This window comes from Ursus americanus, chromosome 6 (genome assembly GCF_024610735.1).
Source record: "Ursus americanus isolate L20-20 chromosome 6, mUrsAme1.1.p, whole genome shotgun sequence".
In the NCBI taxonomy this organism is placed as follows: domain Eukaryota; kingdom Metazoa; phylum Chordata; class Mammalia; order Carnivora; family Ursidae; genus Ursus; species Ursus americanus.
Genome location: NC_142132.1, coordinates 445697 through 581327, shown reverse-complemented (window position 1 = coordinate 581327; position 135631 = coordinate 445697). Strand labels below are relative to the sequence as shown.

General features: G+C 58.0%; 8 protein-coding genes across 30 annotated transcripts in view; 4 read left to right on the top strand and 4 right to left on the bottom strand.

Moving 5' to 3' along the window:
- Nucleotides 1-40072, top strand: part of KNDC1 (kinase non-catalytic C-lobe domain containing 1) — a 64867-nt gene extending 24795 nt beyond the window's left edge. Inside the window, exons 7-31 of the mRNA XM_045809371.2 lie at nucleotides 1388-1502; nucleotides 2383-2454; nucleotides 2547-2608; nucleotides 9669-9827; nucleotides 11842-11919; nucleotides 12444-12537; nucleotides 13093-13255; nucleotides 13330-13698; nucleotides 13750-13979; nucleotides 14294-14438; nucleotides 15543-15640; nucleotides 16468-16862; nucleotides 25820-25913; nucleotides 25993-26090; nucleotides 26217-26437; nucleotides 28769-28882; nucleotides 29723-29870; nucleotides 29984-30163; nucleotides 30776-30982; nucleotides 31561-31643; nucleotides 31913-32063; nucleotides 36461-36583; nucleotides 36671-36730; nucleotides 37519-37676; nucleotides 39208-40072. Of these exons, the coding sequence (XP_045665327.2) occupies nucleotides 1388-1502; nucleotides 2383-2454; nucleotides 2547-2608; nucleotides 9669-9827; nucleotides 11842-11919; nucleotides 12444-12537; nucleotides 13093-13255; nucleotides 13330-13698; nucleotides 13750-13979; nucleotides 14294-14438; nucleotides 15543-15640; nucleotides 16468-16862; nucleotides 25820-25913; nucleotides 25993-26090; nucleotides 26217-26437; nucleotides 28769-28882; nucleotides 29723-29870; nucleotides 29984-30163; nucleotides 30776-30982; nucleotides 31561-31643; nucleotides 31913-32063; nucleotides 36461-36583; nucleotides 36671-36730; nucleotides 37519-37676; nucleotides 39208-39439 (3849 nt within the window). The 3' untranslated portion in view covers nucleotides 39440-40072. The remainder of the gene's footprint in view (nucleotides 1-1387; nucleotides 1503-2382; nucleotides 2455-2546; nucleotides 2609-9668; nucleotides 9828-11841; nucleotides 11920-12443; nucleotides 12538-13092; nucleotides 13256-13329; nucleotides 13699-13749; nucleotides 13980-14293; nucleotides 14439-15542; nucleotides 15641-16467; nucleotides 16863-25819; nucleotides 25914-25992; nucleotides 26091-26216; nucleotides 26438-28768; nucleotides 28883-29722; nucleotides 29871-29983; nucleotides 30164-30775; nucleotides 30983-31560; nucleotides 31644-31912; nucleotides 32064-36460; nucleotides 36584-36670; nucleotides 36731-37518; nucleotides 37677-39207) is intronic.
- Nucleotides 40073-45175: 5103 nt separating this feature from the next.
- UTF1 (undifferentiated embryonic cell transcription factor 1) lies at nucleotides 45176-46374 on the top strand. Its single transcript, XM_045809399.2, has 2 exons — nucleotides 45176-45740; nucleotides 45890-46374. Exons 1-2 carry the CDS (start codon nucleotides 45176-45178, stop codon nucleotides 46372-46374), a joined length of 1050 nt encoding a protein of 349 aa, XP_045665355.1.
- A 7668-nt stretch (nucleotides 46375-54042) lies between these two features.
- VENTX (VENT homeobox) lies at nucleotides 54043-56675 on the top strand. Its single transcript, XM_045809350.2, has 3 exons — nucleotides 54043-54277; nucleotides 56054-56214; nucleotides 56295-56675. Exons 1-3 carry the CDS (start codon nucleotides 54043-54045, stop codon nucleotides 56673-56675), a joined length of 777 nt encoding a protein of 258 aa, XP_045665306.1.
- A 9414-nt stretch (nucleotides 56676-66089) lies between these two features.
- On the bottom strand, nucleotides 66090-77921 carry LOC123800017 (uncharacterized). Of its 17 annotated transcripts, XM_045809395.2 has the most exons (7): nucleotides 77467-77673; nucleotides 76719-76830; nucleotides 75632-75782; nucleotides 75211-75277; nucleotides 74759-74846; nucleotides 74567-74669; nucleotides 72486-73881 (listed from the first exon to the last, which is right to left on the bottom strand). In XM_045809395.2, exons 1-7 carry the CDS (start codon nucleotides 77603-77605, stop codon nucleotides 73666-73668), a joined length of 876 nt encoding a protein of 291 aa, XP_045665351.1. In that variant the 5' UTR covers nucleotides 77606-77673; the 3' UTR covers nucleotides 72486-73665. The 17 variants fall into 17 exon arrangements, with proteins under 17 accessions (XP_087718653.1, XP_087718652.1, XP_087718651.1 ...); XM_087862527.1 differs by lacking the exons at nucleotides 72486-73881; nucleotides 76719-76830 and adding an exon at nucleotides 66090-67049 and having other exon boundaries at nucleotides 77467-77921; XM_087862526.1 differs by lacking the exons at nucleotides 72486-73881; nucleotides 76719-76830 and adding an exon at nucleotides 66090-67049 and having other exon boundaries at nucleotides 74567-74689; nucleotides 74772-74846; nucleotides 77467-77921.
- Nucleotides 77922-78146: 225 nt separating this feature from the next.
- Nucleotides 78147-89205, bottom strand: ADAM8 (ADAM metallopeptidase domain 8). 3 transcript variants are annotated; one of them, XM_045809377.2, is made up of 24 exons: nucleotides 88710-89201; nucleotides 87669-87772; nucleotides 86688-86764; nucleotides 86469-86547; nucleotides 86306-86382; nucleotides 85787-85970; nucleotides 85386-85448; nucleotides 85237-85305; nucleotides 84938-85107; nucleotides 84740-84821; nucleotides 84401-84552; nucleotides 84140-84317; nucleotides 83874-83963; nucleotides 83598-83787; nucleotides 83424-83505; nucleotides 82904-83066; nucleotides 82330-82407; nucleotides 81610-81694; nucleotides 80840-80957; nucleotides 80275-80434; nucleotides 79764-79829; nucleotides 79502-79552; nucleotides 78646-78723; nucleotides 78147-78278 (listed from the first exon to the last, which is right to left on the bottom strand). In XM_045809377.2, exons 1-24 carry the CDS (start codon nucleotides 88750-88752, stop codon nucleotides 78228-78230), a joined length of 2490 nt encoding a protein of 829 aa, XP_045665333.2. In that variant the 5' UTR covers nucleotides 88753-89201; the 3' UTR covers nucleotides 78147-78227. The 3 variants fall into 3 exon arrangements, with proteins under 3 accessions (XP_045665333.2, XP_087718650.1, XP_045665332.2); XM_087862524.1 differs by having other exon boundaries at nucleotides 78230-78526; nucleotides 88710-89205; XM_045809376.2 differs by lacking the exon at nucleotides 78147-78278 and having other exon boundaries at nucleotides 78345-78723; nucleotides 88710-89204.
- A 1524-nt stretch (nucleotides 89206-90729) lies between these two features.
- Nucleotides 90730-109222, bottom strand: TUBGCP2 (tubulin gamma complex component 2). 4 transcript variants are annotated; one of them, XM_045809373.2, is made up of 18 exons: nucleotides 109100-109222; nucleotides 106412-106594; nucleotides 104918-105046; nucleotides 103934-104110; nucleotides 102973-103132; nucleotides 100622-100829; nucleotides 100134-100333; nucleotides 99591-99780; nucleotides 98840-98985; nucleotides 97175-97355; nucleotides 96298-96478; nucleotides 95334-95506; nucleotides 94933-95061; nucleotides 94479-94599; nucleotides 93775-93918; nucleotides 93091-93219; nucleotides 92274-92437; nucleotides 90730-91129 (listed from the first exon to the last, which is right to left on the bottom strand). In XM_045809373.2, exons 2-18 carry the CDS (start codon nucleotides 106559-106561, stop codon nucleotides 90994-90996), a joined length of 2718 nt encoding a protein of 905 aa, XP_045665329.1. In that variant the 5' UTR covers nucleotides 106562-106594; nucleotides 109100-109222; the 3' UTR covers nucleotides 90730-90993. The 4 variants fall into 4 exon arrangements, with proteins under 4 accessions (XP_045665329.1, XP_045665328.1, XP_087718641.1 ...); XM_045809372.2 differs by having other exon boundaries at nucleotides 106412-106568; nucleotides 109100-109212; XM_087862515.1 differs by lacking the exon at nucleotides 109100-109222 and adding an exon at nucleotides 106887-108505 and having other exon boundaries at nucleotides 106412-106568.
- An 11-nt stretch (nucleotides 109223-109233) lies between these two features.
- Nucleotides 109234-115353, top strand: ZNF511 (zinc finger protein 511). Of its 2 annotated transcripts, none has more exons than XM_087862516.1 (6): nucleotides 109234-109386; nucleotides 109583-109656; nucleotides 110043-110133; nucleotides 110309-110433; nucleotides 111512-111661; nucleotides 112487-115353. In XM_087862516.1, the coding sequence occupies exons 1-6, from the start codon at nucleotides 109234-109236 to the stop codon at nucleotides 112563-112565; spliced, it is 672 nt and encodes a 223-aa protein (XP_087718642.1). In that variant the 3' UTR covers nucleotides 112566-115353. The 2 variants fall into 2 exon arrangements, with proteins under 2 accessions (XP_087718642.1, XP_045665356.1); XM_045809400.2 differs by having other exon boundaries at nucleotides 109932-110133.
- An 8895-nt stretch (nucleotides 115354-124248) lies between these two features.
- On the bottom strand, nucleotides 124249-126780 carry LOC123800023 (homeobox protein MSX-3-like). The gene is made up of 3 exons (XM_045809409.2): nucleotides 126773-126780; nucleotides 125683-125918; nucleotides 124249-125043 (listed from the first exon to the last, which is right to left on the bottom strand). The coding sequence occupies exons 2-3, from the start codon at nucleotides 125894-125896 to the stop codon at nucleotides 124631-124633; spliced, it is 627 nt and encodes a 208-aa protein (XP_045665365.2). The 5' UTR covers nucleotides 125897-125918; nucleotides 126773-126780; the 3' UTR covers nucleotides 124249-124630.
- Between the last annotated feature and the right edge of the window lie 8851 nt (nucleotides 126781-135631).

Genomic DNA, 135631 nt, shown 5'->3' with positions numbered 1-135631 from the left:
TCCCAGTCACTGAGGCAGGAAAACCTCACACACCCCAGCCCTGGACTGGGCTCACCTTCCCATGACCAACAGCCTCATGACAGCCCACTTTCCAGATGGGTAAACTGAGGCATGAAGTGGCCGTGAGCTCTGTTGGTGGGTGGGCAGCCACTGAGGGGCAGAGCTGACCGGGAGCGCAGCTACTTAACCACTAGGCTCCCCTACCACAGAGGCCTCATGGGACCAGGGCCCACCCAGACATTGCCCCCATCCCACACACAGCCTGTTGTGCGTCAGGGCCCCCAGATCTGCTGCAGAGCACGTCCTGGTTTCAGAGCAAGCTGCTCCATCCCCCACATGTAGCGGGAAGCTTGGGGAGGACCGGAACACGGGCCACCAGCCAGGCTTGCAAAAATGTGGCAACAAGCTAGAAAGACCAAGGCAGCTGCACCCCAGGCATGGAGGGGGGTCAAGGGTGGAGACACTGCCTCGGGAAGCTTCCCTAAAGCGTGCGCTTGTCTGTCCCAAGTGTGGTGGCTGTGGTCCTAGCTCTTGCCGTGGCCTCAAAGTGGAGAACTACCTTCCAGCTGAGTACAATCTTCTGACTCCGGGAAATTTCTGGGGGGAGGGGTAGAGTAAAATACACATCAGGTAAGATGTGCCACGTCCCTCATCCGGCATCCAGCTCCGCGGCGTCCAGCACATTCACCGTGCTGTGCAGCCAGCCCCACCCTCCGTCCCCGGGACTCGCTCATCCCCCCCCCCCCCGAAGCTCTGTCCCCACCCCCTCCCCCGCCCCTGGTGCCCACCGTCTCCTCTCTGTCTCTGTGAATGTGGCGGCTCCAGGGACCTCACAGGGGTGACGGCACCCAGTCCTGGTCCTTCCGTGTCTGGCTTTCACTCGGCATCAGGCGCTCGGGGCTCCTCCACGCAGGAGCAGGTGCCAGCCTGTCCCTCCTCTCAAGGTGGAGAGACACGCGTCCCTTCATCCCTTCGTCCCTGCTGGACACCCGGGCGCATTCCAGCTGTTGGCTCCTGGGAATCAGGCTGCTGTGAACACGGGGGTGCAAACATCCGTTCGGGGCCCTGCTTTCAGTCCTCGGGCGTGCGTGCCCAGAGCTGGGATTTCCTGGTCATATGGTGATTCTCTGTTGAATTCCTGAGGCGCCTCCACACTGTTGTCCCCACATTCCCGCCAGGTGCGCTGTGTTCTGATTCCTTCACAGCCTCCCAGCCCCAGTCGTATCCATGTGGGGACTTTGCCAGCCCACGTCGTCAGGAGCGTGCCGTGTGGGAGACATCCCACCCTTATTTGAAGTGGTTCCCGCCCTGTCACCTTCCCAATGGGCCCAGCCCGAGCTGACCCCAAGGACCATTCTCACTGAGATGTGACTTCTCCCTCCCCCAGGGCGTCTCCCTGCAAGAGCTCCTGTGCCAGCTGGGCCGGCCCTTCAAGGAGTATGAGCTCTGGGCTCTGTCCCACGCGTGTCTCACTGCTCTGCGCACTCACAGCGAACACCCAGGTGATACTTTGCCCTGCGGTTCCATGTTCAGCCTGCCCCCCAGTGTGTTCCAGGGCCAGGACCAAGAGCAGCACGTGGCCTCCATCAGGCACATGTGGGCCATGGGGACAGCCTGGGGCCAGGTGGCTGTGTCCCCACTGTGAGCCCATGGTGCCCTGGAGGTGTCTGGTCTGGTCTCAGGACCAAAGGGGTCCCGAGGCATCAGCGGGGCAGATGCTTGGAATGTGGCCTTGAGGGAGACGACCCTGCCGTAGAGTGAAGTGGGAGCTGTGTGGTCGGCCCACATCCCCTCAAAGGGGTGACATTGTCACCAAGGAGGCAAAAGTGGCCAGGGGAGGTGGGAATTTTAGACACTAGAGAGAGTTTTAGAGAGTTTGCAGCTCTCCAAAGCTCAACCTCCTGGACAGAGTGACAGGCCCACAACCCTTAATGTGAGCACATCCTGGGGAGGGACAATGAGGAGAAATGCTGCCATCTGGCTGCCCCCCAGTCCTGTGACCCACAGGCCTTTGGGGTGCAGCCTCCTCCGGGACCGCTCAGAGGGGCAGTGCTCGGTGCTGGGCTGTGACCCTCCGTGCCCCTTCCCCTTCCTTCATCTCCTTTCCATTTCCAGCTTGATGTGTGAGGAGCGGCCATGAGGCAGCTCTGGCGGGCAGGAGGGGTGTCGCAGAGGGCCCCCCCCCCATGCTCCGTCCACCTGGCCGTGTGCCAGGGCCTCTGAGAAGGAGAAGCAGCCGACTAGCCCCTGGCCCCTGGCCTGTGCTCCCTCGGGGTGGGTGGGGAGGGGCTGCCCCACCCTGAGCACGCCTCTGCAGGTTTTCAGGGAGAACATGGTCCCTACAGTGAGTCCAGCTGCCCTGACCCTCACCTTCTCTTGCAGCCTACCTATGCCTGGACTCCGTGCTGGTGGCCGAGGACGGGGCCGTGCTCTTCAGCCCACCTCCTGCCAATGGTGCGTACACGGGATCACCCTCAGGAGTTGTGCTCCACCACCGACACCCAAGCCTGAAAAGAGAACTCAGAACTTGGGCTTTTCTCCCTTAGGCGCTTATGACACATTCTTTCTGGCTCCTGAGGTCGCAGAGCAAGAACTGGTGACTGAGAAGGTAACCGGGCCCTGTTGTCCCTTCCTGTAGCTTCCTGCCGCACATCCCCAGTGGTGCCCCCTTCTGCTCAGAGAGCCTGGGGGTGGGGGAAGAGGCACGGGCCCAGCACCGGGGCACAGGGGGAGGCAGGGTGCCCTCCCCCAGTACAGCGGTCACATCCAGAGCCCTGGCTCTCCTGGCCTCAGCAACATCCACCTAGCAGGTGCCGGCAGGGGCATGGCTCTAGTGGTATCATCCTGAGATGGGTGGGACTTCTGCATGGACAACTCTGAGCAGTATGTGCTGGCTTGAGAGAGCCCAGGGCTGAACTTTCAGGAATATTTACAAGGCACTTGTTAAACAGAACCATTATTAAAAATTAAACTGTACAAACTTATGGGGCACCTAGCTGTCTCAGTCAGTAGAGCATGCAATTCTTGATCTCAGGGTCATGAGTTCAAGCCCCACATTGGGCATAGAGCTTACTTCAAAAAATAATAATAAAATAAAACAAAAAATCAAATTGTACAAACTTAAAATTAGGTAAATTTTATTCCAAACCAAGGTGGAACTCCACTTCCCTACTTGCCCAATGTACATCTAGAAACCCCACCCACATCCCTAAAACAAGAATGAGAAGTCTGAAAGGTAAAGAGCAGAAGGCAGCCCGGCCAGGGCCTCAGGCCTGAGGAAGGCACAGTAGTGAGGACCCTGCTTCCTCTCTCTGCCTCATACACAGGGACACAGAAGCCACACTCTTAAGCCAGAGGACATGGCAAGGGAAGGGGTGGGCCCACCTAAGCCAGCAAAGACCCCAACCATGGTGCCAGAGAAGACTGAGTACCCCCACCAGCCTGTAATGAGCATCCTGCCCATAAGGCCGTGGGGAACACTTGGGGGAGCCTGGAGCCCCACTGTGCCCCTCCCCCGGCAGGAGCAAATGCCCCTCCCAGCCAGGTGTTGTTGGAGGAGGCCTCGTGGAGAGCTGGGACTCTCACCAACACCCAGCAACAACAAGGCCACCCCAACCTCATGCTGGGAATGCAGGCAGGTGAAGAGCAGAAAGGATGAACTCCTACCCCACACAGCCAGCAGCATCACACTGGAGGCCCAATGGGGCTCTGGTCCCCCACCCCCATCCAGCAGTGAGGAGGAGCCCTCTCCTCAGGTGTCAGTTGGAGCCAAATACAGAACCTGAACTCTGCCCCCGCCCTGACAATAATGAGAGGGTACCCCTCTTCCTGACCATGCTATCAGAAAAAGCCAGGTAAAAAAGGTTAAATAAGATCAAGGGTCTTACAGCATGTAAACGTCTAGGTTTTAACCAAAAACCACTTGCCATACCAAGATCTAGGAAGATTTCAAACCAAATGAAAAAAAGACAACAGATGCCAATGTTGACACTGTGGGACACAGCCAAAGCAGGGCTAAGAGGGAAATTCGTAGCACTAAATGTCATGTGAGAAAAGAGGTAAAAGTTCAACTCAGTAATCTAAGCTACCACCTCAAGAGCCTACAAAAAGAGAGCAACATAGACCCAAAGCAGAAGAAAGGAAGTAATGAAGATGAGAGCAGAAATCAATGAAAATGGAATAACAGTAGAGAAAAACTGTAAAGAGCTGGTTCTTGGAAAAGAACAATAAAATTTTAAAACTTCCAGCAAAACTGACAAAGAAGAAAGAGAGAAAGAGAAAACGGTAGGAAGGAAGGAAGGAAGGAAGGAAGGAAGGAAGGAAGGAAGGAAGGAAAGAAAGAAGAAAGAAAGAAAAAGAAAGAAAGAAAGAAAGAAAGAAAGAAAGAAAGAAAGAAAGAAAGGAGAGAAAAGATACAAATTACCAATATCAGGGATGACACAGGGATATCCCTACAAACTGTTTGGATAACAAAAGAATAGTGGAATGCCACAGACGACTCTACACACATAAGTCTGACAACTTAGATGAAATGGACCAGTTCTTCAGAAAACATAAACTACCACAACTCACCTAATATGAAATAGATCTTTGAATAGCCCTTGATTATTAAGGAAATTGAATTTGTAATTTTAAAACTCTAAAAAAATGAATCTCTTGGTCCAGACTTTCACTGGAGAGTTCTACTCAATGTTTAAAGAAAAATTAATACCACTTCTACACAATCTTTTACAGAAGATAGAAGAGGAGAGAACACTTCCCAGTCTATTTTATTAAGCCAATATATATATACTGTCAATGTAGATAGAGAGAGAGAGAGAGAGAGAGAGAGATAGATAGATGATAGATGGATGGATGGATGGATGGATGGATGGATGGATGGATGGCTAGATAGATAGATGGATAGATAGATAGATGATAGATGGATAGATAGATAGATAGATGATAGAGGCATATATATACCAACATCCCTCATGAATATAAATGCAAAAATCCTTAACAAAATATGCAAATAGAATCCAACAATATCTAAAAACTATGCACCATGACATAGTGGAAGTTATTCTAAGGATACAAGGCTGGTTTAGTATTTGAAAATCAATTAGTCCAACATATTAACCAGCTAAAAAAGAAAAATCCCATAATCACATTAATTGATGCAGAAAAACCATTTGGCAAAATTCAACACCCATTCATAATAAAAAAATTTTTCAGAAAAATACAAATAAAAGAAACTTCCTCGGCTTAATGAAGAGCATCTACAAAAAAACAAACACACACACACCCTATAGCTAACATCGAACTTAATGGGGAAAGACTAAATGCTTTCCCCCAAGATTGGGAACAACACAAGGATGTGCACTATCACTACATCTATTCAACATAGTGCTGGAAGTTCTAGCCACTACAATAATGCAAAAAAAAAAAAAGGCAAGTAAAAAGCATAAAGAGCAGGAAGAAGAAATAATATTATTTGCTGAAGACATAACTGTCTATATGGAAAATTCCAAGGAAGCCCATGGGATTAATAAATGAGTTCTGAAAGGTCACAGGATATAAGATAAACATTCGAAAATCAACTGTATTTCTGTATATTGGCAATGAACATGCAGACACCAAAATTTAAAATACAGTGCAAAAAAAAAAAAAATACAGTGCATTTGCTCTCAGCATTAGCACCATTTTGGAAACCTCCAGGCCACAAACCAAGTGGAGGAAGAAGCGAATGCGCTGGCTGAAGTGAAGAAGAAGAAAGATGAGGCAGAGGTCCAAGTAAAGGGCTCGCTTGTGCACCCACGAAGCCACAGGAGCAGCAACAAGGAAAGCCAGAGGCCAGGGACGGTGATACAAATCGTTGGACAACACACCTACTTTCTAGAATTTGTTTCAGTGGATCTAAAACACCCATCGCCATATGATCACAACGACCACTTTTGAGAGACCCACTTCGTTCATACCAAAACAGTCCCTTTTGGTCCTTTGCCCTAGACCTGTGAGTTTTAGGACTAATGCTGTTCTCAGCTGTGTCTGAATGTAACATGTACAATAAATCTTTTCTTCTGTTGTCTTAGCTGAAGAAAAAATTTAAAAATAAATATAAATATAGATTTAATTAAAATATAAAATGTAAACTTAATGTAAATGTACAATGACTCAAAAACAATGAAATACTTTACATGCAAATCTAACCAAGCTGCACAGGACTTACGTGCTAAGAACAACAGAATGCTGATGAAAGAAATCAAACAAAGTCTCTGGGATAAATGGCCAAAGAGTTCTTAGACTTGACACCAAAAGCAGTGTCCATAAATTTCTCCACAAAATGAACTTCATCAAAGTTAAAAACTGACCAAGTGGGATTTATTCCACGTATGCAAGGCTGACTCAACGATGGGAAAGCAATTAACCTAGTACATCACATCGGTAGGCTAAAGAAGACAAGTCGTGTTGATGTCAACAGATGCTAAGTGATTGACAAAATCCGCCACACATTCAGGATACAAGTTCTCAGCAACCTAGGAATGCAGGGGCACTTCCTCAACTTGATAAAGAATATCTACTAAAACCTACAGTTCACATAATTAATGGCAAGAAACTAGATGCTTTCCCTCTAAGATTGGGAAAAACTCAAGAATGTCGCTCTCGCCACTCCTATTCAGCATTGTACTGGAAGTCCTAGCTAACGGAATAAGACAAGAAAAGAAAGTGTGTACAGATTGAGAAGGAAGAAATAAAACTGTCTCCATTCACAAGTGACATGATTGTCCACGTAGAAAATCCCAAAGAATCAACAAAAATCTTCTGGAACTAATAAACAATTATAGCAAGATTCCAGGATAGCAGGTTAATGGGCAAAAAGTCAGTTGCTTTACTGTTTACCAGCAGTGCACAATTGACATTTGGAGTTAAAAATACAATGCAATTTACATTCACACCAAAAAATTACTTACATATAAATCTAACAAAATACGTATAAGATCTATAAGGGAAACTACTAAACTCTGATGAAAAAAATCTAAATAAATTGAGAGATATTCCATGTTCATGACTAGGAGGATTCAATACTGTTAAGATATCAGTTCTTCCCAATTTGATGTATAGATTAAATGCAATCCAATCAGAATCGCAGCAGTTACTCATGGATATCAGCAATTTGATTTTAACATATGTGTGGAAAGACAAAAGACCCGGAATAGCCAACACAATATTGAAGGAGAAGAACAAAGTCGGAAGACTGACACCGCCCAATTTTAAAACTAACTGTAAAGCAATAGTAACTGAGGCTGTGTTGTTGGCAAAAGACAAATACATGGAACAGAACAGAGAACTCAGAAGTAGACGCAGAAATATGGTCAACTGGTCTGAACAGAACAGCAAAGGCAAGTCAGTGCAGAAAGGACAGTTTTCAATAAACAGTGCTGGAACAACTGGACGTCCACGCAAAACAAAAACAAAACGAATCTTACCAAAGACCTTGCACTTTTCATAAACATTAACTCAAAATGGATCATAGACCTCAACGTGAAATGCCAACCACAAAGCCCCTAGGAGGACTCTGGCAGTAACTTCTGGGCACAGCACAGAAGCACAGTCCATGAAAGAGGAAGTCGATGTTAGACTTCATGACCACCTCAAACTTCGCTCTGCAAGATACTTTAAGAGAGCGAGAAGACTGGCCACGGGCTGGCAGAAAATATTTGCAAAACACACATCTGATAAAGCAGCTATATCCCAAATATACAAAGAGCTCTTAAAAGTCAACAGTAAACAACCAAATTAATTTAAAAACCAACCCAGTTAAAAAGGGGGCAAAAGATCGGCACAGACCCTCGCCAACGCTGTTGCAAGGTAAACGAGCATATGAAAGCTGTCTGACGTCACGTGGCACTTGGGATGAGAATGGATGAGAATGGCTAAAGCCCAACACTGCCCACACCAGATGCCAGCAAGGATGTGGAACAACAGGAGCCCCTGGTCACTGCTGGCGGGCACGCGAAAGGGTGCGGCCCGTTTGGCAATTTCGTCAGAAATTCAACATGTAACTGCCCTAAAGCCCAGAAACCGCATTCCCAGGTGTTCATCCTGGAAAAACCGCATTCCCAGGTGGTCGTCCCAGAGAAATGAGACTTGACATCTGCACAAAATCCTGCACATGAATGGTCACAGTAGCTGCATTCAGACAGCCCCAAATGGGACACAACCCCGATATGTGAGTGGTTAAACACGGGGGGGTCCGTCCACACCATGGAATGCTACTGAGCAGTAAAAGGAATGGAGTGTGGATAAGGCCCAACCTGGATGCATCTCCGTATAATTGTGCTGACAGCAAAATGCCAATCCCAACAAGTCACATACTGTACAATTCCATTTACATGAAATGGCACAGCCATAGAAACGGACAACAGATTCCTAGTTGCCAGGGATTAGGAACGTGGCTTGGGGCAACTGGACACATCCTGATGACGGAAACGCTCTGGGTCGTGATGGTGTCAGTCCGGCGTCCGGGATGGGTTGCTGCCCTACAGTTTTGCAGGGTGTTGTTACTGTGAGGACTGGGTACACAGCACACGAAATTGCTTTGTAGTATTTCTTACAACTGTATGTGAATCTGTATCGCAAAATAAAGGGTTAAATTTTTTTAGAAGTCTATATCTACAGCTAATAATTTCCTCGTTATGTGAGTGTCCTGCACGGTGATCTATGCTCCTGGCTGGTGGGAGTGCTCCAGGAGGGGCACCACCGGGCACTCTCCCCTCCCCCATGTGCCCACACCATCTTGGCAGCTTGGCGTTGGCCGTGTGAGAGTGTTCACACCGTGGAGATGTGCACACGCGGAAACCAGGGCTTGGCTTGCAGTTTTCAGTTGTGTCGACCTCACGAAGTGACGGAGGAAGTGTTCACGGTGTGACTGAATGCAGAAGTGTGCCGTGTCTGTGGAGCCGACCCGTGACCTTCAGCAGCCGTGTCTGTAGAGCGACCGCGACCTTCAGCAGCTGTGGCGGTGGCGGAGAGCCGACCCACTTACCGCAGTGAAGCTCCGACCAGAGCCTTCCACATTCTGCTTCCATCTCGCCTGTCGAGTTAAATGAAAACATCAACCAGCAGACTTGTCCGTTGCAGGTGGATTTCGGGTACAAGAGCTGGGTAAAGTCCGCGAGCACATCCGGGGACGATCCCTTGGCTCTCTGGAACTTACAAAACAGGAGTACTCACCTTTCCTTATTTCTACACTGTGTGCCGCCCGCCCTTTGCACCAAGGACATCTAGAAGAAACGGATGTGTATGTCGAGGCGGGTACTGCTGTTCTGAAGCCTGTGGTCCACCATTTAGCAGCACACCACTGGTTCCAGGGGCCCCTGGCCTCAGAGCCCCGAGTTGTGGCCTCCACCTGCCTGAGGACCTTAAAAGTGGGAGGGTCCCCGCTGAGGCCTCAAGTCGTGGCCGTTCACACTTGAGTGTGAAGACCTGTGGATATTCGTAAACATGCAGGTCCCCAGGCCAGGCCCCTGGGGGATCTGACCCGGGGTCTGGCTGGGGCCGCCAAGCTCCAAGGAGGTGCGCAGCGGGGCTCCCGACAGGAGCGGCTCTCCTGCTAGTGCCCGGGGTGCCCTTGGGGGAGCCCTGGTAGGGAGGTGCTGCTGAGCAGGGCTGCACTTTTCTCCACCCAGGCCTCCGTGTACTGTGTGGCTGCAGTCCTGTGGACAGCAGCCAAGTTCAGCGTCCCCCGAGACCACAAGCTGGCCCTGCCACGCAGGCTCAAGACCCTCCTCTTGGACATGGCCAGACGCAGTGCCCAGGAGCGGCCGTGCACAGCTGAGGCCATCAAGGTAACCACACTGCAGTAGGGACCCCAGCTCACAGTCCGGGGCCTGGGCAGTGGCCGACAGAACACCCAAGTTCCTGTTTCCAGGAAAAGTGGGCGTTGGATAGGGAGGGCCATGGGTTCCGTCGTGGACAGGTGGTGGACAGTGTCTGCCACTCACTACCCCGGCATGCCCCTCCCAGAGCACCCTGTTGTCTCTAGTGCACTCGCCCAGCCAGAGTGGGCAGGGGATGTCCCGGGGCCAGCCTAACCCGTGCCCGTTTGCCCTGCAAGCAGGGAGCAGAGTTCTCCCCCAACAACCCAAGTTCCCTCACCTCCTCTGAGGGTCCTCTCGGCCTCCCCTTCCCTGACCCTCCCAAGAGTGTCCCCATCTGCCGGCAGGAGCTGGACGAGTGCAGGGGGCGTCCCACGAGTTTTTCAGTGATCAAGAGGCCACGGGAAGGCCACCTCCTGGAGAGAGAAGCCCTGTGCGGCCTTCTCTGCCCCTGACTGCCTCCGGCAGGTTGCTTAACGATTCTGGGCCTCTGGGCCTGCTCAGCCAAGTAAGGATGGGCACTCGTGTCAGAGATAAGCAGCAGACCAGCTACAATGCTGAAGCAGTTTACTCTGTAGCTACAGACGGATGGACAGATGGACAGACGGCAGGGCAGGAGCTTCGCTCCACTCCAGAACATTGCACAGACAGGGCTGTGTGTTTTCAGGGAGAATGAAGGGTTCAGGAGGGAAGTGGCTGTGTCTGCCACCCCACAGACGCTGGGAGCCTGGGGCCCCATCCTTCCTGAAGATCGAGGTTCAGGGGATCAGGTACAGTCCTGGGTTGTAAGAGACACAGACACCTCAAGGGCAGAGGAAGGTTCACAGTCATGACCTTTGGTAGTAGATGCTGTAAGGTGGGGAGGTCGCACTCTGCCCGGTGTTGGCAAACTGACCTTTTCCAGACAGGAACCTCAAGGGGTCTGGGCCGTCCCTGGACTTCCAGCACCCCAAGCCGTACTGGGCAGGGCAGCCTCTGTGCAGAGCTTGGATGGGGTCGTGCTCTGCCGAGAGCTTTTTGGGGTTCTCGCCAGCAGTTAGGAAATGATATGGGTGTCCGTGTGGTGGGGGGGGGTGCTTAAGGAAAGAATCTTTATCTTCACAGTCAGTATCATCCATAACCCCAAATGAAAAATAGAAATTCTCGTCAGTGACATTCTGTCCCCAAATACCAGAATGTCTGAGCTTGCAGAGGGTCTGTTCGCAGGGGCCAGCGGCGTTTTCGAGGGTCCACCCCTCACCCCAGAGCCATCAAGTGCACAGCGGGCGTGGAGGAGTGGCAGACCACGGGCGTCAAACCCACTTAAGCCCCAGCACATGGCTCTGGGGACCACACCCACATTCAGCCTGCAGCGGACACTACCTTGCTGTCAAGGTCACAAAGGACTCAGGCTTGCCTGTGTCAAATTGCAGTTAATCGTAATTGTCTACAGAATTTTTCTCTTGCCTGTTTTTTAGGTTGCAGTTTTGGGTGTTGTTGTCTTGTCTGTGTATGTGGGAGCTCAGTAGTTTTGCCGTAATTCTGCTTTGGGTCTTAACTTCTCCCTTCCTCATAGTTCTTAGAGGGGCCTGCTAGAAAAGGGCATATGTCCCTGTCCCCCTCCTCTCCAGCACTGGGGCAGCCCCCCACCCCCGGAGGCTGCAGCTCGCCCCTCACCCCTCGCCCCTCCATGCGATGGCTGTCAGCGGGGCAGGGGCCCAGGGAGGGGCCGAGGCCATTTCTGTTCAGTCTTTATTCCTTCCATGTGGGGTTGCTGAATTTCATCCCAGGCTGCCCAAGGCTGGGGCCTGCTTTGCTCTCCCCAAGAAGGGGCACCCGTGGAGTCTTCCCGTCCGGGAAGCCCCCAGGCCTTCCTCCCTGCCACCAGGCACTGTCTGAGGGCTCCTGCCTGAGGCGCCCTCCCCTCCACGTTTGGAGTGACGTGGGGCCTTGCCCAGCCTGCAGCACCTCAGAGCACCTGCTCACGGGCCCGTCCTTTCTGCAGGTATGCAGCACTTACCTCCTCCAGCGAGGCATGGACAGCAGAAAGATTTTAGCCCACCTGAGGGCAGCCACCGGCAAGGTAAGAGGAGGACCTCCAGAGCAGGGGGAAGACCCCTTATTCTGCCCTGTGGGCTCTGGGAAGATGAGGGTCCTTGCTTTTTGCTGTTCACTGTCCATGAGGAGTGAGTTTAGGAAAGAGGTGGTAACTTCTCTCCTGCTGGAATCCCCGCACCCTGGTTCTCTGCTGACGGCCTGGCGGGGGGGGGGGGGGGGCGGGCGCTGTGTATCCTGTAGGGCAACCCTCAGGTAGCAGGCGTGCTTTCTAAATGTGCCCGCCCACCTCCTGAGCATGCTGTCCCAGGTGGGGCCCTCGGATGGCGGGCAGGCACCGCATCCCGCCCAGCAACGTGTGGGCGTCTGAGTTCTGAGAAGCCCAGGGTCTCCGACGGCCCCATAACCCTCCCGAGCCCTAGAAACCTACCAAAACCTTGTTGAATTGGGAAGCGGTGTCTCCAAAGCCCAGCTGTGTGAGTCAGTGTGGGCTGGGGGCGGCCAGGCCCTCGTGTCACCTTGACTGGGACTGTCCATGTCCTTCTGCCTCAGGTTGACCAGGAGGAAGAGACCATCAGCCTCCAGAACGCCCTCTCGGTGGTCGAACTGAACCCCAGCGCAGCACCCGCCCTCAGGCCCAGCTCAGGTGGGCCGCCTGGGTCCAGCCTCTCCTGCCCCTGACACCACACCACTCCCACTGCCGACCCCCAGCCCCGAGTGGACACCCACAGGCAGGCACCACTGGGCCCCAGAACAAGGTGTCCAGAACATCCCGGCGGCCTTGCCGTTCACTCCCCACCTCTGTTCCGACGGCCCAGTCACGCTCCCGTGTCGCCAGCCTCCAGAGCAGGCGGTGTGACCCCAGCGTCCCTCTGCTCTATTCCCATGTCCATGCACACATCCTGCTGACCGGCTCCTGCCCGGTCTGGGTGGTAAGCCCGTCCTGCAGCAGGAAGAACACTCCCTCGTCCCATCTGTGGCCTTCTCCGTCGCTCCCACCCGTCCCCGCCCTCCCAGCTCCATCACCCTTGACTCCGGCCCCCTCAGATCTCTGGAAGTCCCCTTGGAGACGCGTGGGGGGCATAGCACCCACGGCGCGCGGGGACAAGCCACCACAGCTTTGTGGAAGGGGTGGGAGGTGCTCCGGGGCATCTGCAGGGCCGGCCCACACCACCTGCGCTCACGCGGGGTTTATCCCCAGGCTTTGTCCGGGTCGGCGGCGACACCAGGCTGGTGGCAGTGCAGGGGCCCGTGCCCACTCAACCCTCCTGCCGCGAAGGGGCCACGTTGCTGCCGGCTGCCTGCACCGGCTCTGCCGCACACTTCAAGCCCATCGTGCTGGCCCCAGATGCAGGGGACGCCAGGTGAGCACCCCCACCCTGGGGCTGGCAGGGTCCCCAAGCCACCCCTGAGTGCTTTCTCCTCTCTGTGCTCTCAGGGACAGGGAGGGTGACGGCAAGCGGGCTCCTGAGGCCCATGGAGCCGCCAGCAGCCGGAAGATTCCTGAGCAGCCGGTACCTGCTCCTGGGCCACAGGGAGCAGCCCCAGAACCTCTCAGAGAGTCCATGCCAAGAGACACGGCCCAGGGGATCCCCTGCACCCCACCCCCTGGCCCAGAGGGGGCTTCACCCGTGATGCCCGAGTCTTCTGCTGCTGGCCCACTCCTGAAGGCACAGGCGCCTCCCATGGAGGAAGGGCCAGACCAACCCATCCCACCTGGAACGCCAGGGTCCAGGGCAGCCCGCCATGACCCGAGTCACCCGGCCAAGCCACCCAGGAGCAAAGCCACCAAGGGCCCAGGCCAGGAGCCTGGGAGTCCCTCATCAGCCCCGTGGGACCCCTCTCTGGCCAAGGCGAGTCCAGACAGCCCCAAAGGCACCTCTGTCCCAGAGCAGGACGACCAGGCCCCAGACAGTCACCCAGAGCGGCCCCTGCCAGCAGACCGCAAGCTCTGTCTCTCCAGTGTGGATGCCTCGCCTCTCCCGAAACGGACAGCTTGCCCGTCGCTGCAGGAGGCCATGCGCCTAATCCAGGAGGAGTTTGCCTTCGACGGCTACTTGGACAATGGGCTGGAAGCTCTGATCATGGGTATCATGGGGGGGGCGGTGCCCACAGGGTTCCCCAGAGAACCTGGGAGAGGCCATGGGGGGGACACAGCTCCCTGAGGGAGGGTCAGTGTGAAGGGGGACCAGGGGCCCCCACTCATCCATCTGCATGAAGAGCTCAGGGGGCAGAGCTGCACCCCGGGGGATCGGCCAGCAGCAGAGCCTCAGGCAGATAGAGGGTCTCAGAGCCGGCTCCCCCCGCCCCAGCTTCCCCCCATCCCCAGCTGTAGAGAGCAGAGAACCCAGAGGGGATGCTCGCCCACATTGTGACTGGCCGCTACCATTTTGCAAACCCAGGGGAATATATTTACGCCTTGAAGGACCTCACCTACGCCACTTTCTGTGGGGCCATATCGGAGAAGTTCTGTGACCTCTACTGGGGAGAGAAGTTGCTGCAGAGTCTTTTCAAAGTGGTGAATGGAAGGATATCCCCCTCCGAGAAGTGAGTTCCCCCACCCTGGGGTCCCCCGCCAGCCGGTTCTGCTCCCTCTGGTCCCCGGAAGTCCAGCTCCCCAGACTGGCCACCCACCCGGGTCCCTCTCTCTGGGCCTGAAGTCCATCCTAACCCACAGCTTTCCCTCTGGGCACCGGGCTCCTTTGGGCAGGAAGAGAGGGCCGTGGGCTCCAGGGTGCCAGAGGCACATCTCCCTGCCCAGGTACCAGCTTGAGGAGGCAGAGGGACCAGACGCCCCAAGGGGAGGATGCCCCCACAGGGAAGAGCTTCTGCCCCCACCCCGCCATCCAGGTCGGCACTGGGTGACAGCTCCCATCCTAATGGCAGAAGGTGGGGTGATGGCCGCCAGAGGACAGGCAGCTCCCCTCCCCCCGGTGCCCCTCCCCCAGCCCCATGGCCCCCAGCCCCTTCACAGACTATGGCCTGGTGTTCCTGTGCTGTGGACTGTAGAGAGCCATGTGGGTGGGGGATGACGCCAGGGGCTGGAACCATGCCTGGACCCCAATGCCTTGACACCCCGTCCCTGAGCTCCAGGCACACCCACAGCCCCATCTGCCTCCAGTGGCCCCACCGGGCAGGTAGGACGGGGTCACTTAGCATTTGCCGTGGGAGCTGTGGGAGCTGTGGGGCACCTTGCAGTGCTCCCTGCCTGTGCAAACAAGGCAACAGAGCGCCCAGATGAGTACCCCACCTGCTCCCTCACTCCGCGTGTCCTGGTCGTGTGGAGAAGGGCCGTCTGGGGACCTCCAGAAATGAATACCTGGAAAGCCCTGTGCCAATTATTTGGGCCCCTTAATTACTGTGGATGGAGGGTGTTCTGTGCCAGCCTGTGGCCTGAGGTCGGGGTGTCCTGGGGAAGCATGGATGGGGCCTCTGTAAAGTGGTATGTGTCCGGGGGTGCCAGGGCGGGGTCGCTGGCCTGCCCCCACCTCAGCCTCAGCATGCATTAACATTGGGGTGAGCTCTGGGGCTTCTCCACATCCACCGAAAGTTTCTTGCTGGAGTCAGTGCAGGGAGCTGCAGTGTTGTGGGGAGGGGCCAAGGGGCGGGGGGCCATGGGGGTCCCTGCAATATCCTTCCTTCTGATGGCAGTGCTTCAGAGGAGGCTGGGTCACAGCCCGAGGGCAGCGCGACCAGCACCCTAAGTGGCTGCTCACTGTCCAGCAAAAGGCCATCGCTGCATGGAGCGGGTAAGGGACATGGGCTATGGGGGCAAGAACTCTCCACGGCGGGGTCCATGTTGACCCTCTTACAGGAGAGGCTTCCCTCAGTCCCCAGAGCGGGGCTTGTCCTCCCTTGGGGACTCTGTGCTGTGAAGGGGGCTCTCCCAGGCCAGCAGGTGGGGGGTGAGCTGGAGCCCAGTGGACCGGGGGCTGGGGGCTGGGAGGCCACTTCTCCTTCCTAGAATCACCAGCTGACAGCTTGGTGATGGGGAAATCTTTGCATCTTTCCTGGAAACACGTGCCATTTAAAGACTCTGAGGCTTATTTCCTGGAATGTTAGCGCAGGGCTCCAAGATAACTGAAATCTTTGTAATCTCACGAAATCTGGTCTGAGTGGGACATGGTTTTAGGAATCAGGTTGCATGACTATGATCACAGGTATGATGGCCATTGGAGCAGGTGGCGAGGACCCTCATCCCACCCTTTCTACCGCGTGCATGCCACAGGAAGTTTAAGAGCCAAGTGACTGTGCCCAGTGAGCCCCTCGGCCCCTCGGTCCCTTGTGCTCATCTCTGCACAAGCGGTTCACAACCCCGGGCGTCTCCGCTCTGGACTCCGGCCCCATGGGACAGCCTGTGTTTGGGAGGGGATCTGGGGGGCCCTCCTGGGAAGCAGGAACACGGCCCTGAACCCTCAGGACCCTATTGGGCCCCCTAGAGCAGCAGGGGGGCACCTGGCTGTCCCGAGGGGCCTCACGTCCCTGACTGAGCACAAGCAGCCTCTCCGTAAACAATTAGTGATGGATTCTGCCACATGAACTAGAGTTCCAAGTGGAATCCTCCTCTCCCGTGCAGGGAAGGAGAAACCGACCACTGTGCGCGTCAGCCGAGCCCCCTGCCCGCCCCCCTCGCTGTCCGAGGTGGACGCCGACGAGCTCTCACGGGGGAACTTTGAGGTTGGATTCCGGCCTCAGAAGTCAGTCAAAGCCGAGCGGGAACAGCAGCCAGAGGCCGGAGAGCACGGGCAGCAGGGAGGGGGCCTGGGCCCCGAGGCGGTGGCCCAGCTGGCCAGGCCCAAGGAGGGGGGCCTGGCTGTGCACCCCAGCCCGGCCGAGCTGCAGAGCTGCAGCCCCGGGTGGTGCAGCGCCTTCTATGAGGCAGACTGCTTCGGCGCCGACGTCTTCAGCTACGTGAAGGAGCTGGCGAGGCAGAAAGCCGGCGGGGCCACTGACGTGGACGCCCAGAGCCCGGTGAGTCCTGGGCTGCCGTCCGCTGCTGGCGGTGTTGGGGAAGGGGGTACTGTGGCCACAGAGGCGCCCTGGGCAACGAGTCCCGCGTTGCAGCGGGAGCTCCCGGTCACTCAGGTGGTGGGGGGTTGCGCACAGAGCCCCTCCCTGCGTCCCACTCCTGGGCACCCCCACCTGCCACCAGTGACCCCGTGCTGGTCTGGACACCTTCCCCGTGCGTCCTCCCACGGGAGCGTTGTGCTCATCTGGGTGTGTCCTCCACATCTGGGGTAGGACATGGCCTTTCTCACTGTTAGCTGGGCTCGTGGGCGCCAGTTAACAGGAGGTCACCTTGTACTGGCCACCACAGCTGGCCTCGGGCTGTGTCTCTGGTGGGGGCAGGCAGGTGAGCCCCCTCCTCCCAGGCAGACTCTTGTTCCTCGGGCGGCAGCACTGAGATGAGAAGACACCATACGTGCCTTGCCCAGGTTCCGTCCGGACCCTGGGGTCATCTAGCCTGGGCTTCTCTGGTGGGCAGCGTCCCTCCTGCACCATCCCAGCCAGAGCAGCCTAGGCCTCTCCCTGGTCAGCAGGGTGAGAGGAACCCACAAACTTGAGAGTGGCCAGCCAGGCAGCCCCTGGATGAGGGCACCCTGCAGAGCTCTGGACTCATGGTTGCTGCCTCCACCACTGGGCACCTGCCCCCCGTACCCAGCGGCTCTGACCTGGGCTGCAGGCCCCACTCCCAAGTGACCAAGAGTCCCGTGACCAGGAGCTCCCACTCGGGCCTTAATGCACAAGGCCTGACTCTCCAGGACAGAAGACGGGAAGGACCCCGTCAGTGCTCGGGCGTCCTGTTCCCAGTGCCTCTACCCGCCCTGCATGGCTTACTCCCTCTGGCCTCCAAGCAGAAGCCACAGAAACGCTATGTCCCCCAGCCCGGACGGCACTGTCTGAACCTTCCCCCAGGGCTCCCCCACATCGTTCACCTCCTGCCACTGCCTGAACTTCGCGTTCGTGCTCAGGCTCAAGCTGGAAAGAGAGCAGGGCCCTGCTCCCGGCCTGCACATGGGAGGATGGGGGCCACGCCCTGTGGACTCTCCCTGTTCCTCACGGCTTCGTGCTGTGGTCCCCTACATGTGCCATCGCAGGCACCAGACTTCAGAGCCTGGCAGGAGCCTCCCGTGGGGCCCTGGCACAGAGGGTGTCCCCATGTAGGCTGTCAGGGCTCCTCCGATTGGACCACGTGGAAGCTCTGTGCCGCCGCGTCAGAGTCGGGGGCTCCCAGCCCCTGACCGTCGCCTTCCTTCCCCTTGGGGGCCTGCAGACCTCGCCCCCACTTGCTTTTCTGTGATGTGTGTTTGCACACATGAAGCTTACTCGGAGTTGCTGGATGTTCTCACCCCAGCAGCACTGGCTTTCCACCTGCAATGGCCTTTCCTGGAAGTGGAAAACCATCAGACTACAAGAGGCAGAAAGCCACACCATACTGCCCATTGTGGGACCAGCGATGGGGCCACAGCGCGTGACAGGGCTCGTAACCAGGCGTAGATCAGGGCTGTCCTGGTGTTGGAGGGTCCTGAGGCTCCAGCGTCCGTCACTGTGAGTGCCGTGATGTGGTTGCCGAGGGGGCGATGAGGAACTAAAACGCTTCCCTGAAATACACTCCGCGCATTTCCTAGTTGTGTCGCTAAGGGCCTGGAAGCAGTGAGAGCCTGTGCCAGGGTCCTGGTTCCAGGGCCGTCCTCCAGTCAAAGGGACCAGGGCTCCTGGGAGAAATCACGGGCCCTGGGAGGAGGCAAGACCTGTGACGACGAGCCGGGACCATCTCGTGCCAGAAAGTGAGGACGTGATCAAGAACACATGATGGGGCACGTCGAAGATCAGAGGACCAGCTGCGGGACCCCCGGCAGCCAGAGCTGGGGCGGTTGGAGAAGCAAAAGAAGGAACACAGAACCATCCTCCAGCTCCGAGAGTGAGGCATCCGCACATCCGTGCTGCTCCACACCGCTGAGCTGAGAAGAGCAACGGCCCAATGATGGTTTTCGAAGAAACAGAAAAAGCCATCCTAAAATTCAGAATCTCAAGGGACCTCAACTAGCCACACAAAAGCGGATGTCTCACACTTCAGATTTCAAACTTGCCATGGAGCTACCGTTGTCAACACAGTGTGGTCCCAGCGTGAGGACAGACTTAGAGACCGGCGGGGCAGATTGGAGAGCCCAGAAGTAAGCCCGTGAGGACATAATTTTTGACAAACTTCCAAGACCGGCCAGCGGGCAGAGGACAGTCTTCACAACACGTGGCACTGAGAAAACGGGGTGTGACCTGCAAAAAGATGAAGTCGGGCCTGTACCGTAGGCCAATTCCAGAAATTAACTGAAACATCGGAGACCTAAACATTAGAGCTAAAATTATAAAACTCATAGAAGAAAACGGGAGAAGCTTTGCAACACTGGATGTGGAAACGATTTCTTGGACACAACACGAAAAGCACAGGCAACAGAAGTAAGAATGGAGAAGCTGTCCTCAATCAAAATGCAAATCTTCTGTGCGTCAAAGGACGTCGTCAACAGAGGGGAAACATCTGCAAATCACATATCTGAGAAAGGTTTAATCTCCAGAGTGTATAGGGGACACAACAGCAACCACCCAAGACCCCGGTGAAGAGGGGCTGATGGACTTGCATGGATATCTCTCCAAAGAAGTTACACAAACAGCCCAAAGCTCCCGAAAGGTGCTCAGCCTCACTGGTCATCAGGGCAAAGCAGATCAGAACCACAGTGAGACACCACCTCACACACGGTACCGTGGCCCTTACCCAGTTTAAGGAAGAAAATATTGTGTTGGTGAGATGCGGAGAAACCGGAGCCCTCGTGCGTGGCTGGTGGGAATGCAGAATGGTGCAGCCACTCTGGAGTTTCCTCCAAAAATTAAGCCTAGATTTACCATGGACGTCAGCAAGTCCACCTCTGGGTGTCTACCCCAAAGAGCTGAGAGCAGGGACTCCGAGAGCCGTTTGCACTCAGGGTTCACGGCAGCCAGGAGGTGGGAGCAGCCCAAGTACCCATCAGTGGATGGGTGGACAGAGATGGAGAATACGCACAGTGGGACAGGCTGGCACCCGCTCCCGCGTGGAGGAGCCCCGAGGGCCCGATGCTGCGTGAAAGCCAGACACGGAAGGACCAGGACCTCCGTGAGGTCCTCGGAGCTGCCGTGTTCCCAGAGACCGCGCGGGGGGAGGGGATGGGGGCTTGATGGGGACAGAGCTTCCCTTTTGTAAGATGGACGTGGAGGGTGGGGATGGTTGTACAACAGGGTGAATGTACTTCATGCCACTGAACAGTATGATGAAAAATGGTTAAAATGGTAAATTTTATGTTATGTATATTTTGTCACAAAAAAATTTTCAAAATAAAAATTTAAAAACTAGCTGAGAGCGGGCGCCTGGGCGGTGTCGTCAGTTAAGCAAGCACCCAACTCTTGGTTTCAGCTTGGGTCATGATCTCAGGTTGTGAGATCGAGCCCCGCGTTGGGCTCCACGTTCAGCAGGGAGTCTGCTCAGGACTCTCTCTCCCTGTGCTTCTCCCCACTGCACTCGAGTGTTCTCTCTCTAAATAAGTAAATAAGTCCTTTAAAAAAATAGTTGAGAACAAAAAAAGGGGGAGAGGGATGATCATTGGCCTTGGGAACTTCAACTAACGCTAGCGCGTGTCATTCTAGCGGAGTCTAAGTGAACAGGGAAGAGACAGGCAGCATCGCCGCGGAGTTTCCTTTGCCCTCATCCCGTGCACACCACTCTACCGCCTTCCTGTTACTCTGGCCTCAGCTGGACCAGGAGACAGGAGCCCCACTGACCTGGGAACGGGGAGGCCAGGGGGTGCCCATGCCTCCAGTAACGGAGGGTGTGGCCCTTTTAGAGGCAGCTCACTGTGTCCACACTGGCTTTCCCAACAGCTTAATCCCAACAGTTGTGGGGAAGGGGGGATGCTAAGAGTCCAGATGTGTCCTCCAATGTCATAGGTCATCCTCTGACCTCACAGGTCACGCCTGCTGACTGTAGTCCCGTCTTTATGATGGACGGCTATGGACAGACTGCCCTGTTTCCAGCACTGCAGAGGGTGGCTCTTGCGTGTGCGAGCGCCTGGTGTAGGCTGACGGGGCCCTTTCCTCAATCCTGTGCTCTCCTCGGGGTGGCAGCCCCTTGCAGGGGGACACACCCACTGGTGAGCCCGGGTCACCCCTGCACCATACTCGGGCTGTTCTTGAAAGCGGGCACAGAGACCAGCTCAGACCAAGAGTGCTGGCGACCAGTGCCTGCTCTTCTCTGGACCATAACCCTGTGGTTGGGACAAGGTGCCCTGGGCCTCCCATCTCTGAAACTGGGGCTCGGTCCCACACTCTGCGGTGGCTCCTGCAGGACACAGTCGGGGGGAGGCGGGTGGTCTGAGGGACACTGTGGAGTGACCCAGAGTGACTTTGTTTTCCCTTTTGTTCCTGCTCACCTGGGAAGACATCGCTCCTGGAACCGGAATGCAGACAGGTGAGTTTCCCGCACCCTCGTCTGCACCGTGGGTGGGCTGGACCAGGCCGGCCAAGGTTCCACGTTTCCCTTTGAGAACCCCCTGCGTCTGTTTCAAAACAGGAGCCTCGGGCAAACTCGAAAGGGGTAAAACAACTTTTGGACACACCTTCACATTCGCTACCCAAACCCAGCGAGTGTGAAGCAGGCCCAGGCATTGGGTGGGCGGAGCGGCTGGAGGGCATCGTGTTGTCTCCGTGCGTCACCGAGCGCGTGCCGACGTGCCCCGTGCACCTGCCGTGAGTGCGGGCTGCGTGCCCGCGCCTCGTGGCGCCCGTACCACAGGCGCCCCAGGCTGTGAAGCCGGCGCCCAAGTGCTTTGTTGCCCTTCACTTGCTGTTAAGACAGGCTTTGCTTTCAGTATTTGGGTGAATGGTGCTGATTTCGGTCCATCCCTCTTGTCTCTCTCTGTCTACAAGTTCTGGTTTCTGGCTTCCTTCCGCCTGTGGTGCTCTTTGTCCCCAGTACTGGCCAGCTTTCAGGCCCGTGGCCATCGAGAGCCTCTGTGTGAGGCTCTGCCTCAGATCATTCGCGTTTACTTCTCGTAATTCTGTGCGGAAAACCCTTCGTTGGGTTAGGCCAGGGAAACACCTCGACGCAAAGGATCCTAAGTATTTTATTTAGACCTCGCCAGTCCGCGTCGGCTGTGGTGCTGCCCCGCTCGCGTGTGTCTTCTCCATCATCCCGCCTTGCGTGGAGTTTAGTTCACATAGATTTAGTTTTAAAATCGGTCAAAACGGTCCTGGAGTCTGTGTGAGCCCTGTTCCAGTGGGAAACAGGCGCATCCCATCGGCCTTCTCGGGGGGGGGGGAGGGGTCTGTATCAGCGTCTGGACAAGTGTGCGAGGGGGCGATGGCCTCACAGGGTGCTCTCCCTACGGCAGCCCTGAGCTACACAAAAGGAGAGCCCTGGAATGCAGGGCTAAGGGCAGTCCTTCCCGTCTTCAGGCTTTGGGGCGTGTCAGCCAGGGTCATGGTGTCTTCAGAAAGCCAGGATCAGGGGCGCCTGGTGCGTCTGTTGGTTAAGCGGCTGCCTTTGGCTTGGGTCATGATCTCACGGTCCTGGGATGGAGCCCCGTGTCCAGCTCTCTGTTCGGTGGCAAGTCTGCTTCTCCCTCTCTCTCTCTCTGTGCTCACTCTCTCAAATAAATAAATAAAATATTTTTTTTAAGATTTTATTTATTCGACAGAGAGAGCGAGCACAAGCAGGGGGAGTGAGCGGCAGGCGGAGGGAGACGGAGAAGCAGGCTCCCCAAGGAGCCCGGAGCCCGATGCAGAGCTCCATCCCAGCACCCCGGGATCATGACCTGAGCCAAAGGCAGACTTCAACCGACTGAGCCACCCAGGCGCCCAAATAAATAAGTAAAATCTTTTAAAAAAAATAAAAATAAAAGAAAGAAAGAAAAAGAAAGATCCAGCCAGCCAGCCAGGATCACAGAGGAGCATGCGTGGATGGGACTGCAGAGACACTCAGCCCCGCTCCAGCCAGACCTCCCGAGGGCAGAGGATGAGTCCGTCTGGGCTCACACCCCTGTCCTCCTCCCTCAGGAAAAGGCAACCTCAGAGCTGTGGGGGGCCACTGCGTGTGTGCTGTCAGGGTCTGTGCCATCCCCCCGGGACTGTCCTCAGTGACGACCGTCCAGATCGGTGCCATCCGCCGGGTAACCAGCAGCCGTGTGTGGCTGAGCACTTGAGGTGTGGTCCACAAGACAGCGGAGTTGACATTTGCATGTCCTTTTAGTCCTAGAGCCGCCACACGCGGCCTGTGGCTCCCATGTTGGGGGCACACGCAGGTCCTGCACACGCATTCTGCCCCATACACCCTGGGGGCTCATCTGTCCCCCACCCTGGCGACCGGCGATGGGTTCTCGGGCCGACAAGTTGGGGAGGCAGGTTTGGAGCCAGACTGTGTGACGTCAGAGCCACATTCCTCACGCACAGTCCCAGCCGAAAGATGTGCCAGAAGCTTTGGGGCCGCACGAGCTGCGACCAGCAGGCGTCCTCCCAAAGCGTCTGCCTCACGTGGGGATCTCGCTGTGGTGGAAATCAACTTTCTCCACGCCTGTTTCCATGGAGAGAGACAGCCTGCCGTCCCAGTGTGGGACACCCTTCCCCTGCAGCTTTTTCGTGGCCCAGCTGGAGAAGGACCTAGGAGGCCCTAGGGGACCTGATTTAACAACCGAGACGTGGCAGAGGGAGGTGGTTCTGCGTTCAGTCTGCACCATGTCCCCAACACCAGGCACAGCCCCTGCCCCACAGCTGCCCCGGGCCTGGAGGTTCCTACCATCTGGCGTGTCTCTCTGCTACCCCGCTGTTAAAATAGCGGCACAAGGAAGAAGACAGCCACGTGAACCACCTTTTCAGTAAAACCACCAGATAGAGGGGATTCAAATATTTAAATAAAAACACCACCGGCATTTTTAATTTCACAAAATCGTACAGAAATAAATGCTACCAACAAAGCAAAGTACCTTGTTGTAGTTAGAGGAGATTAGGGGAAAGCTTGTTTGGGTTTGAGCTGATTAGATGTGCCCAAATGAAGACCAGAGTGTATTTGGCTTTCAGATTAAGACTCCTGTCAGTGTGGCCATTTCAAGACCCTGGGGACACCTTGAGCCCAGTTAACAGGAAGTTATTTCCCTGCGAGTCTGAGCGATCCCTGGGCCTCTGCCCCTTCCTCTGGTTCCTGGCCCTAACTGTGCCCACCCCACACCCCTGTCCTCCTCCCTCAGGAAAAGGCAACCTCAGAGCCACAGTTGGAGACCCGGGGGAGCTCAAGCAATGTCTCCTCGCAGGGACCTGCCAGGTTCCAGGTCCAGAAGCACACCCCTCCTCAGCCCAGGGCCCCACAGGGAGGGGGCAGTGAGTCAGGCTGCGTCTGTCCGCCTCTTTCTTGAACAGAGGAGCCATGTCTGGATTCTGGTCGTTTCTAACACTCTCTGCCCTGAGCCTGCCCTACTGTCGAAGCTTTCCTGCTCCCTCCCGGTGAGAGAAGAACCCAGACAGTCCCAATGGGAGGACAGAGCTGGGTGAAATGCCCCCCACCCGGCCAAGCAAGGTTGTGGACCCTCCTGGCACATGCCAGGAGGGAGCTGGGAGCCCTGTTGCTGACCATCCTCACAAACCATGACGCTGAGGAACCCCCGCTGGCACCGTGGCTCTCTGGACTGCCCTCGGGCTGCAGTGGACACGCGGGTTGGCCGCTGTCCCCGAGCAGCATGGCTGAGGGGCCCGGAGGGAACAGGGGCTAACCAGCCTGAGTCTGTGGCAGGGCGTCCGCGCAGGAGTCCCTCGGGGGCAGCCACGCAAGCCGGACGGCCAGGCCTCAGGTGGGGTCCCCACCCACAAGGGCCCAGGTGCAGGGACGCAGTGCCCCAGGTGCAGGGACGCGGTCACATGGGGGTCCTGCAGGGACCTCACAGGGCAGCAGGGCCCTCAGCCAGGCTGGGGGGCCAAAGGGGGCCAAGGGGGCCTGAAGTGCAGGCCAGCCCCCCGCCCCCAAAGCCAGAAGTGGTCCTGGACACCTCTCCAAAAGGGCATCCCCTCGGTGGGCCGGGGCAGGGCCCAAACTGCTGGCCCCTGCACCCCCTGCACCCCAACCCTCTCCTTGTGCTGGGGGCCTGGCTTTCCTGGGGTGGGGGACGGTCGAGAAGCTGGGACAGGCTACTAGCTGCCTCAGCGTTTTCTGCCTTCATTGTTTTAAGTGACTCAATGGCATGTACTTTGCAAATACCAATTTACTGAGGTACCTTGTGCACCAGTTCTGTTGACTTCCTAATAAAACAGTTACTTTACCAGAAAAACGGTTTATTCAGGAAAGCAGAGAATTGCAATACAAAAGAAAACTAGGGCAAAACCACAGGGGAGACCTGGGGACAAAGAGGAGGCTCTTTTATGGGGGGTGTCGGGGAACCTGTTGTAAACTAAAAGTCCATTGGAGGAAAATGGCAGCTGCAAGAGTAATGGCTTCTCATTGGCTGGGCCGTGAGCGTCTCTCATTGGCTGGGCTGTTGCCAGGGCAGGAGGAAACCTTCCCAGTCCACACGAGGCAGAGCAGTGTGTCCAGCTGCAGGTCCCTGCTGGCTCTGCTGTTCACTGAGAGTGGCGCTCCCTGCTAGCCTCCTCCCCCCGCTTCAGCGAGGTTTCCCTTGGCGTTTCCTAGTCCCCTCCTTGTTGGAATTCACGTCCCCCGTGGCGCACGCAGATACTGTTTCTGTGCCTGGACGACAGCATCCCCGTGAGGTCCCGTAGGAACCCTGGTGTCCCTGCGTGGGATGTGTCCTGCGCTCTGGTTCTGTGCAGGCTCCGCGGGGAGGCCGCCTTCCGAGAGCAGGCCGGGAAAGCGTGGGGCGCGGGGTGGGGCGCGGGCTTGCCGGGCTCATGGGCTCTGTCCTGGCCAGGAGCTGGAGCAGCAGCTCCTGATAGAGAAGAGGAACTACCGGAAGACGCTGAAGTTCTACCAGAAGCTCCTGCAGAAGGAGAAGCGCAGTAAAGGTAGCACGGGGCTGGACAGAGGCACTCCCAGGGGCCGGGGGGCTGGGGCCTGCCTTGTGCCAACTCTGCCCACCCCCAGGCTCCGAGGTGAAGACCATGTTGTCCAAACTGAGGGGGCAGCTGGAAGAAATGAAGTGCAAAGTGCAGTTCCTGGGACTGGTCAAGAAGTACCTGCAGGCAAGTCTGCCCCATCCCTGCCCACCCCCAGGATCAGTAGCAGGGTGACCCAGCCCCGGGGCCTGCCAGCACCTGCAGGCAGCAGGCCGACCAGACGGAGGCAGCTCGCGTCTCCCGCACACACAGGTCATGTACGCGGAGCGGTGGGGCCTGGAGCCCTGCGCCCTGCCCGTGATCGTGAACATCTCGGCGGCCCACTGCGACACGCTGGATTTCAGCCCCCTGGACGAGTCCTCGTCCCTCATCTTCTACAACGTCAGCAAGCACCCGCGCGGCGGCAAGCAGAGCAAGGCCCGTGTCCTGCAGGCCGGCACCCCTCTGGGGCTCATGGCGTACCTCTACTCCAGGTGCGGCTGCCCGTGCCCCAAGTGGGGAGGCGGGTCTGTGGGATCCCCTGGACCCCTTCATCCCTTTTGAAAGCAAAAGGGAGACAGAAAAAAAGAGGTCCCCCAGGAAGTGAATGAGGTGAGGAAAGTCTCTGCCTTCCCTCATCTGAGATGGGTTGATACTTTTTTTAATTTAAAAACTGTTTTCATCAGAACTTTAAACGGCCTGTGTCACCTGCCATTTGCCTCCTTTGCCAAGCTCTTGGCTGGACCTGCACCTGGAGACTCAGGTGCGCCCAGGCAGGTGCTGGGAGGAGAGCCGGGGAATGTGGCCATGCACAATTAACAGCCCAGGGGCTTCTAAAATTACACACCAGAGCCTCAGAGACATGCCTAGATCCCAGCCACTTTGCCAGGTCAGAACACCCGGTCATTAATCATCTAGCTCCCCAGGGACACCAGGGAGGTTGGTCTCAGCACGCTCATTGAATTATTTCTGTAGCCACTGTCTCTGGGCATGAGCATGGCAGTCGTTCATCAAACACCCTAACTGATAAACAAGGTGTGCGTGCTCACCCTGCAGCAGGGAGGACCAGTCCCCTCACACCCAGGGTCACAGGGACCCCCAGGACCCCCACCCGACCCCTCCACCCTTGTGCCCACCCTGTCCATTGGCACGGCCACATGTCCCGCGTGGATGGGCCTCTCGTGTCCACCTGGTACGCAGGCACAGGACCTTCTGGCAGGTTCCCTTGACCCGATGGCTTGGCCCATTCCCAGGCATGGGGCACGGCAGCTCGGGGTCGAGTATAGACTACCTTCCCAGGCAGTGGTGGGAGGCCTCACCCAGTCTTGGCTTTGGGAGACCCACAACACACTTGGGAGCCCCCAAGGCCTTCTTTGAGCTGGAAGCTGTGGTGACCCCAGAACTGATGGTCAGGTGTCAGCAGAGAACACGGGACTGTCAGGGAACAAGGGAAGTCCCTAAGAGCAGGGGCCTCCCAGGCCTCCCAGGACAACAGCCTCTTGCCATGCACCCTGAACTCCCACGGTGGGCTGCACCTGGCTGTGCTGGGAGCCTTCCAGTAGCTGGGGCCCGGGTGTACCCTTTGCAAGATGGGCATACCACACACACACCAAGGGCTGGCTGTGTGATCACAGGAGACGTATGTGTGCATGTGTCTGCACGTGTGTGAGTGGAGTGTGTGTGTATGTGCATGGGTGTGTGTGTGCATATGTGTGTCTGGTGTGTGAATGGGTTGTGTTATGTATATGTGTGTGTGGTGTATGTGTGCATGTGTGGGTGTGTGAGTGGGGTGTTTATATATGTGCATGGGTGTGTGTGTGCATGTGAGGGGATGTGCATGTGGGAGTGTGAATGGGGTGTGTGTGCATGGGGGCATGTGCATACGTGCATGGGTGTGTATGTGTTGAGGGCTCTTACATGGTGTGTGTGTGTGTGTGTGTGTGTGTGTGTGTGTACACGCACAGCACCTCCAACAAGGGGAGGGCCTTCACTCATGATGTGATTTATCCTCGCAGGCTGGGCCTGACCCCAGCCACGGCATCCCCAGCCCACAGGAGCCCCAGGGTAACCAGGGAGCTGGCCGCCCTCATTCTTCAGACACCAGATCTCTGCTCTGAAGCACCTCCCAGTGGCTTCGCCTGGACCCATGCACCTTTCTTGTTTCTGGGACTCAGTCACTGACCTGCATGGTGTCCCCTAACCTGGGGCACCCCTGAGGGTGGGGGATGCTCAGTGAACGGTAAAGACCCTCATTCCCTCAATTACCTGGTTTTGCCCTGAAGAAACTGAGAACTTTGGGGCACAAGTTGCCACTCTCATTTCTAACTCAGTGAGTTCCAGTTCGGGGGCTGGGGTCGCTGCCCGCGCAGTGCAGTTTTCTGGATAGGTTCTAGAAGCAGATAGTGAGGGTGCCTTAAAAATCGATGGTAAAGAAGGTCCTCCCACCAGACATGGTTGGGAGTCCCTAACGCTACCACTACCCCACATGCACCTTTAACCACTTCTCCAAGTGGTTCTCCTGTCCGCCATCCTCCTGGCAAAGGCACGCATGTACACACGCACACACACGGACCTCACGCACCTCTGTGCACTCTTTCACACATTTACCCCAGAACTGCTAACAAAGACTGCGGGCAGCCGGGCCCCCCGCACTTACCTGCAGCACAGGTAAGGTCTGGTGGGAGGAGAGGCCTGCCCGGGCCCCCCGGGGACTGGCTGCTCGGGCATGGGGAGAAACTGCGCGCCAGGAGCTGGCCGTGGGCCGACAGGGCGGCAGGACGCGCTGCAGCCGTGCCTGTGGTCTGACCGCCTCCTCTCCGCCCCAGCGACGCCTTCCTGGAGGGGTACGTACAGCAGTTCCTCTACACCTTCCGGTACTTCTGCACGCCCCAGGACTTCCTGCACTTCCTACTGGACCGCATCAACAGCACCCTGTCCAGGTACGGCCGTGGACCCAGGGACCCACAAGGGGCAACACAGCCACAGGGTGGACCCCGTGGCACCTCATTAGTGACTTCGAAGGGCCAGGGGGTCCCTGTGACTCTGATAAGGATGAGGGCAGAGCCTGGTAGGAGAAGAAAGAGCAAGGATAGGGGACATGGGGCCCCAGAGAAGGAAACCAGCAGTGGCAGGAGGAGAGAGAGGCCAGAGAGAGGCCACTGATGCTAATGGACACAGAGAGGGTGGGGGAAGGCCGAGGGTGGGGGCAGGGGCGGGTAGGAAGACGGGTGAGTGCCAAGCCCGCCAGCTACGGGAGATGGGGGAGGGTCCAGCCAGCCCTCAGCCTTCCTCTGCAGTACACGGGCGGCCAAGGGCTGGGGTCAGTGGAGGAGAGGCTAGATGGACATCATCTGCACTTCTCAAAAGCTAAGTCCCTGGGGGCAGGGACTCACAGGAGAGACCTCCACAGGTGGAGCCAAGCTCCCAGGCCACCTCTTGCGGAGTGCCCGCACCCTGTCTCCCAGACCCCTAGCATCTCGAGCCCTGGCTGCAGCGGGTGACAGGTGCTCCGGGACTGGGCGCCGGGCCAGGGCGGAGGAGAGGCAGCAGGTCGCCGAGCCCCGGGCTCAGCTGTGCAGCTACTGCGTTTGTCTCCCGTCCCTGAGACAGGAGGGTAGGGCTCAAATAGCCCTTAAAGACAGAGCCACGCTCAGACCCCACCGACGCCGCCTTGCTTGGCGGTGTGACCACATGCAACCATCTGCCCAAGGCAGCAGACAGGCCTCACGGGGCCGGCAGAGGTCCCCGCACGGCTTAGGTCTCCTCCCCTCTGCCTGCAGGGCCCACCAGGACCCCAGCTCAACCTTCACCAAGATCTACAAGCGAAGCTTCTGCCTCCTGCAGGCCTGGCTGGAAGACTGCTACGCTGTGGACTTCACTAGGAACACCGGGCTGCTGGGCAGGCTTGAGGACTTCATCTCTTCCAAGGTGAGCACAGGCAGAGCACCTGAGCAGCCCGCGCACCTCCGCGGGCGCGCTCAGGGGGTAAGAGCCGCCAGCCCTGTCTGGGTGGCGAGTGACCGCCCTCTGCATCTGCCCAGATCCTGCCCCTGGACGGCTCCGCAGAGCACCTGCTGGGCCTCCTGGAGGTGGGCACTGACCGGCGGGCCGAGGGCACCTCACGTGGCACAGACCTGGAGGACCCCAAGGAAGCCGAGGAGGACGCCAGACCTCTCAACGCCCTCTGTAAGAGGCTCTCAGAAGACGGCGTCTCCCGGAAGGTGGGGGCCTCTCCCGGGGGGGCCTCCCGGGCCGGCAGTGCAGCCCCCTGAGCCCAGCTCAGAGCACACAGAGCGCATGCACACACACGCGCACGCGTGCCTGTGAACACACGGACAGGCACACCCGCCTACACGTACACACGTGCTCCCCATGTTGCCAGTCCCAGGCACCAGCCCTGTGAGGCTGGCACTTCCTGCCCCTCTTCGCCCTGCACAAGGACAGGACAGCAGAGGAGCCCCGGCCAGGTGCTCAGATGACCTAACATTCCTGACCCTCCGGCCGGAGGTCTGGGTGGAAGAAACCATTGTCAGGAAATGGCCTGGGATGGGGGCCGGGTCTGAAGGGACCTGTCTATAATATATGGGGACAGCCCCAAACTTCAGTGGCTCTGTCCATGGGGGACCTGCTGAAATGACCAGGGCAGGTGTCCTTGAGCCAACACGGCCACAGGCGGGCGGGATTTGCTCTGTGGCTCTAGCCGAGCCAGTCTGAAGGTCCCTGGCTGGGAGCCAGCCTGGTCCTCCCCTGCCCCACCCCCACCAGGCTGCCCACCTGGAAGGGACCAGCTGGTACTGACGGCCCCTTTAGCACAGCCTGACCTTGCCCTGCAGAGCTTCCCCTGGAGGCTGTCCCGGGGCAATGGGCTGGCACTGCCGCACCACAAGGAGCGCCAGTACACCATTGCATCTGCCCTGCCCAAGCCCTGCTTCTTCGAGGACTTCTACGGACCCTATGCCAAGGCCAACGAGAAGGGGCCCTACTTCCTGACCGAGTACAGTACCCACCAGCTCTTCAGCCAGCTGACCCTGCTGCAACAGGTGATGGGGGCCGCGTGGCCAGCAAGCCTGGAGGGCCGCTGGCCCCAGGATGGAGGGCGAGGGCCTGCACACAGCTCACCTGCAGGGGCGTCCCGGGGAGGGACGCTCTGGTGCTCAAATGTTTGCTGGAGGGACACGTGGAGGGCAGTGAATGGGGCCAGATGCACAGGCAGGGGGCGGGTGGGGACGGCGCTCCAGAAGCTCCAGAACCGCTCTGGCAGCACACAGACCACTCCCACTGGCGACCTGCTCCTGCGTTCCTGACACTCCCACCTCGCAAGCACTAGAGGGCGCCCTGCGGGCCTCCTCCCTCCTGGGGCCTCCGCTGCCACCCTGATCCCCACCCCCAGGTGTCCCTTTTCCAGGCATCCCACCCTGAGACACACACACACACACACACCACACACTGCCGCCATCCTGGGCCCTGTGTCACTCGGCAGGCGACAGTGGTGATGGTGACCCCAGTGACCCTACCTGCCATCACCGTGGCTCAGCAGATGGGGAATCCCCCAGAGATGCTGCCTTGCCCACCAGGCCCCTGGGAGAGGCCTGAACATCTGTGTCCTTATCTCTGACAGGAATTATTCCAGAAGTGCCATCCCGTCCACTTCTTAAACTCACGGGCCCTGGGCGTCATGGACAAAAGTGTGGCCATCCCCAAGTGAGTGTTCACCTGTGGGGTGTCACCCCAGAGTCCTTGGACAGATGGCTGGTGGCAGGGTCTTCCGGGCTTCATCTGAGTGTCTCGTGGACACTCGCGGCCAAAGGGAGACACGGGTGTCATGAACGGCCTCGGAGTCAAGCCCTCCCCTCTCGGCAGAGCCCATCCTGCCCCCCCCCCCGTGGATCTGGAGAGCCCCCTGCAGCCCCAGGGCTGGACAAGGCCACCTCCACAGTCCTCGCTGTGATGTGCACCTGTGTCTCTTCCAGAGCCAGCTCCTCCGAGTCTCTGTCCGCAAAAACCTGCAGCTTATTTCTGCCCAATTACGTGCAGGACAAGTACCTATTACAGCTTTTGAGAAGTGCAGATGATGTCAGCACCTGGGTGGCAGCTGAAATTGTGACCAGCCACACCTCCAAGGTTGGTGCCTCCAGCCCCCATCTCAGAGAATGGTTTGGGGTAGAACTGCACGGGCACATGGTGCCTCCTGTGGAACCCCCAGTCGAACGTTCTTCAAGTGCAGGGAATCCATAGACTCAACCCAAGGCAAAAGGTAAATGTAGTGTCACAGCTTTTGTTAATGGTGACATCAGACACCATCCAGCTCTCCAATGTGCGCCACACTCTGATACATGCACAGTCTTACAGAAACACACCCCTTGACACACATACCCCCTCACACTCACACACTCCATCTCACATATTCCCTCACACACATACCTCCTCACACTCACACACTTCCTCACACACATACCCTTCTTACACTCCCTCTCACACTCACTCCCTCACATACCCTCCTCACACACACTCCCTCACACACATACCTCCTCACACTCACATTCCCTCTCACGCACTTCCTCACACTCCCTCTCACACTCACACATTCCCTCACACACACTCCTCACAAGTACCCCCTCTCACACACACATTCCCCCTCACATATATACACGCACACACATACACACTCACAGACACTTCCTCACACACATACCCTCTTCACACACACACTCCCTCTCACACATACCCCCTCACACACACACTCCCTCACATTCCCTCTCACACACTCCCTCACACACATACTCCTTGGTCTCACACACTCTCTTACACTCACATACTCCCTCTCATACACTACCTCACACACATACCCTCCTCATTCACACACTCCTTCACACTCATACATACTCCCTCACACACGTACACACTCCCTCAGACACATGCCCTCTCACACTCACACACATACCCTCTCACATTCACACATACATACTGACGCTCACACTCCCTCTCACGCACATACCCCCTCACATTCACACACCTAACCCTAACCCTAACCACACACACACTCACACATATACCCCCTCACACTCACACACATATCCCCTCACATTCACACACATGCTCCCTCCCACACACACACACTGTTGCTTTCACATACATAATCTCTCTGACACAGAAACCCTCCTAAATAGCCCTGTTGCCCACATAGATCTTCTCACAAATTCCCTGACACACAGTCCCTATCACACACACACCCTCTCTCTCCCACACTCACACCATCCTGCTCACACACAGCCCCTCACACACTCTCACGCTCATGCTCAGGGTTCAGTCAGAGTGCGCTCCCTGGGGGCTCACTCCACACTCCTGCCTGAGCCAGGTCCCAGGGCTGGGAATTGTGACTCCCAACTGTCCCACTAACCTGAACTCTCCAAGACTGGGAACAACTTAGTCACTGTCACATCCCCTACAGGCAGTACAGTGTGTGTTCTCAGCCATTCTGTGGAATAAATGAAACACAGGTCAGCGGTCCACTCAGGGTCAAGCTTTTGCTGTTTTGGGGCCTCTTCTATGTCCTTTGGGCCTTGGCCTGGACTGCAGGTATCTCAGCCTGAACTTATCTACCTGCTTCAGGCAGGGTATTGGGCAGCCCAAGAGGGACAGTCACCTGCCTCAAAGTCAGCGCCTCCCTCCAGGTTGCCACCCACTCAGGAGTGTTGGGGGAGGACAGAGACCCCCAGTCCCTAGCACATCTGCACCTCCACCCGTCAAAACCCTATTGCCAAGGCCTCCAGTTTCTTACTATCTGAGGCCAGCAGTCGGACGGAGCATCACCGGAGTCCTGCTCACATGATGCGGCTGCACTGGCACGTAGAGGAATGACAGTCGGGACCACTGGGGCTCCTCCTGTGTAACACAGCCCCTTCCCATGGGGAACACCCACCACTCCATGGGCAGCAGCTCCCTTAAAGCAAACTCTGGCCCAAATAATAGGTCTCCTCAACCATAGTCCCCACTCCTGCTGCCCCTGGGCAGAGCATCACAGGGGGAACTCAGGGGTGTGGGGGACACCATTGCTCTGCCCCAGCTGCCCCAGAGCCCACAGAAGCCACCACTTCCTCATCACACAGCAAAGTGAAGGTAAGTCTATTCCAGCATTAACAGCCGCTGCAATTTGTTTTTCTTTTCCTAATGTTTCTTCGTGTTTCCGCTCACCCCAAACTCATAGGGCCACCCAAAGCCCATTAACATATGCAGAGTTTTCTACTTTTTCCTTCTTGGGGGAGAATTTTCAAGCTTTAGGGGTTTGTTAGTCAACAGACTGACCTGTCTTCATTCCTGCCAGGATTCAGGAACAGGGAGCCTGGGCTCTACCCACTTTGTTCTAATCTACAACATTACAAATATCATGAGAGAAATCAAAATGTAGCTTCCCTAAGTCAGGGTCTTCAAAGAGGGTTTGCGTGGCTGGGCTTCCCAAAGACTTCCAAGGAGAACTGACCAAGGACAATCAACAGTCACTTCGCGGACCTCAGCTTCCCAGGAGTATTCGTACACCTGAGCCCAGAGGGAGGACAGGCCCCCTCCCTGCCTGAGAGAGAAGGTGGGCTCTGTGTCCTGCATCTGAGGTGCCCTGCCCAGCGGGTCAGCACAGAGAGGCATGACACATTTACAGGCCTGTGTGGTCAGCACAGTGGAGCAGAATAACACACCCCGTTGTTGGCACCCAGCTTGGAAGGGCAGGAAGGACTCATGGTGTCACAGGGGCAGAATTTCCATTGTCATGAAAGGGCTCCCGCATCCCTGTAAGCAAATAAGCAATACTCACCGCATACAGGAACCAACGGGAGAAAGAGCCTGGTGGTCTCACCAGGAGTCGTGTTTCCAGTGAAACGGCACGTGGACCTCGGGCAGAGGTGTTTGTCACATTCCGACGGTATGTTTCACGTATTGTGCGTTGCTTACTGTAATGTCAGAACAATCCAGAAGACTGACTTACATTTGTAAACTGGGGTCAAGAAAATGGCTAAAATTTAAATTTTGAGCCAGAGAATACAATGGGACAGTCATTAAATGTCCTTGGTGGTAACCCTGCATTCCATGCAGATGACACCCTGTCGGGGCACAGAATGGAAAGACAAGGCGAAGAAGAAAAAGAAATAGTGTGAAGTTTATCACCTTAAAGAAAAGCTTGTCAATGTTTTTTTTAGATGAATAATGGTGGATTTGAAGGCAAAACTGGATTTCAATTTATCAGATAGTCTTACAAGTGATAGAACATAGCAGCTGAAAGAAAGAAGCAGCCCAGATGTCCATCCACGGACAAATGGATGAACAAAATGCCGTCTGTCTGTACTATCGAATATTATTCGCCCTAAAAAGGAAGGACGTCCTGATACAGGCTACAGCGTGGATGAACCTAAAGGACGTTACGCTCAGGGGAATAAGCCAGTCACAGAAAGACAAATACGGCGTGATTCCGCTCTAGGAGGTCCCCGGAGTGGCTGCAGTCACACGGCCAGAGAGTAGAAGGCTGGGCGCCAGGGGCTGGGGACAAGGGATGCGGAGCAGGGGTTTCAGTTTCACGAAACAAAGAGTTCTAAGCTGTGACACAACCAGGGGAGTGTAGTTAACACTACTGAGCTTTATTAAAAATGGTTCAAGAGTAGATTTTATATTACGCATTTTTTAACCACACTTTTTTTAAAAACAAAAATGTGATGGAACAGTTTTATCTGAAAGTGTTGGAAAGTATATTTTGCATCTATTTAAATATATGAAGAAAAAATTGGGATGTCAACTTAAAACGTATAAGTGAGTAAATGTTTTTCAAGACCCTTTAAGAGGCACCCAAGCTGCACACCTGGGGGGCCGCCACGCTGAGTGAGCGCCATCTTCGTGACACTCGATGGCGTCGGAGTCGCGCACACAAGGGCAAGCCCAGCGCAGAGGCATGTGGTTGGGACCCACAGGCACTGTCCCCTCCTGAAGGGTGGCCCCGGCCCTGGTGACAGTTCACAGGGTGAGGCAACTGGCTGGCTAAGCACAGAGGGAGCGGTGGGACCCGTGGCACCAGACCCACCCCACCCCCAGCCCCGTCAGGCTCTGAAACCAGTCCCACGGTGCACTCCGGTGGAAAATGAGAAGCTGCCTGTTTGTTCCCTGTCTGGCACTAGATGCATCCGCTCCCTCTTCCCCAGCTGGGGGCGCCCTTCTGGTCCTGAAGCTGTGCCCCCCTTCCCCATTTGTCCCACTCCTAGAGCAGAGTTTTGTCTTGGGAGTGATTTTACTTTTGAAGAGTGAGGTTGACTTCACATCTTTATACTTACGGGGCACTTGCCTTTCTGTTCTGTGTTTTCAAGTCACGCCTGTCCTCCTGCCCCCTCACGGCCACCCTTCTGAGACCTGAGCCCGCTTGCCCACCTGCTTCACACCCTCGCTGCCCGTGTGCCTGTCACCGGGTTACTCTGACGGGCCCCAGAGGCTCTCTACCAACTTGTCTTTAATCGGAGGACCTTGAGTATGGCCTTCTCTGCTTTCAGTTGCAGGTGAATTTGCTGTCCAAATTTTTGCTGATTGCGAAATCCTGCTATGAGCAAAGGAACTTTGCGACAGCCATGCAGATCCTGGGAGGCCTGGAACACCTTGCCGTGAGGCAATCCCCTGTGAGTCACCCCGGAGAGCCACTGGCCACGAGCGGGCATGTGGGCACCAGCGTGGCCGCTGGGGGTTCACCTGTGCTTTTCTTTTAGGCCTGGAGAATTTTACCCGCGAAGATAGCAGAGGTCATGGAAGAGCTGAAAGCCGTGGAGGTACTGGTCCTGCGTGAGCTTCTGGCGGCTCGTGTCCACTCGGGGCTTCCCCCACAGACGCACTCTGCACACCTCCGAGGGGCTCACCAGGCAGAGCCTGCATCACGGCCCCCAGACCATGCAGCACCCCCCACCCTCCCGCCCTGAGCTAGACCAGTCTTGCCCATCTCCCCACCCGAGGGGCAAAGACCGCGGGGCCGGTGCACAGGGTACAGGTGCCCAGAGGACCAGACTGAGCTTAGCTGACCCGCTGGCCTCCTTGCTTCTCTCAAAGTGCAGAGGCAGCCTCATGAGATCATAAACGAGGAAACACTGGGAGGCTGGCATTTCCCCAGATGAGGTCTCAGGAGCAGACTGCAGCAGAGGCCTGGCAGCTCCCGCCACAAACACAGCTCTCCCTGGGGGGACCAGAAACAGGTTTCTGACACTAGAAACAGGTCCCTGAAGCCCGGCAGCCTGGGTCTTGGCCTCCTTGGGGCAGCTGGGTCACCCAGCTTTTTTCCGGAGCCCAGAAAGAGTAAGTTAGGAAACAAGTTTGCCATTTCTGGTGGCGGGAAGTGTCCAGCTTTCCGATGGGTGTCCGTGTTCCGTGGTGTCTGCAAGCTTCAGACGTCCAGACTTTCCGCCCGGATCCAGTCATCCCAGGCATAGTGTGGGTTGGATGTAAATCAGTGCTGTGTAGCCTCCTTGCAGGGGGAATACTAGAACCAACCCGGACTGGCAGCTGAGCATGCTGGACTGACCTCTCACCCATCTCCCCCTGCCCACACCCCTGGCTGGGCCCCCAGGTCTTCCTGAAGAGCGACAGCCTGTGTCTGATGGAAGGCCGGCGCTTCCGGGCCCAGCCCACGCTGCCCTCAGCCCGCCTCCTGGCCATGCACATCCAGCAGCTGGAGACCGGGGGCTTCACCATGACCAACGGCGCCCACAGGTGGAGCAAGCTCAGGTGAAGGGGCTGTGCTCCCAACGACCCCGTGGTCCCTCGCCCTAGCGCTATCGGCACAGCACCCGTGGCCAGTCCTCAGCCTGGTCCGGTGGTGCCGTGGTTCCCTGCCCAGCACCCCTGGGGGCCCAACATACCTGGGAGGTGCAGACTGGGAGCTGCTTGTGAAAACCACCTTGGTGACCCCGGACAAAGAGGGCCATGCTCATCTCTGCCTTGGAAGCCGCAAGCAAGCCAGTAGAAGCCCTGCCTCCAGCTCCTCTCCTGGGGGCTCCAGGCCTCATCGGAGATGCCCCCCATATCTCACAGGCCAGGGCCAGCCCTTCTCCAGAGGCCTGCACCCCCATAGACTTGGAGCCACCTGTTCTCCTTCCACCCCTCTGCATCACCCACACGTGCAGACGGGTGAGGCTGGTCAGCCCAAGGTCCAGCTGCACACCCCTTAGGGTCAAGGGCAGACCTCAGCAGGCACGGCCCAGGAGACCCGGAGCCCAGCGGCTCCAACCTCGTTTTGGTGACCAGCTTCAAAAGCTATTTAGGAAGCACCACAGCACACGCTGGTCCGTGTCAGCAAAATGGAAACTAACAATTAGAGGGAAGGCCACAGTCCAGAAGGAGCGTGGGCAGAGGTCCAACAATGACTCTTCTTCACTCTGTCTTAGGTCTGGGTGTATATGCCTGTTTGTCTTTTATTTATTTATTTGAGGGAGAGAGAGATGGGCGGCGGGGAGGCGCAGAGGGAGAGGGAGAATCCCAAACAGGCTTCACTCCCAACGCAGAGCCACACAGGGGGCTCGATCTCAGGACCTGGAGATCATGACCTGAGCTGAAATCAGGAGTCGGACACATAACCGACTGAGCCACCCAGGCACCCCGCATGTTTGTTTGTTAATGACCAAAGTGTCAGGATGAGAATATCTGTCTGTGAAGCCCACGGCCTCCCCCAGGCAGAATTACTGACTTCTGCTTCGTGGTCCCAGTTTTCTTGGATGACCCCCAAGGGTGTGCTGGTCACAGTCCAACTTCCAGCTCTCCGGGGAAGCGAGCCCCGGTCCACAGCACAGGCCGATGCCCCGGGTGTAAATACTTCCATGATGGTGGCTCCTGAGCCGCCATCATGATGTCCCTGAACACAGAGTTGGGGAGAAACATGGGCCCATGACCCCTGGATACACCCTTAAGTGACCCTGTATCTATCTACCTCCTCGGTGGGCCCTCAGGGGCTGACCCCGGGGTGTGGTCACGTTGGAGCCCTTAGCACCCATCAGGCCCAACACAGATTTTCAGTACATGTTTATGGACTGAAGGGTGGCTGGATGGACCAACGGACAGAGGGATGAACAGAGGGATGGATGGAGTGCGGGTGGGCAGACAGGCCTGAGTACTGAAATGAGGTTGGGCCTGGTGAATGAATACAGAAAACTCACCCCAGAGCTTGTACTGGAAGAGGTTTGGTTTAGATACTTCCCGGGACAAGGTGGGAATTCACAAGCACGGGCTTGAGCAAACTAACAGTTCGCTTCTCCCAACGCAGAAACATAGCCAAGGTGGTGAGCCAGGTGCACGCGTTCCAGGAGAACCCCTACACGTTCGCCCCCGACCCCAAGCTGCAGTCCTACCTCAAGCAAAGAATCGCACGCTTCAGCGGGGCTGACATTTCCGTTTTAGCAGCAGACAACAGGGCCTCCTTCCACCAGATCACCAGCGAAAAACACTCCCGGAAGATCCAGGACAAGTTACGGAGAATGAAGGCCACGTTTCAGTAATGGGGATGGCGGGTCTGGCGTGGATTCCAAAGTGAGGACAGACCTGGGAAGAAAGGAGGCACCCGCTTGCTGTCCCAGGCCCAGAAGGTCCCCGCACACAGCACCTGCTGCTCTAGACTAGGGAGCCCGACAGCACAGCGTAGGAGCCGGGGCTCGGCCTGGGCGGCGGGGGGCATGCCCGGGGGGCACTGGGAGGCAGAGGCTCAAGGGCCTGGCTGAGCCGGAGAGGACGGGCTCCAGTGGAGGTCGGGGTGTTTCTGCTAGTGTAAAACTATATTTAAAAATTAAAACAGAAATAGAATAAATGAACTCCCCAGGAGCCACATACCTATTTACACTTCTTAGAGATAAACCGCTCTCACCCAAGTCCCCAGGGATCCCGCCCCCCAAAACCCCACACCCACCCACCCTGACTCAGACCAGTGTTTTCATAAGTCTGCTTATGTCTGCCCAGCAACCAAGGACCAAAATGACCTCTGACCCCCATGCCAACCACAGGTTCCAGGGGTTTCCAAAACCTTCCCCTGGAGCCCTAAGGCTTCTCAGTGGCCCAGGCCCCAACCTGGGTCCACATTCCCATGCCCACACCTCCTCCCTTCCACCCAGACCTCCCCCTCACCTCAACTTCCCCACCCCACCCCCCTGGACTTCCCCCTACACTCTCTCAGACCTCTCCTCACACCCCAGACTTTCCCTCCACACACCCCACATCCCCTGACCCCTCCTTCCAGACCCCCCTCTAGGGCCCAGCTCAGCTCACCCCCATTCCAGCCCACATGGGCGTGCCTGACTCTTGCAGCCATGCCCCAGCAGGCCTGATGGGGTCTCCGTCCTGGCCCAGCCTCCTGCTGGTGAGCACCTCACAGCACCACACCAGCAGCCCCCCAGGTGCCCGTGGCCCCGTGTGCCCTCCACCCTTGCCAACCCCCACCACTTAGAACAGCTCCCGGTGTGGCCTGCAAGGCTCTGCTTCCTAGCAAAGCACACAGGACACAAACAGCAGCTCCAGAGCAGACTCAAGGCCTCAGGGGCGCTGAGAGCATCCCCCAGTCCCACCTGGTGGCCCGGCGGCCTCAGGCCGGGGCCCGCGGCCGTCCGCCTTCAGCAGCCATGCATGCGCTGCCCACGCCTACGCCCAGGCTCCCGCCGCTTGCCTTCCCAGCGCTTTGCCAGAGCGGAGGAGATGACCTGTGCTGCCTGGATGGTACCCAGCTCTTCCCCGGGGCTCTGTTTCCACACAGCGAGGGCTGGGCGTTTGCTCAGCAGGTGGAAGACACCCTCGGCCAGATGTACAGGGACCAGGAAGGTGCGGTCGCATCCCTCACGACAGGGAGCTCAGACCCGGGCACCGTCCTGGGCACCACCGTCCTCACGTTGCAAATCGCTGGGAGACCCGAGGTTGTTCTCTTGCTTCCAGAATCGGTGATTCTTTAGAACAAGCAGCTAGTAGTATTTCTGGGAAAACTGTTACTTGTGATAAAATGCTGAGCCTCTCACGTGAAGATGTGTTTCCCACATAAATGCATCTAAGACGTCTAGAATAGAAGAGGGACCCGGTGCTTCCCGCCATGCGGCTGCGGGGGCTCGGCTTCCGTACGAGGGTTACGTTCTACTAAGCAACACGCGCGTTCTCAGAGCCTGACTTTAACAAACGTAGTGTCACAGAGCCTGAGACTGAGTTCGTGTCTGGAGCAGATAAACATTCCAATCGTAACGATTTATTCACGGGGAAGTGACTGGGCTTTCAGCTTACGCACGACTCTGCATGTCGCCCGAATGTCACTGGCACAGATTTCTAAATAAAATCATTTCTACCACAACGGCTTCCATAGACTTTATTTTGTTTGTCTCCAAAGTGACACTTGCTTTGGGGGTCAGGGTAGGCTCCTTCGTGACCAAAGACATCTCCGGGGTTGCTCATGAAGGCATGAGGGGACAGGAAGTCCTAGCCTCAGCCGTGTCCTTGGGTGGCACGGACAAAGGCCAGGTCTGCCGATTTGCTAATTCAGGGCCCACCAGTACCAAACCCCGTAACTCCAGGGACTACGAGCAAGCAGACTCATTCTGCTGCAGGAAATGTTTACCTGCAAACCACCCAAAATAGCAGAGCCACCAAGGCCTCACGGCATCACAGCCCCAAAGCTACTATCCCACGGACTCTGTCCAACCCCAGCCAGTCCCGACGTGGCAGGCCCCATGCTGCCGCAGACCACTAACGTCGCCCGGAGCCTAAGGGCAGGACAGCCAGCTCCTCCCTCCCAGGGCAAGGCAAGCGTATTACCTTGAGGGTCCCAGTGCGAAGGGTCCTGATAGAAGAGCTTAGGATTGGTGGGCACTGCAAACGGAAGGGTGGAAGGCCAGGGGTTCAAAGAATTTGGGGACTTAAACGGTTAATGTTTTCTGTGCCAGCATCATCTGGGGACGTCCCCGTAATGAGTGATGAAGTCCTCTGCATGGCAGGAGAGTCCCGGAAGAGTAAAGTCGTAAAGTCACCGTGGGCAGTAGCTGCCACCATTACGTGCTTCTGGTGTGTCCCAGTTGTGGGTGGTGGGTGGTTTCGGTCCTCACCCACCTTAAAATCACTACACCCTGGTATCTCTTCCTTCCTGAGACATGAGGAAGGCCATGAAGACCAGGGTCTCCCTCACTTCACTGGGTCTAATCCAATCAATGGGCTTTTCTTTAGGCGAATCAGCCAGTGACCCCGTAGGAGCCATGCTTCCCAGGTCACACCCCCAACCCTGTGCAGTCCCCTCCTACGCCAGATGGAGGCTGGCTCAGTGTATGGATGCTCTGGGGGAAGCCCCCACCATGTGCAATGTTTGACTACCCCCAAGACCACTATGCTGGCCCAAGCCCAAGGTAGCCCTAGTGGGCTGAGAGGAGATGAGAGAGAGATGTCTGGTCAGCCAGCCCATGATCCGCTTTCTGGAGAACGTCTGGGGAGCCCCGGGCAGCCAGGCCCTGGCCTAGCAAATGGTGCCCAGTCAGGACGGAAAGCCCAGCAGCCCACCCGCACCCTGGTCCCAGCTCTGACCACAGAATCACCAGCATGACCAAACAGCGCCACCCCTGGCCACTGCTCAGAGTGCTGGGTTATTAGGCTGTGCTAAACAACTCACTCGGTTGTTTGATGTGTGCTGTGGGGCGGATGGGCTCCTGGCTCTGAGACGGGCTTCCGGTCTGTGAAAGGGGACCCCGTCAGCTGGCCAGCCCAGCAGGATGACCCTGAAGACGGGGGCAGTTTGGGGTTGCTTCCTGTGGCTGCTGTGGCTGTTTGTAGCCCGCTCTACAGGCGGGGGGGGGGGGGGGTGTTCTCGGGGGCATGCTGTGCGAGGGGCTGCCCCTGTCTCTTCACCCACCTCCCACCCCTTTGGGGGGCTGGCCTACGTCACCATGGGAAACAGCAGTTTGAAGGGAAAGTGTGAGGCCAGAGACCACATAAGGACTGCACTCCAGTCAGTGGACTGACTTCTCACCAGAGTCCAGATTAGCAATCCTAAAGCTGCTTTCCTTACACACAAGGGCTCATTAATCAGTAAGTATATCATAGATAAGGTTGACAGCCTCCTGCTGCCCAAGAAAGAAGCTGCAGAAAAGCCAGTGGGGAGGGAAGGTGTGTGTGGACATGTGGGCTGGTACACATGCATGCACTTCCCAGCTCACCCTCCACAGGCCAGCACAGGGCTCAGTCACAGCCACGCTGATGCTCTGAGTGGACGATCTCTGCCGTGGGCCACCCTCGCCCAGGGGCACTGCAGGGGGGGTTCCCAGCACCTCTGGTCTCTACCCGCCAGATGCCAGCAGCATCCCCAAGTTGTGACAACCAACGTCTCCAGACATCACCAAATATACCCCAGGGGGCAAACTATTACCCCCGAGAACCAGTGGCCTGGAAGCAGTGACACCCCTGCAGCATCAGGCACACCCTGTATCCAGATCTTGGATTGCAAATACCATTCTCCGAAAAAAAGGAACTAGAGATTTTTGGAGAAATGGGGGAATGGCTGATTCTGGGGCTGGAGTGGAGAAAGTACAAAATGAACAGAGGTATCTGGTAGCACCACAAAGCAAAGATGTGCTGGGGGTGGGGCGTAAAGCATGTCAAAAGGACACAGGACAAGAGGGAAAGGGGAAAAGAGCTGGGGCGCTCTGAGCCCCTAAACACGACAGCGTGGGACTGTGCCCCATGGAGAGGAGAACACCCACGAGTCCACTGAACAGGAAGAATTACAGGAGAATCCCAAACAACACATGTAGGTGCCCCCCAAAGTACGGCCTGGTGACCCCCGAGTGCGGGGTGCACCCCGTGACTGGCCCCAGCTGCAGGGCAGGGAGGGGAGGTGGAGAGACGGCAAGCACCACTTGAACTCCTAGGTCTTCTTCCCAAAAGCCCATAATCCAGGCTAATCATGAAAAGGCACCTGACAAACCCAAATAGAGGGACACCCACAAAACACCTAACAGTCTCTTCAAAGTGTCAAGAACGTGGAAGCAAGAGTGAGAAACGGCCAGGGACCAGAGGGGACAAAGGAGGCAGGATGATGAAATGCGGAGCGGTACCCCAGACCGGGTCCCGGGGCAGAAAAAAGACATGCCTGTGCGAAACCTGGGGAAACCTGGAAAAACACAAACACGCTCTGTGGCTCAGCCAATGGTCACGCGCCACTGCGATGTCTCAGCTTTGACGAAGGCGCCGTGTTCCCATGAGACGCTCATCTGAAGGGGAGCACGGAGACGCCAGCACCTTCCCTGCCACCTGGCTGTCAATCTAAAATCGTCCCAAACTAAAATGTTGTAAAAACTACTAGAGCTAGTATACAGAAATACAACTGATTTTTGTTTACTGTTGTATTCAATGACCTGGCTAAATTCATGTATTAATTCTAATACTGTGCTTACAGATTATTTTGTATTTTCCATGTTGACCGGTCATATCCCCTGCAGATAATGATACTTTTACTTCTCCCTTTCCAATCTTTATAAACCTTTCTCCTTTTTCTTGTCTTATTGCTCTGGCTAGACTTCTACAACAACGTGGAATAGAACCGGTGATGCTGGGCACTGTAATTCCTAATCACAGGGGGTTATGCTCAACATTCTGTTAGTCATGACGTGAGCTGTAGGTACTCTTTATCAGAACAAAGCAGTGTTTTCTGTGAAGTGTGTGTGTGAATTATGACACCAATTCTGAACGGTGGTCGTTAACTCAGCAGGTCCTACCCTCAGCGGACGCACGCAGCGGCGACCACGCCTCCTGCGCACACTCCCGCACCGCCCGCAGGTGGGGGCGGGGCCGCACACCCTAGCCTCTTCGAACCACGGGCGAGGACGCACCTAAGGCAAAAGGGAGGGGCGCGGGGGCGCCTCCTGAAGCTGGAATGTTCCATGGCTTGATCTGCGCGGCGGTGAAAGGGCACGGCACATGCGTAAAAACCAGTCGACCCTTGCGCGCCTGAGGCAAGCTGCCGTATCCGTTTGTACCTCCGTGCGAGAGTTTAAAAAGTACAACACTGGTGTTTAGCAGGTTGTTCCCGGTAAGGGCTCGGGCCTGCCCAAGTTGAAGTTGGCCGGCGGGAGGGGCGGGGCGGGGCGGGGCGCGCGGGGGCGGGCGGCGTAGACCCGCTCCGGCTCCGGCTCCCGCTCCCTCTCCAGCAAGCTCGCACCCTCCGAGCGCGTGTGGGCGGCCTCTCTCGGGCCCGGGCCCCGACCCCGCCAGCCCCGCCGGCCCCCGGGATGCTGCTCAGGCCGCGGCGGCCGCCCCCGCCCGCGCCCCCCGCGCCGGCATCGCCCGCCAGCCCGGACCCCGAGCCGCGGCCGGCCGGGGGCACCCCGGGGACCCCGCCCGGGCGGCCCGCCTCGCCTGGAGCGCTGGCGGCGCCCGCGTCCCCCGGTTCCCCCGGACTCCCCGGGTCGCCCGTGTCCCCGGGCTCGGCGCAGCGCACGCCCTGGAGCGCCCGCGAGACGGAGCTGCTGCTGGGCACGCTGCTGCAGCCGGCCGTGTGGCGCGCGCTGCTGCTGGACCGCCGCCAGGCGCTCCCCACCTACCGCCGCGTGTCGGCCGCGCTGGCCCGCCAGCAGGTGCGGCGCACGCCCGCGCAGTGCCGCCGCCGCTACAAGTTCCTCAAGGACAAGCTCCGCGACGCGCAGGGCCAACCGCCCGGGCCCTTCGACGCGCAGATCCGCGAGCTCATGGGGCTGCTGGGCGACAACGGACACCGACGCGGCCGCCGCCGCTCCCCGGGACCCGGGCGCCCGCCACGCGGACGCCGCCCCGCTCCCGCCGCGCCCGCCGAGCCAGGTAAGGGGGGCGGGGCCCCGGGACTGGAGAGGGCCGGGGGGCGCCTGGGGCGCTGGCCGGTGGGGGGAGGGCTGGTCGGGGCCCCGGGGCGTGAGGGCGGCGGCGGGCGCGCCTCCAGAGCCCGCCCCGACGGCCCCGCCGCGTTCCAGACGTCCCGCCGCCGCCGGCCACCCGCGACCCCGACGCAGACCCGGCCTGGACGCTCAGGTTCAGCCCGACCCCGCCCAAGTCTGCGGACGCCCCCCGAGCTCCCGGCTCCCCGACGGCGCTTTCCACGGTCGCCCCCGCATCGGGCCGCCCGGAGGACCACGCGCCTTTCCGCGCCCAGGCATCCCCGCCTCCACCGGCCCTAGACCCCGCCCGGGAGGACCCCGACTCCCCTCCCAGCCGCCCCGAGGACCGCGCGCCCCCGCAGTCCGCGCCCCCGTCGCTGAACGCCGCCCTTCTGCAGACCCTGGGGCACCTGGGCGACATCGTGGCCATCCTGGGCCCGCTGCGCGACCAGCTGCTGACCCTGAACCAGCACGTAGAGCAGCTGCGCGGCTCCTTTGACCAGACCGTGTCCCTGGCCGTGGGCTTCATCTTAGGCAGCGCCGCCGCGGAGCGAGGCGTCCTGGCTGACCCGCGAGAGTGAGGCCTGGCCTGCACAGGTCCCTTCTGTAAGACCGTGTCCCTCCTGTAGGACCGTGTTCCCTCTGCCCTGACCCCATCCTGCGACCCTCCCTCACTCCAAATCTAGGTACGTTCAATAAAAAGGTTGTTTATTCCCGATTTAATCCTGTGAACGTGTGTAGGTCTTGTGCTGGGTAGGAATGGCCCCTGCTGGTAGGGCCTGGACGGCCTAGGCCCTGAGGTGTGCTGGGATGCTGGCCAGGACCTCCCCTAGGCGGCCAGTTTCCAAGGGCACGTGGAACCCAAAGTTGGCGTCTTTGTAACACCCTGGCTTTCCCCAGGTCTCCCAGACCCTGTAGCCCTGCTAAGCAGGAAGAGGGGGAGGTTGGGCATCCCTGAGGGGGGGGGGATGTCAGGGGGTCCTCTGCACTATGCTGCCCCAGCCTGGCCTGGGTTGCAGTTAGGGTGTGCCCAGAGTCCCACCGCTGCCCCAGGTAGGCCTGAGCCTCTCTGCTGACCTCTGTCTGGGAAAGGACCCCTCAGAGGTGCCTGGAACAGGACAGGCAGGAGAGTTAAGGCACACCAGGGAAGCGACTGACGGCTCTGGGTGGGCCAGGGACAGCTGGATAGGGGCTCTTGAGACTTTCGACTTTGGCCACGGCCAAGGATCAGGTCTCTGCAGTTTTGAGAGGACTTAACCAAAACCGCCCTGGGAGCATTTTCCAAATAGTGATTGTGGCCCCACCCTCTATGGGTGGTTCTGAAAGGACAACTGGGTGGGCCCGGAGGTGCTCCCGCCCCCTGGGGAGATAAGGAAGTAGCCTGGGGCACTTGGCCGGCATGACAATACAGTTTGTCCAACAGGGGCTCATTCAGAGACTCAAGTGATTGCCCTAGGCACAAAGCTAAATGAGGGGTGGGTGTCCTTGCCGTTCCTGTGTTCCAAGGTTCCAGCAGTCCCTGGGGCTCTGGGGTGGGTGGTGGGGTATCTCCCCCAAGTCCAGAGACAGAGAAGATACCCCAGTTGCACCCTTGGCCTGCAGGGATCCCCAAGTAGGAGCAGGAGTGGTCTCCCTGACCCCAAAAGCTATGCATTGATGGCAGGTCCTGGGGGCTCTGTGAGACTAAAATCATAGAAGTGACTAGATGTCACCTCACTTGAGACACATTTGCCTCTGCTTCATGATGTGGTCCATGCTGAGAGTCTCCAAGCTGCCAAAAACCTGCTACGGGGTGATTCCAGCTTGCAGACCTACCCACACTACCCCTGCTCCTAGAAGGTCAGAGCCACAGGCTGAGGCAAATACACCCCCTGCCCAGGAATGGAGATGACGCCCTGAGGTGTGTGCATCCCTCGGGTCACCAGGGACCCTCTGCCTTGGAGAAAGGTGGTTTTGTGACTGGAAGAAAAATATGGAAGTCACTGAGTTTGAGATACTTGGGGGCATCAGGAAAAACCCATCTGCCTTACGGCCCACGTTGCGGGTGGGGTGCATCCCATGGCCGCCTCCTCGGGCCCTTTAGTCGGAGTAAGGAAACGTTCTTTCTCCAGTCATCTTCAGCGTCTTCAGGCTGGGGAGGGGAGCGCATTCCCAAGCCCAGCTGCTGGGCCAGAGTCTCTGCTCTTCTAAGTCCACTGTGGCTGAAACCCTGAAGTTGCCCGAGTCCCTTCTCGCTGGCCCTCCCCCTCGTGTGTGGCTCTCGTGTGGGTCAGTGGGGTGAGGCGTGTCCTCACCCTGTCCTGTGACGTGCTTGTCTTACATTGGGGCCTGGGTTTGGTTCTGGGCGTGTGGGATGAACACCGCAGTAGGAACAGGGTCACTGGCCACAAGCACGGGGCAGTATCTCCAGCAGGGTGTCCTGGGAAACCCTCTCATCTCACTAGGGGCCCTTGGACAATAGAGTCATACCTTGTAAAAAATTTTTTAAGTTAAAATATACATTAAAAAATGTGCCAAGGGGCGCCTGGGTGGCACAGCGGTTAAGTGTCTGCCTTCGGCTCAGGGCGTGATCCCGGCGTTCTGGGATCGAGCCCCACATCAGGCTCCTCTGCTATGAGCCTGCTTCTTCCTCTCCCACTTCCCCTGCTTGTGTTCCCTCTCTCGCTGGCTGTCTCTATCTCTGTCAAATAAATAAATAAAAAATCTTAAAAAAAAAATGTGCCATGTCCCCCATCAGCTCCGCGCCTCCAGCACATTCACCGTGCTGTGCAGCCAGCCCCACCCTCCGTCCCCGGGACTCGCTCATCCCCCCCCCCCACCCACTGAAGCTCTGTCCCCACCCCCTCCCCCGCCCCTGGTGCCCACCGTCTCCTCTCTGTCTCTGTGAATGTGGCGGCTCCAGGGATCTCACAGGGGTGACGGCACCCAGTCCTGGTCCTTCCGTGTCTGGCTTTCACTCGGCATCAGGCGCTCGGGGCTCCTCCACGCGGGAGCAGGTGCCAGCCTGTCCCTCCTCTCAAGGCGGAGAGACACGCGTCCCTTCATCCCTTCGTCCCTGCTGGACACCCGGGCGCATTCCAGCTGTTGGCTCCTGGGAATCAGGCTGCTGTGAACACGGGGGTGCAAACATCCGTTCGGGGCCCTGCTTTCAGTCCTCGGGGGCGCGCCCAGAGCTGGGATCATTGGTGATTCTGTTTTGAATTTTTTGAGGAAGGTCCATACTGTTGTTCGCGTGGCTGCCCCGGTTCACATTCCAGCCCGCGGTAGCGAGGTTCCAGTCTCTCCGTCCTCACCAACATGTGGTATTTAATTAGCTTCTTTTGGATCGTAGGCATCCATGTGGGTGTGCAGCTCGCACCTGCGATGAGTGTTCTCACGGCACACACCGCGGCAGTGCCCCAGTGATAGTCATGCCCTACTGTCGACCCGCCCAGCCAGCCCGGAGCTCACCCCCCACGCACGTGCTGTCCGGTGCTGCTCTGAGGGCCGGAAGTGTCCACGTCACCTGCACCTCTCGTCAGCCCAGCCTAGGAAGCGCTGTGGCCGAGGGTCCTCCCCTCCCTGCTGTGGGCCCTGCCCCCCCGCCAGGCACGTCCGCCTTCCAGGGTGAAGAGCATGTGTGTTTTAACGTTGAGCGCCGATCCATCCAGGACCAGTGCTGCCCAGGCCTTCGTGAAGTAACCTTTTTCTGGTGATCAGTATGTTGGTTATAAGGGAACACTTCAGTGTTACATGTATTTTCTCCAAATACACAAAAAACCCTATCGGTGTGGGTGCTGCTTTTTTTTTTTTTTTTAAGATTTTATTTATTTATTTGACAGCGATAGAGACAGCCAGCGAGAGAGGGAACACAAGCAGGGGGAGTGGGAGAGGAAGAAGCAGGCCCACAGCGGAGGAGCCTGATGTGGGGCTCGATCCCAGAACGCCGGGATCACGCCCTGAGTCGAAGGCAGACTCTTAACCGCTGTGCGGCCCAGGCGCCCCTGGGTGCTGCTTTTTGACTCCTGAATGGTCTGCATCGCTGTTGTAATGATCTCTGGCACCTGTCCTCTCTCTGATGTCCAGTTGTGACCAAAAACTTAACAGAAGTAAACTTTTAACTTCCTGTTTGAAATTGCTGTCTTCTCAATCGTCCTTGTTTATCTGTCCAAATTATCTGCCATCTCTTCCGTGTTTGTTCCTCTAGTTACGTCATCTTTGTAATGCTCCGCCGGTAGACATTTCGGTGTTTGCAACACTCTCAGGCCCCTGCTGCTTTTGGACTCTGCTGGGGCAGGTTCTGAAATCTGGTTTTCCAAGTCCAAGCAAACGGCTTAGTGTTACATCCCTAAGATTTTGGTAAATTTATCTTTCATATGATTTATAAGGAGAAAGGACAGACTTCTGTGTCCCTTCAGTTTTGCCAGAGGCCTGTGGTCTACGCGATTACAGCGTCTGTGATTTCTCCCTCCGTGTTGTAGCACGGAGGCCAACCACTCCGACTACATGCTGGGTTCCTACCTGACCTCCCACACCAGTTCCGCTGCTCAATTTTCCTGTCTGTTAGAAACCATACTGCTCTATATTATGGACTGGGTGTTTGTGTCCCCCAAATTCATACGCTGAAATCCTAACCGGCCGTGTGATGGTGTTAGGAGGTGGGGCCTTTGGGCCGGGCTTACACTCTGGGGGTGGAGCTTCCTCACTGGGTTTAGTGCTTTCTAAGGAGAGACAGGACAGCAAAGAAGTGACCATCTGCTGGCCAGGAGGTGGCGCTCCCCGGAACTCCAGCACACCGGTACCCTGATCTTGGACCTCCAGCCTCCAGACCTGTGAGAAGTGGCTGCTTACGCCCCCAGTCGGTGGTGCTCCAACCTCCCACACACTTGTCAAATCTATGACATGAGCGCGTTTCAAATTCAACGCCGAGTCCATGCCAACGTGCCAGAAGTCTGCCCAGCCAGCCCCTCACTTCGTTTTCCATGGTGCCCACCAGGGCTCATTCACATGCTGCTGTCTCCCAGAATTGTTGTTTGTGACAATTCTAGAGAAATCCTAATATTTTCCGTTCTTCCAGTTTGACAGATAATGGCTCTGCCGGTGTGAGGCTCCCCTCCTCCTGGCCTGGCCCAGACGCCAGCCTTGCTGAGTCCCTGTCTCTGTCCCGGCCAGCGTCCCAGGCCTCCTACTTGGATGCAGCCCCTCGTCTCCATCACCGGTAGGTGGGAATCTGTCTAGGGTCCATCTGCTGGCCCACAGGCACGCCTTTCTGCCCATAGAGCGAGTCTGACTCTCACCTCCACGACAGCCAGTGGGCACTCCATTCCTTCCCTTCTTTTCAGAACCCTTCAAGGGTTCTGATACATTCCTTCAAGGGCCCTTCGGACCTCCCCAAAAATGTCAGATCTCTGACGGATCAGAGCCTGCTGTTCCAACGGGACCTGATTAACCCCGCCTGGTTTTGGTTCTCCCCCAGGCCTGTCTCTGTAAACAGAGCTGGAAGAGCCTGCGTCCCTTGGCCCTGTCGCTGGACTCCCATGTCCACGGAGGGGAGCGAGGGAGCGGATGGGGGGTGGTGCTCTGCGTCACCACACCTACAGCCCGCAAATCTGACACCCGCCAGCTGGGGTGGGGTCCTGTCCACCTCGTTCAACGCTCACACCTCGGTTCTTCCCACCTGGAGCACAAACAGGAAGTGGGAGCGCTCCAACGGAGGGTGGGGAGGAAGCCGGGGGAGGGTCGTGCAAGGGCCCGTGGGAGTCTGAAGAGCAGAGGGCCCTGGAGCGTAGGCTAGGGGGCAAAGAGGAGGGGAGGGGTGGAAAAGGAAGGGGAGGAGCCGCCCCGTGGGCGATCCAAGGTCGGGGTGTGGCGGGCGGGGAGGGGGAGGGGCGCGCTGCGGGGGGCGGGGGGGCGGGCCGCGCGGCTGTGGCTTTGATTTCTCGGGGCTGGAGTGAGTCAGGACCAGAAGGGCACCGGTGCGGCCGCACTGGACCAGCCTGCCCTTCCTAATGGGGGTGGGCGTGGAGAAGGGGGTCTTGGGCGGGGCGGGCCTCCCCCGGAGGAGCGTCCGGGTTGGCCCTGGAGGCGCGCGGGGCGGGGCGGAGGCGTCTGGGCCGCAGGACACCCGGGACCTGGAGCCCAGGTGGAGGGCTTAAGTCTCGGAAGGTCGGGGGGAGGGAGTGGGGGCTTTAGACGTGAGTCGGGGGCGGGGCCGCCAGGGCCTCGGAGGGACGGACTGGACTCCGCGTGGGGAGCCCCCTCTCCGCGGCGAGCAGGTGCGGGATTCGGGGGGAGGTCAGCGGTCAGAGCGAAGCCCTGCAGCCCCAGAGTGAGGAAGCTGAGGGTCGGCGTGGGCTCGAGCTGCGGGGGAGAGGGAGGGACCCAGACGGCAGCAGCGAGGGGAAGGGAGACCCCAGTGGACACGAAGCCCCACTCCCCCGGGTGAGGGGAGCGGGCGCTGTAGGGCAGGGTCCACCCCAGGCACAGCTGGCAGCTGGGGTGGGGGACGGTTCGGGTAGGGGAGGGTGGAGGCAGGAGGGCCCCCTTAGGGAGGCCTCTCCCGGCAGGCTGCGGGATGGGGCCCTGAGATCAGAAGTGGACCGAGGTTAAGCTGGGTCTGCAAAGGCGCGGGCGCGGCGGCTGCGCGGGCTCCGGGCGTTTCATCAGTGAGCACACGACGCACAAGTTCCCGACAAACGTGCGTCGAGAGGGTGCTTGTGGGGCCGGCTCGGGGCTGCCGGAGCGGTCGTGGGGGGGCGACTTCCTGTGGTCGGGTTTGTGTGGCGCCGCCCCCGCCCCCCTCCGTGGGTCGGTCAGGCCCCCCCAGCTGGGCCCCTGCCGCCGCGGCGCTAGGCACCTGCGTCCTTCGAGCAGTCCGGGGACCTCACTGTCCACACCGGCACACGCTGCAGGGACCGGTGGACCAACTGGGCCGGCGCGAGGCGTCGCGCTCCCTCCTCTGACCCTTCACGGCCCGGGTCAGCGCTCGCCGGTTCCCGCTGTGCCCGCCGGAGTCGGCTCCCACATCACCCCCTGCCCGGCCCGAGAGGCTCGGAAGGCGGGGTTGGGGGTGTTAATCCAGGCCTGGCCTGAGAGGCTTTTGATCCCGCAGGACGGGGCGGGCGCAGAGGCTGGCGGTTCCGCCCAGGCTGGCGCCAGCGCCCCAAGGAGCCGGGCGGTGGGCTGGGGCAACCACACCCGCCGGGAGGGGGGTCGCCCTGGACGCTGCACGCGCTGGTCCTTGGGGTCTGTCTTGGAGAAAGAGGTGGTAGCCACCTGAGCACGTGGGTGGGGTGCATGACCCCAAAGGGACTCTGCAGCCGTCCCTGGGGCACCGGTGCCTGGAGGCCTACCCACTGCATTCAGGAGCGAGGACGACAGCCCTTGAACCTGGGGCTGCAGCGTCCCCTGGCGGCTCTGAGCTGCACTGGCCACGGGTGGGGGCGTGGACAATGCCTCCTCGGTCCTTCCTGCTGGGGTCCTCCTGGGAGCAGCAGGGAGGAGTCCATACTCCCAGCGGGCAGACACCCCTCCTTCCTGTCACTGGAATCCAGCTCTACGGCACCAGAGTGAAGTGCGGGGGGTGGGGGGGATAGGGTTCTGGGAGGCCTCTGAGTATAACCTGAGAGGGAAGGGCCAGTTGGAGCCAGTGGGTACTCCCGTCTGCCTGATTGTAGTTGCTGTCCAGGAATGCCTATCCTGCCAGACAGCCAGAGGCAGCGGACACCTGCCCTGGGAGCCCCCCTGTCCTAGGAACAATAATGTGGACTCCCCCTACTCGAAGCAGGTGTGCACACCTGTCAACTTTGGCACTGCAGACACCCACGGGGCAGGAGACGAGGGGGCTCCGCTTCCCCAAAGGACAAGCCTCTAGCATGGGTGCTAAAGTGGGAGGGGGCCAGCCTGGGTGGGGGTGGGGGTGGGGGGAGATAAAAGGATGTGACAAGTCCTCAACCAGCACACCTCCCTTAACGGGTGACCACAGCCCCGCCCCTCTCCAGACATCTTGGAGCCGGGGGAGGTGTGAATGGCCTCCTTTGTGCCTCTGAATTGAAGGCAATTAGGTGCTGCTTATCTGGGGGAGGGGGGAGGATTTAAGCCATCTTCGCAAACCAGCCTCCCACTCCCTCCACCTGAGCTTGTAGACGCCGTTCAGCTCTGCGAAACCTGCTGGGGACCCCGTGCCTTGCTCCCACGGTCTATTCTGCGGCGGACCCTGTGCCTCATCCCCGGTCTAATATCCTGTGAACCCGGAGCCTGGCCCCACGGCCATGTCCCCCTCCTCTACCCTGCTCAGTGGCCGCGAGCCATCCAGCTTCGGCTCGGTGGACTGGCTTTCCCAGAGCAGCCACGTGGGGCCGTCACACACCTCCAGGCCCGCTGAAGTCTCTTGGAGGAGCCTCTCTGCCCCAGCCAGGGTGTCCAGCAGCAGGGAGCTCCCTCAGACTGTGGGCATGGAGGAGGAGAAGTCCTCAAATGTGTCTTCGCCAGGCACGACCACGGCTGGTAGGTCTCGGGGTGAGTGGGGAGGATGCTCCCTTCCTTCCCAGACTGGGATGGGAGCTGGGGAGGATTCAGGGGCAGGCCTTAAGTAGGGTGGGAGGTCTGGACGTTCTTACAAGGCTGGGGCTGGTGGTTTCCTCTGACCGCCCCTGTCCCCCGCAAGTAAACACTTGCTCTCGGAAGCAGCAACGGCAATGGAGGTTTTCCCTCCTCGAGCCCCTCGGGGGGCCCCCGCTTCCCCTCGCCCCTCCTGGAAGGGCTGGCTTCTGGCCCTGACTGGGCCGCCCCTGGACTCCAGGAGTCAGCACTGCACCCTTGCGCCATCTCCTCACTGTGAGCGCTGTAACTCCGACACTCACCCCGCGGTGCAGCTGACTTTCCAGTTCTGCAGTTAGTCCTTGGGGCCCGTTTCTACAGGAGTCACAGGGCAGTGGGCGCGTGTGTCTCAAAGCTCGTGAAACCTGCCCGGGTCGGAGGGGTTGTTGTGGTTCCTCCCTCAAGCTGGGCGCCTTGGCGTAGCATGCAGATACCAGCCTGTTGACAGTGGACCTGGAGCCCCGCGAATTTGGCTCGGGGACAGCCCCGCAGTTCTGGGAATTCCCAGTACCTTCTGTGCCTTGACCCCAGGAGGTCCTGGTGGCTTCCTAAATTCTGACCCTTGTTGTTTGCTGATGAGAGATTCTTGGTCTGTCTTTTTGTCTTTGTGATGTAATCATTGCTTTTAGCATTAAAGTCGTCCTATCTAGTCAGACGTGGGGTTGATACTGTTAAGTTTTCATATTTGAAAAAGTTGAATCTTATGGAAGACTTTTATACTTCAGTGAAGTAAAATTTTAAATTTATTCTCTGCACCCAGCAACCCCCCCCCCGAAAAAAACCCAGGCAGTCATCCCCGCATCCAAATCCTTCATGCTGGCTTGTTACACCTTACCCCCCCTACCCTCTAGCAAAGCTCCTCGTGTCCTACTGCACACTTCAGGTAAGTGTTAAAATTAATTTTGTAGGATCTGTTTCCGCCACAAAGAGCCAGTCGGCATTTTGGTCTGACGTGCGTGGAAGAAACACCAGGTAGCACTCCTCACCGCAAGGGACTTAGTGCCTTCCCCCACCTCCCGACTTCGAAATTAGACACAGGGTGCCTGAGGGGTATGGTTGCATAAGAGTCTGAGTCTTGGTTTCGCCTCAGGTCATGACCTTGGGGTCGTGGAATCGAGCCTGGCTTGGGGCTCTGCGCTCAGTGAGGGGTCAGCCTGAGATTCTCTCTCTCCCTCTGCCCCTGCCCCCACCCCTAAAATAAATAATCTTAGAAAAAGACACGAACTTGCCACAGATTCAGTTGGTGACAGGGAAGCCTGGGGGCGTGGTGATGAAGGCCCTGAGCCCTCACAGCCACCCCAGTGATCTGGGTTCCCTGTGTGTGGGCCAAAGAAGCTGCTCTCTGGAAGGTTGGGGGGGGGGGTGCGGGTGCACTGGCGGAAGCTGAGGGGCTGCATCAGAACTGTTCCGTTCCGCAGTCCTCTGTCTCCAGGATTCCTGTCCCGGGACTCCACCCCACGCCTGACCTGGCAGGGGAGGAGGGGGCTGCCGCCGTGATCCACACTTGCGCCCAGACCATGGGACAGCAGAGCAGTGAAAGCCACTAGGAAGGGGAAGCCTGAGCCGCGGGGGCCATTTGCTCCTGTGGAGGCCCCAGCCGTTCCTCTCGTCCCCATGTCTGCGGGCTGCAAAATTTGTGGCACTTGAAACCCCAGGGATTCAGTGCCCTCTTGTCCTTCTCAGGGTGGAGCAAGGAGGCAGAGACCCTGCGGGCTCCTCGCGTGCGCACGGCCTTCACCGCGGAGCAGGTCAGCACCCTGGAGAGCGCCTTCCAGCACCACCGCTACCTGGGCCCCCTGGAGCGCCGGAGGCTGGCCCGGGAGATGCGGCTGTCCGAGGTGCAGGTGAGGGCCCAGGCCAGGGTGGGAGCGGCCCAGGAGATGGGGCTGTTCTCGCCCGTGCTCTGATCGAGTTTTTCCCACAGATAAAAACCTGGTTTCAGAATCGTCGAATGAAACACAAACGCCAACTGCAGGACTCCCAGCTGAGCAGCCCCTTCCCTGGAGCGCTCTACCCACGGGTGGCTCTCTGCCCACCTCCCTCTGCCCTGGGCAGCGGCCTGCAGCTGCTGTGCCCTTGGGCATCCCTACCTGGGCCTCCAGCTCTGGGACAGCCCCGTGGCTCCTTTTGGGATCTCTGCCAAGTAGAACAAACCTCCGTGGCCTTGGCGTGGGCCTCGTGCAGCAGGCAGCCTCTCCTGTGCTGCCTCCCGGACGCCGGGGGCCAGGCGCACATGCTGGGCCCAGCCTTGTCCAGAGGACCCTGGGACCTGCGTGCCCTGCCCCAGACCGGGGATGCCTTTTGAAGAAGTGTGATAAGCCGGAGGCCTGGGCTGGCACAGGAGCGTGTCAGATGCTGCCATCCCCCCACAGCAGGTGCGAGCGGAGCTGTGCCTGGCATCTCGAGAGAGCCATTCACCATTCATTTCCGTCACAGCGACACCAGGTGTGAGCCATGTGCCCATCCACAGGCAGGACCTGGAAGCCTGAACCAACATAAGATTCCGGAGGGTTTACAGTTGAAGACAGTTTACAGCTGCTCCTTCACTGAAAACACTCCAGGCTTAGTTTAAGAACTAAGTGATGGGTCAGTGAACAAAACCAAAGGCAGACATGCACTTGCAAAGTGTTGGGCTTATAGCATATGACTAAACGGTAATTTATTAATACAAAGTGTTGGGAAAAAATAAAGAGGCTGGGGTGCCTGGCTGGGTGGAGTATGCGACTCTTGATCGTGGGGTTGTGAGTTCAAGCCCTGTGTTGAGCGTAGAGCTTACTTAAAAATAAAATCTTAAAAAAAATTAAGATGGAGACTTCCATTGTGCTGTATGCCTGTAAGTTCCGAGTGTAAACGTGGAAACCATGAAGGGATCAAAGGAGGTGACGTGTTTGTTTTATCACCTCGGGGTTTGAGTTCCATGTTCACAACGACCCCAAGGCTGGAACCGGAAAGGAACCCAGATAGTCGTCCTGCACACTGAAACATTAGAGGCTGGTGGGGTTGGCAGCCTCTGCTGTGGCCTTGTCTCCGGAGCCCATGCAAGCCAGGCGCAGTGCTGGGTGCTTCGGTGCTTCTCACGTTGGCTGGAAATGTGGGGAGCCAGCATCCAAACCTGTCTCCAATGTGGCTCGAGGGCCCAGCCTTCTACCAGTCCCTCTGGCCGGACTGTCATGGCTGCAGGGGGAGGCCTCAGTCTGGGCCCCGGGAAGGACGCTGCAGCAGGACCCCGAGAGCTCCTGGCACACAGGGTCCAGCTTGCTGTAGAGAGCGGCTTCCCCACCCAGTTCCAGCAGCAGAAGTCTGGGCGTCAGAACAGACCTGTGCAGGGGCAGCAAAGCCACAGGCCAGCTACAGGCCAAGGCCTGAACCCTCTCGTAGGGACGGCCACTACTCCATCCACTTGTGGTTACTTGCCGCTCTGTTGGGCCGTTTACTCAAGATTTCTTGTGGAGTCAGGATTTGCTTAAACACATGCTGTTCAGCTTTGTGTGTTTTCTTTGGTTTTAATTTGGTTCAAAAACACCAATCTTTCTACATCCCTAAAAATGTGAGCATTTAGTGACCTTTTACTTGCCCAGTGGTTCCAGGGGAAGCTCAGTGAGTCACAGTGTGTGTCCTACATGTCCTGTGTCCTCCGTGCGGCGTGACCAGGGGCATCTGTGCTGTGTCTTCTGCTCCCAGGACCCACACACCCTGCTGCTTGGGGCATCACTTGCTGGAAACCTGGGCAGTAGACGCCCCTTCGCCTGGTCTTCTCTATAACCCGAGTGGCCTTCATGAGCAGTCACCGTGGGGCTGGGGGGTGGGACTCACTGCTGGGACCATGCTTCCTAGGCCCTCCCCCTGCTGCTCAGACTGGTGCTGGGCTCCAGCCCCCTTAGGCGGGACCAGCACGGGACAGCAGGCTTCACCCCCTGCGGCTGAACACAAACACCTGTGAAATAGTCTTGCCCAAAACCCAAATTCCAGTCTACAGAAAACAGAGACTTTACAGTGGACACCTGTTGGGGCTCCTCAAAAGTCACTTGTGAGAGGGGCAGGGAGCCGCGGCGGCCGCAGAGCAGCCGAGCTAGAACCACATGAAAGCAGCTGTAAGACAAGCGCCCCCCTCAGCGGGTGACAACCCAGGCGAGGAGCAGCCGGGGTCCCTGCAGGGTCTCGTGTCTGAGACACTCACAGGCTTCAAAAGCAATGGGAAAAAGCACCTATGGCAGGCTATTCGCTGCGGAGCCGGGTGCTGGGTCCACGGTCGTGGAGCTTATGTCCCTGAGAACTTCCTGAAACCACAGCCGGTGTCTGGCGGGCTGCATGGGCGCTGGCTGGACTGCAGGCACGCGCAGGCCAGACTCGGGGGGCGCCAGGCAGTGAGCCCTGGGGGCGGGGGCCACCGCCGCCACACACACACCCCCGCTAGCAGAGAGGAAGTCATGGGCTTGCTGAACAAACGCTGTCCCCTCCGGCCCCCGGCCCCGGGGCATCTGGAGAGACCCTGCACCCCCACGACGGCGGCGAAGAAGCTCCTTGTGCCGTGGCACCGATGCTCTGCACACGTTCCACTCCATGGGCACCCGGGGCGAGAGGGAGGGCTGTCCCCGGGACCCCATCATTGTGCAGCAGCCACGGTCGTGAGTGGCGGGAGAGGACCCCCAGCAGCGGCCGGGCCCGCAGCACCCACGCTCCCAGCTCAGGCAGTTATCTGCAAGTGGCAAGGGAGCAGCCCACCCAGCTCCACACGGTCGACGGGGACCCCACCCCCAGCGCTGGGGTGGGGCGTGTGACCTAGTCAGCCTGGAACCCCGGGGGAAAGCTGGCAATGCCGAGGGACCCACCACCCCCCGCCCCAGGTTCCCAGGAGCCAGGCCCTATCTGCTGCGTCCACACTGAGTGGTGCCGGGATCCCTGCTGTCCTGCAGCACTCTCAGGGGTCCCGCGGGGAGCCCGCCCCCCAACCCCACAAGGACAAGGCACGGGGAGGGTCTCCTGGGAGCTGCCCCGCCCTGCTGCCCACCCAGCCCATCCCTTCCCCTCCTCCCGGAGGCTGTGGTCTTGGAGGGAGGAACGATCAAATGAGATTAGGGGACCGGCCAGCCCAGCAGTGCTGATAAAGGGGCGTCTGTAATCGCTCGATTGGCTGGGCCGATTAGCCGACAAAGGCCAGCAATCATTGCTTAAGCTCTCGGTTCCTGAGAGCTTCTGTCCATTTTTCTACACCAGGAAGTTAAGACCACAGGCTCCAGGGATAAGGGGCCCCCACCCTGACCCGCGGGGCAGCGGCTGCAGATTCCTGGCCCACCCCCCCGTCCGCTCCCAGGCACCCTGGGGACACCCGCCCTAGGTGGCACAGGCCCTGGCCGCTGCACCGTCCCTGCACACGCCCGGGAGCCAGGTCACCCCCTCACGTCCATGTCCACACATTTCTTACTGATTCCTCCGAGACCTCCTCATGCGACCGCCCCCCACACGCACTCCAGCAGCGAGAGAAAGCCTCGTAGGACCGGGAGGCTTTGATTTAAACTCTAACCTCAAGACATGATCACACTTCAGTTCACATCAAATTAGCTTTATTGACATTTCTGATCAGAAAATCGATTCACACTCACCGTTACGAAAGTAGAATGAAGGTATAAGAACAGAAATCAACGTGACCAGCCCCCGGGACAGCCTCTGCGACACCCCCACCTGCCCCAGCCTCCCGCACGCGGAAGCCCAGAGACACCCCTCGCGGTCCCTGCCTGAGGGGTCCTGCCCCCGTGCCCGCTGACAGCCGCCCTGGGTCCTGTTCCAGCAGCTTCTGTGACTCTGGGGGTGACCCGGCCCCTGGGGGCAAAGGTCAATCAGGGGCAGGCCCCTAGGGCACACACAAAAGCCTTCCCAGCCGGAGGAGGGACGTGGGACCGGCGGGAGCGCAGGCGGGAATGCCGGCGCAAGAGCGGCTCTGTGGGCGAGGAGGACCTCGCTGCCCCATTTTCCCATGCCTTACACCTCTTCAGGCCAGACCCTCAAAGAAGTATATGCATAGGAAAAAGGAACAGCAAGCAGCGTGCACCGGTCCTGGTCCTGGGCGAGGGTCCCGGGGAGCGGCCGGCCGGGGAGGTCTGGCGAGGAGCAGGGAGGCAGCAGGTCCTGGGCAGCCGGTGCAGACGGCGGAGCCTGGGAGCACGGAGGAGAGCCCGTCTGCTGGCGGAGCTCTGCCTCTGCCGGCGGGTCCGTCCCATTTATGGGAGGCCGCGACCTTGGGGCCCACAGAGCAGCCGCTGTCACATGTGGTTCCAGGCTGAGCCGTGCCAAGGACCCCCTCCACCCCCGCGCCTGCGAGATTGGGGCACAAAGGCCCGCTCTGAGCAGAGCGCTGAGCCTGGGCCCAGCGGGAGGGCGGTGAGGCCACGGGGCCTGGGGGCTGCCGGCCTGGGGCCTGGGACCAGGCCAGCCCCAGCCCGCCTTATCTACCAACGTGCTGCTGCTTGCGTCAGGCCCGGAAAATGCACGTCTCTTCCCACTCCCTCCCTTCCCTGCTGATGCCCCTGGGCACCAAGTCCCGGACCCCCCCCCCCAGACTCCATGGGAGTCCTGAGGATCAGGTGGGATAGCTCTGCCTGGGCCCCACACACCGAGGGCACAGCCAAGCAAGGACCCAAGACTGCCCACATGGACACACACACGCTTGTGGCTCAGATCAAGCGGGAGCCGAGGGGAGAGCAGAGGGGGCTGCAGGTGCTGGACAGGCAGCACCCCCAGGGAACTCAGGACACAGGTGGGGACCTGGAAGACCCTCCTGTTTCAGACTCAGGCCCCCACCTCTGCCACTCCCCACAGTCAGGAAGTTCTGTGAACAGAGTGGTGGACACTCCCCCATGGGGACCAGGTTGCCCCCAACTTGGCCTGGCACTGACCGGGCACCGACTTCCGTATGGCAGGAGCTGAGCTGCCCTGCGTGCAACTCCTCAGCCTGGGGCACCTGCCTAGGAGAGGGATGGGGTGTGTGTGTACATGTGCACCGCAGCCCCTCAGCTCTGCCCACCTGTAGAGCAGGGGTGAATGCCGCTGCATCTGAGTCTCTGACCGCACCGGCCACTAGGTGGGCAGAGGCAGGACCCTGGGGGGGGGCACAGGTGGACACATGAGCACAGCCATCAGCCTCTCATGGACATGCATGGGCCCTGCTGCCTGGCCCAGGCCCTCCTGACACGCCCCGCCATGGTCTGGACCCCTGTTTGGAACAGAGCTAGTGCAGGCCCGTGGCCTCTGCGGGGACAGTCCCCCAGTGCTGGCCTTAGGCCTCTGCCTCAGGCTGATGGACACAGAGGTGCAGAGACCAGCGTCTGGGCAGTCAGGGACAGACACTCCCCGAGCCCATGCTGGGGAGGCAAAGGGTGTGTCAGCCCCCATCCTCTGCTGAGAGGAGCAGAGCCCCAAACCTGCTCACACCCCCTTCGTTCACACTGGCTGTGGAGTCTCGGGCTGAAGGGGGACGCCCTTACGCCCCAGCCCTCCAGCCCCGTGGTGGCTCAGGCCGCGTCTTCTGTTCACTGTTCTCTGCAGTACCGCCGGGGTCCTGGGGCAGAGGGCGGTGGGGTGGGGACAGAGCACTGCCACGTCTGCACTTTGTTTCCTTAAACTTGTTTTCCCTGTTGTAAGTCAAGGCCTGCTCAGTGTAAGGCACTTCCAAAGTCCAGAAAGGGTTAAAGAGACAGCGTCAGGCAAGGACCCCAGGCCTGGGCCTCGGCTGGGTGTCCCTGGTCCCCCTCCAGTCACCTCATGATCTCCCTGGCCTGCCCTTCCCTTCGAAGCTGGAGGAGCCCAAGAGTTTATCCTGGGGGTGGGGTGGCCAGTGACCCACCAGCTGGGGGAAGGGGCCAGGCCACTGTCTGTGTTTCCCCCGAAAGCCACAGAGACGTGGGAGATTCTGTGTCCGGGAGCCTCCCTCGGCTGCCTGCCTGCCGGCGGAGCTGGTCAGAGGAAGGAGGCGGCTGAGAGGCTGGGTGCTCTGTGGGGGGTTCCCATCCCAGCAGCCTGGCTGTGGCCCCTGGACAGCCCGACTCTCGAGGCGTCAGCCTCCCACACACGTCAGTCTTGTGGATCCAGGAGATGAAGGAATGGACTGAGGGACAGCTTCAGCCTGGTAGAGCTGTTGGGAGAGTGCCCAGCAGATGGACGCTGGGGCCACTCGCTGCCCGACAGGGGCACCCTGCCCACCCACCCTGCTCTGACCTGCTGCGTGGCCCCCTCCGTGTTTGAGTGGAACCCAAACCGGGAGCAGGAATGCTAGGCCACAGGCGGCCCCTCCCTGCACATGTGGCCACACAGCCTGGCTCCCACCTGTCCAGGGAGACCCCAGGTCAGACTTTTCTGCACGCAGGTACAGACCCCCCTCAAGTGGTGAGGACAGTTCCCAGTGGGCAGACACCGAGGCTGGGGTCTTTGTAGCACTCTTGGGTCCTTTAGGCAGACTCCACCCTCAAGAAGCCTTCCTTTTGGCCAGCCCCGTGGAGTCCATGCAGGCCTGGGCTCTGTGTCTTGGTCCCTGTCACCTGGAGCAGGGCCCCCTTGCTAGGTCTGGTGCAACCCTGGGCACCATGGACCCCAAGAGCGGCCCCTAAAACTCCAAATGCACTAGGCCCGGCCCTCCCTTTGCCTACAAGACAGAAAATATCCTTGTTGGCCCTGGGAGGACGTGCTTGGCACTGAGTTGATGGGTGATAAGGGGTGGCCTTCAAGACAACTCGCTCCCTCCCCATACTCCATTCCAGGCGGGGAGGGCCTGTCCCACAGCTGTCTGCTCAGCTCAGGCCATGGCTTCCAGCCCCCAGAAGGTAGCCTGTTGTTAACCCTTGCTGGATTCTCCCCGTCTGTTCCCAGAGAGGGTACCCCATTAGTTTGTGGGATACAGAGGCTTCAGTCTCACCAGCCCACACCTCCAACCTGCCCTCACCCCCAGCCTGCCTCCACCCCAAACTGTCTCCACCCTGGACTGCCCACACCCCAGCCTGCCTGCATCCCCAGCCTGCCCAGCATCCCAGCCTGCCCGCACCCCGGCCTGCCCACACCCCGGCCTGCCCTCACCCTGGCCTGCCCAGCACCCCAATCTGCCCGCACCCCCAGTCTGCCCGCACCCCCAGTCTGCCCACACCCCAGCCTGCCCTGCGCTTTTGGGGATTCACTGCAGTTCCTGGGTTAGTCTCCACTGTCACTTTCCAGCCCTGTTCAGGCAGGGTGGGCCGCCCCTCTGCAGTGGAAGATCTGAGGCCTGGATTATGGCTCACCACGGCAGCACAGCGTGGGCTGCCTCTCCTGGCCTCAGTTTCCCCACCTGTCAAAGGAGGTGCTGAAAATGGCCAACCCCTCCGGAGGCATGAGGTTAAAGGTCATGTGCCCGTGGCGTGGCATTCCCACCCCCAGGTATTACCCAGAGGAACGAGAGCCTTGGCCCCTCAACAGACTCGAGCGAGGACATCATTTCACAGAGGAGTGGGGAGCAGTGCAGAGGATGCGGTCACAACAAAAACTACTCATCGATCTGGCTTGGAATTGAGCTGATTATCCTGAATTTTGATTTGCTAAACCTGGGGTCCCGACACCCTTGTCTATGGCCAGAACGAGGTCTCAAGGAGGTGGGCTAACAGGAAATGAGTCTGGCCCTCCACCCTCAACACTGCGCTGGGAGAGGCGCCCGGACAGAGATCCCCGTGCTCCTGGGGGTTCCCCGAGCAGAAGGGCAGGACGGCCAGTGTGACCTCAGTTTCAGGGGCCTGTGGCCCTGGGCACCCATGGGTTGCCACGGGAGGGTGCTGGGTCCCCGGGACCAGTGCTCCTGGTCGGGCCGTGCACGCAAGGGTCTGAAGGAGGATGGATGGGCCCAGGGGAAGGGGCAGGAGGGGGAGGCAAAGGGTTAAGCATGGCTTGGGAGGCCCCTGCCTCTCTGCGTCAGGGTTTCAAGGCTGTGTCCTGTGACTCCCTCTCCGGGGGAGATAATCGTGGCTTCTTGATATTTTCTTTCTCCTCTCCCATGCCGTATCAGAACACTGGCCCGGCCATGGGAACTTTCCTCTGCCCTCCAAGGCCGCTGTGCACACAGCCCCTCCCAGGGCACCCTTGGCCTTTCCAGGACCCCCCACCCATGGAAGAACTGTGGCCCTTTGTTGGGACTGCTGACCAGGCAGCCCCAGCCCTTGGGAGGCCCTCTGAGCACCTAGCCCAAGCCTGGGCCTCTGGGCTTGTCCCACAGACATGCACACACATTCACGCAAGTACGTGTGGGCACACACTCACCACACACTCATGCTCATGTCTGCTCACTCATACACATGCCCACACACGCTTGGCCCAACCCCTCCCACCCACTCCCCTTGGGTCTAGACACCAGGCTCGGCCCAGGTCCCCAGCTATCCACCTTGACCCCAGCTCAGTCACTACCATCCACGACCTGGCAGCCAGGGGTGTCTTTCCCACGGAGAAGGGGGCTTTGCCCCCAGTTTGGGGAGGGGCCTGTCACCTTCTGTCTTCCCCACATAATGGCCACTGCCATTCCCTCATGGTCTCCTTGGGTCCTGGGCCAGCTGACTCACAGAGAGAGGTCTTCTTCAGGCTCCAGTTTGGGGTCCCCACAGGTACTGCAGGCCCCTTGGCAGAAGTCTGGGGTGTCAGTTAGGAATAGGGAGTGCTGCAGGGGTGGGCAAGACTGCCCAGCCCCTGCCTGCATCAGCTCTGGCTGGGCCTGTGGGGCCCTGGTCCTCAGCCTCAGTTTGCTGAGGGGTAAACCGAGGCCCAGAGCAGCAAGGTGAGCCTAGCATCCAGGGACAAGGGCCAGTCAGGGTTAGAAACAAGTGTGCCAGCACCGGGTGCTCCCTAGGAGGGCCCCTCCCCACTCTCTTCGTAAACAGAGAACTGCCTGGCTGGGTTGTTGGGGGCTGTAGGGCGCCCCCTGTTCTGGGTGAGGGCTGGGAAGGCTGAATGGACCCAGGGTCTTGGGAAGGGGCTGAGCTGGGGCCAACCTCTCCTGGCTACAGAGCTGCAGACCACCCAGGGAGGAGCTCCGTGACCTGCTGCTCCATGCAGCTCTGGGTCATGGAGAAGAGGACCGGTCCAGACAGGGCAGCAGCCCGCGGACAGTGCGAGCAAAGGAAGGCGCCCTGGGGGACTGAGTGTGCGCGTACATGTGTGTGCACATCGTGTGTGTACCCGGAGTGTACATGTGAGTATATGTGAGCTCCCCTGGGTCTGGGGCCAATCGGAACACTGGGCAGAGGGGTAACGGAGACTCAGAAAGTTTGGGACAGGGTGTGGGGAGGGTGAGCCCTTCCTGAGAGGCTGGCCCCACGTGGGCCCTGGGAGTGGGAGGCAGGCATGGTGGTGGTCTTTCAGGAGAGACCAGCTGAGGAACGAGAGGGGCCCTGCTTGGTCTCTCCTGGGGCCCAGCCAGGAAGGGTGGGCTTTCCCCTGGGAGCCCAGAGAGGGCTCAACACCCACCAGCCAGCTGCCCAGCATGGGCTGCACGCAGGGGGCAGGGTGGGGCAAGCTGGCACCGTGCCAACCAGGGTCGGGCAGCTAGGGGTGGGTCCGGCACATCCAGGAGACTGCCACCATGAGGGTGTCCAAGGGTGCCACAGCCTCTATCCCGGCCCTGCTGCCCCCCACGCCCCGTCCACCCTCTTTGACCTCTGAACCTGCCCTCTGCCTGGACAACCACTGGGCCGACCTGAGGGATGGAGTCAGGGGCACGGAGGGCACGTATCACTTTATTTCAGTCTGTGGGGGGAGGGAGGAGACAAAGAGCCTGTGAGAAGATCCAGGAGGGCGTGGGGGGGGTCAGAAGGGTCTAGACGTGGGGTGCCCCCTCCCCTGGGGCAGGTCCACCCTGCGGGATCCCCGTCAACCACCTCCTGGCCGAGCTTCTGTGTTTCCTGGTGGGGCGGGGCCCGGAGGCAGCAAGCCCACGCCTGAGCACTTTGTCGGCGGATCTTTGAGCGTCCGGTGTCCTTTGCAGAGTCTCTGAGGACACCGGAGGGAGGCAGCAGCACGACTCTGCGTCTCCCAGGCAAGCTAGGAAGAACCGTCATCTTCCACTTTTTCCTGATTATAGAACAATATTGCTACTATAGAAATCGAGAGCAACACGGAAAAGAGAGGTCTGTGTGCTGCCCAGAGGCCATCGCCGGTCACCACGCTGGTTTCCTGCCCGGCGTCGCTCCCAGGCACCACCTCACCTCCTGGGGCGACGCGTGTGCGCCACCCGTCTCTGCGGCAGCAGCCACGCTTCCCTGGGCACCCGCGGTGGGGTATTCCCAGGCCCGGGCGGTCTGCAGGCACCCCCGCGGAGCAGCGGTCCGCGTCCCGGAGGCCTGGCAAGGTCTTCTCCTAAGTACTCATCTGTGGTTTCACTCCTGGTCACGCAGTGAAAGCTTGCATCTAAATTTCTTATTTTAAATAAATTTCTAAACTAAGATTTACAAAAGCAGGATGTTCAGCTGCATTTCCAATCATCGGCTCACATTTTCACACCTTCTGTGCATCCTTGAGGGTTTTCTCCCTTAAAAATGTTGAGTTACAAAATCCGGGCACCTGGTGGCTCAGATGGTGGTGTCTTGCCTTCAGCTCGGTCATGATCTCAGGGTCCTGGGATCGAGTCCCATGTCGGCTTCTCCCTCTCCCTCTGTTCCTCCCCCTACTTGTGCTCGCTCTGTCTCTAAGAAAAAAAAAAGTTACAAAATATTTAACCCTGCAAAAGATCGGCGAAATACGAAGCTGAGCGCCCAAGCTTTCCCAGCTCAGAAATACAACCTGAGCAGCTCGTGCAATGTCTGAACGCCAAGCGAGCCCTGCACCTCGGGGTTTTCATTCTGCCTGGGAACGGCTTTACGCTACAGCCTCTCGTAGAGCCTCCCTTCCCTGTGTTTTGGAATTCTGGATGTGTTTCATCAGGGATGCTGAGGACATTTGTGTGCACGTTTCCTTCGCAGCCAAACCTGCCAAAGGGCAGGACTTCTCAAACCTTTGCTGCTCCTTCCTCAGGCCTCGTCCACTGGGCTTGCCTGGGGGGTCTCCGGGCCCCCAGGCCCCAACCTACTGGAGTCACAAGGACCCTGACAGAACGTTGAGCCTCTTGTTTGTCCAGCATCTGCCAATGGCTCCCACATTTCTCAGGGTAAAGTATCCCCAAGCCTTGACCCACTAGCCTGAAGACCAGACAACAAAAGCTCTCTCACCCCTGGTTCTCTACCCCAGGGCCTTTGTACCTGCTGCTTCAGTGCCTGAACCATCAACCTCATTTTCTTCATTTCTTCTTCCCTGGCCACCCACTCTACAATGCCCGTGTTTTTATTGTTTATTTCCCCGTTCCCTGCTCCCATTTCTGGCTGGTACCCCCACTCCCTATCCTGCCTGGGGTTCCCTCCCTCTGCCACTGGAGGGCCTGTCCCACGAGGGTGGATATGCTAACCTTCTCTCATCTGAATGCCTGGGGACTGGAACCAGCAGAGAGAGGGTCCTTCTCCCTCCCTTCCACACCACTGCCCTGACACCCCACCGCCCACGTGAAATGACTTTTTTGCCAGAACTTAAGCCATCGGGACCTTGTGGGGCCCCACGGGAGTCCTGGGGTGGCCTCTGCCTGGGTGCACCCCCCCCCCCAGGTGTGTCTCCAGCAGCACTGTGTCAGCTCCGACCTGCCCAGTGCTTCCGTAGACTCGTGCACTCACTCAGATACACAGCTGGGAGTGGGAAAGTGGGTGCAAGAGTGTTAGAAAGTTGGATCCGTTGTTTCAAAATCCATGAAAACATAGACTCATGAGCCAGAGAGAGGGCATCGTGTGGGCAGGGGCTCCCCACGGAGCGCAGACCACAGTGGGGAGGGGGGATTGCGCCCCACCTCCCGCTCCCCCCACTCCTGATCCGGTGGCAGCGAGTTCACAGGTTTCCAGCTGTGCTGGGAATTCCCAGTCCTTTCTGCAGGAAGGTAATGGGAATGCCAGGCCTGCTGGTCATTAAAGTCCAAAGCTGCAATATTTACAACCCTGGACCATGCGTTGCCCATTTTTGAGGGTCAACAAGGTGTGATGCCTGCACTGGCCACATGGGGCCACTCTCGGGCCAGGCCGGAGGGGTGGCAGGGGGGCAGTGGGAGTGAGGCCAGGCCTACCCCGACCGCTGGGAGCTTCACTTCCCCATTTTACAAATGAGGAAGCCGGTTTTCCAAACCCAACCCACCCCAGATTTTGGCTGACCTTGGGCGGGGGCGGGGGCGGGGCCAGGCCAGAGAAGCGGTCTGTGCCTGCTGTGAGGCCCTGGGCACTCCATGATCCTGGGCAGTGGGTTTCCAGTCACCAGTTCACATGACACCTCTGTGCACCCTAGGGTTTTTCCTTAAAAAGTTTTAGAAATTATGAGTATTTCACACATGCAGAAAGATCTGCCCACTGAACGGCCGGGCTCCCCTGCGCCACCCCCCCTCCGCTGTCTAGCCTGGGGAGGGGCAGGCTGGCACTGCTCCCGCTCAACTTCTCCTTCTCGGGCGGCTGTTTCTGGGGTTCAGGGTTCGCAGCGGGAGAAAGCTGGAGTGAGCTAACTCGAAACCAGGCATTGATTTGAACCCGGGGCCGGCAACCCAGGGTCTGAGCGGAGGGAGGTCCGCGTGTGCGGGAACGCCAGAGCCAGCGACGAGGAGCGGCTCAGCGGGACCGCCTGCGGCCTCCTCCGGGAGCCTGGCTACTGTGGGAGGAAGGAGTCCGACCCCAAGGGGCAAGACGCTGGGCGTCTCTGCGCTCAGATCCACCTTCAGTCCCCTTTGCTCTGCCTGCATCTCTGCACCCGGGGATGAAGCCGCATGGTGTTCCACTGGCTCCCTCCTGGAGGCACTCACTTGGTTCTAGCACTTGTGCACATCCACCGTGGGCAGGAACTGAGGACTGAGGTCAGCCAGTGTGTGGGCCACTGTCGGCCCACACTCCACTTCAACACAAAGTTAAACCTCAAACTAGAGAAAGAGCAGCTGCACGGTAGGGTTGGCCTGGCTTCTGATTTTGTCCTAAATTCACCCCCAGGCTCGGTCCCTTGTACGGTTACCTGGGAAACGGTACCTGGCTGGTGTCACTCACTGTGTCCTCCCCAAGGAGTCCTGGCCAGCAGGACAGCATGCCATCACCTTGAGCAACCATGAGCACACCGCAGAGGCAACTGCTTCCTGGGGGGGCTGGAGACCCAGGCCTGAGCCCACACCCCGGGTATCCATAGCAACATGCCTTCCAACTTGCTAACCATCTGTAGGAGCCCCCCGAGGTGGGCACCCCAGGTTCCAGGAGCACCAGAGTCCTGAGAGCCCGGGAGAACACCTTGTGGCCTGGGGTAGGAACCCCAGACCTGGGCTGATGACCCTCTGGTTCGTGGCACTGTGCTGGGATCCTACCTCCCCAGAGAAGGATCCAGAAGCCTCTTGAGCCTGAAATTGTGCTGGCCTGACCATGAGGTTGCCCTAGGTGCCCAGGTAAACAGAATGGGGTTGGGGGGGACCCGCAGCAGTGCCCCATGGTTCACTTATCAATAGCTTTGTACAGGCCCCGAGGGTACCCCCAACTCTGCAGCCTGTGGCACACACCATCCCCTCCAGCACCTGCACCCCAGCCAGCCTCTTCCAAGTGGCACCCCAAGATGCAAGCACACTGGGGAGGGCTTGAGGGGACACAAGTGGTCTGCTCTCCGCAGGGGGTTCCAACCCCACCCCACCTCCTGACCTACGGTCCCATGTGGAGTACCCTGGCTAGCCCCCAGGCTTGGCTATCAGTCCCCGGCCCTGCAGAGGGGACACCTGGCAGCAGGAAGTCCTGTGACATCATGGCCACCCAAGGTCATGGGTGCCGCTGGGCCAGAGGGAGCCCCCAAAGGAACGGTCATTGGGGTTTCAGTTTGGGGGTCTTTGCTGGGGAGGGGCTTCCCATACAGAGCCTGGAGGGGCGAGTGCCAGCCCGGGGTCCTACCTCCTACAGGGTGTGGTTTGGGACCCTCCCCCACCATTGTCCAGTGGGACCTGGCCTGAGTCAGCTCTGCCCACAGCCAAGAACTCAGAACCCACTGCCCGTTTACCTGTCTACCATGTCTGCTGTCCAGGGCAGGGGTAAGGGGGCTGTCCCTTCAGGAGCTGGGCAGATCAGAGGGGAGCCTCTCACGCCCTTGAATCAGGCCCTCCAGAAATAGGGTCTGATGTGCCCTGCCCCCTCAGAACCCGACACCCACCATGGGCTATTCCTCATCTCAGCCTGTGCTGGGGGCACAAAACCAAGCTGTTCCTTCAGCCAGGGTGGGGCTCACACCCCCTCTCCCTGCCTTGTGCCCCCTGGCCCCTGGTCAGCTCCCTGCCTGTCCCCCCAGCCCTCCCCATCCCCCATCCCCAAAGAGGTTGCCCATGGGCCTAACTGTAGGTCAGCAAGCTGGGCCTGCACTTGGAAGTGGCCCCTGCCTCCAAGCACCATCACCTGGGGCCACATTCCCCAAGCTCCATCCTTGTCTCTACCCCAACACCCAGCCCTCAGAGCCACCTCTACTGGGGAGCACACAGGCATGACTGTGCACACACACGCCCGCACAGCAGCCTCCTGTTTCAGTAAGGGACCAACCAGTCTCACGAGTGCACCTGTGTCTGTACAGGTCTGGGCCCCAGAGCAGGCCGGCAGCCCCGTGCTGCACCACGGAAGCAACAGAATACAGGATGCCCCCAGCTCACCCTGGCTCCTGCAGGGGCTGGGCGGGCAGCCAGGGCTGGGGTCTAAAGCCCCCGGGATCTGTCCTGACTGAGGCTTCGGGCCAGGCCCTTCCCCAGGCATTTCCCGCCCCTGTCGCAGCGGCCAAGATGCCGCCCTGAGCTCTGGGCTCCGAGAGAGACCCCATTTCCAGGCCGATTTTCTGGCTCCTGACACCAGGAACAAGCATGTGCCATTTGTAACCCCAATGTCCACACCTAGTGGGGCCTCGACCCCCACAAACCCTGTGGCTCCTTGCTCTTCAGGGCCAGGCTGTGTAGACCTCCGAGACCACCCCTCCCAGACCCACCGGGAAGGCAGCTGAGTGCTCTTCCAGACTGAATGCCCTCCTGAATGCCACGCCCCCACCCTTCATCCACCTTGGTGCCCTGGCTGCTGGCCAAGACATCCAGCCACCTGACCGATGAGTCTCCATGTGCCTCCTGGCTGGGTCGTGTTTCCAAGCGGCTTAGCCCCAGTTGTCTCCCGTGGGCCCTGGACCCACCCTCCGAGCCCCAAAGCCCTGACGCATGCATGCTTCGAGGGCCTAGAGACAGGGTCTGACTCAGGGAGGATATGGACTGTCTGACTCAGGGCTGGGGAAGGCTCTGGAACCCTGGAGACGGTTTGTGGCTCTGAGTCCCTGCAGGGGGCCAGCCTCAGGCCCCAGGAGGTGGGGGTGGGCAATGAGGCGGGGGGGGGGGGGCAGAACCAAACCTCCAGGGTGTCCTCCCAGCAGGAGGGTACAGGCCAACCACAGTGTCCAGGGGCATCCGGGCCACACCAACGTCCTGCCCTGAAGTCCCCAACCCAGGGACGGGGCTCCACGTGGACTGAGTAGGGCCTAGCGCACAGTGAGGCCACAGCAAGGCCAGGTCCAACCTCTCTGGAGCAGAGTGGAGGGCGCAGGCCACCCCTCCCGATCCCCACGGGCGCCCTTCCTGCACGAGGTGGAGCGACCCCAGGGACACGCTCGCCAGGTGCAGCTTCCACAGAACCCTCCACAGGACGTCAGTCTGGCTGACGGAGGACGCAGCTGGCCCCGCACCCCTAACCACCACTGTCAACACACCACCACAGACAGGAACTTTCTGTTCACACACACAATGACGACAGCACAGCTCAGGGGAACGAGAGCAGTCTTCGCATCCGGACTGGTGTCCGGGGTGGGCTGGAAGCCCTGGCCTCCACACCGTGAACACCCACACACCGACAGCGACACCCCACAGCACTTCGTATGCCAGCGTCCCACGCTAAGACTGCCGCACACTTCACAGCCACGTGCGGAACGCCCAGTCTGGGGGTGCTCCTGTAGGCTCGAGTTCAAGGTCTAGTGGCCTTGGGAGGGGTGGGTCCTGGGCCTCTCAGAGGAGACTTTCTCCGCGCCCACTCTCGGTCACTGGGACTTGTCCCGGTTCTTGTCAGCTCTCCAATCTGCTGCTCCTTTAGCTTCAGCAGGCGCTCCAGCCTGACCACTTTCATCTGCAAAATCTTCAGGAGAACACACATGTCTGGAAGGCAGCACCCTGTCCACCTGCTGGGGGCCACGCAGCGTCAGCCCCGCCTGACCGTGCAGCTGGCCCCACCGCGAGGGCCACAGCGCCGGTGCTTAGACCAAAAGCCCTCAAGTGGGGCCCTGAGGGAAAGGCTGTCAGAAATGAGCTCAATGCAGCCAGGGGGACCATGCAGTTGGGGGTTCTGGGCAGCAGGAATGGAGTCAGGGAGGCAGGACATGAGAGGAAGGGGGGTGGTTATAGGAGGTGCTGGCTTTCCTCCCTCACCCCTTCTGATGCATTCCTGGCTCCTGGCTGGCCAGGGCTGCCAAGACCTCATGGAGGCCCCTGGCCCTCGCCCTCTACAGCCCTGCCTGCTGGAAGAGCCTCGCCCGGCCCCTGGCAGGTTTGGGGGGCATGCTTGCAGACTTGACGGTTGACTGGATGCAGGCATTGCGTTTGGGCAGCACACGCACCGTTTACTTCTAAAAGTTACCGGCCAAGAAACCATTCCCACGCTGATGTCAGCGCACGAGGAACGGCCAGGCTCCACACCCCAGGCTGTCCGGCCATGGGTGCGGCTGGCCGCAGCGCTCCTGAGCCACCTCGCAAACCCTCCCTTACCAGCAGCACAGACCCAGGCACACCCCAGCAGGCGAGAAAAAGCTTGCCTGCCCCCAAACACAGAGGTGAAGTCAGTGGTGTGACAGCCCACACTCTAGCCACCGGCAGACAGCTCCAGCTGCTCGGGGCAGGGAGTCGGCCTCTCCGCAGACCAATCCCCTCCACAAACCCTGGACAGCGCAGGGCAGCGTGAACCGGCACACCCCCACCTCATGCTGCCGTCCACACCCCCTACATCGTGGCCACACGCCCCCAGGCCCACTCCCCAGTCACAAGCTGTGAAGACCGGAGGCCACACGCGGACTAGCGCCGTCCACTGCGATGGACTTCCTCCTACGGCTGAGAGCCTCCCGCCCAGACCCACAGCTGTGGCTCCACCAACAGGCGAAACCAAGGAATTCCCCCATGTTCCCCTGGAGTCTATCTTCTCTCCGTGGAGACCCGCCACTGGCAACAATCACGGCAGCAGCAGTCGACTGCCCCGCCGTTTCAAATAACAGGTGGAGCGGTGTTCCCCTCCGGGTTTGGTGAGTAGAACAGTTATGACGCGCTCTGCAGGCACATGGACTGGTGCCACAGGCGTGGGCATGACAGTGACCTCAGCCCCGTTGCTGCTTATCACTTCCTCTCTGCTGCCTTCAGCAAATCCCAACCACACGATGATATCACTTTCCTGTTTCCTCAAGACAACAGCTCATCAAGATTTGGGTATCTGCTAGGGAACCGTGCTGTTTTCACAATTCCTGATGGCTCCTTTGACGCTGAGACCCGACTGGTGTGGCCTACACACCCCCACCCTCCCTGCACTGTCTCAGGTCCAAACCCGCAGCCTGTGCTCCCACAGGGTGGGGGTGGGGGGGACGTGGGGGTGGCCACTCCCTATGTCAGCAAGGGACTTGAGCACGTCTTGAACCCAGAAATGCTGGAGACCCTTAGTGAAGGAGCAGAGGAACAGCCGTGCACCTGCGGAACCAGGCATGTGCCTTGGGGGAGTGTTTTCTGCTCCCTGACTCGGCCCCCAGCCCTCGGGCCTGTGATCTAGCACCTGTGAGTGGTGGCAATTGGGACTGTCTGTAGTCCCTTTGGGCCCTGGGGTTTGGTAACTGCCAAGGCAGGGTGGTGGTGAGTCATGGGGGTGGAGGTCCACCATACTCTTCTCTCTGCTTCTGGGTATGTTTGGAACGTTCCACAGTTGTTTTCTAAATAGTCAAACTAACTGTAGGTTCCCCCTGGTCAGGCACTTTGTCTACCCCACCTACTGCCATACCCACAACGGGTCCCAGCTTCCTAGAAAGGAAGGCAGCCCCTCCGCTTCCTGGGGGGTGTCTGGGCATTGAGGGGCACCCAGGTCACTGTACCTTGACCATCTCCTGCAGCACGACCAGGGCCTGCTCCTTTTCCTCCAGTAACTGTTGCAGCCCGGAATCCAGGTGCTCCAGGGACCCATCGGCTGGGTCCTGACTGAAAAGCAAACACCCAGCCTTTGACCCAGAAGGCTGGTGGGGGTGGGGTGAAGGTGGAACAGCTGAGGTCAGGAGACAGGGGCCCACCCTATGTACACACAGTGGCCTGTCCTCTCTGGAGTCCTCTGACTTGGAAGGGTCTTCACACCGGAGGGCACTGTGGGGCCTTGCAGGCCTGTGAGATAAGCAGATGCAGGAGCTCAGAGAAGAGGCTGACCCGGGGGGGGGGGGGCATGGAGCCCACAGAGACACCACGCAGGCGCTGTCTAGCCTAATGTCATCCCACAGTACAGCCCCAGATGCCTCTGAATGGCCCCCATATAGACTGCAGACGGGGCCGTGGGCTCCCACTCGGGAAGCTGCAGCCTGGGTGGCCTTGGAGCCAGGACTCCCCTGACCCTCCTCTCAGAGCAAGGACCTGCCCTCCTGGAGGTGTGAACTCAAGAGAGCCACAAGCCTCATCTGACACTGCCCTTCATGGGAGGCCCGAGTGGGCTCTGACGGGCCTCAGTTCCCCAATCTGGAGATTTGGGTACTACCGGTGTGTGCAGGGGTGGTGAGCTGTGCCTGTGGGCTGTTAGCATCAGCACTGGAGGGTCCTGGGTCCTGCAAAGGTTTCAAAGGTTGTACAGTGAGGGCCAGCCATGGGGGACCGCTCATCATTCATGTTGCCAACATCCCTCCCTGTGTTTCTAAGCATGGATGGGGGTGGGGGGAACTGGAGAGGAGAGAGCATGGCTGGGGCTGGCCTGGCCTGGGCACAGGGAGTTTTCACTGCCCCGGGGCTGGAAGGTCATGCTGGGAAAGGGCCAAGGGCTAGGGTTTCACTACAGTCTGCACCCCAGGGTCGTGGGTGTGCAGGGCCTTCATCACCATGTGTCACTATCACTGGCAGATAACCAGGCCACATCCTAGCATGACAAACGCAGGTCAAAGGCCGTACAACGGCCCAACACTTACGGCTGTGGGGGGCGGGGCTTGCTGGACAGCACCATCCTTCACCTTTTCCCTCAGTGCAAGCAAGATGGGCTCGATGGCCCCGGGCGTGTTAGCCACCACCTTTTGAATTTCTGTCTCTGAGACCCACAAACGCAGCTTGTGAAAGACCTTCCTGCAAAGGAAGAGGGGGTGCAGTCCTCAGAGCAGTGCACTTTGTGGGGCCAGGAGGCGGGTCTGGCTTTCCTTGGAGGAGAGAGTCTGGGACTTGTGTGCCTTCTTGCCCTTTCACCCACAGAAGCCCCGCAACCATCCTGTTCCCAGCTGTCCCATCCGGGGCCAGAGCAGTCAGTGCCCTGCGCCTTCAGGCCGGGGCCGTCCCAGCCTGGGCCTCAGCGGGAGAACTCACTTCCGGCAAAGTCCTGCTGGCTCCGCTCCAAAGTGCTCGGAATCAGACTTCTCACCACCCCTAGAGCCCTCACCCCCCCACCCTTGGGGTTAAGCAGCGGCCTCCCCCGCCTCCACCTCCTCCCTAGTCCCCTTTCCCTCACAGCTCTCTGAAACGAGTCCTACCAGAACCTGCCCAGGTCTCAACCCCGCAGTCCCTTCTATTCCCCAGGCTTGGAGCCAGGTCCTGACCATGGCCTCCAGGGGCCCCAGGCAGCTTGAGCTCCCCTCCCCGTCCACCTTCAGGAGAGCAGGGACCCTGCACCCTGCTCCCCACTGCAGCCTCCACTGCAGCCCTAGGTCACCCACACCTCATTCTGTCACTTCCTCAGGGTCCTTTTCCGTCCTGTCACCCATCACGACTGACGCTGGTTACATCTCATGTATCTGTCTTCCCACTAGACTGTCAACCCCATGAAGGCAGGGGCCTGCAACCCAGAATCACTGCTGAGTCAGTGAGAGGTGCAGGCAGCATGGGTTGAACACAGTCAGAGGGCAGGACTGACGCCCTGGCGAGTGGGTCTCAACCTGACTGTGCTGTCCTCTTGGTGGCTTACGGTGAGACTGAGACACTAGCAAAGCTGTCAGGGACACAGCCTGAGACGTGCCCCAGAAACCAGGAGGGGTAGGGGAAAGGCTGCCCTCAGAGAGCAAGGAGGCCTGCCTGTTGAGAACACTCCAGTTGCTGAGCTTCTGGTCTGTGTTGCAGGTGGGGACATAGTTGTGCAGGTCCACAAGCCGGGGGTAGAAGTGCTTCACAATCTCTGCCAGCATCACTGGAGGGGCCGGGGGGTGCAAGGTCAGCCTGGCCTGATGAGCTTAGAAGCTCTCCTTTCCTTACATGTCAGTTTTCCAGGGTCCCTAAGGTGGAGGAGGGCAGAGACGAGGCAGGAGAACCAGGGACGGTCCAAGTCCTGGGGGAGTGGCCACAGGGGCCAGGCTGCAGGCCCCCCAGCAGCGTGTGCGTGCCCCCACGGAGAGGGCTGGGAGGGCCAGCCTGGGGTCGGAGGAGCTGCGGGAGGAACCCTGAGGCTGCCCTCTCCTCCCCAGGAAATGCTGGGGGAGGGGAATGCCCCCCAAATGCAGCTGGACTCAGCAGGAGCCCCCGTCCACCACGTGGCTCCTCCTCCAGGGGCCGGCCGCTCGGCCTCGCTTCTCGCGTCCTACCGACTCCTTCCAGAGCGCCACTCACGCCCCTGCTCCGGAGCGTCCTGCACCTGCAGGGGGCCTGCGCGGCTGGGACTTCGGTCTGACTGCTGGGGCATTCTTCAGCCAAGAGCGAGCTCCTGCCTGCGGACAGCCGGCCCTGCGGCCTCCACCCTCCCCGGCCGGGCACCCCCGAGCCCTCGGCCTGCCCGCCAAGGACCCCAGCCCCGGCAGTCCCCGACGTCTCCCCGCCGGCCCGCCCTCACCGCCGTCGCTGAAGTCCCGCGCCAGATGGCGCTTGGGGCGGCTGAGCGGGAGTCCGTCCAGCCAGGCGCAGAGGCCGCGGAGAGCGCCGGACGGCAGGGGCGGCGAGGACTGCGCCCTTCGGCCGGCTGCGCCCAGCATGGCGGCTGGACCGGCTGTTGGGGCCGTTGCCAGGAAACGGCGCCTGGAGGGTCCTGGGGACCGGAAGGGGCGGGGCAGCGGGCCACGCTGTTGGGGCCGTTGCCGGGAGACGGAGCCCGGAGAGCCCTGGGGACCGGAAGGGGCGGGGCGGCGGGACCGCCTCTCGGGGCCGTCGTCTCCCTGCCCTGGGGCTGACTTCCGGTGGGGGAGGGATCATACCAGAGTCCGGGAGAAAAGCTAGATTTCTGGCGTGGTCCGTTTCCCGCGTACTCTTTAAGCCTCGAGATCTTAACGTGTTATAAATTGTATTCCACATTGTTCAACGCACAGTGTAACATCGATTTCGTAAACAACTGCGATTATTTAGAACTGGATAATAACTTAATCAGAAAATACACTCTTCATTGCAGCTTCGGCCCCGCTGCGGGACCCCGGGGGTGGGCGGGGCTCCCAGAGCAGCTGCCGCAGGTGCCCCTCGGGGTGCGGCACCGGGGGCCGCGGCCCCGGCTCTTCCGTTGGCACTTCTCGGCCGGCCGCGGGGGGCGGGGGCAGGGGGCCGGGGCAGGGGCGGGGGGCAGGGCCGGGCCCCTCCCCGCTCAGGCCCGGCGTCCGCAGCCCGGCGTCACCGCCTCTGCACGGGGGGCTTCAGAGCAGCCTTCGGACCCACGGCGCCCTCGAAGGAAGAAACGAACGGACGCTGAGGCATCTGCTACCAGGAGCACAAATGATCACACTCGCCCCCGCAGTTCTTAGACGCAGGTCACCCCTCTCGCGATGGCGGTCATCGCCGCTCCCACGGCCGGCGACGCCGCAGCCGCTAACCCCCGTAACCTTCGACCGTCTCCCTTGTACCAACAGGAGGGAAAGATTCACGGCCCGCAGGAGCGGCTCACTGAAAAGTCCCGCCAGAGGGTCAAGTGGCTGTTGAAACAAGGCTGGTGGACAGTGACCGTGTCCCCCTCCGGGCAGCGCCCCAGCCAGCCAGCCAGCGGGAGAGTCTCGCGCCCTGCTGCCCAGCGCCCTGGCAGAGAGAGGCTCACCTGCGTGGGTCCAGGGTTGGCCCCTCCAGCCCCAGGCTTGACCGGTGGCATCGGGGGTGGGAAGGTCGGCCTCATACCCTGGAGGACACAGTCGGACATCATGGAACGGGGCCCGTCTTCCCCAGCATCTTCTAGCAAAGTTCCCCAGGTCCACCACCTTACAGGCTTCTCTTGTCGAGAAACAAATGCCCCCAACTGGGCCAGATTCAAACCCAAACGTGGCAGAACCCCCTCCTGGGCCCATAAGCCACCATCTATATATCTCAGCACCTCCCCCACTCCCTCAACAGCCCCACCCCACCTCACCCTACCCCAGCATTTCCCAAGAAAAGCTCTTAAATGGCCCTAATGCGGGTCTTTGGAAGTTCAAAAGCCAAGAATTAACCACTACACTTTGCATCTGATTGCATTTCAGCTTTCGGGGGGGGGGTGTGCGGGCAGGTGCCCCCAGGATCTGGGGTGGAGGAAGGGAAGGCCCGAGGTGTGTGCAGCACCCTTATCGTAGCCTTGGCTGGCTTTCACCACTCCTTGGCTAGACCCCTTTCTGCTCCTTTGACCCCATTTTTCCTGTCAAAACCCCTCCTAAGGCTATTTCTGCGGCTCTACTGTAAATCTAAAATTAGTTCAAAAAGTTAAAAAGGAAAGAATCTTCATGAAGCAAACACCACATAATGGTTGCTGCTGGCAGGGCCTCCAGATGGACGCAGACCCTGGGGATAAACCATGCATCTCTCGAAGCATCTCCAGATTTGAGCTCCAAAAGGAAGCCGAGGACACCACAGGGTCTGGCCATGGAGGGGCCTGGAAGAGCATGGGTGCAGCTGGGGGGTTCTCCTGAGTGGCAGAGGCTTCTCACCTGCTTGGGCTTCAGCTCAGGGAGGGGCTTGGCAGGAGGAGCAGGTCTGAGCTGGTGGGAAGGAGGAACAGCAGTCAGGCCCCTGCGCCCCCTGGGTTTAGTAAATGTCCTCTCCGGGCTGGGCCATCAGCCTTCTGAGTGTGGCAGCTGCTGCCCTGGGGTCCCCGGCTCACCAAATCCGGCCCCCAGCCCCTGCACTCCCCACCTAGGACCCACTTGGTGCCCTCAGATGGCCTGGCTGCTGGGCCCCACTGCTGCTCACCTGGTCTGGGGGCGGCCGGGTGTACACAGGAACGGTGAAGGGTGGTTTGGACATGGTGGCTGGAGGCTGCAGGTAACAAGGTGGAGAGCCTGGGTCTCACCGGGAAGCTGCCTCCAGGGGCTTTGGAGATGCGCCCCCAGCTCAGAACCCAAGGTTCCCACCCCTCCCAGAGGAAGAAGAATAAAATGTGTGCATGCAGGGCTCTGCTCCATCCCATTGCCCCCCCAAGGCCTGAGCCCAGATGCGACTCCCACCCTCTCTTCCCTCAGCTTTGCTGTGCAGGGGCCGGGAGGTGCGGGGCAGCAACAGAGGGCATCTTGGCCTTAACACCTTCCGACAGAGCCTGCAGAGGCCGAGAGCCTCAGGTTCAGTGCAAGCTCCAGTCTGTCAGTGGCTCCTGTAGGTTGGCAGACTGGCCACCCTAAAGCCTGCTTCTGCCTCCGTGGGGCAGCTCTAAGCCCCGTTAGAAGGGATCAGGGATGGCCCGGGGATGGCAGGATGCAGTGCTTACAGCAGGCGGTGGCTGCTTAGGGGTCGCCGTGCAGGTTGTGGGCGTGGTGGGCTGGCTGGGGTGGGTGGTGGGGGACGGAGCCCCACCCTTGGCTGGCATACCATGCCCCTCGTGAAACAGGGGGTTGGAGAGCCCCTTGGCAGTCTTGGGTGCTGCGCTCCTGCGGAGAAAGCAAGACTGGTCAGTGTGTCCTGGCCTCGGGGCCTGGCCCAGGGATTCAGGGGCTCCTGGGTGTGTCCTGCAACCGGCACGATGGGGTGAGGTCCCCTGGCAGCTCCAAGTGCAGCTGCCCACCACAGGCAGAGCCCGTATCATCCCAGGTGCTCTGGCACTGATTAGGGTGGGGATGGAGGGGCTCTCTCTGGGTTTATCACCACCACCTGTCAGCCCCGCTTGTCACCTGCCCCCCCCACCCCCTACCTTGAGAGGCAGAGGCCCCGAGGCTGCCTATGTGAAGGGCTGTCTCTCCTCTTCCTCCAACAGCAGCAGGGCATTTCCCAACTGTGTGAGCATGGGAAGTGCTCCTTGCACGTGATGACATTTTGCAACCCCAAAGCAGGCTCACCTCGAACAGACACGGCTCCGGGCCTTCCAAAAGGCGACCACGCCTGCCAGGAGAGCCACCAGCAGCACCATGGACACCACCACGGACACCAGCACGCCCACCAGGGGGCTCCTGGACCCTGTGGGGGTGCAATGAGGCCAGGTGTCAATAGGGTAGCGAGGCCTGGGAGGGCCCTGCGGCCAAGGAGGGGACAGTTTTCTCAGGCAGAGAACCGGGAGCCCAGGGCCCATCTGAGGACCCTCAGCACTGACACCCAGTACATTACACCAGCGCTGCAGGCTCTCAGATGACAGGTTGGAGGGCTTGGTGGCGACTGGCCCCTGGCCCACAGTGACATGAGCAAGGTCTGGCCAGGCCCTGGAGGCCGTGGTGCTATGGACGGCTGCATGCACAGTGGCCACTACAGAGGAAGACATTTGTGGGAGTGAGGGGTCCTCAGACTCCTACGCTCAGAAGGGGGCCGAGGACCCAGCAAAGGGGCTGGCACCCTGTCACCGCTACCGTGCCCTCTGTCTAGGACAGGCAGAGGCCTGTGGGGCCTATTGTGGGGTTGAGGTGGCCACACAGGATGCTGGGCTCTGCCTTACACCCGTGGGGTCAGAAAGCCTGGGGTCGAGGACTGCAAACCTCAATCTTTCGCACTGTCCCGAGGGACTCGGGGCACATGGTGTCCTTCTCAGCCCTGCCCAGGTGGTCTGAGGAAGGACGGGACCCGCACTGGACCCTGTCAGGCCATACAGGTGTGAAGGCCCCAGGGAGGCCAGGCCTACCTGTGCGCGTATGGGGCAGCGGCTCTGCGCAGTGGGGCGGCGCCCAGCCCGGGTGGCAGTGGCACTCTCCCTTGTGGTTGCACACCTGGGGGTGAGTGGGCGTGAGGACCAGGCCGCCACACACTCCATCTGCCACCTCCCAGCGCCCGCGCGGCCACCACCGGCTGCTGAGCCTCCAGGCCGGGCCTCAGGCCTGAGAGGGGCTCTGCTGTGCCCCTCCCGGTTGAGGACAGGCCCGGCTCACCCACGAGCCCGGCTCCTCCGCGTGGGGCTGCCACAAGCAAGGGCTACGGCAAACGTGCTGACAGCAAGGTGAGCACGTCAGGCCTAGTCTCGGGGCAGCTTCCTGTGTCCGTGAGACACACCCCCAAACCTCCCAGAGACAGGGGCTTGTGAGGGGAGCGCCCCAGCCCCTGGTGTTTTGAGCTTTCAGGGGCTGACTGTCCCCGCATCATGACACAGGTCACCGAGAGCTGTCGCACCCGTCCCCATTTCAGAGTAGATCATTTCAAGCCTGACCAGCACCAGCCCACGCGCCCACCAGCAAGGCTGCCCCGGGCCTCAGTGTTCATGTGGGACGCCCAGATGCCCACCAGCCTCTGGCCGCGTCCCCAGAGGGCTGGCTCGGCCCCTGCTGTGCCCGGGCGCTTCTTCAGCACAGCCTACCGGTCCCCTTCAGCCCCAGAGAGCGGCGGCGCAATGTCCCATGGGCTCACGTACCCCACGGCTGTTGCACTGGGCGGAGCAGTTCCTGGATCTGTAAACTTGCAGGAGCTGGCAGAGTCCTTTCCAGCAAATCTGGAGGGCGGTGGGGGTCCCCTGAGGCAGACATTCTAGACCACTGCCTGGAGCCCTCCGTCCCCACTTCTACCATCAGCTGAAGCTGACCCGAGCCTGCACGGCAAGCTCTGGGGGAGGCAGGCCGGGGCCACCACATCCAGGCTGGCCTGGCCTGCACCCCCTCTGCGGGCCGGCCGGCCCACAGCTGCCACCAGGGCCGAAGGACTGGCCTCACCCAGGTCCGGGGGTTGTGGACTCACAGAACAGGGCACCCCGTGAGCTGAGGACTGCCTCCTAGAGCACCTCCCGTGCTCCCGCTTCGCCTCTACTGAGAACACAGAGCAGTCCGCGCGCAGAGCCCTTGGACCACACGGGCTCGCCTACGTGGCACGCGTGTCTAGGACCTGGGGGTCCAGCAGCCTGACCGCTGCACGTCTGGGCCACAGCCCTCCAGAGCCCCTGCTAGCGGCAGCAGCTGACGTGCCCCGCGCCAGATGGCGGCTTGGGTGCTCACCTTCTCCTCACCACACTTGGCGCCTTCCGGCACCGGCTCATATCCCGCACCTCCCTCCAGGACGAGAGCCTGGCAAGTGCCCGCGGGGGAGGTGAGGGAGCAGGAACTCCGCTCTGGGGGCTTCTGTCCGCCCTCACAGTACAGGATGCCACACTTGTTGACCCTGTGGACAGAGGAACAAGCCATCCAGCCAGCTCTGCTGGGTCTCTGGCCTGGTCCATGCTGACGCCCCTTAGGACGACCCGCGGAGCTGCAGGAAACGAGGCCCAGAGCCCTCAGACACGCTGTAGGGTCTGCTGATGGGCACCGACCCCAGGCCCAGCAACAGCGACACACCCTCCCTCCCATGAGGGCAGATGCTCAGGCCTGTGGGTCCTGGAAGGCAGGGTGGACCCCCTGGAGAACCCTCTGACTCAGTCCCCAGATTCCTTTGTACAAAAGACCTTCTTGGGCATCCCCACTTCCAGGGACATCCTGTGGCCCTGGACCCGGGCGAGTCAGGCCACGGATGACCACTCACCTGCTGGCACCATGGGTGAGCCTGCCCTGGCAGCCCGGTAAGATGTTGTAGGTGTAGCATGTTTCCACGGCAACCTGTGAACCTGTGGGGGCCAGGAGGAGGTCAGTCCTCCAGCTTGGGCCCCGCAGCCCCCTGCAGGCCTGTGGGCACACGGCTGGAGTGCACGTGCCTCACCTAGCCCCCACAAGTCCCGGCACTTCTGGGCCAGCGTGGGGCAGACCCCGTTGTAGCAGTAGCCCCCCGGGCAGGGTGTGCCGTTCTCCTGGAAGACGTCCTCCGGGCACGCTGGCTGCTGGCCATCACAGTACTCCTCAAGGTCACACGCATCCTTTGGGGGACGGCACAGCTCACCGGCAGGGGTCACCTGCCCAGCAGAGCAGAGCTCATGTGTGCTGCCAGCCATCTCCTCGGGGCCCCTTAACACCCACTGGCCCGGGGCACAGCACTCACCCTGCAGTCATGGCAGCAAGAGCCCTGGGCGCACTGGGCCCCCGCTGCCAGCTGGCAAGTGGTTGCGTTGCAGCAAGGGTCCCGACAGGCCTGCAGGGCAGAGGTGGGAGTGGGCTCCAGGGCAGACCTGCGCCCCCTCCCCAGGAGCCCCTCCGGGTGGTGACGGGGCTCAGAGTGTGTTCTGTGTGGTGGCCGCACACGGGGCAGCTGGGGGGTCACGAGCGGGCGTCCATGCGGGCAGAGGGCAGAGGGCATCTGGCCAGTACCTGGGGCGGGCCGCAGTCACACTGCTCCCCACGCTCCACAAACCGGTTCCCGCACACAGGGTCGCCCACCAGCCGGCCGGGGTCGGGGGCGTTGGCCAGGCAGGCTGTCCGAGGCTTCTCCACGAACATCTCCAGGTCAGCGCGGCTGCACTGGCTGAACATTTTGGGGAACTGGGCGCTGGGGGTGCAGGGTGGGGCCTCTGTCAGGGGGTGGGGGGGCACCCAGGACACCCCGCCCCCGCAAGCAGCCCCTGGCCTCACCCGATGCTGGCCGCCATGATGCAGCCGCCGCCCTCCCGTGGCACGGGGCAGTAGCAACCCTGAATGTTCTCGTCATGGTCCATGCCCAGGTTGTGGCCCATCTCGTGGGCCATGGTGGACGCGACACCGATGGGGTTCTTTAGGTTGTGGTCCTACAGGGAGAGGCTGCGCTGCCTGATGCCGCACCCCTGCCCACCCCCGCCGCCAACAGCACTTCTGAGAGCATCAATGCACCCTCCAGGGCAGGCACCCGCCCTGGTATTCCAGCCCGTAGGGACAGCTCAGGGACAAGCATGTGGACCTGGGTCCTCAGGGCTCCCCACCCGGAGGCCAGCAAACCTGGTTCACAGCCCCAGAGTCCTGGGAGCACATGGCCGACACCTTGGCCAGTCCCACGGTGGTCCCGGTGAACTCAACCCCGCTGCAAACAAGAGCAGTGCGCGAATGCGGACGCCTCGAAATCTGCCTCCCTCCCGCGTGCCCCTCGTCCCCACACAGGCCTCCCAGGTCCCGGCTCTGCGCCCACTGCCCACATACGTGATAAGCTGCGCGTTGTCGTGCTGGTGTCGTCCCACCAAGTTCTGTGTCCGCCACCGGAGGAAGTTGTCCAGTGTGGTGTCGGGGTTCGAGCTCACGTGAATCTGGTCCTCTTGGTTCCACATCTCCAGGCCCACCAGGACCACACGAAAATTGAGCTCCTGATAAAGCTGGGAGGGCCGGAAAGCCCCAGGTCAGGCTCGGGGACAGGGAGGGCCGCAGGCGCAGAGCCCAGCTCCCTGCTGGCTGCGGGTCCCCCTGAGGGCCCCGCCCCCTCGACAACCAGGGTTTCTACCCACCTTGTCCACGTGGTTCACCACCTCCATCACCCGGCTACGAACAGCTGCCCTGCTCCCCAGCCGCCGGAACTGGAGGACAGCAGGCCCTCAGATGCACGCAGCCCGTCGGCCGGCCCCACGCCCTGCCCCCACGCCCTGCCCCACACTACCTCTGCGCTGTCCGTGACCACATACAGCTCCACGTAGCGGGTGTCTCGGGCCACTGGCCAGTTCTGGGGGCACAAGAAGCTGGTCAGCTGCGCCAGCCACAGTCCTCCAGGCCCGGGCCCAGTTTTCACACACTGACCCTCTCACGGGGTCCTGGACCTGGCCCCCAGCCCCCTGCTCAGGACTGGCAGTGCCATCCACGAGGCTCCAGCTCAGGCTGAGGAGCGACCTCTGCACCAGTCACTGGCAGAGCTAGGGCCATCGGCCGTGGGGACCCCTCGGAGATGCCCGGGCCACCCTGACTGGGATCGGCGGGTAGAACCCTCACTCAGCCAAGCACACCGGGAGCCTGGGGGACGCAGTCCCAGTGGACAGGGGGTGAGGAAGCTGGTCCCCCCCTCACCCGGGGCCTGAAGGCTGCTGAGATCCGAGGCCCCAAGGCCTTCTCCAAGCTGGTGTTGCTGACCCCACAGGTCCCGGCCTTCTGCTGCAGGTGCTGCGCCCGGTACAGTGCGTGCTGCCCCTCTTCGCCACCCCCGTCCAGGGGCTCGATCAGGTGGACATCCGAGCCGGCCCGGAAAAAGCCCCTGAGGGCAGAGGTAAGCCAGGTGGTTCTGAATTATCACGTTCCCACACGGCGTCTGGGGAGGGACAAAGCCTTGAAGGACGGGGTGAGGGTCCTTCTGGTGAGGACGAAGCTCCATCTGCACGGGGACAGATGGCCCCCAGGTGGACGGTATACTGGGGACGGCCTCCAGGGCCCGAGCGCAGCCCCATAGCTCAGGGAACCTGTGACTTCTAACAGCCAGACGCCCATGTGCAGGAAGGTCTCCAGGCCTAGCCCCTGTCTTCTTGGCCTCAGTTTACCTCTGGAGCATGCGGGGGACAGCTGACACCCACTCCCCAGGTCTGCAGCACCCACCTGAGGCCAGCACAGGTGCTGAGGCTGGCGGCGGAATGGTGGTGCCCCTCCACGTGGCCCTGGTAGAAGCAGTGACCCTGCAGGAGGTAGGAGGCGTGAGTGGCCCACAGCCCCCCCCCCCCCGCCCACTGCCGGCCTTGCGGAGGGCTGCCCAGGCCCGTACCTGCCTTTGTTGCTGCTCTACCACCTGGGAGCCGTTGGCAGCCTTGTAGGTCTCCGTGTAGCCCGAGCCCACCAGGTCCCTGGAAGAGAGCCACTGTGGTGCCTGGGGCCCCGCCTGCCCCCACAGAAGCAGCTTCTGGCCTGGTGGAGCGGCCGGGCCAGGCAGCTGGACGCCAAGGGCATGGGTATGCCGGGCGCAGCAGGCCGGGCCTCCACTCACCTGTTCTTCCTCAAGTGCAGGGTGAAGTTGTGCCCTTGGGTCCCAAGGACGAAGCTCACACTCTCCGGGTACAGGTCCTGAGCCAGGGGAAAGGGAGGGGTCCAGGGTGAGAGGCCCTGCCCCAGGGTCCACCCACCTCCAAGCTGGGTGTGATGGAGCTCGGCTGGGCTGGGGATGCACCCAAGGCCGGGAAGTCCCTCAGAGGACCTGGCGGCGGGGGGGGGGGGGGGTGTCGTTCAGCGTCGGGCTAGGATTAGGAAGCTGAGGCTGGTGGACAAGCTGGAGCTCTAGACCTCAGTTTCCCCATCTGTCCACACAAGTAATGGCTAAGATCCCCTTCCCCCGGGGGAGGGGAAAACATGGCTCTGAGTAGCAGCCCTTAGATCCAAGGTAGCAGAGGAGATGGGGCAGGGCACGGGACTGAGCACCCCCGGGGCGTTCCCCCAGCCTCCTGACCTCTTGGGACAGGACTGCGTGAGGGCCCAGGGCGGTAGAAAGCCTTCCCCAGATACTGAGGTCAGGACAGGGCTGTCCCGCCGGGATTTCAGGAATGCCCCCAGGCGGCCTTGCTTGGGGAATCCCACAAAGGTGCGTCACCACAAACGGCTACACCACAAACGCCTACGGTGACACGCCCCTGGTGAGCCATCCCCTCTGGCCTGAAAGGGATCTGACTTATCTAGCCAGCGAGTGAAACCAGGATGTGCCCTGGGCCCGCAGGGCTCCTGAGTGGCAGCCTGAGCAGCCCCAAGGTCCTCCCTCAGCAGAAGCCTCTCACCTCACCCCACCCACCCGAGGGCAGGGGTGCGGCAGGATGCAGGGAGGTGAGGCCTGGGGATGGAGGAAGTGCAGGCAGAGACAGCCCCGTCAGCCCCACAAGCCGGCCCCTCCCCACTGCTGGGCACCCCACTGCTGGGCACACAGAACAGGCTCTGGGGAGCCAGGAGGGGCCCCCGGGCCGGCTTCCCCACCGAGACTTACCAGGTGGGAGGGCAGAGCTCGGCGGGCACGGGATGCTGACAGGCGCTGGGGCCACACCACCTCATACTGCTCCACGTGGGGCAGCAGGGTGCTGGGGGCAGCCACTGTGGGCGAGAAGGGGGTCGGCAGGCTGGTGATGGGCCTGCACCTTCTCCTCCGACAGAGTCACCGGAGAGTGTGAGCACCAGGGATTCAGATACGGGGTTCCCCTGCCCTGGGCGGGGCCCACAAGGCTCCCCCAACAGCTCCTCCCCCAGGGCCTAGGGCTGACCTAGACGTCCCCCCCTTCCTTGGATCTGAGGGGGCACACTGGCCCTGGGTGGGGGGTAGGTCTGCCCTCCTGCCTGCAGGCAGTCCACCCAGCCCAAACCCAGAAGCTCCCAGGTATCCAACAGCAAACAGCCCTGGGAGTGGGGGTGAGGCCCAGGGACAGAATGCCCACGACAGCTGCCCTCCAAGTCTTCTCCGTCTCTCTCCAAGCGTCACTGGATGTGTCTCCACGACATTATCTTGCAAAACACCAGGAGAGAGAGGCCCCACCTACCGGAGAAGTGGGCCCCTCCAGCCTGGGGCTGGGACACCACCGAACCCAGCCCAGAAAGCTCCCCAGGCCAGCGGGGAGCGCGGGAGGCCAGCAGCTCACCCCACCGGCCATGGGTCCCCAAGTGGCTAGACTGCCCCCTCCCGCCCTCCTCCCGTGCCCACCCTCAGCTCCAGGTACTGTTCCTCCGTCCTCCCTTCCCTGCCGGGCTGGGGGGTCTGGGTGGGAGCGCGCAGTCCCAAGGCTCCGGGGCAGATGGGGAGTGGCGCGGTTCTCCACGGTGCCCTGGGAGTCCCCGGCGGGACCGGCGCTGGGGAGACGCCCCAGGCGGCTTCTCCCCCAGTTCCTTTTTGAAGTTTCCGTCTGCCGCCCTGGGCCTTCCCGGTGAGGGCTCCCCTCGGCGCGCCCGACCGCTGAGACTGACCCAGAGCTCGGCGGGGTGCGGAAGGCCAGGGGACCGGCCCGCGCCCGGGACGGCCGCCCCTCGCCCCGGCACTCACCTTGCAGACACAGCGCGAGCAGCTGGAGCCCCAGGACGCGCATGGCCGGGGCGCGCTCGGGGGGCGTACCCGGGGGTCTGGGGCAAGAACAGGGGGCGCGCTCGGGGGTCCCGGGCAAAAACAGAGGGCGCGCTCGGGGTCCCAAGTCTGCGGTCCAGGGACGCGGCGCCGGCGGGAAGCGGCTCCGCGCTCGGGACGAGGTCTGGTCCCGGCGCCCCGCCCCGGAGACCAGCCCCCGGCCCGCAGCCTATCGGCCCCTCCGACGCTGGGAGGGGCGGGGCTTGGACACCCGCTGGGGAGGGGCGCCTCGTTCCCGGCCCCCGCTTCGGGCTCGCTCTTCGGTCTTCCCTCGTCTACTCCTGGGCCCCAGGGGGCCCCTGAACGGCGCGTGGCGTCCAGCACGTGGAAGAAGCTTCATAAACGTGGACCGAATTAACGAAGGGGGTGCGGAAGCCTAACCTGAGCCCCTCCTTGCAAGGTCGCACCCTGCTCTGTGCAGGTGAGGAAGCCCAAGCTCGGCCTGGCCCTGGGGCCTGCCGGCCAGGTGGCGGGGCAGTGGCTTGGACGGGGCTCTGTCTGGGGGCGTGGCAGGGGGAGCTCAGGTGCAGATGTGCCCTCAGACTTCCTGGGGAACAGAAAGCTCCCCACACAGCACCCTGGTGCCTCTTCCTGCTCTACGGGCTGGGGCCACCCCCACTCTGGCCTGGCACCCAGGCTTCTCCGGTGGGTCCGTCACCTGGGGACCCAGACCGCCTGCAGCTGAACCACGTGGCTTTGCCCTTCCAAACTCGTGGCTCGGGAGCTGTGTTCTGGACATGCTCCCTGAGAGGACAGGGCATCAGTCAAAGTGAGAGCCTGTGCTGCCCACAGGCAGTTCCAGGCCAGAGGTCAAAGTTTAACAGACCATTATTTCCCCCAAAGCGAATGGCACAAAAAGGAAAGGCCGGAGGGGCTAGCAGACTTTGAGGCATCTCAGGCAGAGGTGACAGAGGCACAGAAATGGTCTGAACACGTGGGCTCTGTTCCCCTACTTACATACAACTTCCTGTGATGAAACAAGGTATGGGAGCCCCCACCTCCCCAGCGATCTTGATCTTACTTCTCTTCCTTCCTTGTATGTTGCAATTATTCACAAACAAAAAGTAGAAGGCAAAAATCAAAGCTTTGTGGATGCAGAGGCCCTGTGGGCAGGGACCAGACCGGCCGCGTGCAGCAAACGCCAGCAGCCAGGACCAGCATGGGCCTACTGCCGGGACACAGAACCCCACGTACGCCCCAAACGCACGTCTTGCCCCACCCCTTCCCCCTCAGGTCCTGCAGCCCTGAGGTGCAGTGGGCAAGCCTGCTGCGCAGAGCCTAGGACAGGGATACAAGGTTTCTGGGCCTCAGGGCAGGGCAAGAGGGCTGCGAGCCAGGGGCCAGAGGGTTTCTCTGCTCACTGTGCGAGGTTTGCACAATGCCAGGGCTTTGGCCATAATGGCCCACAGGCCACCCCTGATTGGAAGAGTTAACAGTCTGTGGCTTGAAGGGGAGCCCCCAGCTCTACGGTGCCTCCTGTACAAGGCCGTGGCCAGCCTGGGAGTGTCCACGCCCCGCTGCAAGGGGGGACCCAGCCTGCCTCCAGGAGCCTGCTTCGGGCTCTCATTCCTCCTTGCCTGCCAGGTAGAGCCCCCCTCCCGGAGCAGGTGGTCAGAGCTGAACTGGGACAGTGACACATGACCTCTGGCAGGCGGGCAGCACGGCGGGAGGACCGCAGAACAGCGTGGTGGGGGTCACAGCTGTGGGGTGGGATGGGGTCAGGTTCCACCCAGCACCCTGGTGGCGCTCCTGAGGACTCACCCACCCTCCCGCCTAGCCCTGCCACAGCTCGAGGACCGTGCTGCCCCCTAGTGCCTGTAGCCCAGCCTAGCACGATGGTGGATTTCTGGGAGTCCAGGCCTATGTACCCGACCAGGTGTGGACACCTGGACCATTCCCTGCACGGCATCTCGGTAATTATCTTCACGTTGCTCAAATGCCATACGATTTCACTCTGTCTTTATTTGAAAGCAAACACATTTTACAAAGTGACCCTGCTCAACTGAAGAAAGCTCACAGAGGAGCACAGCTGTGGAGACACCCACTCAGGTCCGGGCGGCTGCTGCAGGGTAGAACCCAGGACCCAGACACGAGAGCAACGCGGCAGGGATGACATTCAGACGTTATATTCACACAGCAACAACAGCTGGTTCAGCAACATTCAAGTAAAAGCTTCTGAACTCATTTCTCCGCGGCACCCGCAGCCTCACTGTGCAGTGACAGCGACCCTGGGCGCTGAAGCTGGGGGGCCCCGTGGGACAGGCACCTGGGGGGCTGCCTTCTGGCTCCTCTCTGCAGACAGACGCTCCAGGCGCTCCGTGTAGAAGCCATTGAAGTCCAGTCTGTGGGAAGAGAGGGGCTGGGCTCCCATACAGATGCCCCCGGTGCGGAGACTCCCCCTCTGTGGCGCCGTGCAGGACGACCCATCCACCCCCCAGGCAAAGGCTCAGCTCTGCACCAGGTGCGAGGGACACCCACCCACACAGCATTCCCTGGTTCAAGCAGTACTGACATCGGAACCTAAACACACATGCAAACTGAAAGCGGGACAACCAAAACCCCTAATTAAGGGTTTAAGCAGAAGCATTTCCAGCAGAGTACCTGACCCCCCTCCCCCATCCCCTGGATGTTGGGGCTGGCCTTGCCTGGCACAGGGACCCGAGGGTGCCACAGGCTGGGGGCACCTCTCAGGCCCTGTACTAAGGACATCAGACGCCCGTCTGACCCCTTCCCAGGCAAGGACATCCCCCCAGCCCCCTGGGAATAAGCTGACCCACTACTTCCCCTCCGCAGAGCGGGGCACTCAGGACACTGCCGGGCTCCACAGGTCGTAGGAACCTGCTGGCCCCAGAACCACGAACTGGCTGACCAGCTTGCCGGCTCCCTACACCTGTCCTCGCCGCTCCTGCACTGTTCTCCCCCATGGGCCCCTCCCAGAGTCACCAGGAATGCTCCGTCACACCTCCTGAGAGTGGCGACAAGGCACAGCCAGCCCCAAGAGCCCAAGCACAGAGGCTTTAGTAAGCGCTGCCGTGACCCCCACTGTTGGCTCCCTGTGACATCCTGGCCTGAGCAGCACCGCTGGTCCCGCCCTCCCTCCCCGCCTCCTGGCTGCTCAACTGAAAATGCGGTGATGCTGCTGCCATGCACGTCCCAGGGCTGGGGGCTGGGGGGCCCTTCCAGGGTCCTGGGTCCTGGCTCGGGGAGCAAAGCGTTGGGCGAGACTGACCCAGCCCGGCCCCCAGACAGAGACCAGCGCTGGGGCACTGACGGACACTGGTGCACACTCACGAGTGACACAAACCACCACACACGTGCATGTGTCACCTCGGGGGGGGAGCAGTGACCAGCAGCAGCAGAGGTGGCGAAGGACAAACGGCCGCAGCACCCCCGAGCAGACCCTGCCTGTCACTCCTTCCCTGAGGTGGCCCAAGGCCACGGTGGGGGCACAGCAGTGGCAGTGTGCGGGAGGCTGCCTGCGCCCACCTGGAGATGACGCTGGCCATGCTGTGCTCACAGTCGCTGGTGCTGTAGAGGCTGAGTCGGGCCAGAAGGTCAAGCAGGTGTGCCGAGAAGTTCTTATCAAACTTGTTGATGGTGGCCTCAAAGCTGGAGGCCAGCTGCGGGGCGTCCACGTGCTCAGCCAGGTACTAGAAGACACGGTCGGACGCCGTGAGCGCCCCCAGCCCCAACTCGGCACTGCGCTCTACCGGCTCGGCTCCCTCTCCCCCTTCTTTTCTTAAATAGAAGTTTTTTTAAATAGAAGTGATAAAAGTTAAGACATCATAAAAGTTCCTGAAACGCGGGACGCAGAAACTTGCTCCCACACGGAAGCAGCAAGTCCGCACACCCCGTGAGTTCTTCACGTGGCTTAGATTTTCAAGGGAATGCAGCATTTTCTCCTGGCTCCCTCTTGGCAAAGGGAGTGGACCTGGGAGCACGGGCCTGAGCTCCCTCCAGAGCTGGGGCTGGCGCTGCAGGGCCCATGCCCCTCCCTGAGTCCCCTCAAAGGAGGCAGAGACACCTGGCCCTCCTACTTCAGGCTGGACTCTAACTGTAGTGACAGCAGGGCCCACGGGCCTGTGCCTGCTGGGTGGCGAGCCCTCCGCGGACACCCCAACCCCTGCTCTGGGGAACTACGGCCTCACCCTCGAGCACAGCGCGGCTGAGGTTTGGACAAGTCTGGAGAGGAGATCCTCTAGCTCATGTTTGGAACCTAATTAGGATGAACCTTTTTTAATCAAAGGGAAGACAGAATGGAGGGCAGCAGCGGGCCTGCTGGACAAAGCCGGGGGCTGCACACCTTCCTAGCAAGCTCCTTGCGGGCACGCTCCTCTGCCCGCTCGGCCTCCGTGGGCGGCCCCAGCATCGTGCCATGCTCCAACATCAGCCGGCCCAGCTCACCGTCCAACTTCATGCTCTGCGTAAATCTCTGGGGGTCAGGAAGAAATACTGCTGTTAGTTTCGAGGAACCCGGCCCAAGGGAAGTACGTGCCCCCACACAGCCAGGCACCATCTGCAGACACAGAAACAGCAGACATGAACTCGGGGAGCCACAGCTGTGCCCACACGGCTTCCAAGGGTGCCTGTCAGAGGCTTCACCAACAGTCTTCTGAAGATGGCATCTTCCCAGGGCAAGCCCCATACGGATCCGGTTCCCAGGCTCCCGTCCCCCAGAGGTTGGCTATTACCTTGCACGCTCTCCTGCGAGCCCCACCAACTCAGGCACCCCGGGCCCTGGAGCCCTGGTGAACCGCATGCCACCCCCTCTGCCTGCCAACACTTACTTTCTGTACCAGCATTCCGAGGCAGCTGCTTGTAACTGAATCAAGTAACTCGAAGTGGACAGAAAGAACATCAGGTGCCCAGACAAGAGCCCGGGACAGAGACGCTGCAGCTGCTGGTCGCAGCCCACGACGGCGGAAGGGGGCTCCAAGAGACAGCCCTGCACACGGCGGGCAGGAGGGTGGGCTGCGAGGTGGCGCACCTGCATGCAGTTGGTGAACATGACGCACACGGACATGAGTCTGGAGAAGACTTTGAGCAGCTCGGGGTTGGTCAGCATGCAGTCCTTCAGACAGTTGTCCAGGAAGCTCGTGTGGTGACCCAGCACGTCGTCGATGTTGGATGCCTGCGTGGAGAGAGGGCACCTGCCTTTGCTCTCGGCACCGCTCTGTGAGGACACCAGACCCTGCACAGGCCAGGCTGCGGCTCTGCACGATTCTGTTTTGTTTCCTTTCCTTAAATGACCCAATGGCTTTTGAGAGAAAACTTCAAAATACCACACAAGAAAAACACTAAACATGCCCCCCAAAGTCCCCGGTTTTGGTTCTTAAGCACAGAAAGAAGGAAACACTGCTGTTGTCCCTTCACGCTTTTGGGACGTGCTGACAGGCCCCAGAGTGTGCTGGGGTGGGTGTGGGGTACAGAGCCGCCCCGACCCCCAGGCTTTCCGCACCACCTCAGGGGCTAAACGCCCCCCCCCCCCGCCCCCAACACTCGCATGCTCACTCGCTCACACACTTGCCGCCTGCACAAAGAAACCTCTTGTGTGTGTGGACAGGTCTGCTCTCTCCTCCTCAGCAGCCTAGGGCAAGTGCTGCACTTACCCCCTGACATCCGACCCACTATGTTCCCTTCTCAAGAACCTACTGGATGCAACCCGGTTGGATATATTAAGCTCAAACTCACAGATTTCAGGTTTTTCTCAAGGATGTGCCAAGTTGGTTCCATCACTTCAAACATCATGTAGTACTGAATGTTCTGAACGAAGTTGAGCATCCGCTGTCGCAGAGTGAAGGCGCCAGCAAACCTGAGCGAGCACAAGGACCGCTAGCACGGCGGCTCCGTCGTCACAGGCACACACGCCGCCTGGTGTCACCGACCAGTGTGCGCCCCGGCGGGAGCGAACAGATAGCCCCAAACCTCACAGGGCTCATGCTGGCAGACCGACCACCCGCAAGTCTGTACCAACAGCCGAGGGACAGAGCCAGCGTCCACTGCGGGGGCCAGGGCCCTGTGCCGCAGCGTGAAACGCGTCACGGACTGAGAAGCTACAGAGGCCTGGGACACGCTGCCTCTCTGAAGGCGGAAGAGGGAGAGCCCTGCCTCTAGTGGGGCCGCGGGGCGAGCAGGACGGACGCACCACTTTGCGGAGTGCAGCGAGTACTGCTTGGCGGCCTTGTTGCTGATCCAGACGCTGCAGAGCTGGCGCTCCACGTGCTTGCAGTAGAACATGTGCCTGAAGAGCATCTGGTAGCGCGTCAGGGCTTTCCTGCCAGGAGGAAGGTGCACAGGACGCTGACCACACCCGGTGGGCGCTGCGGGCCTCAGACATCGCGAGGCTCGCCTCACACGGCGGCTGAGGCTTCGACAGCACCGACGCTGTTCTGCACCCTGGCCTCCAGGCAGCCAGGCAACCCACCCTGGACAGAAGTGGACGTGGACAGCTACTTAGAACGGCCTGCTGAGCGGATACAATCCTGCCTTCCCGGCAAACCTGGAAGCGTGTCCACGGCAGCTAGTGCCGGAAGGATCAACGCTCACCTATTAATAATCAGCGACAGGGGCCACTTGACGACATAGTCAAAAGAGAAGGCCTCCAGGCCGCTCAGCGTGAGCTCAGTGGGGTCAGCATGGACCATCGCCTTCTCCTGCTTGGTCTCGATGGCCAAAACCCGCAGAAGCTGAGTGATGAGGTCATGAGGCATCAGATCGATCTTGAGAAAGACAAAGAAGAGTGTCACGTCCTGACCGCTGCCCCGACTGCTGCCCCAGCACAGCTGCCCCACGAGCTGGAGAAGCAAGTCCAGGACTGAGGCAGCTTCCCCTGACATAGACTCTGCACCTTGAAGGCCGGCTTACAAAACAAGTGTCTGCCAATAAAGCCTCAGCCACTTTCCACCAAAGCAAAAAAAGAAAGTGCAGAGAGATTATTCTCAAGATACTCGATGGCATAAACAAGAAAATATGCAGCAAAACAGAAAAGCCTGAATCTCTTCAGATTTACAATTTTACAACAAGTGCCAGGCCCAAGTTGAAAGAGAAGCACACTTAATAGAAAACAGTAGGTTGACTGTGAACAATGTTGGGGTGGGGGGCCAACCCACTGGTTCAGCTGAAAATCCACAGGAACTGCTGACCTCCCCTAACCCTAATTATGAACAGCCCAGTGTTGTGAAAGCCTCGCTGACACAGCTGATGAGCACGTATTTCATACGTTGCAACATGAAGCGTGTTCTCACGACGAAGCAAGCTACAAAAGAGGAAACGTTAATAAGAAAGGAAACGCGTTTACGTCACTGTACTGTATTTATCGAACAAAACCTGTGTGTAAACAGGCCTGCTCAGCTCGCACCCGTGTTGCTCAAGACTGAGATGCAGTATCACCGTCAAGGGCTGGGTTCTCCTGGGGTTATGTCAACCGTCTGGCTCACACAGCTTCTCCCCCTCTGGACGCAGGTAGGCAGGTCTGAAGGGTGCTCCCCCCGCCCCCTGGGCCTCGGCGTACCTTGAGGTCATCCTTGAAAGGGTCCGTGTTGGCAGTGCTCATGCGCAGGGCCAGCTCTAGGAGTGCCTCCAGACGGGTGGGTGTGATGTCGTCCACTGGCTTCTTCAGCTCCTCCTCGGTGAGGTCCATGAAGTGCACAAAGAAGTCCCCCTGGTCCATCAGGAAGTAGCGCTTGATGGACCTGCAGAGCGGGTGGGGTATGGAGGCCACCAGTGAGGCTGTGGGACACATAGAGTGGCCTGGGCGCGGGAAAACCAACAGGCGGCTGACGAGGGAGAGCTGCGTGCAGGCAAAGGGCTCCCACCACAACCAGCAGTTTGGGTAACCAGGTGGGGCTGGGTGGGGCTTGGGCCACACAGCCCAGGGACGATGAGCCGAGCTGCTCGCCCAGCAGCGCTCCCCACGGAGAAGTACACTAGACTGTACTGAGCAGGCCCAACTGCTTAGCTTCCCAGATCAGACAACATCGGGCGCGTTCGGGGTGGTATGGCCGAAGACCAGAGAAGTACATTAGAAAGGGGAGACCAGTGGTCAGCTTCCAAAGAGCAGAAACGCACAGCTCTTAGGCACGGGTGAAGGACCACCACATCCAGCTACAGCAGGAAATGCTGCCCAGCAGGGACCGGGGGCAAGACTGGCAAGCTGTACCACGTCCGACAAGGTGACACAGGCAGACATGGCCCCACTGGGCTTCTGGGGGGCAGGATGAAGGTGGCAGCGTCACAAACTGTGCAAGGTTCTCAGGCTGGAGATAACCCGGCAGCATGCTCGTGTTTCTACTGACAGAACAGAGCCGCTAAGAGTAAGTTTCTGGCCTTGGTCAGACACCCAGGAGGTTCCACGAGCTGAGCCAGAAGGCAGAAGGCAGACAGCTCACCTCAGGTGCGCCACGAGCTCCTTCTCTTCCATCAGGAAGGTCAGCAGAACCTTGCTGGCGTAGTTAAAAGCCTTCTCTATTTGCTCAACATACGCTCGCTCCTTCAAAGTGTAGATGATCTCCTTGGCCACCGGGCAGGTGACATCGTGACCACACTCTCGGACTACATTCAGATATTTTCCTGAAAAGACAAGAAGAAAACAGATGAAAAATTTCACTATCCCTACGCTAAACCACAGGCCTGCACCTTGGATGCTGTGACCCCAACACCAGCTAGTGGACTGGAAATGCAGGTCTAGAGCCCTTTACACAAGGCAGGGAAACACAACTGACGCCCATGAAGGACAGAGGCGCTAAGTGCTGGACGGGCTACACTCTCTTTTATCTGAATGTTTCTAACAAAGAGCACAAAAATAATTCCAAAAAGCTTTCAGAGAATGAGATTCTCACTCATCTTCCAACCCCGTCCTAGACTGCCGAGTCCCTGGCTGGTAGCACGTCCAGTACCTCAGCCCTTCTGCCTTTCTAACTCTGGTTCCCAGCCCACGTGATGGTGACTGAAACACCGCGGGCCACTGAGGCCCATATTGACTGCTTTTCCTGTAGTGGTGTATGTGACTGACCCAGGAGGACATGTACCCTTGGTCTTTGTCCCCGGTTGCTGGCACTGAGCTCCTAAAACCCTTGCAATCTTGTGACTCGTGCGCCCCTTCCAAGCACACCCCAGTTTACGCCCGTGAGGTGACTCCAGGCAGCCCCTAGACAGCTCAGGATGGGGGCTGCGTGCCGGGGAACCAACCCTGTGACCAGAGGGCTGGAGCTGATGCCGGGGATGGGGAGAGGCTGGAGACTGAATAAGTCACCAACGGCCAGTGATGTCATCACTCATGCCTCCATAATGGAACCTCCCTAAAATTCCTAAGTGGAGCGGTGGCGCGTTTCCAGGGTGGCGAACACGTCCACACGGGGGTGGCGCACCCCAGCACCATGCGCATAGCAGCTCCTGTGCTCGGCGCCCGCCCAGACCTCGACCCGTGGACCTCTTCACCTGGCTGTTCGCTTGCACCCTTTCTAATAACCCGGTAATCTAGACAGTCAAATCCTTCCCTGAGTTCTGTGAGCCGTCCTAGCAAATCATCAGCCCCGAGGACGGGGTCACGGGAGCCTCCAATCTGTAGCCACGTCAGACAGAAGTGTGGTGGCCTAGGGACCGAATACTTGTTGACGTGGGGGCCGCCCTGAGGGACTGAGCTCTGAACCTGAGGAGCCCACGCCCACCAACCCTGGGTGGTCCGTGCCGGGACTGGGTTAATTCATAGGATGTCCCGCTGCTGTCCGCAGACAACAGGAGAGCTGGGTGTTGGGGTGGGAAAGCCACACGTCTGGGGCCGGTGGGGAGCAGGAAAGCAATTTTCCTGTCCGTGGTAACCGAGCTCTAGAAATGAAGCAAGCATCTGTAAGACAACCTCCCAGGGTCAGGGGACAAAATGACGGCACCCAGAGCCACAGGAGTCAGCTGAGACAAAGGCCAGGCCCAGGAAGGCCCTGTTGAGGCTGTCCCAGCCCTTGCAGTACATAGTGGGGCGCCTGCCCTGCAACAGGGGCACAATGACAGGGCCACAGGACAGACGGCGAGCGCATGCCGGGCTGGGGCGCGAGGCTCACCTGTGCTGAGAACCTTGCCTGCCATCTGCTGCAGGAAGGAGGGGATCTGCCGCTGTACGACGGTGTACCTCTGGTCCCAGTACTTGTCATTGTAGTCCTCCTGGATCTTCTCCTTCCGCAGCTCGTGCTCCTCCACCATGAACTCGCTGGCAAGCACGGGACACTCTCAGCGGCAAGCTGAGCTCCACAGGCCGACAGGCTCAGGAGGTCCCACGCCCACAAACAGTCTCACCCGTCAGTCCCCAGCTGTGAGCCCGCTCTGGGGCTCCGAGGGAATTCAGGGACATGGGGCTGCAGGTCGACCTCTCTTTAGTTCCACTCCTCCGGGGAACGTAACCCTTTCCCATGTGTGCGAACACAGGCAACAAGCCGACCCCCACAGAAGGGGTGCGACCCCTTCACACCTATTTCAGTATCGCTTAGCGAGGCACGGTTTTAAAATCACGTTCCTTGCCAGGCTCACCCCTCAGACTGTTATTCAAATCACCAGCAGAGAAACACTACTTCCAGCCGTGACTTTTAAAGCATTTTAGCAAATACACCTCAACACGACAGACTGGCCGTGAGCTGCCCCGGCTCCTCGAATGCACTGGACACCCCACACTGAGAAGGAACCCTCACCAGCTGTGAAGGAAGCCCATGGCAGGAGGCTGATTCTGACCCCTGCCACCTGACACACTGAAGCCTCCCTGGGCTGCGTGGGTGCACGTGGGTGTCTTACCCGGGTTCCCCCAGACTCCGTGAGCCCTACCTGTATGGGTCATTGATTATTCCTCTATAGATCCACTTTTCCAGAATCTCGAAGTAGGGCACACTGGCAGCCTTGGTGAGGTACAAGCACAGCTCCTGTGCCTGGCTGTCGCCCGTGTAGTTGAAGCTCCGGTCGTGGAGAAGGCTCAGGGTGGACCCCCCAACACACTCGCCTTTATCCACCGAGGTGGCTGCCGGGAGGGGGAGGTGGCACTCAGTGCTGAGAAGGGTGCCCGTGGCTCCCCCGGCTACGTCACGAGAGACCACGACCTCCTTCTGGGGACAGATGCTTCTTTTGTGGGGGACGCTCCAACCGTAAGCTCATAATCAGTAATGGAAGCTTATCAGTAAGAGTTTTCCTCCCACAAATTAAAACATGAAGCAATACAGGCTTTGGCCTCACACCCCGGTGTCCACGGTTGCGCCCTGGCCTGGGAGTCTCACCTTCACATGCCATGACCCACTCCGCCACGAAGGTGCCCACCCACCGCCCCAGTCCCTCCTAGGGCCGGCCGACATGCCGGCTGGGAGGGTAGGCACGTACCAAGGGAGGCCAGGATGTCGACGGTGCGCATGGCCGGCTGGATGTAGAACCAGAGCTTCTGGAGTGACAGGAGGCCCTGCCGCTGCAGCTGCTCCAGCTGCGTGACCAGGATAAGGTACTCCTTCACTAGGGCTCTCATGGCAGCCGCTAGGGCATGGTTCACCTGTCCATATTCGAAGGAGGACTTTTCTTCAATGAACCTAGGAGGGAAAGGAGCACCCAGGACCCATGAGCCAGGGAGGCTACATTTTCAGATTAGATGTCAGATGTTTGGAGTCTCCTCCCCACTCAATCTCTTAGACACCAGCCCCCTGCACTTGTCCCCAGGCCCTTCAGAACCGTGCCAGGCATGAAACTAGGTCACAACACGACGAGGATGCTCTTTAGAAGAGGATTCAAATGATCTTTACAGACAAAAGTGCGAGCTGCTGGGGTCAAGAGCATCTGGAAAGGCCTGCATCCAGCCTCAGGTTCCGTCTGGTGCTTACCTGGTCACCGTGGAGTAACTGGCAGCCACCGGGAGGATCCTGTTCACCAGCTCCCTGATGGACAGGTCGAGGTTGGGGTCCACGAGGAAGGTGCGGCTCTGCCTCCCGGTGAGGGGCTGGGCGGTGATGTACCTGCCGTCCACACCCACCAGCACATAGAGCAGGTCCTCCACCACTGCTGACTCCTGGGAGGCCAGGGGCAGCGTGCCTGTGGGCCGCAGACACCAGCTGGGCCATGGCCTCACTTCCAGGGCCCCTCACTCCTACTGACCCTTCTCCTGACCTCATCTGCTCAGGCACCCTCTGCTGATTTCTCTGTTATTCCCTCAAACATTCACGGGCACGAGAATCAGGCTGTTCACTGGGATCGGACTCATCCGCGGGAGGCACAAAGGTTGGGATTCCAAAAACACCAAGAGCGCGGGATAGGTGGAGCCCGGGCAATGCGCCACAGCCTTAAAGCACCAGGCAGATAAAACCCTCTAGACACAAATAAAAGCTTGACATTTAAAAGGATAAAGTCAGGAATTTAAGAAGCACTTGTGACGTAAGCTGTTCTCACAGCACCTGTTACAACTTAACAAGTCTGGGTTGCTGTGGGATAAAAAGAGTTTCTTTAAAGACTTTAAAGCAGTGACAATTTCCAGCACGCATGCCCAGTATGAGATGGTTTCCTTACAACCACCCAATTAAGGACAGTTGCACACCATCAACCAGGGCCGCCGGCCAAATGCCGCCTAGAGGCCCAGGCAGCTCCCTGCCCCTCTCAGTTCACAGCCCCAAGACAACCCTCAGTTGTCTCCCAACACGTGCTGGGAGAGGCCGCCACACATGGGGAGCCAGCAGCAGCAGCCACAGAAGGGTGTCTCCATGAGGTTGCCTCGCAGCCCGGCCTTGCGTGGCTGGCCCGGTGGGGTGCCCGTGTCAGCCGCACACACCCCAGCACCGGAGCCTGGCGGTTCAGGGTGGTGCCGCGCCACGCTTGGCCATTCACAAAAGCACTGCTAGCATCACACACCCGCACATCGGCCTGCTGACGGCAGGACACAGGCTCTGAGCACAGCAGCCATCTGCCCGTGCCGCACAGGTCACGTGGCATTCAGAGCCACACTCTGAACTTCAAGCTCCATTTCCTCTCCATGACCAACGGCCATCAGGACAAGCCTACTCACAGGTCCGACTGAAGTGGCAAGGCTCGGCTTCCTGTTTCTCAAGCGCAGGGGTGCCTTCTAGGAATCGCCACTAACCCCACCACCACTCAGCTGAAACCTGAGCATCACCCCAGTTACAGCCCCAGTGGATGCTCTCGGTGGGGGGAAGGGGTGCAGCACTGGGTCAGCTGGTACTGCGGTGGGGACCTTGGCCTCGGGGCAGAGCCACCCTGCCCCTCCAGCACCCTGCCCACACATGCAAAAGGAAAGCATCACAGGCTAAGAGAGGAAGGAATAGCTGGGGTGGCACAGCCAGCCTGGAGGCTGAGCTCTGAAGGGATATGGGAACAAGCCAGGGTGAGGGGACACAGCACAGCAAAGTGTGGCCAGGAGGCCAATCCACCAGGGTCTCTGCGGCTCACCAGGGTGTGGGGAGTCACTAGAGGCTACACGGGGGACAGGCCTGAGGCTCAAAGCTGCTAGGTCTGGGATGACGAAGAGAGCCACGGGGCGGCAGGGCAGGATGCGAGGCCCCACGCCACTGGCTACCTGGGCCAAGAGAAAGAAAGCTAGACAGCCATTCCTCAGCACACCAGCTACATTTCAATGCCCATTAGCTACATTCAGTGGCTGGCCCCGTACTAGACAGAGCAGATCCAGAACATTCCTTTAACACAAGAAGCTCTGGGGAGGTGCTGAGCCCCAAGCCAGTGAGAGCAGAAGGACCGTGTCTGGGCAAGTGGGGCAGATGGAGGTGGAGGATTGGGGGTCTGGGACCAAGTTGGTGCAGTGGAAGGGAAGCAAACACAGGTGCCACCCCAGCTCCAGCACCTGGTGAACTGTGACACCAGTCACTGTGCGAAGAGTGGAGACACTAGAGGGAAAGTCAGGAGCCCCGTTGCAGGCACACACAACAGACAGATGGCCATGAGAGACCAAAATTCAGGGAGACGTCCTGAGGGTAGACATTTGGGATCCCAATGGGGCCAATATAATTCCTAAAGAGAAAGTGGCAAGGAAGACTTGGGAGCAAGCCCTGAGGATCCGCTTGGAAGATGAGGTGGAGGAAGGAGAGAGAGAGGAACATCCGGAGGCAGCGAGAACACAAGAGCTTGACGCTACCGAGGACGAGAACTCAGGAAGGACAGTGCCCCGCGCTGCTCAAAGGCGCCCGGTGTCAGAAACACACGCATCGCATACCTATAGGCACAGCCGCATCCGTGCTCACGCCTGAGCCAGTCAGGAAGTCCCCAGCCAGGGTGGGTCTCTCGTACACCCACGGCGGAAAGACGGGGAGGCGCTGGCCTGAATTTTTTTTGTTCTGCTTATCTCGAAGCAACTTTCTTGTAAGTTCCAGAGACTGGTGGGGACATTTTCAAAAACAAAAGAGACATACTTTAAGTACCAATACTTGAAACTGACATCTGTGGCAGTGGAGAAATCACTCAACACGTGAGGGTTCAATAAAATTGTGAAGAAATGACATCTCCATGCCCATCACTGTGAAAGGTGCTGGTGATAAGACAGGGACCCCGCCTCTCATCAGGGTCTCCGTCTGTGCAGAACCCACAGGTACACCGGGAGCACCAGGAACGGGCTGAACCATTCTCGGGAACACCGACACATAGACGCGATGGCTTTTTCCTGGTGGCACAAAGCCAGACATGACCTGACTGGAGTGGAGACAAGGCCCCAGGGACAGCCAGCTGGAGAAGGGGCCCCCAGCTGGGCCCCTCAGGGCCAGGGGGAGAGGCCAGCTCCCGCACACATCCAGAGCAGAGGTCCTCCTGTGGGAGCAGCCACCAGAGGCTGACCAGGGCAGTCCTAGGGGCCTGGCTTTCAGAAATGCCAGGTCAAGAGTGGCCAGCGAGAGGGCAGGTGCAAACTATTTCCTCATCTGTCCCACAGGGGCGCAGTGTGAGAACACCTGAGGTGCTGATGTAAGACACTCCCAACCAGCACTGGCTGTCGTGCCTGTCAGAGCCACTGAGCTCGACAAGCCACTGAGCTCTGCTCAGACCCTCGCGGGGTGCTGCTGAGGGGCTTGAAGGCCACAGGGCCAACCCATGAGAAGACAACAGGCAAGCCCAACAGCCTGGGGGTCAGAACCTTCCTGCCCTGTCGTCTGCTCCTGTGGGCCAGGGCTGTGCGGGAGCAGTACCTGCTGCAGCGTGGAGCCAGTGGCCACACTGCCAAGCTGCTTCCTCAGCTCCTCCAGCTCCTGCATGGAGATTTTGGAGGCCGTGGCAGGGGCACTGAAGGTGGTGGCACTGCTGCCTGCAGCACTGGCTGCGAGCTCGGCGCGTTCTTTTGCGTTCTGTTGTAAATACTGCAGAGTCTGAAAACACACAAGACGGTGCATCTCATGGGCCAGCTCTGCAGAGCGCAGCCAGCCCCCACTTCCTTCCGTCCTGACTCCACGCGGAGTCAGGCACGACTCCCAGGAGTCCCTGAGCTGCAGTCCCGTCTCTAAGTGTTTGCTGCCACAAGGTGCCACAGCTCCAAGTCAGGAGAGGAGGATAACCCCACGGCCGCTCAGCAGCCAATTCCCAAACTCCATTCCCAAGGGCACAGACCTTCCCTACACTCCGCCAGTCCCCCTCGCTGCAGCGAGACCACTTCCCTTTGTCCGTTCCCGGCGCAGACAGTCAAGGGTACCTGCTGCTCCCTTCACCCCTGAACGGGCCCTGGGCCTGCAAAGGGAGAGGGCCAAGCACCTCCCTGGACGCTCGTGGGTGCAGCGGCTCCTCTGGCCTCAACACTAAGTGCTCTCCTTAGTGTCACAAGTAGCACATGTGCAATTCACCACACACGAAAACACAGCACGAGACAACGAAAAATAAAGTCCCCCGTTCCGGGAGGTAACTACTGCAACTACCGTAATACTTCTCAAGTTGACTGCCAGCGTGAGTCACTGCTCGTGCTGCAGCACCACGAATACACTCCCACGTCACCTCAAAGTGCCACTGGCACAAGGCAGAGAAAGAAGCAATGTATGAGGGGCTACACACACGCAGAAACGCGCCATCACACGGCAGACTTGTGAGGCACTGTCTCAACGGAGCAAATCTCATGGGGGTCCCTCAGAGCAACCCCACCACGCGAGCTCCGTCAGAAACCTGCCCCGAGCCCACACAGCCGTTACCTCTCTGTCTTCCGTGAGTTTTGATAACAGGTACACCAGTGGGTCAAGGTTCCTTGTGTTTTTAGACTTCAGTTCATCATATTTCTTTAGAAAGTCTTCTGGAGTACGAGAAAATTCTGCTATTTTAACCTCAAAAGCACAAACATAAGAGATTCAGTGACAGTAACAAACAACTTTTAAAAACCTCCCAGAAAACTAAACACAAAAACCAAAATAGTGAAATTAGGTAGACTAAACAATCACACACCTCTGAAATAAGACTGAAGCCCAACAAACATCTGTTAACCCTACACACGGTCTGCCCTGTAGTTTCCCTCCTGTTGATGCTTCCTCAGCCTGAGCTCAGGAAATAACCACTTAGATTTTCTACCAGTTTATGCATTCACTTCATACACTCAATGCTACTCCCTCTGGAATTAGGCACAGGCTCAGGGTTATGTTTCCTCAATGACTTATGGTGTTCCCCTTGTAATAAATTAAATTCACTTCTGTGTTCCCACTGTCTGCTCGGTGAATTTTCCTAATTATCCTGGTGTCATTATTAATCTACTTAAATAATTGAAACTTCATAATGTGTTTCTAAAAATAAATTTCAAAATTCTCTTACTGAAAATCTATAATTTTGAATTATATACTATTTGAATAAAACCTGCTTTAAAGGGATTTCAATACAGTTAATACCAGGAGCTTCCTTCTCAAGTATTTTATTTATTTTTTTAAGTAATTTCTACACCCAGTGTGGGGCTCAAACTCATGACCCCGAGATCAAGAGTTGCTGTCCCACCAACTGAGTCAGCCAGGAGCTTCCTTTCCATCCAGAGAAGTATGAGTCTCCTTCCTAAGGGGACCCAGGACCTGGGTTCTGAGGACAGGTTGACAGCCCCGCACTCCCCCCCGAGCCTCCATTTACTCATGTGCACAACAGGGTGAGTAACCAGAGCTGCTATGAGGAATCATCAGAAGCAGAGTTGAGCATAATACTTGGTCCAAGAAAAGCCTTCAACAAGTGTTGTCTGCCATCAACACTGGTAATGCTGCAGCTGCTCAGTCAGGAAGCTTGTGAACTTTGTGCACAAGCTGCACAGGATGGGGCCCAGCTTACCCAGTGCACGGCGCTGCACCAGGGATGGGCCCACCTTGCCCAGTGCACGGCGCTGCACCAGGGACGGAACCAACCTTGCCCAGTGCACGGCGCTGCACCAGGGACGGAACCAACCTTGCCCAGTGCACGGCGCTGCACCAGGGACGGAACCAACCTTGCCCAGTGCACAGCGCAGCACCAGGGATGGGCCCACCTTGCCCAGTGCACGGCACTGCACCAGGGAGGGAACCAACCTTGCCCAGTGCACGGCGCTGCACCAGGGACGGAACCAACCTTGCCCAGTGCACAGCGCAGCACCAGGGATGGGTCCACCTTGCCCAGTGCACAGCGCAGCACCAGGGACGGAACCAACCTTGCCCACTGCACGGCGCTATACCAGGGACGGAACCCACCTTGGCACTGTGTGCAGATACAGTGGTTGTGACATACGGGGTCCTATTCTTTTGTAGCAGGTCGATATAGACCTCAGCCCCATCCCCTCCATGGACACGCAGCAAGCTGAGCAGCTCATTGACGTCGTGGTGAATCCGAAATTCACTCATAGTTGCTCTGAAACAACATCACAACAGGTTCTCCTAAAGGTAAGAGGAACGCTGTTTACAAAAGCAAAACTGTGTTACCAGCTCTAGTGAAGACCAGGCCCAAGTTAAACATCAAGCATCAAGTAGAGAAGACTCAGCACACACTCCCACGTATGCTAATTAACTAATGAATATTAATTTGCAACTCCACACTGAGAAAGTGAGGTTCTAATCTCTTAGTATGTAAATAAATATTGAAAACTGGCCAGAGCCAGGGTATGTCCAAACATAAAAGCAGAACAGTTAAGCATGCACACACATACTTGTAAAATCAGGAGGCACTCACAGTAACCAGTCATGAACATGAGGTGCAGGGCAGCATGGGTTGTGGAGTTCCAGCCAGTCTGAACCCTGACTTGGCCAGTTCTGGGCTGTAGCACCTGAGGCAAGGAGCTTGTCCTCTCTAGGCTTCCTCTGACAAGGGGTGACTAGTAAATCCCACCCACAGAGCTGCTGTGGAGTTTAAACACAATCACCCTTATAAAACACCAAAGGACCCATACCCAGTAAGTTCCTATGGCACTGTTACTAGAGACGCAGGAACAAATGTGTTTTTATTACGTAGGGCTGACCACGGAAATGTTACAGGAGAACTGGCTGGTTTTACAAAAGGAAAACTGGATCTGAGTCACCAACAGCAACCCAAACCACCAGTTACCTTCCCAATCACAGAGGACCCCAAATGAGGCAGTGCAAACTATAAGCAAGACAGCAAAGAGGACACGGAACTTTCCCACTGAGGCCTCTCTGAATCTAAGGGCAATTGGTTTTATCCATGTGCTACAGGGCTTCCTAGGGAACGTGGATTGTCCTATACTGGCTGGACTGAGGACCCTTTGTCATGCTAGATGGCAAGCACATTGCGTTGCCCACAGAAAGGAAACACCTGTCCACCAGATACAAGCAGGTGGAGAGAGCACTTCGGAAGAATGATAATCTGAGTAAACGTTTATTTTAAAACTATCTTCACAAAACCTTGTGTTTATGGTAAAAATACAAGCACAGACATGTCCACATCACAAGTATTAATAGTTCAAGGAAGCGGGTTCTCTGTGGGGATCTGGAAAATTCCTGCAAGAACTGTGACTCTCAGCTGCAGGCAGGACCTCTCCTGGGAGGACATCCGGAAACGTGTAAGGGACACTTCCAGTTTTCACAGTGACCAGAAGGGTGCTCTTGGTATTTAGTGGGCAGGAGACCAGAAAACCTAAACATCCACAGAAGCATCCCACCAAAAATGTCAACAGCATCCCCACTGAAAACAACTTTGAGGATCTAATCACAACAGCCCACTCGATCTTTCTGACGCTCCTGAGTTCTTCTGTTAGGGGCTGTAAACACAGAACTTCCCCCTCCCCGACTGTGAGCGAGGCGGAGGCAAGGGCGCCTACTGCATTATTTCCCCAGGAATGAGTTAGGCAGAGAGAAGCGCCAGTGAGTCTTGGCTGAGGATTCAAAGCCAATTGCACAAATGGGCCTGGAAAACATACAATTTGTGAAAAAGAGTCAAGACTCCTGACGCTTTTTCATAAGAGATGCAAACCACAGTCTGGCCAGAGCCTTTCCTAGCTGCGAAAATGACTGGGAACATAGCCACAAACCTTTACTTCCAGAATGAAGTAAGTTAATTATACTTTTTAAATTACGTTTTTTAAAGTTTTTTAATTTGTTAAAGAAACAGAAGCTCCTTTTCCTGACCATTGCGTGCACGTCCTGCTCCACGATGACCTATCTGGGCCTGGGCGAGGAATGGAGAGTCAGCCTCAGAGCCACCCGCCCGCCCCCCGGGGGCAAGTCCCCAGCATCCTGGCGTCCCTGAGATCATTCATCACCATTTTAATTAGGTAACTTTTTCACAGTTAGACCGTCGTCTCCCCAGCTAGGCAGTAGGCTCCACGGTAGCAGAGCCCGCCTCTACTTCTTCCCCCGGGGGGGGGGGGGCCCGAGGACCGGGCACAGCGTCCTGCACATCTCAGGCGCTGATGAGATGCAGGACACTAGAAAGGCAGGCGGAACAGGCAGGGCCTGACCACGAGAGGGCCACTGGACCAAGGGGACCAAGGTAACGGGAGGCCGCCGAAGGGCTTCCAAGAAGAAGCGCTACCATGAAACGCGAACTGTCCAAAGACCACTCCGGCTCCGGTTTGGTGACGGCCTTGGAGACAGGAATGACCCAGAGGCCGCCCCAGCCCTTCCGGCGGGAGGCAGACGCGCTGCGGGCAGTGAGGCTGAGAGAGGCAGTGCGAGCTTTCACAGGCAGGAGTCCGCATGTCAGGGTCTGGGAAGGGAACCCCGAGGTCCCGTGTGGGGACCTGACCGTCGGCGGGACGACGCAGGGGCCAGGGCGCCGCCAGAGCGCGAGCGTCGGGGTCTGACTGCTCCCGCGGGCAGTCGGCGCGGGGAAGCGCTGCACACGCCGGCCAGGCGCGCAGGGAAGGAGGACTGCGCCCGTCCTCGCCGCCCCCAGGCTCAGGCACCTCCGCCCCCAGCCAGACTCACCGCGGACTCCGCAGCCCGCCGAATCTCCGCAACCCGCGCCGGCAGCGGAAGTGGCGCAACGTCATTTCCGGCCCCGCCCCTCCCGGCTCGCGGACGGTGGCCCGCAGGCCGTGGTGCCGCCAGCGCGCCGGGCGATGCAGCTGCCGCCCGCGCTACACTCCCGCCTGGTAGGGGCACCCGGGGCGGCCAAGCCGCTGCCTGTGGAGCGGGACCCCGCGGCCGGGACCCCGCCCTTCCACTTCGCGGCGCGCCGGGTTCGCTTTCCGCGGGACCACGAGTTCTTCGAGGTGAGCGAGCCCAGGAGGGAGAAGGCAGTTGTCGGAGGGGACGCGGCCGACTCCGGGTGGGGGCGGGGTCTGCGGGAGGGGCGGGACCAACGCGTGGGGGCGGAGCCTGCGGGAGTGGCGGGACCAATGTGGGGGCGGGGCCTGCGGGGGCGGGACTGTCGCGCCCTGCTCTGCCCACCACGTGCGTGTCCCGCAGGACGGGGATGTGCAGCGACACCTCTACCTCCAGGACGTACTCACGCAGGTGACAGGGACCCCCGAGAGGCCCAGGTGAGCGACTCTGGGCGTAGCGCCGACCCGCTCCCCAGGCCCCGGCCCGCCCCTCCCGGGTGTCCTGCTGCCCACCCGCTGCCTGACTGCGGGGTCTGGCCTGGCCGCCTCCTAGCTGATCGGTGAGAATTTGTTTCTTAAGGAAGTCGGATTTGAGATCGGGAAAGAAACATCAAAGCTTTATTAGGCTACTTAGAGGACAGGTGTGGACGGGCAGCCCGAGGCCCACTGCCAGCAGCAGAATGGCCTTCCCACGAGGTGGTTTCCTTCGGCAGGGTGCCTGAGTTCACCTGTCAGGTGGCAGGGTGCTGCCAGGTGTTCGACACCCTGGAGAGCTACGAGCACCACTACCACACTCTGCACAGAAACGTCTGCTCCTTCTGCAGACGAGCCTTCCCCTCCGTGCACCTGCTGGACACCCACATACTGGAGTGGCATGACTCGCTGTTCCAGATCCTGTCGGAAAGGCAGGACATGGTGGGTGAGGCGTCTGCGTCCCCTGGACCCGAGTGCAGTCACCTGGTGGGGGGGGGGGGGGCTTGTTCCTGGGCCGTCTGCCTCCTGGGTACCAGTGCCGTGGGGGTCAGGGGCGAGGGGAGGGGGCACCACTGAGGTGGAGGTCAGCACGGAGGTGACACCATTTGTGTTTCAGTATCAGTGCCTGGTGGAAGGCTGTGCAGAGAAGTTCAAGACCAGCAAAGACAGGAAGGATCACCTGGTGAGACGTCACCTCTACCCAGCGGACTTCCGATTTGATAAACCAAAGAAAAGCAGAGGGTACGCGAGGCGGTCCGCAAACTAAGCTGCAGGCCCTTGAATTTAGAAAAGCGTTTTGGGTGTCGAGACTCTCAGGATCCTGGTGCTGTACTTAGGCACCTGCGTTACTTATGGCGTGGTTAGCTGCAGTTACAAGGGTCGGGGGGGCTTAAACCAGTAGGGGATGGGTTTGCTGCTCTGCTGGCAGTGACTCGGGTCTCAGCGTGGCGTCTGCCCCGGGGCGTCTCGGAGCATCACCCCTTTCTCTGCACTGGAACTAGAGCCGTACCTGCACCTCCTCCCCAGCCCCAGGCGCCAGCCCCACCTGTGCGTGTGCGTGTGCGGTGAGGAGAGCCCTCTGGGAGTTTGTCCCAGGCTGTGAGGCCCTCCCCTCACACTGATCCTCGGATTTTTTTGTCTGGTTGGTGACTTGACAATAAAGGCCTTTGTTACGGGTCACTGTTAAAGAGCCTACCCTGGAGAATGCCTTAGGGGTAATTCTTGAATTGTGTTGTATCTCTTTGCCTCTTTCAAGCGAGTCTTTGAGTGGTCCTTCAGAACCTCCCAGGAACTGTGTTGATGGAAGTTTTTTCAGACCAGGTTCTCTCAGCAGGACGTTGCTCTTTCATGTAATTCTGAGGGCACGCTGCAACAGGGGAGAGTGAGAGGCTTTGGATGTGAGGTAACTCTCCTTTTGGAGGGATCATTTCAAGGAAAACAGCCCTGCAGTGCTGGGTCCAGTAGGGGTGAGGGAGGAGACTACCAGTACCTTGTAGTTAACGTTAGTACATTTCTCATGTATGGTCATGAAAAGATTTTCAGCTCCTTTGGTAGGCATTTACCACGTGGCACCCCAGAACACCATTTTCAAAAGATAAAGTGTAATTGTCACTAAGTTTATAAACGTAGCACCTGTTATATAAATGTTTTCTTAGGACTTTGTCGTGATCCTTGTTTTTCTCTCAGTAGTCTGAGAATTATACTATGCCAAAATAGCTATAGAATATTTTTACAAGAAAAAGTAGCGTTTTTGTGACAAGTTCGTCCATGAGGGAAGACAGGGCAACAGGGGCCACCACTCATCCCTCTGTCTCCATAGCCCAGCCACGCCCGGGGCCACTGTACAAGTGTCATCAGAAGCTCTGGGGGATGACGGGGAGCAGTCAGGAGGGGATGCCATGGAAGTCTGCTCTGAACATGCGGCCCCCCTCCCAGAAGCCGTGGGCGAGCGGTGGACATACAGTCACAGGTTAGTACCTGGTGTCTTTCCAAAGCAAGTTCTGAATGTGATTTTGTGAGGATAACGCTGGGCTTGACCCTGGGCAGTGTTCTCACTGAGAGACACAGAGTCGGAGTGTTGGCTTCCGCAGTGCTTGAGAGCCTGACTATTACTGTTTCTCTTGGCTCAGTTTCTTGTGCAAGCTCTGCTTTGGGACCCAGGAAGGCAAGGCACCGTCTCCCCTTTGCATTGTGGTCTAAACCGGGATAGAACGAACACTGGCTGTAGTTGCTTAAGTTATGACCTACAAGTCTGTGTTTCTCGTACTAATTATGCTCTTATGGGGTTAAACTTGACTTCAGATCTAATTCTGGGGAAAATGTTGGACAGAAGAAAAGAAATCGCCAACAAATGCAAACAGACAGAAAGATGGGCTCATATTCCTCCTGCTTCCCTCGCGCAGCCACCCAGACTTTGGCCTGCAAGTGGGTTCTGGATGCCTGTAGCTGTCAGGGTTTCTTCCAGATGGCAAGTCACAGGAAGCCTGGGCCTGGGAATTTGGCAGCCGCGGCCCTCTTGGCTGAGTGTCCCAGGCAAGCACACTGCTGCCAGGGAGAGTCTCCTTCAAGAAGCAGGTCCGAGGCAGCTGGCCAGCCGCAGGCAGGGAGCTGCCCCGGGGCCTGGGGTGCAGGGCATCTAGGGAAAAGAGAGCCCATGTGCTGAATGTTCACAAAGTGAAGGAGAAGGAGCCCCCCAGAACAAGAAGAGTATACTCATGATGCTGCTTTTACGAGTTGGGTTTTTTGTTGGCAAAAACCGTGATGGTTTAGTACGAAGACTTGTTTTCCTTTTCAGAATACCTTCTACCATCTGTTTCGGTCAAGGTGTGTCACGAGGATTTAAAAGCACCAAGAAAAGAAAGGAACACCAGTGACTACGTGGACAGAGAGCTACGGGCCTCTGAGCCAACCCCAAGGATGACAGTTGCCTTTCTCAGGACACGATGTTGGTAGTGTGATTTCTCTCGCCTTCTGGTGTGGCTGCCCTAGGACCCAGGTCTTTGCCACCCTCGAGGCCAGTCCCTCGGCGGACAGCTGTGTGACCGCGGAAGCAGTGACAGACTCACCAGTTCCAGAAGTGGCCCCCACACATGCTCTGGTGAATGAAGCGGGGGCCCGCCATCCCACCTTCCTCTTCAGGGGCCGTCCTGAGGGTGTGCTTTGTAAACACGTAAATACTTGCCTGTAACAGTCTCCAGCTGTCACTCGTGCGTTGTTGGACTAGGTAGAGAAGCAAGCAGCAGCAGCCCGCAGCTAATCTGTTGTCAGTGCTCGGTTTTCAGGAAGATTTACGAAGCCTCAAACCCCCCGGGGGGCGGGGGGGGAGGAAGGGCAGGACGGGCAGGACGCAGCGCTGAGTGGCTGATGTCCATGGCTTGGTGAGAGGTTCCTGGGCCGCCCCCCTCACCACGTCAGCGATCAGACCGGATGGGGTGTGGTGAGAACCGGAGAAGGCTCATGCGTGCCTCGGGGGGAACGTTTGGCCCTCGGAGAGAGCAGTGCGGCCAGGGGTGGCTTCTCCAAGGAAAGACAGCGGTGGGGCAGAGGAGGGAGTGTCGCAGCGAGGGATGGGGGCTTTGGCCGGAGCTCCAGTGCCTGGCTGGCACGTGCCCGGCAGGGACAGAGCGGCGTCGCGGCACCCTCTTACGGATGAGCGTGATGTCGCTGCCGGGAGAGCGGCGCTGGAGGCAGCTCCTAAACAGAAACCGCTGGGTCAGCTGTTCTGATAAAATCAGGGCTGTCAGGGCTAGGCCTGGCAGAGTGGGGGCCCTACAGCAGGGTCTGTCTCGGAGGCCCTGTCCCCATTGGGCATGTGCCTGGGGTGCTTCTGTGCTGACTGCTGGCTTGAGGGCTCCAGCTCAGCCAGCAGCAGGAGGATGGGCCTCCCCCTCCCCATCGCACCTCCAACCTGTCCTTCCTGGGCTTTGGGTTTGGCTGGAGGCAGCTGGTGGTCATCTGTGACTCCTGGCATGGAGGCGGCTGCCCCAGCTCCTGCTGAGCCACACCTGTAGCTCTCTAGAGTCTGGAGCAAAGGCACTGTCAAGGGGTGGCACGTCACACCAGTAGTTTCATGCAGTAAAAGCTCTAAACGTGGGTTACCAAGTGCTTACAGAAAAAAAACAAAACCTAAAGTGCATGTTCTAGAATATCAGCAAGAGACCTAGTGTGCACTTCGTGGTGGGGGCCGGGGCCGGCAGTGACCAGCCTGGGCTGGGGGCAATGTGGCAGGACCATCCCAGAGTCCTTTCTTTGGCTCTTGAAAAGCACAACAGAGAGAAATGCTAACATGTGCAACTCCCATTCTGTCTCTGTCCATCTCCCCTCAGATACCTTTCCTCCTGCAGCTCCTGCACAGCCCCCCTGCACGGTCCTCCTGCATGACCCCCTGCACGGGCTCCGCCATCTGCAGGAGCACACTGGCCTTTTTCACTGCAGCACGTTCTACTAAACGTCCTCATCCACAGTATCAGCCCCTGTAAGACTGTCGTGTGGTCTTTGGGGCCTGTCTGTCCTGGGTTCCAGTCCTTGCTTCAGCCCTACCCAAAAGCTGCTCATTCATTCTGTCCTGGTCTGTCTTCTGAGAAACGGGAGTGTCAGACTTCAGGGTGAAGTGTTTCTGCTGCCAGACCTGGATGTGGTTTCTAGGTCCAATGTCGAGGGAAAACTCAATTGGACACGTTGATGACAAAAGGAAGAGCTTGTTTGCAGGGTGCATGGGAGTTGGACTTCAGGACAGGCTGTCAGAGAGTGTTGGAGGATGCTGAGCGTGCATTAGTCTACTTGTGGTGGGAAATGGGATTGTCATACTTAGGTTTACATGAAATATTCAACATGTTATTTGGGGGACCAGAGCCCATTGGGGTGACCCCATTTGTTCCTAGTTGGTGTGTGAAGTGCTCAGGCTCACAAGGAGAAGGGCAGAGGACCAGTCTTTGCTCTCATCTTGGGGGCACCGTGTCCTCAGCCTTTGCCGAGTTCTTCAAAATCATATTCAGAACCTCATGAATCTGCTCAGTGTCCCTTGACTCACCTTTTCTTTCTTTTCTCTTTTTGTGCCTTATTTTGGAGGGAGTGGGTTTCTTTTCTCATTCTGATATTTGGGAAGTTAGCCACTCTCATTTTATCTCAGAAATTTTAATACGTGAATACTTGTTTGGATCTAAGATTCATCAGTATTGTTTCCCTTCCCCCAAACAGTACAAGGACTGTGGACGTTCGACTCCACTGTCCGGTGCCATGTATGTGATGAGAGGTATACACTGGCATCTGGGTCTTGTGTCCCCACAATAGCCTCTGCTGTGGGCCCACATGCACTGCGGCCCCATAGTTAGCACTGTGTCTGCTGTTTGGAAACATTGGTCCTCTTGTGTAACGTATCTCATTAGAAGTAACAAGTGTTCTCAATTCTCTTTGCCTGGAAAAGTTCTGTTCTTGTTCTTGAAGGATGGTTTGGTCAGGAATACAGCACTTGGGGGTGCCTGGGTGGCTCAGTTGTTAAGCATCTGCCTTTGGCTCAGGGCATGATCCTGGAATCCTGGGATCGAGCCCCACATCAGGCTTCTCTGCTGGGAGCCTGCTTCTTCCTCTCCCACTCCCCCTGCTTGTGTTCCCTATCTCGCTGTCTCTCAAATAAATAAATAAAAATCTTTAAAAAAAAAAAAAGATTTATTTATTTTTAGAGAGGGAGTGGGGGGAGGGGCAGAAGCAGAGGGAGAGTCTTAAGCAGACTCCATGCTGAGTGCAGAACCCAACGTGGGGCTCAGTCCTACAATCCTGAGATCATGACGTGAGCTGAAACCAAGAGTTGAATGCTTAGCCGACTGCACCATCCAGGTGCCCCTTATAGTGACTCTTTAGAAACAAAAAATTTCAAACCCAAGGGCATTCTCAAAGCCGTGAAATAGTGGTGAAGAGTGGTGGGAGAAGAGTCAAGATACAGGCTGAATTGGAGGCCAGTTCACAGGGGAGAATCCAGAAATAAGGAAACTGGGAGGAGCCTCCTGGGGTCAAACAAATACCAAACACTGACCTCTGAAACCAGGGAAGCCAGAATTTGATTGGCTTAGTTTGTAGAGGAATTTGTGCCCAGGGCACTGTTGATAACAGTAAAGCAATCAGCTGGCAACCAGTGGTCAGGGAAACAGATGAGTCCTGTGAAAGCAGTGTTATCCCCGGGGACTGTGGGCTACCCAAAGCTGCATAGTACTTATGGACACATGAGAGGCTCAGCACATTGGGAATGGGGAGGTGGAAAGGAATAGTCTTCAGTAAAGTGATCCAGCCAGACACTGAACAAATAAGCAAATAAATAATAATAGGCCCCAGAGGAGGGGGACTAGTACCCAGAGTTGCTATGATATATTAACTATAATGTGCAATTTCCAACAAAAAATTATGAGGCATGCAAAGAAAGGAATGTACAACCCATATATCTGAAAAAGCAAGGAACAGAAACTGCCTACGGGCAGGACAGGGTGTCAGATTTATCAGAAAAGACTTCAAAGTAGCCATTATAAACATTTCACAGAATTAAAGGAAACTATGGTTAGAGAATTAAGGAAGGATGAAGACAATGTCTTATCAAATAAAGACTATCAACAATGAGATAGAAATTAATAAGAACCAAGTGGAAATTCTGGAGTTGAAAATACAATAACTAAAATTTTTTAAAAAGTTGAGGGGCGCCACAGTAGAGCTGAACTATCAGAAGAAAGAATAAATGAACATGAAGATAGGTTACTTGAGATTGTGTATGCTGAAGAACAGAAAAGAAAAATAATGAAGAAACATGAAGAAAGCCTCAGGGAGACATGAGGTACCATGAAGAACACCAGCATACACGTGATGGGAACACTAGAAGAAGAGAGAAAGAAGCAAAAACTGAAGAAATCATGGCTAAAGACTTCCCAAACTTATTGAAAAACAAGTTACCTAACATCTAGGACTCAACGAATTCCAAGTAGGATAAATGCAGAGAGAGTCTGGACACCTCATAATAAAAATGCCGGAAGTCAACAAGGAAAAGTCTTGAAAGCAACAAGACCAGAGCACCCGGGTGGCTCAGTTGGTTAAGTGTCCGACTCTTGATCTCAGCTCAGGTCTTGATCTCAGGGTGGTGAGTTCAAGCTCCACATTGGGCTCCACCCTAGGTGTGGAGCCTACTTTAAAAATAAAAACACAACAAGACCAAATGACTTGTTACTTGCAAGGGAACCTCTATAAAATGAAGGGGGTCCTATCAGCAGTAATGGAGGCCAGCAAGTAGGAGGGTAACATATTCCAAGTGCTTCAAGAAAAAGCTGTCAAGAATCCTACATCCAGCAATCAGAATGAAAATGGGGACATTATTACATACCTAATAGAGATAGAAAAGGCTAGAAAGTAACGGTACGAACAGTTCTATGCCAACAAATTCAGATAACTCAGACAAAATGGGTACGTTCCTAGAGAGACACAGAGGCTAAAACTGACTCAAGAAGAAATAGGCAGTTTGAATAGTCCTATAACAGGTAAAAATGATTAAATAGTAAACGACAATCTACCCATTAAGAAAAGTTGAAAAGTTCAGGACCAGATAGTTTCACCAGTTCTGCCAATTATTTAAAGAAGAATTAACACCAATTTCTAAAAAACTCTTCCAAAACATAGCATTGGAAGGAACACTTCCCAACTCCCTTTTGTGAGTCTAGTATTGCTTTGTCCTCAGAACCAGACAAGGACACAAAAAAGAAAAGAAAAACATAGTCTAATACCTCTTGTGATCATGGATGCAAAAATCCTCAACAAACATTAACACACCAAATCAACAACATATAAAAAGAATTGTCCACCACGGTCACATGGGATCTATCCCAGGAACGGTACGTTGCTTTAACATCAGAAAATCAATTAGTGTAATACCTCATAGTGTAATATCAATACAATAAAAAAACGAAAAGCACATGATCATCTCAACTGATGCAGGAAAATCATTTGACAAAATCCAACACTCTTTCAAGAGAATAAGACTTTAAAAAACTAAGGATAGAGGGTAACTTCCTTGATCTGATAATGGGCATCTATGAAAAGCCCACAGGTCCCATCATACTTAATGTGAAAGACTGGATGCTTTCAGGAACAAGACAAGGACACTTCTATCCAACATTGTGCCGGAGGTTCGAGGCAGGGCAGCCAGGCAAGAAAAACAAAACACATCCAGATTTGAAAGGAAGAAGTATTTCTATTCACAGATGACACGATCTTTTATATAGAAGATCCTAAGAAACCCACTGAAAAATGACTAAAAGCAATTAGTGAGCTCAGCAAGGTTTGAGGATAAAGGGTCAATATACAAAATCAATTCTATTTCTGTACATGTGCAATGAACAATCCCAAAGTAGAAATAAACAATTTCATCTGCGATAGCATCAACAGAGATAACATACTTAGGGATGAGTTTCCCCCCAAAAGTATAAAACTTATACTCTGGAAGCTGTACAACATCGTTCAAAGAGATTAAAGATTTAAATAATTGGAAAAAATCTCATGCTCATGACTGGAAGACGTAATATTGTTAAAACGGCAATATTCCCTAATCTACAGATTCAGCGCAATCTCTGTCAGAATCCCAGGGGCCTTCTTTGTAGAAATTAACAAGCTTGATTCTAAAATTCGTGTGGAGTTGCAAGGGACCCAGAATAGCCAAAACAATCTTGAAAAAGAAGAACAAAATAGTCCTGGTTTCAAAACTTACTACAAAGCAACAGTAAGGAAGACACTGTGGTACCAGCAGAAAGACACATAGATTAACGGGATAGAATTGAGAGTCCAGAAATAAACGCACACTTTGGTCCACTGATGGGGAAAGAGGAGTCTTTTTTTTTTTTTTTAAAGATTTTATTTATTTATGTGACAGAGAGACAGCCAGCGAGAGCGGGAACACAGCAGGGGAGTGAGAGAGGAAGAAGCAGGCTCCCAGCGGAGGAGCCCGATGTGGGACTCGATCCCGGAACGCCGGGATCACGCCCTGAGCCGAAGGCAGACGCCTTAACGACTGCGCTACCCAGGCGCCCTGAAAGAGGAGTCTTTTGAACGAATGGTACTGGGATAACTGGACATCCACATGCAAAAGAAAGTGGTGCACACCTTAGAAATGAGCACACACGTCCACACACATCCACACAGGACTCGTACAGCAGTATTCATAGTAGCCAAAAGGTGGGGACAACCCAAATATCCCTCAACTGACCAATGGATAAACAATGTGGTATATTCACATGATGAAATATTATTCGGCCGTAAAAAAGAATGAAGCTATTACCTGCTACGACACAAATGGGCCTTGAAAACAAAATACTGAGTGGACAAAACCAGACACACACACACACACACTCGAGGCCCATAGGCTAGGATGCCATTTCTAGAAATGTCTGGTATGTGAACACGCACACAGAGAGGAAGGTCTGTGGTTCTTAGGGCTGGGGGGTTACGGGGAAATGGAACCAAAGCCAAAAAGTACAGGGTTTCTTTCTGAGATGATGGAAATGTTCTAAAGTCGACTGGAGGTGGCTGCACACGTCTGAAAACCATCGAGTCGTGCACTTTCAACAGACGAACTGTATGGTGAGTGACTGATCTCTCCATAAAGCTGTTTCAAAGAACAAACAGGGGTGCCTGGGTGGCTCAGTCGGTGAAGCGTCTGCCTTCAGCTCAGTTCATGATCCCGGGGTCCTGGGACCCAGTCCCACGTTCTCCCTCTGCCTGCCACTCCCTCTGCTTGTGCTCTCTCTCTCTCTGTCAAATAAATAAATAAAATATTTTTAAAAAATAAAATAAAATAGGGGCGCCTGGGTGGCACAGCGGTTAAGCATCTGCCTTCGGCTCAGGGCGTGATCCCGGCGTTATGGGATCGAGCCCCACATCAGGCTCCTCCGCTAGGAGCCTGCTTCTTCCTCTCCCACTCCCCCTGCTTGTGTTCCCTCTCTCGCTGGCTGTCTCTCTCTCTGTCAAATAAATAAATAAAATCTTTAAAAAATAAAATAAAATAAAATAAAATAAAATAAAATAAAATAAAATAAAAAACAAAGAGATCGCAAGATCATCTGGGACACCTGGCTGCTGCTGGACACTAGAAAAGCATTCTTGCTGCCCCGTGACAATCATACTGAGGGTGTTTTCCTAAATCACTTTTATAGAGTATGTCCTGAAATATTTGTGAAGGAGAAAACATGACATCTGGGATTTGCTTCAGTGTAATCCAGGAGAGACAACTGTTTGAGGCTGAGATGGAACCAGGTTGACCCTGAGTTCATGGCGGCTGCTGGAACCGGGAGCCAGCGGGATGCAGGCCCTAACTGTGCCCACGTGCTTGCCATTTTCTACCACAAACGTAAAAAGGACAAGAAAGCGCAGGCAGGTGTCGGGGGGAGGCCTGGCCTCGGAGACCAGAGCTCTGGGGTAAGTCATCATGTCACTAGGGCAGCCCCTCCAGTTAGTGATGGAAGAGCTCGGCCCTGGGCGACCTTCCAAGAGCACACCCAACCCAAAATTGTCCCCGCTGCACGGAAGGAGCAGAAGGCAAACAGCTTTCTTTCTGGGCATCGGGTGTCCCAAAGACAAAACCGAGGTCAGGCCCTTGGGTTGGGTGGTGAGTGCTTCCAGGGGAAGGAGCAGCAGGAACCCGGAGCGAGGGGGCAACCTCTCTGTGAAGCGGTCCAGTCAGACCACGGCAGGCGGGCGAGCAGGCCACGCTCTCCATGCGCATGGCACCCTGCCCTCTGTCCCCGGGCAGACCAGGTGATGCGCTTCTCCTGATGTGCTGTGGACTTGGTGTTATTTTGTTATTTCGTTGAACCTGAGTTTTTAACAGTTACTCGTCAATCCATCATTTGTTATCTTTATTTTTTATTTATTTATCTTTTTTGCTGTAGTCACCTGGAAAAGGTATTTCAAAAAACCCACCACACGCATATCATGCTTATGGCGAAGGGTTAAAAATATTTCCTGGAAAAGTCAAGAATGAGACAAAGATGCCCCTTCTGGCAACTTCTGTGCACCCTGATGCCGGAGGCTCTAGCCTGCCCAGTAACAGGGAGAGGAGCTGAGGGTGCGTGCTGCTGTGTTCAGTTTCAGCTCCGTCTGGTGGAAAACCCAACAATTGCTTCAACAGAGTAAGAACGCGGTTCTCTCTTGCCCGTGGCCTCCCCGCCACCCCTGCCTCTGGGCCTTGGGGTGCAGCACTCACCATCCCAGGGGTAAAAACGGGCCCCATGAGGGCAGGGGTGAGTGCATCGTCCCATGTTCTAACATTTTCAAAGTACAGCCTGGAAAACAAGAGCATCCCTTGAACGTTTAAAGGGATAATGTCGCTGTCGGGTGTGGTTTTCAGACACATGCCCCATACACACCGAAACGCTTCTCCCTACCTTGTGCCGCCTTTGAAACTTGGCGCCCTGCATCCCTAGTCACATCAGGTTAATTGCTACATAGTAATTCTTCTTAATGGCCTAATAGATGGAATACAGCGTATAATACAGAGTAACAGGAATAGCAAAAACTGTATTTAAGTGAAGGAGACAACACTTGTAAAAGTCAAAATGAGAGTAGCAGAGCTTGAGGCCATCTGAACAGCGTGATGTGTTATCACGCCCAGAAAACAGTGCAGCCCATCTACTCAGAAGTACTGCCGGGAGCAGCACAGACAGGAGCCTGGGGGAGGTCCTGGGGCCACAAGGAAGCCCTGGGGGGAGCCCGCCCGGCGCCTGGACGGGCCAGCTGGGGCATGCTGCCTGCATTCCAGGGGGCACAGAGAGGTGGCGTTCTTTACCAATCACCGTACCCGACACAGAGCAGTGTTCTCTTGTCATGAACACCTCACAGGTACAAAAGCACATGTGAAGTTGCACGTCCTGGCGGGAACGGTAGACACCACCCCACTGCCCAGCTTAAGAAGGACCCCGGGGTCATGTTTTCAGAAGTCCCACGAGGAGCCTCTGCCCTGTAGGCAACTGCTTCTTTACGATCACGGGGGTCTATGGTCAGACTGGGGGAGTCCCCCCCCCCCGAGAAATACTGAAACACAACTGACCTGGTCCACACTCTGAGGGCCCACAGACACAGGACCTGTGGCCGGGGGTCCACGCCAGGGGTGGGCCGAGAGCAGCAACCCTCAGGCACAGGGCAGGCAAGGCTGTGGCAGGGACTCTGTGGGCCGACTGTGCTGGGAAGGTGCCCAGGAACCGAGTGCATGAGCCTGACTGGCCTGAACCCTGTCACTGGGCCAGCAGGACACTGACTGATGAGCCTCAAGGCCACTCCCAGGACTCGGTGGGCTTCTGGTCACCCAGATCAGCCAGGCCTATTGTCATGCCACTCGTTTAATGAGATTGATGAGACACCCAGACTTGGTAGATGGCTCACCATCTGGGGTCTCCAAAGTCCCACCCCTACTTTCACCCCTACCAGAGTCACCCACAACCCACGCCATTGCACAGCTCAAACCACTCTTGGTCCCCTGGCCCTCCAAAGAGGCATGATCTGTCCTGAACTGCACTCCTGTCCCCCTTGTCTGGTTGGTCTCCCAAGGGCAGGGCTGGTATCTCCCAGTCCACCAGCAGCAGCTGGGCACGAAGCACATGAGAGGGCGCAGACTTCGGAGTTCAGGGTGTCTGTCCTAAGACCAGGGTGGCAGAGGCCCCAGGCCTCCATGCAAGTTCCTGATGGGTGAACCCTTCCATGTTGGCTCTGGCCAGCTCGGGACAGCCTCTGGGCCTCTGAGAGGCCCACATGGCTTGGGGATCTGGCCCAGGACATGCAGGAACCCGAGTCCTCAGAGAGAAGATGAACAGGCAGCAGAAGTCTCAAGAGGAGGGACAGCCCCCTGCCCAAGGAAGTAGCCCTCTCCAGAACAGCAGAAAGGCTTGGTCTTGACGAGTAACAAGGGCACCGGGCTGGTGGGCCTTCACCTGGCCTGGGCCCCCACAGAGTTTCCCTCACTTTGAGTGATATGGGCACCACACGGGTCCGATGAAAGGGCCGCTGACCAGCTCAATGGGGGTAGCTGGGCAGGGAGCCTCCCCAGGCATGTGTCTTGGGCTGGAAATGGTTTCGGAGAAACATTAACAAATTGATTCAGCACCTTACTCTGCCAGCTGCGGGCTGCCCAGGACGGTAGGGATCATGTGTGGAGCCGTATGTGTAGACCCCTGCTCCAGTGGTGACAGCACCACTGGAATGGAGACCAGGGGACACAAGGGGAAAAGCTGGGCTGTGGGCACTGGACGGCGGTTTTCCTCCTACGTTGGTTTCACTGTCACCTTTGCCCTGGATTATCCCAAATGACCACAGTGATCCTCAAACTATTTGCAAAGTGAGCCTTGTTGTCTGCCCATAAGATTTGGTCCTGACTTTCAGGGACCTCAAACTTGGGAAGATCAGTGCTGGCTGCCGGGAGTGTCCAGACTGGAGGGCGTGGCCCCTGCACAGGGGCCTTCAGCCACCTTTTCCGCATACTTACAGACCTGTGCCCTTGAAGATCGCTCCGGGAGTGGGGTTCAGAGTCAGCACAGCAGGAGGAGCCCCTGTCCATCGGCAGCAGGAAAAAGGGGAAGGGGCTTCCCTGCCCTCCATGGTCACGGCACTGTCACTCTCAGTGGCTCGCACTTCAAGAACTGGGGTGGGCTTTCTTTAAAATCCATGATGAACTCTCATTTTTCCAGAAACATAGGGAGAATGATGGCTACTAATAGGCAAATTCATGCAATATTAGGACTTTTGGGAGCCTCTGGCTGAGCCTCCTCGGGTGGGCAGGACCCCAGTCCGGCGTCACCGCCCTGCGGGCCTGTCTGGAGGGAAGGGCTTGGAGTCCCCCCCACCCTGTGGTCCGCGCCGGCCGTCGGCAGGGCCGGCGGGTGGGCGGAGGCGGAGGCGGGGGGGGGGGGGGGCTGCCCGAGCGCCCCAGGCTGCCGCGAGCGCGGGAAGCGGGCCCTGTGGGTTTTCGTGCCACCGCCAGGCGCCTTCAGCAGCCCCCGCTTAAAGGACACCGTCCGCCTCCTTACTCGGTGCCGGATTCCCGGTTAACTCGGCGTGTGGCAAAGCAGTAGCCGCAGAATGAGCCTCCGGCCCCTGGCCATCCCCGCCTAGCGGGGCAGGCGGTGCGACCCCCAGGACCCAGCCCCTGCGGGTCCTGCGGCGGCGGCGGCGGGAGGCGGGGGCACGTCGCTGTCCCGCCCATCCCCGCGTCCCCGGGCGCGCGCCCCTCAGGGCCACACCCGCCACACGCACTCACCCCCACACATTCACACACACACACACACACACACACACACACACACACACACACACACCATTTTACCGAAGGCTGCCCAGCCTTCTCCACTAAAACAATAATATGCAGGGAACATCCCTAAAATAAGCGTGAACGTTTCCATTTGGTCCGGACGGTAACAAACCCAGTCAGTGATAGTAACTAGTAAGTTCATTTAACAGTCCCGGCACCAAATTATTTTCACCTGCTTGTTCCGGCCTCAGTTTCTCGCCAAAACCCCAAATCTTGTAGCCAGTTCTGAGCGTCCTGCTTATGGGAGGAAGGGGCGCGGGGACGCGCCACAGAGGAAACCTCAGAACACCCTCCTGGCTGCTTTACACAACATGGGAAGCTCTGTATATATCAACTGCTCACTGTTCACTGCAGAGAAGTTTGGTAGGAACGTGATTTTAAAAACTCGTTTTACAATATCTGTAAGATACCCACAAGTAAGTTTGAGGCATCAATCATAGCCTGTATTAACAACAGCAGAAACATAAAAACTGAAACAACAAAAAAGAACAGGGAGCGCCGGGAGGCAGTTCAGCGCGAGGACACTACGCTGCCTGCCGGGCGCCCCTGGCGCGGGGACCCACCTCGGATGCCCCGCTGGGGAAGCCAGCAGCTCCCCGCCCGCGCCCTCCCTCCCCGGTTGCCCTAGGACAGGTAATACATGCGGTAGGCAGCGACGGGCGCGGCTAGGAGTCCTGGCACCTGAGGCAGGGTGCCCGCTGCGCCGGTGTACCCGGCCGGGGAGCCGGGCAGGGGCGCGCCCAGGGCGAAGGGCAAGGCAAACGAAGGCAGCAGCGGCTTGGCCGGCAGCTTGAGCTTCTCCAGCTCAGACTCCTGTAGCCTCTTGGCCTTGGCGCGGCGGTTCTGAAACCAGATCTTGACCTGCGTCTCCGTGAGGCTCAGGCTGCTAGAGAACTCGGCGCGCTCTGCGATGGACAGGTACTGCTTCTGGCGAAACTTGCGCTCCAGCGCCAGCAGCTGCGCTGTGGTGAAGGGAGTCCGCGGCTTGCGGTTGGTCTTGTGTTTTCGGAGGGTGCAGGGTGGAGGGCTGGGGGCGCCTGGGAGGAGAGAAAAGCACAAAGCGGGCGCTCAGACGCCAGCAGTGCGCACCCCTTTCCGACACTTTGAAACCCACAGAGGCCGGTTACCGATGCAAGTCTCGGCCCCGAGAAAAGACGAGACTCCAAAAGCCACTGGGGTAAGAGAGCAAGGCATCAAGGAGACGGTGCGTGCATGGGGAGGTGGGGGCACTGGACTCGGGTTCTTCTCCTCAAATAGGCCGCCCCGCACTCCAGGGAGGAGGGGAACTCTGACCACTTGGAGAAGCGAGAAGCTTGGGCAGGAGGCGGCCGCAAGAACCGAGCGGTGAGCACTGGGGCGAGGATCCGGCGAAGCAGAAGTTAAGCATGGTGGGGACGGACCGGGTGGGGGTTGTTTGGGCCGGAGGAGCTCTGAACCAAAAAGCCGCGGGTTCATGGGTTTCGGACTCTGCGTCGGGGTTGGCGTGGGACGCAGGAGCTACTGAGGGCTGGCGCGCACGCGAGGGCTCGGGTGGGCTCGTTTCTTTGCACTCAGGCCAGGCGCGTTGGTGGCTACTTTGCGAAGTTAGCGACAGCGCCCTTCCCGCCCTGGTCCTCCGAGCCTGGGCCTGGTAGGGGCTTCTCTCGCTGCCCGGGACCGTGCGACAGGGCACTTACGTGGGGAGGACGAGCGGGCAGCTGGCGGGAACCAGGCCCAGGACTCCGCGGTGCCCCGTGGCCTCTCCTCCCGGAGTTCCGCGGGCTCCGAGTCCAGCCCGCGATCCGCCTCCAGCAGCGACTCCACGCTGAAGGGCAGCGGGCCGGTCCCCGCGCGCCCCCCGCCGCACGTCCTGAGCCCAGCGGCGTTCATGCCGAGCGACGCCGGGGCCATGCGCAGGCCGGCGGGCGCAGGGCTGGCGGGGCCCGGCAGGCGCGACGAGAAGGTAGCGCGCGGCAGAATTGCCGCGGGCTTGGCGGCGCCCCCACCCTCGGAACCCTATAAAGAGCCGGTGCCCCTTTCATGAACCGCCATCCAATCGCCGCGGTCGCTGCCCCGTGAGCCTGGGTGTTCATTGGCTTCCCTGACCTGGGGAGGCGGGATGGACAGGGAGGGGTGAGTCCGCCGCCTAGAACCCTGCGCCCGGGTCCCTGCCGGTTTGGCGCGCCCCTGGCCGGTTCCCAGCACCCGCCGGCCTCTCCCGGAGCTGTGCCGGCCGGGCCCGCGCTCCTCCTGCCCAGGAGGTGGCTGGGGCATCCGGGGAGCACGCGGAGCTGGCCCCAGCTTCCCCAAACGGAGGAATCGACGGCGGGCGCCATCTGGCAGAGCCGCGGGGGGAACACTGGGCCTAGACGGCGCGAATCCTGCGACGCGGAGAGCGCCGCACCATCAGAAGTGGCTCGCCCGCTGCTCTTCTGCTGTGCCCCAGCCGGGACCCGAAACCCTCGGCACCTCCTGCTTTGGCCCAGGCGCTCTCTTCCAACCCTGGGAGCCGCTTATGATGGACCCGGCGCCTGGACTGGCGACTCCGCTTCCGTCCCCTTGAAGTCGCCTTGGCCCTGAGTGGCTTTTTAGGCACCTGTAGCTGCCCGGAGCCCTCCCGGACAGGGGCCGCCCATCGCGCGGCCCGAGTGTCCCAGGGCCGAGCCCTGGGAGCAGCCAGCGGGGTGCGTCGAAGGACCTTGGGCAGGGCCTGCAGCCGCAGGGAAGATGTCGGGGTCCGCCCTGTTACCCGCCTCCGTCGCCGGGCTTGGGACACAGGCAGGCCACTTAGCCGCTCTCGTCGCTGGTGTCAGCCTCTCCCGTTCCGCCCTTGCTCGCGCGAATCGTCCCAGGACACGCGACCGGGGACCTGGGACCAGGAAAAGGTCCAGCGCAGAGGGACCTCGTCCGCGCCGGCTTCCGACCCACCCCGGGCAGGCCGGGGGGGCTGCTTCTGGGAGGCGGCCGCCAACGTGGTCGAAGGCTGGAGAGGAGACCTGCCTTCCTTATTCAGATTATTTTTCCAAAACTGGACCAGTCTTTGGTTTAAGAACCTTCTTGGGTGCTGTAGGGTCCCCTCTGCAGTCGCTCCCTGAAGTTACAGAACAAATCATGAAATTGGCTTGCAGGTGTCTTTATGTCTGATTAATATCCCAGAACACAGGAACAGCAACCTGGGTGGGTATATATTTATTTTTGAAAAACCAAAGTTGTTTTAATGAACTCCAGCTTTGGGGGACAGTTAGCTGTCTGGCTCAGCCAGAGAAATTCAGTTAGAAAGTGTTTTCTCAATGTAAATTTAAAAGTGTGGCTGAAGGGGCCTCTGCGGGGCTCCAAGCCCAGCCTGATGTCTGCGGCTAGGGCAGCTGTTTCTGAACCCAAGACAGACTGCCCCTTTCTAATGTAGTAAAGATGTTCTGAGTCCAATGAAGATAATTGCATCATTAAAGGACTTTCTTTGCAGGACTTTCTCCTGGTAGTTTATCTCCAGCAAGCCACTCACAGAAGCGTTTGAAGAAGAATATTATTTTTTTAAAGATTTTATTTATTTATGTGACAGAGAGACAGCCAGCGAGAGAGGGAACACAGCAGGGGAGTGGGAGAGGAAGAAGCAGGCTCCCAGCGGAGGAGCCCGATGTGGGACTCGATCCTGGAACGCCAGGATCACGCCATGAGCCGAAGGCAGACACTTAACAACTGAGCTACCCAGGCGCCCCTGAAGAAGAATTTTAACAAGGGTGACAGCCAGCAGCCCCAGCTTGCCCTAGGTCTGCTCAGGACACTGGGAAGATGGCGTCTCAGTGGGTGAAGTGGGAGTCTGTGCTGTGGTTTGGCTGGCCCTGGGGGAAGGAGGGGATCTCGGGGCCAGATGCAGCACCAGCCTTCAGGAAAGTCTTGTCCTTCCCTGTGGGTGTCCAAACAGTGTTCGTCCCTCCTGGCAGGGCAAGGCTGGGCCAGTGCTGACCAGGCCCCTGCCTGGCATTGGTTCCAGCGAAGTGGTAAAGAAGGGAGGGAAGATTTGGGGGTTGGGGAGAGCCTCCAGGGCTGGACATGAGAATCCAGGCCCCAACGGTCAGCACAAACAGGTTTCTAGCAGAGCAGTACCCTCAGAGCCCCAGGGCCTGGCCAGCAGAGGGGCAAGGCTTGGAGGGCTGAGAAGGAACCCCATTTCTGTCAATGTAGTGGCTTTGGACATAGAAACCCGTGTCTCGTGTCAGAAGAAAGCCTAGACACTGTCTCTGCCCACCAGGAGAGACAGACAACTGTGGTCACTTGGCTTCCCAGCAGCCCAGAAGCAGGCCAGCCAGGAGACCCAAGACAGCCTGTGGCAGAGGCTATTGCCCACCCCCATCCTGGGTGTGCCCCTGAAAAGAATGCCCCCTCACCCGACATTTGACGGACATTTCCCCCATTTGAGTGGCATTGTTTCCCACTACTTGCTCAGAGCTGTGAGGGGACAGAAGGTCACACAAAGGCCTTCCTTTTCTTGGGCCTTCCTTTGGTGCTGACTTTGTAGGGAATGAACACATCCTTTGCTTTCAGAAATGAGTGGAGGGTTTTGGAAGCCCTGCTGGGGGCTTCCTTGGAATCAATGTGATGAGATGATTTTTGTGAAGGGATTGGTAGGGTTCAAATGGCCAAGTCAGGAACTGGACAGGAGGAAAGTAGAAATGCTGTCTCTGCTCACAAATCTTGGGGGGGGGGGGTAGTGTTTGGTGCTGCAGACGTAAGGTCATGTAAAGCCCACACTAGCTGGTACCATGGGGTCAAAGTTGACCTCACTGTCCTGAAGAAAGTGATTGTGCCCTCCTAGATATTGGTGACGTATGTCCAGTCCTTGATGGACAAAACTGGCCAGACTTTCCCTTGTATCTAGCAGCCAGTGGTAATCAGCAGTTTGCACACAATGGGACCACTGCTGGTAGTGGATCTCACTACAGGACAGGGCCACCCGCCCCAGGCCTCTTCCAAAGGCTACGCTTCCCAGACGTAATCTCCCAGGAAAGCCCTGTAGGAAACTACCAACCTCAGACAGCCTCCCATTCATCCCGAAAGGCCGGCCACTCCCCTCCCCTCCCCAAAGGCCTAAGTGTTGGAGCAGGTGACTTTTTCCTTCTCAACTTGTTGGAAATTGCTTCAAATACAAGCGGCACTTTACCCACAACTCTGGCCAGAGGGGACCCAACTGGCGTGAGCTCCAGCAGCTAGCAGGCAAGGGGGCAGCTGGGACGTGACGTCCACCTGGAGATGCTCTGGCGTCACTCAGGAGAGAAGCTGCTTCAGGCCACACGAGGCCTGTTCATCTCTCCTGTTTGCCTTCTCACTTTCACACTCACTGGCCAAACCCCCTGAAGCGGGAAGATCAGAGAAGTCCCTCTGAGCTGAGCAAGTCCTCGTCCAAGGCCACAGGAGCATATCATTTTGTCCAGGCCCGTACAGAATGCCCCAGCGCGAGCGGTCACAGCCTGATCTCCGGGACCTGGGAACACAGCAGGGTACTTGCAAAGGTGGGATTGGGATTGTTAATCACCTGACTTTGAGATGGGGAGACCATCCTCCCTCAGGCAGGCAGACCCAGTCTAATCTCAGGTGTCCTTGGAGGGGAAAGGGAGAGCCAGCGAGAAGGATGTAGCCAGCTGCCGTGGGCCTTGTGGGCAGCTTCTAGAAGCAAGAGGCCCCGGGCTCGACTAGCCTGCTGTCACCTTGACTGTGGCCCACGGGAACCACGTGCATGTCTTAGCCTCCAGAACCACACAACAATAAACGTGTGCTGTTTTAGTAACTTGTTAGCCAGCCCGACCTTCTGAGGTACTAGCATCACCCCGTCTTCTGTGGGAGAGGAAACCAGACACAGAGACTTGGGTGACTTGGTGGGGGTCAGGCAGAATGGAACCAGCCCGCACGGCTCTAAAGTCTATGCTCTTTCGACTGTATGCTCCCTGAGCAAGGGAGCCCTGCCCTGCTCGCAGCTTCTCCATGGCCTAGCCATGGGTCAGAGGCAGCCAAGAGCCAGAGCGCCATGGCAGGCTGGGGCCCTTGCTCTGGTAACATCTCCCCCAGGCCTCCCTGGTGCATCCTGGAGCCTTCTCCCAAACTCCTTTGCTCTGTGCGCTCAGTCCCGTCTCCACAGCCCCCTAAGGGGGCATGTTCTCAGCTGCCTCCACCCTGACAAACTGACCACACTGAGGGGACAGAGGGCAGGTGGTCCTGTGCCTTCGTGAGGACCTGGTGCACCAGCTACCGTCCACTCCAAGACTGGCTGTCTGCCCCCTGCCAGCCCTTCGAGACCTAGCTGCCCCGGCCTGAGACTCTGGGTGCCAGGGCTGGGTGGGGCTCCGTCTCAGTTCCGCCAGGCCCCAGGTGCTGCCTCTGCGCACCTTCTGTCTGTCTGATGTCTCCCTCTCTCTGTCTCTTCCTGTCTTTCTGTCTCTGTCACTCTGTCTCTCTGTCTCTGACTCTGGCTCTCTCATCACCCTGGCACTGGCCTAGCAGATGAACAGGTGTGACCCCTTCACATGTGGGGCCTGGGCACAAAGGTAGGGCCTCAGAGCATACCAAGAGCACAAGCAGGGGGAGCGGCAGAGGGAGAGGGAGAAGCAGACTCCTCGTTGAGCAGGGAGCTGGATGCAGGGCTCAATCCCCGGGCCTCGGGGTCACGACCTTAGCCAAAAGCAGATGCTCAACTGACTGAGCCACCCAGATGCCCCAATATTTGTTTTATTTTGAGGATTAACAACGTTTCTTTGGAGATCCTTGAAAAAAAAGAGTCAATGGAGGGGGGGACAAGATCATTCAATCAAAAACAAGGATGAGCGCGGGACGGTTTTGGAAACAGGGCAGCCAGGCTGCCACTCCAAGCTTGGCGCTACTCAGCTCTGATGCCGCAGAGGGGACAGTAGTCAGACCCAGGGCTTGGGCACCTGCTCTAGGCCAGGCTGGACAGGGCAGGACTGTGGCAGGAAAGGGAACGAACCCTGAAGGAGCGTGTGGGCCCCGGCTCTGTGGGCAGCCTGGGGTCAGCAGTAAGATTGATCTCAAGCCACCTGCTCCCAGATTCATCAACTTTACGGTTTCCCACCTCCTGTTCACTGAGGTCCACTGTAGTCTTTATTGTTTCCTTTCTTCTACTTGGTTTGAGTTCTGTTTGCTCTTTTTTGGGTTTCTTCAGGTGGATACTGAGTCACTGACCTTCATACCTTTCTTCCCTTCTCAGAGTGCACCCCGGGCTCCAAATTTTCCTCTGAGTACTGACGTCCCGCAGCCGTGATGTTTTCATCTTCACTGGGTTCGAAACGCTAATTTTGCTTTTGATTACTTCTTTGACCCAGGGTCACTTAGAAGTGTGCTACTCAGCTTCTAAGTATTTGGGTGATTTCCCAGGGATGTTTCTATATTGATTTTCAGTTTACTTCCCTCGTGGTCAGAGGACACACTTGGACATGAGTCCTTTTACATTTATGGAGACTTGTATAAGGTATGGCCCCAAATGTGGTCTATCTTGGTCAATGTTCTGTTGCCTTGAAAAGAATGTGGATTCTTCTGTTGCTGAGTGCGGTGGCCAATAAATGTCAATTGGGTCAAGTTGGATGAAACACACCTATTGACTGTGCCCATGCTGATTTTCTGCCTACTTGTTTGATCAATTATTGAGAGAGGGGTATTGAAATCCTCAACAGTAATTGTGGGTTTGATTTCTCTTTGTGTTCTACCAATTTTTAGTTAATGTATTTTGAAGCTGTCTTGCTAGTTTCATAAACGTTTAAGATTGTAGGATAGACACTCAAGCTTTCTTTTGACCAGTGTTAGCATGGTATATCTATTCTATGTTTTTACTTTTAATATAGTTGTGTCCTTAAAAGTGCTTTGTGGGGGCACCTGGGTGGTTCAGTAGGTTGAATGACTGCCTTCAGCTCAGGTCTTGATCCCGGAGTCCCAGAATGGAGCCACATGTCAGGATCCCTGCGTAGCGAGGAGTCTGCTTCTGCTTCTCCCCTGTTCCTTCTCTCTCTCAAAGAAATAAGTAAAAAAAAAAATCTTTAAAAATAACTAAATGGGGGCGCCTTGGTGGCTCAGTCGTTGAGCGTTTGCCTTTGGCTCAGGGCATGATCCCAGCGTTCTGGGATCGAGCCCCACGTCGGGCTCCTCCGCTGGGAGCCTGCTTCTTCCTCTCCCACTCTCTCTGCTTGTGCTCCCTCTCTCGCTAGCTATCTCTCTCTCTCTGTCAAATGAATACATAAAATCTTTTAAAAAAATAACTAAATAAATAAAAATAAAAAGTGCTTTGTGTAGGCTGTGTGCCGTTGGGTCTGGCTCCTCTACTCACTTTGCTAGTCTTTGCCTCTTAACTGGGTATTTAGACCGTTTACATTTAGTGTACTTATTGATATGCTTAGGTTTAAACTGTCATCTTACTAATTATTTTATAAATCCCCATCTGTTCTTTGTTCCATTTTTTCTTTCTTTTGGATCATTTGAATTTTTTTTTATTATTCCAGCATATTTCCTTTGTTGACTTATTGGCTATAAGTCTTTTGTTCCTGTTATTTTAGTGGCTTCTTTAAAGACAACAGTAACACATTCAATTTACCACAACGTACCTGCAAGTGGTGTCATCCCTTTGTGTCAGGTATTAGAACTTTTTGGTAGTGTCTGGTGTCTTCATTTCTCCTTCCAGGCCTTGGTGCTGCTGTTGTCACACCTTATACTTCTATGTCTTATAGGCCCCACACTACGTTGATATCATTTCTGTTTAAATAGTCAGTTATCGGGGCGCCTGGGTAGCATAGTTGTTAAGCGTCTGCCTTCGGCTCAGGGCATGATGCGTGATCCTGGCGTTCTGGGATCGAGTCCTGCATCAGGCTCCTCCACTGGGAGCCTGCTTCTTCCTCTCCCACTCCCCCTGCCTGTGTTCCCTCTCTCGCTGGCTGTCTCTCTGTCAAATAAATAAATAAAATCTTTAAAAAATAGTCAGTTATCTTTCAAAGATATTTAAATAATAAGAAAAACATATTTTCTCTTCCTTTGCATAGTTACAAATTTTGGTGTTCTTCACTTTTTTTTTTTGGTACATTTATATTTACATCTGCCACCACTTTCCCTCTGTGTAAGGACCTTCTTTATTATTTCTTATAGTGCAGGTCTGCTGATAAACTCTTTCAGGTTTTGCATGACTGAAAATGTGTTTATTTCCCCTTCAATTTTGAAAGCTATTTTCCTGGATGCAGAATTGTGACTTGACAGGTTTTGGTATTGTGAAGACAAGTTCTACTTATTGTGGGTGTTATCCCCAATGAGAACTCCATCATTGTCCTTTGCTATCTTTGCTACTGCATACGTAAGCTACTTTGCTCTCTGGCTACTTTTAAGATTTTATCTTTATCATTAGTTTTGAGCAATTTGGTTAGGATGGGCTTTGGGGTAATTTTATTCATGTTTCTTCTGCTTGGTTTTTGTTGAACATCTTGGATCTGCAGGTTTATAGTTTTCATTCAATTTGGAAAATTATCAGCCGTTATTCAATTATTTTTCCTGACTTCCTCCCTCCTCATTTGGGTACTCCAATCACGTGTATCTTAAACCTCTTGAAGTTGTACTATGCCTCCATTTTTTAAAAAGTTATCTTTTTCCGGGGCACCTGGGTGGCTCAGTTGGTTGGGCACCTGCCTTCAGCTTGGGTCATGATCTCGGGGTCCTGGGATCAAGTCCTGTGTTGGGCTCCCTGCTCAGTGGGAAGCCTGCTTCTTCCTCTCATACTCCCCCTCCTTGGGTTCCCTCTCTCACTGTCTCTCTCTCTGTCAAAAAAAAAAAAAAAGTTATCTTTTTCCTCTGTTTTTTGGGGGGTGAGGGAGATAGTTCCTACTACTGTCTTCAAGTTCACTAATCCTTTTCTTTTGTTATGTCTATTCTGCCATTAATATTAGTGTTGTGGGTTTTTTTAAAAGATTTTATTTATTTATTTGACAGAGAGACAGCCAGCGAGAGAGGGAACACATTAGCAGGGGGAGTGGAAGAGGAAGAAGCAGGCTCATAGCAGAGGATCACAGAACGCTGGGATCACACCCTGAGCCAAGGCAGATGCTTAATGACTGCGCTACCCAGGAACCCCAATATTAGAGTTTTGTTATTCGTTTTGTTTTATTTTCGTCTTTGTTTTTGTTTTATCCCAGACATTGCAGTTTTCATCTCTATTTGGGCCTTCCTTTTTATGTTTCATGTCTCCACCTAACTTTTTTTTTTTTTTTAAAGATTTTGTTTATTTATTCGACAGAGACAGAGACAGCCAGCGAGAGAGGGAACACAAGCAGGGGGAGTGGGAGAGGAAGAAGCAGGCTCCCAGCAGAGGAGCCTGACGTGGGGCTCGATCCCATAACGCCGGGATCATGCCCTGAGCCAAAGGCAGACACTTAACCACTGTGCCACCCAGGTGCCCCGCCACCTAACTTTTTGAGCAATGGGATATTGTTATAATAACTGTTATGCAAAGTCCCTCATCCATTTCAGTTCTTGGTCAACTTTGATGGATATTTCTTTTCATTAAGGGTCATATTTTCCTGCTTTTTGCTTCTTGGTAATATTTTATTAGATGTTACACTTTATGAATTTATCTTGTTGGGTGCTGGACAGTTTCACATTCCTATAAATGCCCTTAAGTTTTGCTCTAGGATATGGGTTAGTTATTTGGAAATGGTTGGTCCTTTCAAGTCCTTTTAGATTTCTCAGGCAGGTCTGGAGCAGTGCTCATCCAGGACTATTCCCCCAACTGAGGCAGGCCCTGTGTCCTCCTCCCCAAACCCCATGGATCATGGGCTTTCCATCTGACTGGTGGGAACAGGTGCTCTTCCCGGACCTGAGTGGGTGTCAGGCATGACTCCAACACTTTGGAATGTTTTTATCTACAACCTTACATGCATGCGCTGATCAACTCTCAGCTGCATCTCAGAGGGGGGCGCTCTGAAGAACTCTGGAGTTCTGACTCTGTGCAGCTCTGCCTTCTCTGGTCTTCTGTTCTGTGAACCCCAGTCTTCTTTGTCTCCCTCATCACAGGCTACCCAGGGGTCTCCAGGTTATGTCACTTGTGCTGACCATCACCTGCCACAACACTGGTCTCAGAAAACTCTCAGCACCATTCCAGAGTCTGTGTAGTTTAAGCTAACATCGAAGCCATTTTTTGACGTGTTGCCAAAGAAAACCATGATGGGTTTGAAATGTGGAAGCAAGAAGTGAAGTCAGGGTTGGAACCAGTCAGGGTGGATGCTTCCACCAGCGAGGAGACGGGGTAGAAGTCCTGGGGGCTGGGCCCCTGAAGAGTAGCCCAGGAGGACTCCCCACATGGGAGAGGGCAGTGGCACACCTTCTGAGTGCTGGGGTGCAGTGGACAGCAGGCAGCACAGCCCTCCTACCATGGGACCTCCAGCTTCAGGCAGGAAGCAGTCCGGGTGGGGCCCTGAAGCACCAGCTGCTCTCAGCCTCCCTCCCTGTGCCCTCCTGTTTCTCCTGTCTTAGCAGAGAGCTGGCCTGAGAACCCCGCTCTGCCTCCCATTTCGATAGGTCCCACAAGAGCAAGAAAGACCTCACGAAGGGCAGGAATGCTGCACCAGTGTCAAGGTTTTGGCACCCAGATTTATTACAAAATGTCTGTCCTGCGGT

Coding starts and splice junctions, on each gene's coding strand:
- ZNF511 (XM_045809400.2), top strand. CDS start 109,234: ATGCAGCTGCCGCCCGCGCTACACTCCCGCCTGGTAGGGGCACCCGGG. Junction 109,387..109,582: donor GGGACCACGAGTTCTTCGAG/GTGAGCGAGCCC, acceptor CGTGTCCCGCAG/GACGGGGATGTGCAGCGACA. Junction 110,434..111,511: donor AAACCAAAGAAAAGCAGAGG/GTACGCGAGGCG, acceptor CTGTCTCCATAG/CCCAGCCACGCCCGGGGCCA.
- VENTX (XM_045809350.2), top strand. CDS start 54,043: ATGTCCCCCTCCTCTACCCTGCTCAGTGGCCGCGAGCCATCCAGCTTC. Junction 54,278..56,053: donor GCCAGGCACGACCACGGCTG/GTAGGTCTCGGG, acceptor TGTCCTTCTCAG/GGTGGAGCAAGGAGGCAGAG. Junction 56,215..56,294: donor TGCGGCTGTCCGAGGTGCAG/GTGAGGGCCCAG, acceptor TTTTTCCCACAG/ATAAAAACCTGGTTTCAGAA.
- TUBGCP2 (XM_045809372.2), bottom strand. CDS start 109,164: ATGACGTTGCGCCACTTCCGCTGCCGGCGCGGGTTGCGGAGATTCGGC. Junction 98,986..99,590: donor ATAATCAATGACCCATACAG/GTAGGGCTCACG, acceptor CGTGCTTGCCAG/CGAGTTCATGGTGGAGGAGC. Junction 93,220..93,774: donor TGTTCACCAACTGCATGCAG/GTGCGCCACCTC, acceptor CCTGACCCCCAG/AGATTTACGCAGAGCATGAA.
- LOC123800023 (XM_045809409.2), bottom strand. CDS start 125,896: ATGGCCCCGGCGTCGCTCGGCATGAACGCCGCTGGGCTCAGGACGTGC. Junction 125,044..125,682: donor TGCCCGCTCGTCCTCCCCAC/GTAAGTGCCCTG, acceptor CTCTCCTCCCAG/GCGCCCCCAGCCCTCCACCC.
- LOC123800017 (XM_045809382.2), bottom strand. CDS start 77,921: ATGTGGAATACAATTTATAACACGTTAAGATCTCGAGGCTTAAAGAGT. Junction 75,278..75,631: donor AAGCCCCGCCCCCCACAGCC/GTAAGTGTTGGG, acceptor AAACCTTTGCAG/GACCCAGGACCCTCCAGTGC. Junction 73,882..74,566: donor TGCTGCAGGAGATGGTCAAG/GTACAGTGACCT, acceptor TTGAGGAAACAG/GAAAGTGATATCATCGTGTG.
- ADAM8 (XM_087862524.1), bottom strand. CDS start 88,752: ATGCGCGTCCTGGGGCTCCAGCTGCTCGCGCTGTGTCTGCAAG. Junction 80,958..81,609: donor GCTGCCCCATACGCGCACAG/GTAGGCCTGGCC, acceptor GCACCCCCACAG/GGTCCAGGAGCCCCCTGGTG. Junction 80,435..80,839: donor CGGAGCCGTGTCTGTTCGAG/GTGAGCCTGCTT, acceptor CTTTCTCCGCAG/GAGCGCAGCACCCAAGACTG.
- UTF1 (XM_045809399.2), top strand. CDS start 45,176: ATGCTGCTCAGGCCGCGGCGGCCGCCCCCGCCCGCGCCCCCCGCGCCG. Junction 45,741..45,889: donor CGCCGCGCCCGCCGAGCCAG/GTAAGGGGGGCG, acceptor GCCGCGTTCCAG/ACGTCCCGCCGCCGCCGGCC.